The 143,576-nt window shown below is 47.2% G+C and overlaps 2 protein-coding genes across 3 annotated transcripts; both read left to right on the top strand.

The window, feature by feature from the left end:
- Positions 1 to 77,267: 77,267 nt before the first annotated feature.
- On the top strand, positions 77,268 to 100,811 carry IFNAR2 (interferon alpha and beta receptor subunit 2). Of its 2 annotated transcripts, XM_037525019.2 has the most exons (9): positions 77,268 to 77,346; positions 84,523 to 84,614; positions 85,584 to 85,625; positions 86,811 to 86,934; positions 88,710 to 88,882; positions 90,678 to 90,832; positions 92,921 to 93,095; positions 94,866 to 94,999; positions 98,009 to 100,810. In XM_037525019.2, exons 2-9 carry the CDS (start codon positions 84,560 to 84,562, stop codon positions 98,693 to 98,695), a joined length of 1,545 nt encoding a protein of 514 aa, XP_037380916.1. In that variant the 5' UTR covers positions 77,268 to 77,346; positions 84,523 to 84,559; the 3' UTR covers positions 98,696 to 100,810. The 2 variants fall into 2 exon arrangements, with proteins under 2 accessions (XP_037380916.1, XP_037380917.1); XM_037525020.2 differs by lacking the exons at positions 77,268 to 77,346; positions 84,523 to 84,614; positions 86,811 to 86,934 and having other exon boundaries at positions 85,585 to 85,625; positions 98,009 to 100,811.
- A 1,814-nt stretch (positions 100,812 to 102,625) lies between these two features.
- On the top strand, positions 102,626 to 123,051 carry IL10RB (interleukin 10 receptor subunit beta). Its single transcript, XM_037525018.2, has 7 exons — positions 102,626 to 102,697; positions 104,791 to 104,911; positions 109,135 to 109,295; positions 112,073 to 112,239; positions 116,795 to 116,942; positions 118,743 to 118,900; positions 122,410 to 123,051. The coding sequence occupies exons 1-7, from the start codon at positions 102,649 to 102,651 to the stop codon at positions 122,605 to 122,607; spliced, it is 1,002 nt and encodes a 333-aa protein (XP_037380915.1). The 5' UTR covers positions 102,626 to 102,648; the 3' UTR covers positions 122,608 to 123,051.
- Positions 123,052 to 143,576: the final 20,525 nt, after the last annotated feature.

Here is a 143,576-nt window from a genome sequence, read left to right as displayed (position 1 = left end):
AGCAGAGGACTCGAGCTGAGGGCCCACTTGGGACCCTCCAAAACAGGGTGTACTCTGCGGAACCTCATAAAACATCACTGGGTTTTATGTTTTGCTAGCAGTGCTATTTATTTTTTAATCTTATTAATGAATGCATTTGTTTATTTTATTATTTTGATAGTGGTAACACTAGTTTATAACACTGTTAACTGACTTAGAGGTTCAGTGTCACACCTCTATAAATGTCACTACACCACACCCAGCCCCAAAGCCCCGTAACCCTCCACCCTAGTCCAGCGGGCCCCTCCCCGCTTGCTCCCACCTTCAGCTACCGCCTCTGGGAGCCTCAGTTCTGCAGTCAGATTTCAACGGTTTGCTTTGCTTTGGTTTCGCCTGTGCCTCTGCTTTGTTCCTTTATATTCCACATCTGAGTGGACGCCTCCAGTGTTTGTCTTTCTTCTTCTGACTTATTTTGCTTAGCATCATCCCTTCCAGTTCCATCCTCATTGTCAGGATGGGCAAGAATTCATCTTTTTTTGACAGCTCCGTAGTATGAAGGGTATTTATTTTCTAGAAAGTCAGAATCATACTTTGAAATGTTTTCAAAAACCACAGAGAGATCCTGTTGACATCATTTGCCAAAGGATCTTCTTAAAGGATGTCAAGGCAACAGCTTTATGAGCGCTGGGACTTCTAACCAGACTATTTAGTGTCAAACTCAGTGTCATTTAATGTCACATTTGAGTATATAAAGTGGCAAGCATTTTAGAAAAAATAAGTAAACAGGTGGAAATGCGAATGTGAACAAGGGGCAGGAGCGACGGTCACTGTCACGCTGTCCTTGTTAGGACACTGCATTTAGCCCATGGAGACCCTGGTGCTCTCTGCTGCTCTGGACCCTGGGGGCAGGACATTCCAATCAAGGCCTGAAAATCAAAGAGCAATTTTGAGACCTGGAGCCAGTTACTCAAATTTCTGGTGGTTGTTCCTCAGTTGGAAAGACGGGGTGTTTTGAAGATTAAATATGCTGATACGCGAAAAGAGCTTAGGCCAGTGGTGGAGATAAACTGAACCGCCCAATACATGCTGACTACCATCATCTTCATCACCTTCCTCGTGCTCACTCACCCCTGCGGGGAGAATTCTTGGTGAATCTCATTTCTTTCATTACATTTATTTTATTGCCTGAAATGTCTATGGTTTTCGTGCATTATTATAACAATGAGAAAATACAAAACTTTGTTAAAGAGAGAACATAGTCCTGCTGCTGCCCTGGGGGGCAGTGCGGGGGTGGGGGGGGGCGGGGCAGGCACAAAACAGACTGGGAATAAAGGGTGTTAGAAAACCAGGCGCAGAGGGTTATCTGGACTTTCTCCAGAAAGGTCAACAGGGCTGAGCCCAGTCTGATTTGGGTTCCAGTTTACATTTCCCAGCCCAGTCCACAACGAGGTTTCCTTGTGCAGCATGAATGCTCACCTTCTACACTGCTTTGTAGGACTTTCTCCAAGAAAGTGCAAACCAGGGGTGCAAACCAGCCCCTCTACCTCCCCAGCCCTCTCCACAGATGACCTTGGCAACCATATCACAGATCAAACAGAAGCCATCACAGAGCAACACCCCAATACTCCCAACTCCAAACCCCAATACTGTACCTGTCCCACCTTCTCCCAGGTCTTCCTGATCCTATAAGAAAGGTGTTTTCCTCCAAACAAAGTCCAGCGACTTCCCCTTGATGAGCCCCGGTCCTCCTAGCTGTCTTCTTTGTTTTCAACAACTTCTGCTCTCGTGGGTTCTTTGCTATCATTTAAACACATGCTTTTTTCTACCAACTTAAAGAAGTTTCCAGTGCCCTCCCCACCCACTTCCAGCCAACACCCTTCTTGGTCTATCCTCTGACAGTCAGGCTTGTCTGGAGCATCGGGTGTAAGCACTGCTTCCACTTCCCTCCTGCTCACAAGGTCCCCGCTCCACGGAAGTGGCCATCCTGCTTCCAGGCTGCAAAGTCCAAGGGCACTTTAGGCCTCAGCTTATTCTGCAGCCCTTTCTTACCACATGCATTGTCTTGAATTCCTGTGACTCCACACTCTCCTGGAGTTTTCTCCCAATTTTATGGCCACATCTGCTCAGGCTTGTTTTGCAAGTTTATTTTCCATTTGACATTTAAATGTGGAAGTTCCCCTATAGTTTGAGGCAGGGAAGGGGAGGGCCTGGCATCAGTATTTTTTTTTTAACTCCCCAGATGATTCCAATATGCAGCCAATTTGAGAAGATGGGGGCCAATTGACTCTTCTAGAAGGTTCTGTCTTCTCCCCTACCGCAAGCTAGGAGGAAGGAATGTAGCAATGATATGCCCCTGGGGGGGCTCAGCACTTTCTTTTAAGCGAAGACGGTGCTAGATGTTGAAGTTGAAAGAGACAACCAAACAACCTGCAGATGAAGGAGCATCTACAAACACACACACACACACACAAGGCCCCACGACCTGCAAACCCCATGGTCTCTCTCTCTCTCGGATTCTGCAGTTCTTTCCTCTGAGAGCATTTCGCCAGATAACGTTCAGGTGGGACAGACAGGGCCTCAGTCCCCAAGTTAGTGTCCATCTACCAGGACCCCAGGCTGGGACTGGCGCTCAGAAGGAAGGAGGCATGGGCTGTGCTGCCTCCGGAAACCGTAGCCTCGCGTCCCCGCCCCTGAGCCCTGGAGACCACTGGTCCCCACGCCCTGCACCCAGCACCGCCCTGCAGGTTGTCCTGTCTGGGCATCTGCTCCAGGACATCTGGGAAGTGAAGCCTCCCTTTCCCTCTTCCCCCGCCCACCCCTCCCCTTCCCATGCTTCCCCTGTTTGGGGCAGTAAGGTCAGAGGTGTTCAACCATTCAGCATTTCAACTCAACGTGGGAAGTCTCCCAGGAAGTGCCGGATCATAAATTTCACCCAACAACAGGCTCCCATCAAGCTCAGGCGTGTTAAGAAATCTCCCAGCCACTAATCGCCTTTGGGCAGTCTCAGTGGGGGCTTGGGGTGCCAGGGCGCAGGCAGGGCTGGTCTGGGGGTGCACAATTGTTGGGGGGTCTATGCACTTAGTGCCATATCTGTGAGCATGTGGATGCCTGTCCTTCTGCCACTGTTACTGGCCAACTTTCTGACAACCCTTGAAGGAGGAAGTGGTCCTTATGTGGGTAAAATCCACCCCTGGGGAGGCAGGGGGTGAAGGTTCTTACACTGGACAGGTATGGGGGCCCCCTATGGATGGGCTCCAGCCTGAAGGTGAGGCCTCTGTTTGTGAAAGGAAAGGCTGGAATGAGCAGGTATAACCACGGGTTGAGTGCTGGGCTACAGAGGGGCAGCAGACATAGGGCTAAAAACTGGTTCCAGTCCTACCCCTGTTGTGTGACTCTGGGCCAGTCACTTTATGTCTCTGGTCTGCAACCCAGCTGTGGAGTGAGGGGGTTGCAAGGGTCATGGGGATGTAGGAGCGCCATGGGTTTTGCCCACCCTGCTCTGTGCAACACCTGCAAGGTGCTAGAAGCGTCGTCAAGCTCAGCCTTCTTCCTGTGCACCTGCTCGAGGGACCCGCTCCCAGGACTGGCGCTCTGGCAGGGTGGGAAAGCCCAGGGGACTCAGCCCACACCCACCCCAGGAGGGTCCTCGGAGGATCCCTGCCCGCCCTACCCTGTGCTGAACAGAGAGGAAGTAGTGTCGGGATTCATTTTCACCCTGCACATTCGCACCTGCTGGAACTGGCCAGAGAAATACAAAGTGATGCCTGCACCCAACAGAGCTCGAAAAGGAGCAGGTGGTAAGGACAGCAACTGCGCGCTGGACAGTCACATACATGAACTTTCACCTCCCAACAGCATCCCGCGCCGTGTGGCCATTTCACTTAAGGACGAGGATGCTTGTGAGAAATGCATCGTTAGAGTTCGCTGTGGTGCAAACAACAGCGTGTGATCACACAGACCTGGATGGCTCAGCCTCCTCCCCCTGCCCTGGGCTGGAAGGCACAGCCGGCGGGTCCACGTGGTGGTGTGGTGTATGTGGCCCATCGTGGCCTGTCATTAGAAATGCATGATGTAGTCTTTGCAGAAACTGTTGAGACTTGATTATTTATTGTAGATAATAGAGAACTGCCCCTGTAAAAAAGGAAAAACTAAATATGAGTGATGTTAAAATGACATTCACTTGTGTCGTTCGGCTCTTTGCGACGAGCGCTCGTCAGTAACCGTCATGTTTACTCGTGTCCCGAATAGTCCCGCCGTGCAACAGACACGCCTGATTTTAATTTTGTTTGATGACAATAGGTGCTTTGGTTTGTTGGTCTCGCCGCGTAGGCAACTTCCATCACGGAGAACGTGCTCATTAGTTGTGACTCAGTAACTTTAAAGACCTCACCCACACCTGTGAGTACATACAGCCTCATCCAAATCAGCGAATTCGTTCGAGTGTCCTTTGGGGCCAAATGATGTCCACGTAAGGGCCAGTGTTTGCATGAATGAAAAAGAGCTTCAGTCAATCAACATGAAAGAAAAAAGAAATTCAGATTCTTAACCTGCGTCTGCAGAAGGGAGGCTGAAGTGCAGGGAGGGGATCAGCGTGTGTCTAAACCCACCCACATCGCTGTGAAGAGGCAGAGAGGAGACCTGAACCCCGGGGGCCAGCTTCCCCGCTGGCACCCCACAGCGTGAGAGGCAGGGAAAGCAGCCTCCAGCCTCTGCTGAGCCTCCACCTCCTGTCGTAGGGACCAGGACAGACAGTCAGTCGAGACCCTCGGGAGGGGCAGCAGGCAAGGCAAGGGGCCCAGCTGGCGGGTGCAGCCCTGAAGGAGAGGCTGCCCCTCAGGGTATCGCTCTGACTTAAAGCTCCCGGGCTCAGATTTTCCATCAGGTCCCAGAAGAACCATTCTGGGACAGCAAACAGACCTCTGGGGGCATGGAAAAGGCCAACCAAACGAGCTTCACCCCTTGGACCAAAAAGAAAAATCCCCTTGGGGGGCCTGGGTGATGTGGGGGGGACATCAGAAAGATAGGCTAGTCCCGGAGCTGAGTGCACCTCAACGAGGCCAATGCATCTAGTAAAGAGGCGACCCCTGAAAGCGTCAGCTGTTGGGGTGGCGGGTTTTGCGTTTTGATGGCTTGTGCCTGAAACATCCTTCCTCCCAGACAGCAAGCCCTCTGGCTGGTGGCTGATGGGAAGGCCCAGCCGCGTTTCCCCTCCGGTGTGGTCTGCTTCTCTTGCCCATCCTGCTTTGCGTGTGGAGTGATTTTGGTGGTGAATTTCTGCATCCGAAGCATTTGCAGACCTCTAGATGATGACTTTACGTTCATTTTAAATCAGAAGGAAAAAGTCACAGTGGCTTGTAGGGTCCATGCGCCCCACGTCAGGGCACACAGCACGCTCATTGCCACTTTGTTACGTATGGGTTCTTTGGTCTCTGCGCCCAACCTCTGCCGGCCTCTGGTTGCTGTCTGCCTGCATCTGGTCCTGCCGGCTTTCACCCAGCTTTTCCAGCAAAAGTTGCATGTATTTTTTCCAAACAGCAAAAGCCACAAAAGGCACATCTGTGGTCTTCTGGTAACTGAGGTACAGAGGAATATTTCTTTGATAAAATCTCCTCACTGAGGAAGCCTGCAGTCCATATTGAGCATCAACATACCAAATCACATCCCAGCCCCGGGGGCTCAGAAAGGCCCCGTGTCACCCACATCTTGCTTCAGCTCTCCAGGGATCAGGGAGACCATTTCTTTCTCTTGTGTAACTTGAAGCCTCCAACCTGCCCACACCGGGGAACCAGCTAGAGGCTGGCCTGCGGCTGTGTTTCCTCACCCAGAATAGGAGACAATGCATTTCTAACTGTGGCTACAGACAGCGGGGAGAGGAAGCGAGGAAGGCTCCCCGGGAATAAAAACAACCAAATCTCATGCTCTCGATGCCAGCGCCACACTGGTGCAGATCCAAGGCCTCCCCCAAATGGAGGGTGAAGCTTCTGAATTCCCTTTGGCCTCCCCTGAAAGCCCCTGCAGGAGGCTCCACTGGGGTGGGGAGAAGTTTGGGGTGGGGAGGAGAATGCGGGGCGCTAAGCTCCATCCTGGCCTCACATAAAGAAAGCAAAATCAAAACCCAAGCCTGGAAAAAAAAAAACAACTAAATTTAATTGGCTAGGAAACAGGATTCCTGGGGCCTGTGCTTTCTCGGCTTCCTGAGAAGGATTTAGGCAGGGCACTTCCCCGCCCTCGGGATAAAAAAAAAAAGGATTAAATTGGGGTTGGTCTGGCCAGGACAAATTGCATGCAGAGTATACGGTCGCTTTGCATATTGCATGTGCTTTCAAGGAGAGGAAGAGGGGGGGTTGGGGGGGGTGGGATACTGATGAGGGGGGGAAACTAAAAACAACTTGCTGTTTTCATATGGTGGGATAAAACTGTTTTGTCTCCGTGACTGCGGAGAACCTCAATGGCGGACACTGTGTCGTGACAAGGTTTTTTTTTTTTTAAATTAAGCTCAGCTCACAGCCGAGCCGTAGCCCCCAGAGGTGCTGCAGCTTTAATTGTGTTCAGTATGAGCTACCGAACAATATGTCTTGCTCCATGTGAATGCCGTCCAGCGCACGGTCCCCCCTGGCATTGATGCAAAGCCAGGCCCCGCTTTAGTGAACCCGTTCAGGAATGTGGGTTAATTCGGCCGACCCTTTTTACCCCCACAGCTCTGTTTTTGTGAGGTTGGCAGAAACTGACACGTTTTCTTTTGCTTAATTAAGTTGTTCAGTAGAAGGCTGGTCAAACAGTTGCATCTACGTGGGGAGTCTGCAGATACACAGAAAGCCGTGGGCGTTTCCAACATAAAAAGGGGGATTCTGTTATTGTTTGGGTGTAGACGGGTCATTTTTTCAAAGTTACTGCTGCCTGGGTGACCACAACCCTGCCCGCAGCCCTGAAAGGAAATTAAAGCTGCTTAAATACAACTACCTTGGGTTCGAGCGTTTATTTTTAAAAGAGAGAGGGAGCCCAGAGAAACGCAACGGTCTCATTTATGTGGCATTTTATTTCTTTGTGGCCTTTGGGTTCTTTTTCTTTTTTAAGGCCAACAGTAGACTCATTTAAATAAGACAAGTAGGTACATGATGGAGGCTGAAACCTTCCCTCCAATCAGCAGCACAAAACGTCCCCGGTGAACCTGCCTTGGCCTGGTTTTCCGGCAGAGGACGGGGATCCAGTCACCTTTACACCAGGCCTGCGGCGAGAGGACCCACCCCCTCCCGCTCACAGGATCCAGGCGTCATTCCTTGCTGATGTTATGACAACCACAAACAATATCAGTCCCATGGACACTCAGAGGACCGAGGCCCGATCGGAGCCTCCCTCGCCAGGGTGCCAGCCCTCTTGAAGCTGCCTGTATTTCTCACTGAGCTGTCACAGGCGTTTCCCCCTCCATGGATTCTCGGCTCTTTGGCTACACCATGAGTTTTCCTTATATAATTAAAGGGAAATGTGGCTGGACTGGATCTGGGCTTTGGGGTCCTGCTGTTAATAGCAAGCTCAATCTACAGTAAGACCCTGAGTGAGTTCTCATCCATGCCTTTTTGCCTCAGTTTACCCATAACAGCAGGCATCTACCCTGCATTTCTGAGCTTCACTTGCCCTCTTTCTCTCTCTGCAATGAATCAGTATCCAGAAAACCCAGCGACCCCAAGAGCCCTCGGTGTGGTCAGTTGCAGTCCCAGAGTCCTGGCTCTGGCGATCTCTGGGGCTCCTGGGTTATGCCTCAGGGTTTCGGGGCTGCTCCAGGAAGTGTGCACACACCTGGTTCAGCATAGCAGGCCCTTGTGTCTGCTTTTTTTTTTTTTTAACATTTATTTATTTATGCATACAAGAGCTGGGGTACAGGCCAGAGATGTGGGGGGTGAGAGGATCCACCAGAGATGGAGCAGGGAGCAGAACAGGCAGACTGACTGAAATACATTGCTGAGGGAAGCAGCGGGCAAGTTAGGAGAGGTCTGCCGCACCGTGTGAGTTTCTTCCTGGTCAGCCGGGGATCGAACTCCTGCTGCAGAGGCTGTGGATTGCTTCATAGTGCAGTGCTTAACCCATTGCGCCACCAGGGAGGCCCCCTTGTGTCTGCTTTGAAGGCACACTCAGGTTTTCCTTCAGAACAGCAATTTGGGGGAAGCCCAGAGTTATGTTTTTTTCCTTCTAGAGAAGAAGTGTGCCTGGTCAAACATCCAAAGAGACTTCACTGTGCTTTTTCACTTCGTTTCATAGACAAGAAAAAAAGGGCGATTATTTGATTTAAGTTGCGTGAATGATGCAATAATTCTTTAAGTTGAAAACAAACAAAAACCCCGCCCCCAACTTGGAGTACTAATTACTTGGATCAACGGTCGAGACTGACACTAGCTCCTTGTTCCTTTTGAGCAATACCTGCCTACTCCCCAGACAGTGCAGGGCTGGTTCAGATCTATACCCAGGACGCCCTGGGCTATATTTAGGTTGTGTGTATGCAGGTGCCCAGAAACACACAAGGAGACACCCCTAGTGCAAGGTCCTGCCAACCTGTGAGTAGAGAGGGTGAAGGGTTGTACCCATCCTGGCTGGCACATCCAAATCTGCCAAATGCTTTGTTCTGCAAAATGCTTTCAAAGGTTCCAGTGCCCCAGGGTTAAGGCCCACTTAGCCCCCTGGGCTGCAGTGTCCCTGCCTTACTCCCCCCTCAGTGATGGCTCCAGGAAGGCCCCAGAGCCAGGACTTTCTTGCCAGTCTTTGCTTGAGGGGCTGTGCTGGTGAGGTCACCTGCCTTACCTTCAAGAAGGCCAAATGTACAACCACACAGTCGTGCACACAAGTTTCCAGTAACAGCTGACTGGCTGGTCCCAGCAGCTCCTAGCGCGGGGCTGTCAGAGGCCAGCGGAGGCTCGAGCAGATGGGAGCCGAGATGGCCGAGCGGCAAGTGCGGGCAAGGGAGAGTCGAGCCGCCTGGCAGCCTTCCCACCGTCTGGAGGTGGTGTGTGTGGGGCTGGCGACTCGGTTCCCGCTCAAGGTGGCAGGCCCTCTCCCCCTTTCCAATTCCCTGACAGCCTGGGCAGATTTTTCTTTGGCTTTTGAAAATCCAGGACATACTCTGGCTCAAAGTCGCCAAGTTCCAGCTGCTAGAGAGAACTGGCCTGTCCCTCCACTGCCCCGCCGCCCACACGTGTTGCCCTGCCACCAACCTAACGTCTTTACACCCAGGGCAACAGAAGGCCTTCCTCGTGCGGGCAGGCCCACCAGAGTTCCAGGGCCACCGCTCGGGTCCTGGAGACGGAGGGCAGGACTCACAAGGGCTGGCCGGGAGCCATCCCACTATCCCTGGCGCTTGCAGTTCCGCATGGGGCTCTGGGGCTCTTCAGGACAAAGAGGAGGGTTTTTTTTTTTTTTTTATCAGTCCAACGTTCTGCTGACAAATGCATAATAAACTGACAGCCAGCGACCAAGCAGCATTTTAAAGCCCCCAGTTCCGGGAGGCCGAGCCCGAGCGGGGATGGTCACTTTCTGCAGGTGTTCGGGCCAGTGTCCCCGCATTTGCATGCATTTGCATATACTGTCAAACAGTGGGCTGACAGAAAGTCTGAGGAGGTCTGGACACAGCCCAAACCTGTCAGTGGCTTTCTCCTTGCCAGTCAAGGTTGGCTTGGGCTGCAATTAAAGCAGGAAACGGAGACTTCTGACATTGCGGTCCACCCGGCCACAGCTGGGCAAAGCGAAACGGAAGAGTGTTCTTCGTGCAGAAAGACAAGATGCGAGTCGGACAAAAAGAAAGAAGAGAGGGAGGCTAGGGGCGAGCGCTCAGACAGGGCGCCCTCAGTGCTTTCTTCCAAGGGAGACGCGGCCTCTGATCCCCGCCTGGCTGCGCGGGGTGGTTTGTGGTGGTTGTCAGGGGTGACCAGCAGATCCCACACTGTGTGGAAGGACTGTGTGGAAGGACTGCTCCAGGGTCCGGGAGCAGTCTCAGATGGAAGGGAGGAAGATGATGAAGAGACGGCGTTCTGGGCCCCCCACCCCGGGCCCGGCTCCCCTGGGCTGTTTGGGGCTGACAAGTAGACCTCAGAGTCCCAGAGGGGTGAGAAACGGGAGGAAGCCAAGCCCAGGCTTCGCGTTGCCCCCACCTCTCTGCACGGGACTGACACATCCTGGCCTTGGGTGGGAAAGAAACCGAAATCAGCGCCTGTGTGGCCGGCGGGTAACAGCCCCCCCGAGGGCCGGGGAGGAGAAGAGGCAGAGGTTGTTCACGAGATTTGTATTTGGGGAGACCCGCACCTTCTGAGATGTTGGTCCGCAGCTTCTTTAAGCGAGACTCACAATTCATGAAATACTTCACCGCTCAGCAGTGGCGGGCACTAGAGTTTCAGGAGCAGCAGACAATAGATTCTGTTTATCCGCCCACAACACAGACACTGTTTAGCTCTGGACTGCAAGTGGCTGAGCCATCTGGCTCATATCTCCACAGTAAAACATTGTCTGTGACACAAAAAATGACTACATCCCCAGGACAAACTAGTGTGACCTCTAAATAAAGCCTCCCTCTGAAGCCATGATATCACACTGCGCGGGGGACACCAGCACAATTGAATCTGGTCACCAAAAGCCCAAGTGAGATAGGACTATGTAAATGGAATTTTATAGGAGACTTTTTGTCCTCCGTGGCAAACCATCCAGATCCGTCCACAGCACTGAAACATCTTTTTCATTCACCCGGGGGACAACAGTGCAGTTCTATTTGGGGCTTGGCAGCCCTCTTTCTCCCGCGCCCGACCCAGGAAGAACACGTCCCTGGCCATAGGCAGCACCTGCAGCCATGGCCTCCAACAACATTTCACTGATGGGGGCCCACCTGCACCAGCCTTTTTTCTGATATTCTGGAAACAAGTGGCCCTTTCTCCTCCCTGCCAGAGAGAAGGGCCACGATTGCCAGCTTCTTCACAAATAGCCGAACAAGTCACTTGCAGCCTTGCGCCACCTGAATGCCCGCTTCACACACACACACACACACTCACACACCCTCCCCATCACCCCGTCCAAGAAAGGGGCCATTTCAATGGAAGAAGTGTCATTCTCCGGAAAAGACCCAATTCAGGCTCTACAACCGAGGCATTTGTGTGACTGTTTGGTGGGAAAATTTCATTACAGAAATTGAGACATGATGAAGAACAGACCAGAAGGCTGGCTCGCTGAGGCATTCCACCTGGCCCAGCTCCTGTGGGGTTGGCTCGGGTTTATAAAGAAAGCAAGCCCCCCACCCATTCCTATGCCTGCAACATTTTGCCTGACAAAGTCAGAGCTCTACAAGCTTCTACAATGCAAGGAGGCTTTGGGCCATTTTGCAGCCAGACTCACCTGCGGGAGTAGTGATGAAACCATCAGATTTGAGAATAAACAGAAGAGGGCTGAATTCCTCTGTGAACATACCATGCCGTCACCACCCGCAAATCACGTAACTCCTCAACGCTTAGACTCACTTATGAGAAGGGGTAGCGTTGTCTTATCTTATATTGGGAATGTACATGATAAAAGCTCAACATGCACCTGGCGCACATTGAGGGTGATTTTAATAAATGGCAGCTGTAAGCATGATGATAGCCCATAACAGGGACTGCGCTTCTCTGTTGTCTAGTTAATTCCAATAGGCAGGAAGCTTCTGGGGAACACTGGCCCCTGCTAACAGTGACCTGCTACTTAGCACACACTCAAATTTTTGGTCAAAGTTAGGTCGTTTACTTACCAGTAGCTGCTTGTGCTCAGAAAGTTTATCTCAGATACTGAGCAAGAGAGTACTTTCTTCACATCGCTGGCCAAAACTGCATGCATCCAGTTATTCTGACAACAATCCTATTTTCCAAAAACCAAGAAACCACAATAGCCAGTAGGTATAAAGTCAGTACTTGTTTGATATGTTTGATATGTTAAAATGATTTTATTTCCTTTTGCTTTATTTCCAATCAATTCCAAGATTTGAATTGCTGACAATTAAGAACAATCCTAACACTTATAACAGGTGAATTTCTAGAAACCATTTCCATTTGGTTGAAACTGACTGCTGATTTTTCTCAAAGAGTGAAGTAGTTGAGAAGATAAACGTGAACTCAGAGTGCAGGGGACAATTCTTCATCACCACGGAGGAACTGGGGCCCTGAGGCCTCAGTTTAGCAGAACAGAATTCTAGGTTTAACTGCCAGTTCTGTGGGTCCTCCAGACAGCTTCAGCAGAAATTTAATGTGTTCTCAGAATATCAAAACTAGTGGAAATTTTCATATGGAAAATCTTCCAGACTTTGCTTTTGGAAAAATATAAAATATTCAGTACATATGCACAAATACTCACCTCTGTTTAGTTAGTTGTTTATTTGGGCGGGGGTGGGGGGAGTTAGTGCTTAGATGTGAATACAGGTGGCACAAGGATTCCTATGAATCCTAGTGCATTTCCTATGAATCCTAGTGCATTTCAGCAGGAAAACTTGGCATCCCAGGTCCCAAACTAGGGACTCATACAAATGCACTTAAACTACAAAATATGCCTTTGTGAGGGATGTGGGGAATCGGGTCATTTCATGGACTGTTGTGACAATGTGAGTTGAAACCCCCTTTTCTGAAAGTTATCTGGCAGTCTCTACCAACATATAAAATGTTCAGACCCTCTGTCCCAGAATTTCCACCCTGGGACTATAGCCTACAGACCTACTCCCTCCGAAGTGGGAAAACACAGTATGAGGGGTCTGATTAGAATATTATTTGGTGAAGAGTTGGAGATAACCTACGTGTCCAGTGATTGGGGACCAGTTGCATAACTTCTCCCATAGAAAGAAGGAAGTAGAGCCAAGCACTTGGCACAAACCGTATCTGCATCTGCATCTATCAATGCAGAAAAGCAAATTAAAGAATGCATGTGGAACCATCCAGAACACAAGAGGGAAGGCTTTGAATTTTTACAGCCCGCCCTTTGGTATTACTTGAATTTTTAACCAAAAACACACAATCCTTTTGTACTTTAAAAAATAATACAAGTAAAAATACGTTTCCCAGGAATGGCTCGCTGTCGGGCCGCTGGTGCTCCTTGGCAGGGAGGACACGGGTTTTGTAAGGGAGAAGGGAAGGGCCAGTTGGCCAGCCAGACTTCCTGGACACCCACTGTGAGACGCTCAGTGCCAGAGGCTGAGGGAGTGCTGGCCAAAGAGAAAAAATAGCCGCTTTCCCTGAGGGACTTCCTGTGGCCTGATGTCTGTGGCTGAAATCCTAGAAGATGGAGGATGACTTGACTTGCCCCAGTGGTAGGGTTTTAGCGGTTGGTGGCTATTTTGTGTTGATTCTGTGACATTACAGGTCAAGAGCCCAGACTGTGGGGTCAGGATCTGGGGCAGCCCCGCCAGTTACTCACTGAGGGCCTTTGGTGAGCCACCTCAGTTTCCTTCTCTGTAAAATGGGGTAATGAGATTATCAGTCTCACAAGGTGAACATGAACCACTTCACATAGAGCTTGGTGCATCATTGCATCCAAGGTCCATGAACCCAGCTGCTATGATTTCTGTTGCTATTATTATTATCCTTATGATTGCCATGACAATTGCTTTGGCCCTCCATCCTCTGCCCTGCACACAGAGGCGACTGTGTGACGTCATCTATATTGCTGAGGCTGCTCTGCCTCACCACACGTTGGGGTGGGTTTCAAGTATCCCCGCTAACAGGGTTCTATGTGCTTAACCAGCTGCATGCTTTGCCCATGTCCAACCCAGCAGATGGGGGCAGGAGTGTGAGCACCTGGGTCAAAGGCGGGCTCGCCTGTAATTGCTGAGCCACACACAGACGGCTGTTGAACCAAATGTCATTAGAGGTACAGAAAAATACCTGCCCTGCCTCTAGCCAGGCTCCCAGGTGAGCCCATCCCACGGGGTCGGCACAGTTTCTCCAGAAAAGGACCCAAGTGACCCCTCTCGGGAGCCATTTGTGGCAAAGCTGGAGCTGGCCTGAGAGATCAGATGCAGCTGTCTTCTCTGCCAGCGCTCCCAGGTCAGCCCCTTTGCCTGAGGGTGGTGATGGGAAGGAAAGAATCTGGAATGGAAACCCAACTGACTCCCCTGGAGGAGCAGGCTCTCAGAGTCTGCAGGTACTGAGGCAGACGCAGAAGACTGGATGCCCAGGAGGGCCCCTGTTCTCCCCTCCTGGTGCTTCTTTCTCTCTGGGTATCCGCTCCATCCTCTGGGCTTTGTTCCTGTATGATCATCTGACCCTGAAGCCACTCAAGGCAAATGATTCCCCTAACGCTGGCAGGGACAGGCCAGGCAGAACCTGGGTCTGTGGCACTTAGAGCAAAGTCCACTGTCCCGGCTGCCGGAGCTGGTGCCAAATGGCCGCTCACCCCAAAAGATGCTGGTATCGGCCAATGCAAGCAGGCAAGGTGCAGAGATTTTCAGGGGTCCTCACTCACCTTTCCAAGACTAGCACCCAGAGTTCTTTTTTAATTATTATGGATGTAACATCACATCGTGACATTCTATATGTTCGGGGTGTTCATCATTGCAGATCAGCATGTGTATCTACCACATTAATGTCTCCGCCGAAGGTCCATTTCTGTCCTTCACACCATTGTCCCTTTTTTCCTTCTCCCTTCCCTTCTAGTGACCACAAATTGGTCTACTAGTCCAAGAGTTTATTTTTGTTTTATTTAATCTGTTTATTTGCTCGTTTTCTCGCTGCGCCACATGTGGGTGAAGTCATAAGCTGTCTTTCTTTCTCTGGCCTATCTGACTAAGTATAATACCCTCTAGGTCCACCATGTTCTTGCACCATGCAAATGGCAGAAACGCTTCCTTTTTTATAACTGAGTAATATTCCATTGTGTACATGGACCACATCTGTATTCATTCATGAAATGGGCACTTAGGGGATTGTAATTATCAATAGTAGCCCTCAAACAACAGGATAAACCCTTTCCAGACACAGGAGACTCTGACAAGGAGCTTCTGCCTGTGACATGGTCACTGGATACCTCAAGAGATGACAGTTCCAGGCCCGAACCACAACTGGGAAAGCATGAGTGTCTGCAGAAACACGGTATGGCAGGCAGAACTAACTTCCTCGTGGCCTCCTGGGGCAGGCAGTTTTTCCACACATAAAAGAGTAGAGGGCAGGGAGGGGACATCCGGTGCCTAACCCCAGGCAAGACAGGCCCTTGCGATCCCACCAGGCTGAGTGCACGTCAGGGGTGGGGGGAAGTGAGGGCAGGGGGAAGGCCCTCCCACGGACTCCCTCCAAATATGAGAAGAGGGGCCCACAGGAGGCTCTATGTGGGCAGGTGCCATGGAGACCTGTGCCTTGGACTGCAAAGCCACCAACCATCTAGCCCAAGCTCCTGCGACCATCCCAAAGACTAGTCCCAACCAGACCCCTGGGGGCCCTATTCGCTTGGTAAATGAAGAAATGCTGGAACCAGCACAGGAAGCCATTGCTCTGCAGGTGCACTTTGAACATGGAAATCCAATGCCTCGACAGCGCCGCTAGTCACAGAGTAACCACGGGGTTTGCAAAGAATTCTCTCCCAGGCACTGCAGTGTGGCCTGGTTTTGGTCCAAACATGCAGGCAGCCCTGTTGGGAGAAAGCATCATGGGAAGTCTTGGTCTGGGGCTTGGGAGAAGTGTCTCTGTGGGTCTCCCCTTCAATGAATCTGGCGTTTCTTCCAGAAACAGGTAAGTTCAAGTTCCCCAGAACCTGACTTTGCAGGAAGGGGGGTGGGGGTAGGGCAGGAGCCACCCTGGCTTCCCCAGACTGCTGAGCGTCTTCCAGCCATGCTTCCTGCTGAAGTTAGCCTCCTAATCCAACCTCAAGGTCACCCTGCCCTCCCCTCTAAGAGGAAACTGAACAGCCCCCTACTCCCTGCGTTGGCCTGCATGCTCACCCCAGGCCGCAGGGTCCCTGGAAGTCTCCTGGGCGGCCCCACACCCACCCCATCTGGAAATTGCCTCTTCCTTATGGACTCTGCTCTGTATTCACCCACAATGTAAGATTCTGTTTTTTAAGAACTGAATAGAAGCCCCGCATCACCATATCAGAGCGGCTGGGCCATGCCAGCTCAGTAATTGCCCCGTTTCTAGTGCCTTTTTTCCCCTCCACCAAAACCAACTTAAGCTGATTACCGCCATCTCAAACAACCTCGCTGGGCTCTAGATATATCCATTTAATATGGGCAAGACAAGCAGCCAACTGCTGTTTTCAAAGGACGATCTGACAGATTCTATTCACTTTCAAAGTAGCTCTCCACGGCCGGAATAATTATCTTTCATTTCCCTCATTCTGACACCTTTCAATGATTTGTTGACATCTGAAGATTTATGGGCAATCTTAGCCGAGGCAGCTGGGCTCCCTTCCCCCCAAAGACACCAGTGCAGAAAGGATTCCCATACAGCATCTGAAATAACTCTGTTCTTTGCAAATGGATATCCAAATCTGCATGTTAATAGGGGCACTTTTATCTTCAAATATAACCCCCAAAGAGAAAGGGGAGCGGTATTCATTTAATTGGCTGACTGCCAGCCCAAGAGACAACGCACCTTTCCCTCAAAACCGGGGTTCCTGCACTTGACCACAACCCCCTCACCCCCAAATGCAAATAGCCTGAGTTTTCAAACACGGAATGTTTGCTGCCTTCCTCTGTTGAGGGAGAGCAGCAGGAGAAACCCAAGCAAATGGCAAAAGGCCTGGACTGTTTCATCTGCTTCCAGAGGGTTTAAGTGAGCATCCCTAGGATAATGATGGTTCATAATTTGCACTTCCATGGCCCTTTCCTGAGAGTATCCTGGGTGCCCTCCCACCAGCGGGCAGCCACCCGGATGAGCTCCAGCCTTGGATCACAGTGCAAGGAGGTAAGCTGTCGGGGAAGAGGTGTGCGTATAGGTCCTGACACAAATAGGATAGGCAATGCCAAAGTCCTTATTCTCTCTCTCTCTCTCTCTCTCTCTCTCTCTCTCTCTCTCTCTCTTGCCCTCTGCCCCTCCGCCCTCCAATTTGAGAACTTTAGTTCCAAATTTCAGTAGTTCATCCAGCCAAGTGCCTGGTAGCTTTCAGCATAGGGGACTGTCCCAGTGATACAAAAAGACCAGATTCTGCAGCGCTGATTCTCAGAGATAAATAAATGTCAAGGCAATAGAAAAGGGAAAGGAACAACAGGCTGAAGTTTTCAATCAGAGCCAGCCAGTCTGTGGGGGCCTCTGTTCTGTAGGGGAGGGAGCAGTGGCTGGACCGGGAGGGGCAGCCCTGGAGGACTTGGCAGGGAAACTGCCCCAGGGACTGGTTTCTGTTCAGAGACGACTCTGCAGTGAGGCTGCGGAGGTTGGAGTTACTTGTTTGAGTTCTCCTGTGCTAATTAGATCACCACCACCACTCCCCCACCCCCCAAATAGGGAAGCCACTAAAGACCCAGAACCAGAACTTGTCAATCGGTGACTTCTCTTCCCCAGACTTGCAGCCACGTCTCTCAATCAACAGCGCCCCTTACTGGTCAGTTAGTAAATCCAGCCAGCCCTGGGGCTCCCCCCACAACTGCAGGCAACCTGGAAAATGAACACACTGTTTCATCTCTATGTACAGACTTTTGAGCACAGGAGAAATAGCAGCTCTCAAATCCCAGCTCCAGCCTCCTGACTAGCCCTCTGTCTTGAGCTCTGGTCTCCGCAAAGCCAGGTTTATCTGCCGGAGTTTTATCATCAGGGGAGTGACCGCCCCCTGGGGCCCAATAACCACAAACATAGTTGTGTGTGATCACAGCAGATCCCAGAGTCAAGAAGTCTTCTTGGATATCAAGCAGCGCGGCCAGAGAACCCGCGTTCCCAGCCGGCAGGGTGGATTTGAATTCTGAGAGGTTGATGTCAGGAGTCATTAAAAACCAAAGAGGCGCTGGCACCTGGCTCAAGTGTTCTAAGGAAACCCTCCCCGAGAAAGCGCAGAGGCTCATTAGCAAAATGAAGTGGGTCAGCTGATCAGGAGCTAGCCCCAGGCTGGCAGAGGCGGCAGCTGGGCAGGCGTGGGCAAAGCAAGCCGCGTGGGTTATTTTAGGTGAGGGGGTTGGTGCCCAGGGAGAGCGAGAGGTGGAGGGAGTTTATTTTGGTGGAGGAGTTTTATTTTGCTTTCTTACTTGTGAGGATTCATGCCCCCTGGGTAATTTAAAGTTTGTAAAGAACCCTGGAATTCCTTAGAGGGAAAGCACCTTCGCAAATAAAATAAAGAGATCACAGGACTAGCGTTAGGGAAGACGGTGGCTGCCCGCGCCTTTGCACCCAGGTTTTCAGCTACTGGGATAGGTCAGGTTTTAGCACTTTAGGGAATTTCCTTCACCCCCGCCCACCTCCTGTTCATGAGGGGGAGTTCCTGCTAGCATGTTTTGTCCCAGACACTGGGCTATGCTATTCCCTGTGTTCATTCATTTAATTCTCACAATGAACCAAATGTATTGATTCATTCATTCTGAATCTGCAGAGGTTTAATCCAAAGAATTTTATCATGACCACCACTCCGGGAGGATGGGGGTTAGCTCGGGGAACTAACTGCGTGTGTGCAGTTATTAGACTGGTGGGTATTAGACTGGTCCATTCCCTCTAGAAAACAGCATGAAGGCTTACTATGTGATCCAGCAATTCCACGCCTGTGTATCTATCCGAAGAATGCAAAAACACTCATTCAAAGGGCCACATGCCTTCCTATGGTCACTGCCGCACCCTTTACAATAGTCCATTTGTGGAAGCAACCTAAGTGCCCAACAACAGATGAGTGTTTACGAAGATGTGGTGTATAAACAATGGAATACTACTCAGCTATAAAAAATGAAATCTTGCCATTTTTGAAAACATGGATGGAACTGGAGGGAATGACACGAAGCAAATAAGTCAAAAGGAAAAAGACAAATACCAAATGATGATACTCATATGTGGAATATAAATAAATGAAATGAAACAAAGGAACAGGCCAAACTAACCAAAAGGTACCTTAGAAATCTGACTACAGAATTGGGGTTACCAGAGGGGAAGGAGGAGCAGTGGGGAAGGGGTATCCAATGAACTGTTGGGACTCTCAGGGCTTGGATGATGGGCATGGTTTGGTGCCATACATCTGAAGAGAGGGGTGAATCCGTATCCCTAAATCATATACAGTGTTGTAAAGCAGTATGAAAAGCAATACACATCTCTTGAGTTTCCAGCAATCTAGGACATCCCGTCTGTCATGGCCTCCACTCAGCTGAAGATCACAGGCACTCATTCTGAAGGCTGTCCCTTATGCAGGTTTTTCAGATCATCACCCCTTAGTCAATCCAGGTGATGCTCCTGTGGCAGGCACATCCCAGGAGGGATGCTGGCTTGGCTCTTCTCCTTGCATCTGACCAAGTGGCACCCGATTCCAGTCTACCCCAACACTTCTGCTTTTAATGTAAATCAAGTGAAGATGACGTGCCTCCACTATAAAGTCCCTTTTTCCCTTTGTAATTTAACCGGCTACTTGGTGGGACGCTGAGATGGTGCCAACATCCCGTTCCCCAATAAGCTTGCACTCACTGTTCCTGACATCCAGTAATGTTTCTTGGTTAGATTAATAAGTTCCTGCATTCATGCCAGCTGGTGATTTTTGAATTCCATCATTATCTTTATTAGTGGGAATTCTACTTTAAGGAAAGTTTTCACTTTGTCCATTTATTGAGTCATCTTTTCACTGAGATTAGTAGGAACTCCTGGGTTCCTATTTTGTTTAATAAGTTATAATATAATACCATCAGCATTTACTCTTACACCCAAATTGTCCCAGCTTTGGCCAGGAAGAACTTCATGTGGGCTTCTATGTTCCACAAAGTGGAGAAAGGATGGTGCTGGCACGTCGGAAGAGCAGGGAGGCAGTGAGGGGTAGTTAGCCAGCAACTCAGCCAAGTCCTGGGTGGGCTTTTCCCCTGTGACAGGAGAGAGATCATCCCTGCATTGGCTTCTGGGGTCATTTGGGTCAAATTGAACTGGAAGCTCCTCCCTGGCTGTGCAGAGCAGCAAAAAAACTCGTATTTGTCTCCTGGAAGGTTTTGTTAAAGAAGAGTGTTATTTATTTTGCTGACTCTAGAAGTGTTATCCTGAGTTTAGAAGTGTTATCCTCATTTTGTGTGTTCTGTATTCTTTGCCTCCTGGCACAAGCTGTCCAAGCTTCATCTTGTCCTTCCCCTGCCCCAGCTTCGCACACAGCCAAGGGAGTGTGGGTTCCATTCAGTTAAGACTTTGGGAACCAAGATCTGAGTGCGCAGTGCCTTGTCTCTTACTGGACGGCATTTTCCTAGGACCCTCTCCGTGCACAGACCCTGGATGTATTTCCACGTCACTGTCCTCTTTGTCCCTCTTAGCTGAGATGCATATCCACTTTCCTTTGGCAGACTTTAATTTTTCTTACTCCTGCTCCAAGAACTCACAACCATCCCTTCCGATGTGCTGTGGCCTCCTCCTTTCTCTAAAACCTGCTCTCATCCCCCCATCCCATCTACCTTGGGAGCTCCTTCAGCTTCCCTGCTCCTGTCCTATGGACACCCCATGTCATCCTTACCTCTGGGGTGCTTAGTGTCCTCTGTATGATGGGTGTCAGTATTCGGGCATCCACACCTGCCTCACTAGCTCCTGAGGACAAGGTTGCTTGCTAGCCCCCATGGCATGTGTCAAATGTGTCTTTGTCCACACCACAAGACGAGCTGCTACCAAAAAAAAAAAAAAAAAAAAAAAAAAAAAAAAAAAAGCACAAACAGAAAATAAGAAGTGTGGTTGAAGACATGGAGAACCTTTGTGGAAGTGTTGGTAAAATGGTGCAGCCACTATGGAAAACATTTAAAAATAGAATTACCATAGCTATCTATTGCACTTCTAAGTATATATCCAAGAGAAGTGGAAGCAGGGATTCTAAGAGATATGTATATACTTATGGCAAATGGAATATTATTTACCCTTAAAAAAGGAAACACTGACATATGCTACAACATGGAGGAAGCTTGAGGACATTATGCTGAGTGAAGTAAGTTACACACAAAAGGACAAATACTACATGATCCCACTTATGTGAGACAATTAGAGTTGTGGATTCATTGAGACAGAAAGTAGAATGGTGGGTCCCTGGGAGTGGGGGGAGGGGAACATGGGGAGTCATTTAATGGCAACAGGGTTTCAGTTTTGTAAGATGAGGGACTTCTGTGGGTGGTGGTGTGATGTGAATGGACTTAATGCCAAAGAACAGCGCCCTTGAGAGAGGCTTAGTGTAAATGTTCCATTATATGTATTTTACCACCATTTAACAAAACACAAAACTTGTCTCCTTACCATTAAGATGGGGAAGGGGTGGTTGTGAAAGTTAAATGCAATAATAAACACCAAGCACCAATACTACACACCAGGTATGAGGTTCAGCATATAGTAGGTGCTTAAGAAATGACAACTGTCACTATGATTTTACCAAGTGCTCAGGAAATATTGGAAAATGTGATTAATCCATTCTGAGGTATGTTTTTATTCCTCTAACAAAAACTTTCTGGGTTTTCTAGGGTGGGGCATGGAGTGGATGCATGGGTTATGTTGGAAGAGTTTGGCTGAACTTTTGGGTGGGGTTAACGGGGAGCTGCAAACAGATCTTGTGACTGATCATATTGCCAGGGTCCACCCTCCTGCCTGCAAACTCTGTTATTTCTCTGGCAGGAGCATTCTCCCCACCAAACCCCGGAGTAATGCAGGTATGAATCTAGAGGGAGAATCTGTTAGCACCTTAATCCCCATGTAGCAGAGAGTGTGGCTCGATGATCGAGCTGTCACTGGCAGGGAGCAGGATCCTGCAGGGAAGGACACCAGTTAGGTGTGTTGTGATGGGGAAGGAGGAGGAAAAGGGTAGAACAGCGTGTGGTCTGTGGCAAATGCGGCCGTCGGCTCCCACGCTAAGAGCAAAAGCCCAGGTCAGAACTGCGCTCCTCTCTCATCACCTGCTCCAAAGATGCCCGGGGTCAGCGCGTCACAGCCGGCAGCCCACGCAGCCCTGCAGGTGCACCGGCCCACTCTGCAGGGAGGAGTTACCAGCTCTGTGGGACAGTGCCCTGTCCTGACGCGTAAGGCAGCTACGTGGCCTTTGTGACCGTCTGACACTAATTGATCTGGAAGCCCCTCCATGGCTGTGCAGACGAGCAAAATATATTTTCTCCTGAAAGTTTTATTAAAGAAAAGAGCTATTTATTTTGCTGATTTTAGCGTTAACCAGCCGATTATTTATTTTGTGCATTCCTAGCTTTATATCTGTATATTATTCATGGCAAACATATACATTTATATAGCATCATAGTATCTGTGTATCAAAATACTATTATTATCCTTAAAGGTTTCATTGTATTTTGTTCTACCATGGGAAACATCAGCTCCTAGCACCTAAAGGAGAGTGTGAAAGTTCTCTAAAGTTATTACCAGTTATTAGGTAAAGTTTTATTCTGCCCTTCAACCACCAAGAAAATGATTTTAAAAATAGATTGTTTTTACATATAATGTATATGTGGGTCGTACATTAAACAAAATAAAAGTGTTAGGATATTTGCATGGGATGCTCCTGGCACCCATGGAGAGACACTGGCTATGGGAGACACTGGCTCCTGGGCTGGGACTTGGCTCGTTATAACAAGTTCAACTCGGCACATCAGCCCAGTGAGTTGCTTTGCATTTGTCAGGATGTGTGTGTACTTCAATCTTAGTTCTTCACATGAAGGAAAAGAGTAGAAGGTTCAGGTGAGTCTGATGAAAGCGTTTATCTCCTGGCCAGAAGACAGGCGTCAGGTGAGCGGGGAAGCAGGTTAAGACAGGTGCAGGTGGGTAAGGAGCTGAGCCAGGACGCAAGCACCACACACCTTGGCCTCTCAGTTACAGCTCGAGCTGGATTCCCACATGGTGACAGCGGGCAAGGAGATGTGTCAATTCATGAGGACAAAGGACCCATTGAGAATGTCTTACTGGCCAAACAAAAACCCCAGCTGCAAAGGCGTGTCATCTTGAAAGTTAGGAGCGCCGCTTTTTACTTGCTTAGCTGTTTCTCGAAAGGGTTGACATTGAAACTAAGAACGGTTTCTGGCAGCAGGCTGAGAACTACGTGCTGGACACACGTTTAACTGTGAGTCCGAGGGCAGCTCAGGACTTCTGGCCGGGAGACCAGGCCTAAGCAACACAAAAGCCTTCCCTGAGCCTAATTTTTATCTCCATCTGCACCTCATTACTGGGCGGTAGCTGGTTTCTTGCAAACAATCGCTGGTCTCTAGCATAACAAGGAGGCCCGGGTGTCTGTATTGAGCGTATTCCTCAGAGAATGAGAAATCTCCAACCAGGAAGGAGGACATTCTTGTTACACCCCAGAAATAGGCTGACATGTAAATGTGCGTTCCTGCCCACAACGTGCCTAATTGCCCATAAATGTCATTAAGTTGAGAAATGTTTTCCACCAAATTAACTTTGACTCATGATGTCTAATTAGCAGGAGAAGCAGCACATCAGTCACTGTCTGAGAAGACGGTCAGAGGGTGACTCCGGCTACAGCGGGGTTGAACCAGGTATCACCACCCCAACCTCCATGCCGGGGCCCTGCAGTTAAGTGCGATGTCTGTTTCAGCGCTAAGAAGTTTACAACTCCCCACAGATATTGCTGAAAAATTGTGGTCGCTGTGGTCTCCCCAGGAACCCATTGTACCCCTCAATGAGAACTCTGGGTGGAAGGAAAGACGCTTCTGTACAGAACCCCAGCCATCTTTGGCAGATTTGGGGGTCGAATTGTTCAATAAAGAATACAAATACGGGCCTCCCTGGTGGCCTAGGGGTTAGTCTCAGTGCTATCACCACTAAGGCCTGAGTTTAATCCCCAGCCAGGGAGCTGACCCACATATGGCACAGCAGACCTCTCCTGTCTCGCCCGCTGCTCCCTCAGCAGGGTGTTTCAGCAGATCCACCTGTTCTACTCCCCACTCTGTTTCTGGTGAATCCTCTCACCCCTCTCACCCCACACCTGTGGCCTGTACCCCAGTTCTTCTATGCAAAAATAAATAAAAATCTTTTTTAAAAATACACAAAAACATAAACAAGTAGATAAGCAAGCAAATAAATGAATGTTCTAATGAAACAAACAAAAAAAATCCCCAAAACAAACCCTAGAAATCTGACTGTAAAACTGAGTCCCCCAGAGGGGAAGTGGGGCAGAGAGCTAAAGTGGGAGGGGCCCAGGGGTCTGTGATGGAGGATGGCGAGGTTGGGCGGTGGGGGAGCGTGGTCACGCCCATCTGAAGAGGTGGCCTCCGATGCTCCTGAATCACACAGTGCAGTAAACCATCTCATTTTAAAAATTAATTTTAAAAAGAATATTAAGGATCCAACACTCCCCACTCTACCCTCCCCCACAATGTGAAAGGGTTGTGGGTGGGAAGGTAAAAGTTTGAGCCAGTGTTTATCTACCTCAAAGCTGAGGAGAAAATTCACCTTGTCAACCAGGACAAGGAGCAGGTGGAGCTGTCACTGCTGCAAGCACATTCCAGCTTCTAGGCGACCAATGACACAAAGATGACCACAGGGAAACTGAGGCCAGAGAGCTGAACCTGTTACAGGCCTGGACACTCAGCAAGTGCTGGGGATGGGGCTTGAACCGGCTCTTGTGAGTCTAGAGTCAGAACTTCAGCCCCGGCAGCCAGCGGTGCAGTCTGCCGGGGTCACCGTGACGGCACCATAACCGGGCCACAGAAAGGACATCTGTGTGATGTGATGTTCCATCTGTCAATGCTGAGACCGGAGGCAGGAAGTGGAGGTGTTGGCAGGATCGTTTCCTCCCAAGACTGTGAGGGCTAATATGTTCTGGGCCTCCCAGCTTCTGGGGGTTCACTTGGCATCCCTTGGTTTGTGGATGCATCACCCCAATCTCCATCTTCATGGTCACGTGCGTTCTCCTTATACTTGACTCTGTGTCCAAACGTCCCCCTTTTATAAAGACACCAGTCACACTGGATTGGGGGCCACCCCACTCCAGAATGACCTTATCTTAACTAATTGCACCTTCAGCCACCCTATTTCCGAAGATGCTCGCACCCTGAGGTCCTGAGGTGGGGTGGACGTAATGCATAGGGATGGGGTGACGTAACTCAATTCCTGACAGGCTTCCAGTGCACAGCAGGTGTGCTGAACGGGGCTGCATGAACTGAGAAGGGGGGAGATTACATCTTTATTTTTGCCAGCCTCTCGTTGAAATTTCAAATTTGATTACAAATGTAAGTGTGAGCCGCACTGATGTTGTCACCAAACGCTTGGATCCCGTCAAGCCAACTTCCACTTGTTGGGACTATCTCGAAATGCTCTTGATGCATCATGACTTCAAAATGACATCCTTTTTAGACTGCTTCTTGCCTAATGTGTGCTTTTAAAGAAACACCTGATTGCAAGTCGCAGATCTGGTTTTTTTAAATAGCATTGTCATTGTATTTCAATTTCATTGGTTCCCTTTATAATCCTGAGTCTTTTCTTTAATGCCTTTAAAGACACTCTGAGGAGTGGCCCAGACGTGCAGAATGGGGGAGGCGCCTCATCTAACATGAGGGAGAAGGTTGTGACTCTGCAGGCCTCCCCTGCCCCGCCCAGGCTGGGAGGGCCACACTGGATGCCCTCTGGGCATCTCAGAGAAGGGGAAGAGCACGGAGCCCTGACTTGGCCGGGGCTTCTGTGTGCTGAGGCTGGGGGTGTGTGTCTGGGCTCCTCAGGAAGAGGGGGAGACTGTCTCTCTGCCCAGTTAATCTCAGTGCTGCCTGACTCCATCCAAGATGCTCTTTTCCCCATTTATCAATGAAATGCCCTGTCCCCTAAGTTGGCCTAAGTGGGAGCCACAGTTTCTTCGCCGTGACAAGTGTCTGAGGCGCAGCTATCCATGCAGACACCGCAGGCCCTGGGCCTGGCCTCAGTGCTGGGAGCATGCAGACCCCAACAGCAAGCAATGGAGGGAGCCTGCTGAGCTGCAGCACGGGGCTGGGACTCACCCACCTGTGCACACAGGGCAACCTAAGCCATACCCTCCAGCAGGCCCCAGCCTCCCTTCTCCAAGCCCTCTGGGAGGCGGCAGAGGTGTTTGGCATTTGGGTTTGATGATTAGCTCTGTTGTGATAACAGCCCTATATCACTTGGAGGGTATGAGTTCTGTAAACCCCTTACCCAAGATCACAGTCCCCCAAAAAGGGTCTTAGCTGAGGGAGACTGACTGGTGGTCAGACTCGCAGGGGGTGCATGTAGTGTGACCTCTTAAACGAGTTGAAATTCTGTCCATTTGTCATCTTCCTTCTCTCATATTTGGTGAAGAAACGAGTATCAAAAAAGTTCTGCAAAAGTGAAAGGAGCACCTGCTTAGCCCCACGTGAATGTTTAAACTTCCGTGGAAAAGAGTTCTGCTCTTGAGCAGGTCGCCTTTCTAGACCTCCCAGCTCACTCTGGAAGAAGGGAAATCCTTGTCTTATTTCAACATTCGTGATTCTAACTGTATCTCTCCACATGTGGAAAGGGAGCTGGCCCTCCACAGGCCACTCGTCCTGTCCATAGCCTGGGGATGCAACGGACAGAATATATTCGTTCATCAGATTTGAAGTTTGGGACCAGCTGGGATGTGGCATCTCTCATCCTAAGCATCGCATGTCACATTACAAAAATTTGCAGCAGGGCCTCCCGGTGGCACAGCGGTTGAGCGCTGGGTTGCGAAGCTGCCCGCAGCCTCTGCAGCGCTAGTTCGATCCCCGGCCACTGGGCGAGGGTCCCACATGGCACACAGACCTCTCCTGCTGCCCACTGTTCCCCTCAGCAGTGTATTTCGTCAATCTGCCTGTTCTGTTCCCTGCTCTGGCTCTGGGGAATCCTCTCACCTTCCCACACTTCTGACTGTACCCAGTGCTTGTATAAATAAATAAATAAATCTTTAAAAAAAAAATTTGCAGCAGTGCACTCCCTCCCCAGTGCTAACAAGGGTCCCTGTGTCCTGAAGATTCCCCAACAGTCCACGTCTTTCACTGATGGCTTTTTCTGGTCCAGAGGCCGCCTCTGGTGCAAGTGTAGAACACTGGGGTCCTTGGAAGCAGCTTCAACCAGTGAAGAAGGCAGTCCTGGGCTGCATCACTCTGCCCGGGGACTCGTCTGTTCCCTGCCCCCCCACCCCCACCCCAGGTTGCCCGGGCTTCCCACGCGGTCACTAGCATTATAATGTACTTTGCATTCCCAGCTCATCTGCCTACTCCCATATCGGTGGATTCTGAGACCATCTCCAAATAAACTATGGGCCTCGAAGCTTTGTCTCAGAGTCCACTTCTGGGTCAGAATTCTAACAAAGTGCCATGTAGCGCGAAGCAACACCAGGCTGGGCTGAGGCTTGCTTCCTCCATAAAGTGGGTTCCCGCATCGACCCTCCCAGGGACGATGCAAGGGTGGGAGGGGATAAGAGACACTCCAGGCTCTGAGAGAAGCTAAAGTACTCACAGGGGAGGCCACTGGGTGGATTTGGAAGATACCAGAAGTCCCCAAGGGAGAGGGATTTAATGCTCTGCACAGCCTCTGGAGGAGTAAAGACATATTTGACCTAAGGTGGTGTTGGAGTTGGGTGTTGCCCAAAAAAGTAAATAAAGAGAGATAGCATGAGAGGAAGGAAGGAGGAGAAGAGAGGAAGGAAAGAAAAAGAAAATGAAATCTGCACCATCTTTAACAGTCACTGTTTCCTACACTGTGCCTGAAAGATGTCAAATACCTGAGGCCACAATACTCAAGGCGAGTAGCTGCTCAAGGCAGAATTTAAATAGAGTCTTCATTTGTCCACGTCAGAGTTAAACACGTAAAGATGAAACTGACTAGATGACAAAGGCTGGCAAAGTGCCCCGTGCAAAGGGAGAATCCTCTTTTTAAGCATATGTTGTTATAACAGCATTAGAGGAATGACAGAAACGTTCAATTAAATACTATTTGGATCAGAAAACAACCATAGGAGAGAAGCGTGTGGTTGTTCCCGGCGGGGTCTGGGATTCCCCCCAGGCCTCTGAGCTCCGCAGCCCGCACATATGGCTCCTAACAGCATCGGCACACGTCACACACGTGCACAGGGGCGCCCAGTTCAGTTCTGCCCGCTATTCTTAAGGTATTTTTTTAGACCCTTTCAACACAAATTTTGCGCTGCAAGACAAGAATGAATGAAGGAGAGGGGCAAAGGATGGAAATAACCAGTTTCAAACATGGCTCCAACCCACAGGCAGACATGGCTTTAGGATGAGAGGGGGGAGCTCACACAAAGGCCCCTGGCCTGGCCCCCGGGGCATCAGCTGTGGTCTGCACGTGCATATATTACGGTGCCCTCCTCCACGCCGCAGGGAACCGCTAGCGAGACACCCGACTGGTCTTGAGTTCTTGGAAACACTGGGGAGGCCGCCTGGGCAACGCATCTGGCTCCTGCCGATCCAAAACTTTCCGCAGACCGTGACAACAAGGGACTGGAGCCCCCAAGAAGCACAGAACTCTCCCCACGCCACTGCCCTCCTAACCCTCAGTGTGTTCTTAGAAGATTTTTTTTTCCTTTTCAATTTTTAAAAGCTCACCTGAGCCTGACAAGCTGCAGTCTCAACAACACAACTCACCTGCAGCGTTTTGACAGCCTCTGATTTGAGATTCAAATTCCACTCCAATGGCCCCGTGTTACCCTCCTGACCGTCATCACCCTACCCGCTGGCCGGCCCTATGTCGTGCACCGTCCATCCCAGGGGACAGGCTAGTTTTAAACCCACACACGCTACGGTGGGAACTGACTGGGGGCGGGAGGGCTGCCACCCAGATGGGTGAAACATGCAAACCCCCCTAGGTGCCGCGCACCCCGCGGCCCCTGGCTGGTCCCCAGTTAGTCTTTCTGAGCCGAGACCAGGCAAACAGCCCCTGCAGTCCAGCCAGACAGGTACCTGTTGACCAGCCTCTCCCCCTCTCCGGCTCAAATCCTCTGTTGCTGTCACTGACACATGCCTCCCGGCTCATCTGGGTGGCCCAGCCTCATTAGGAAGGGATTTGGTGCCTGTTAGTTAATTGAGGCCCGATCCACCACCTGCCACTCGCGGGCCTCATCTGCACACTAACAGCTCCTAATTGTCATCATACGGCGGGGTCCCCGCAACAACTTGAGAACAGATCCCGAGCAGCACACACGGGCCCCGTTGGTGCAGGGGCACCGGAACGGCCTATCAAGGGGCCAGATGTTTGGACGGGAGAGGCGCCTCCCGATGGCGACGGTGGGCAAGTTTGCTGCTCCTTGGGCTCTCCCAGGCCGCTGAGCCTGCGTTGAGGGTGAATAAAAAGCTGCAACTGGACAGAAACAGACGCCATTGAAAACCAACGGCGCAGACCCCAGATAGCACATCTTTGGGAAGCTCCTGCTTAGCCACGCACAGCTCCTGCCAGCGCGCACGCCTACCGGGAGACCAAGACAGGGCGAGGGGTCAGTCCACCGCCCCAGGCCATGTTTCTAAAGCATCTGGGTAGGAAAAGAGGCCAGGGTGAGTGCCAAGAGCTCATCAGCCCTTTAGGAAAGGAGAAAGAAGCAGAAAAGGAGTCACGGAGGACACAGAAGGAGAAAGTCACACCCAGGGTGACGGCCCAAGGCCAGGGCTTGGAGAAACGGCCTCCAGCTGGAAGTCGGGAGGGATGTGGGTGCGGGCAGAGAATACACGTCCAGTGAGAAATGCAAACAAGTTCTAACACCTGGGATGTGAGGATCATGTGTCAGGAAAGAGAGAAAGTGGGGAAGAAGGGAAAAGAGCACGATTATGCCATGAGAGGGAATCACAGGATTTAAGGTTCAGGAACCCACGTCCTCAAGGCATCAAACTGGGTTTCACAGCGGGGCTTAATCTAAGAAATATGATGAGGCTTTCTGTGTTTGCTTGTTTGTTACTTTAAAACCACCCCCGCACCCTCTCAGTCCCCCACCCCCTGCAAGTGTGCACGCGCACGCGCACACACACACACACACACACACACACATCCCTGGGATTCCTGGGCCCCAGGCACTACAGATGCCCCTTTGCTAAGGTATTTGTGAGGTCTCTCCTCCCAGAACTGGGAAGTTGTTGTTTGCCTAGACATTTCAAGTCGTATCTGCCTGGAACCCTCTCCCTGCTGGAGAAGGGACACCTCAAAGGAACCTAAAATGAACCGTGGGAGGAACATGGCACTAAAGGAAATCCCAAAAGCTAAGCGCAAAGGCTCCAGTGTGGAATGGAAGGTGACGAGACACGTGGCTGTGTCCGCAGACACTCAGCCGTGTGGGGCAATAGCCTGGGTGCCAGAGGGCAGCATGTCCCATCAGGCCCACCTCCAGGCTTCGGACACAAACCCCAGCAACAGAAAGCAAAAGGCTGGCCCGTGAGTAGTGTGCACTTCCACTCACCCAAGTTCTGAAGATAATTCCTTCCTCCTAAGGAGAGAGAGGAGACACAGAGAGAGAGACACGGAGAGGGGGTCAAGGATCCTTAGCTGCCAGAGGCATAACCTTTAGGAAGTGGTGCACCTCACCAACTTGCCCACAAACATCGGGGTGAGGGCTGTTCCATCAATGAAGCACCCCAGAGAGCTGGAAGGTGACATTTCATTTTGCCAGAACACAGCATCTCTCAACTTGAAAGATGTGTGCTTTTTATTAGAAGATTTTGTAAAAGACTTGGGTTTCTCCTAAGTTCCGGTAAAGAACCCTTTTTAAAAATTGAAGTAACGTGGGGCCTCCCTGGTGGCGCAAGGGGTTAAGCACCAGACTGTGAAGCAATCCACAGCCTCTGCAGCACGAGTTCGATCCCTGGTCGGCCAGGGAGAAACCCACATGGCGAGGCATGTCTCCTGTCTCCCCTCTGCTCCCCTCAGCAGTGTACTTCGGTTAGTCTGCCTTCTCTGTTCCCCACTCTGTCTCTGGTGGATCCTCTCACCCCCCCGCATCTCTGGCCTGTACCCCAGCTCTTGTGTGCATAAATAAATAAATCTTTAAAAAAAATAAAAATAAAATTGAAGTAACGTGTCTTTATAACATTGTGTAAGGTTCAGGTGAGCGCCATTGTTGCGAATCAAGACGTGTGTCATCAAGTTCCAGGTTGTCCTTCACGGCCTGGCCGCCTTGGCCCCACTGTCTCATCCCCTTCCCCTTCTTTTCTGGTGGCCACTAATTGGCCTTATAATCCACAGTGTATTTTGTTTTATTTTATCTGTGTGTCTCTTTGGTTTCTCTCTGCCACATGCGTGAAATCTTATCTGGTGTTTGTCTTTCTCCAACTTATTTCGCCGGGAAGATTCTTTAAGTCTTCTCAGAGCCCGTGTTCACACCCCAGGAGCAAAGCAGGCAAACATCCCGGCATCCTTTGCTGCCCCTGCACCTGTACCTCCAGCCCAGAGAACCCCTCTTCTGCTGGCTCCTGGCTTCCGCCCCTCCGCTCCCTCTCTGGATGTCACCCACGGCCTTTCCCTGCCTCTTCCTCCAGCCTGTGAGCCCGAGGGGCCTGGTCCATGCCGCTTCCGAACGCTGGCAGATTTCAGAGGAAAAAAAACCACCCAAGAAAGAAAGAATGGCAGTTTGACACTGCACTGTCACAGTTAAAAAGGCCCCGCGCGTGACCCGGGCCTGGACACCGAGGCCTCGTGCCCAATCACAGCTGAGGCTGCATCTGCCACAGCGCGCAGGCCGCGCTCCATGCTGGGGCACCAGATGCCTCTGTTTATGCTCCCTCCCCGCCTTCTGCCGGAGGCAGCGCCGCAGCCCGCTGGCCATCACTGGACTTCATCTGTCTCGTCTTGTCTTTCAGTGTATGATCCCCTCCGCCTCTCTCTCTCACACACCGCCCCCAACCAATGACCAGAAGGGGTATTTCTGCTATTTAAGTTTGAACATCAAGAACAAAGCAGAATAAGAAATGACCCCAGAGGTCTTTGATTCTGGCCAAGCGCAGGACAGCGCCCAGGGCTCAAGGACCAGTGCCACTCTCTTTGGCCACCCACCTGCTCTGCATTTCACTGTGGCTGCTCAGTGAAGAGCCAACTTGAAAGACCAGTTCTCAGCCTTTGTAGGAGAGTTGACCTCCATGGCTGGAAGGGGGCTCTGGAAGGAGGGACAGATTAGAAGCCAGCCTTCAGCTGCCCTCTCTTCGGTGCCCTCAACGTGGGTCTGGGCTTTGTGGTTTGAGCAAGACCCCCTTGGCACTGCTGCTGTCCTCCTCTTTCCCAGCCCCAGGGCTGTGACCCCCCCAGAAGGTGTCTAGGTGTCCCCTCCCCAGGTGAACACATGGAAGCTATCACAGAGTTAGTTTACAGTGAGTTGAGGACCCAGATTTATCTGTCCCCGGGGACGCAACAACTTTTTATCAGGGCCCAGAGCAAACAGGTGGCTGTGTCATATATGACACCCTGCAGCCCCGGGGAGCCAGGCTGGTACCTGGGAGCCCCCATGCACCAGAGCCCCTGCTGAGGAGATGGAGCCCACCATTTCCTGGCTGCCCACCTGGGAGGCAAAGGTGGGATTTTACTGACAAGCGCACTCTGGTTTCCAAACCCAGTGATCATTTCTCACCTGTCAACGGCGGGTCCGGCTGAGGACACTCATCCTGTCACTGGCCCTGGAACACATCCCCTCGGCCCATCCCCTTGGACAGGACTGGATTTGCTTCCTCTGCTTCAATGCTCCAGAGACCCTCCCCTCACCCCCATGCGGGACACAGTACTTTCCAACACTGAACTTCAGGATGAGATTTTAACCACGGTGGTAGGCCCTCGGGGCCCTGGGTTCCAGCCACATCACAAGTTACACTTATTTTAACCTGAAATATTTTTTAAATAAGTCATCAAGACATTTTGGGCAGGTGTCATTTATATAGTTCTAAAGAGTGCCATGAGGTGTGATGTGACACATACAGGGGCCTCACCACCCAGAAACTCTAACACACATTTTGCCCTTTCGAAAATAGTTTAGCGTCTGAGCACCAGCTCCCTACAAGGGCTTAACTCAGAATCACCCCAAAATATGGCACAAACATTGACAAATTAATCCCCATGACAACACAGGGAAGCCCTGAAAAACTCTGGGCAGCATCCTTCTCCTGGACATCATCACAGCTTTATTTTTAAGAGGTTTGTTCTTCTAGAATCTCTGATCAGGACACAACACTCCAAAAATCAAGCAAAATAAACAGCCCAGATATGTGTCATATGTCAGGATTCACCTCCTCTTTCTCCTTCCTGGTCTGCCTCTCTCTCTCTCTCTCTCTCTCTCCTCTCTCTCTCTCTCTCTCTCCTACTCTTTGCCCCTCTCCACACTATCATCTCTAGCTCTAGCTCCCTTTCTTATCAAAAGCAGAGGTGTCAGCAACATGGATGGAGCTGGAAGGGATCATGCTCTGCGAAATAAGCCAGAAAGAAAAAGAAAAATACCGGATGGTCTCACTCATAGCAGAATCTAGAAAACCTAAATAAGGGACCAGGAAAAAGAATAACTATAAGAAAGAAAAAAATCAAAATCAACAAACAACTATGAACCAGAGACACTCTGGGGGAGGAGGGGCAGGGATAGGAGGGATTGGGGTCGGTCAAAATAAGGGGGTTGCAATTTTATGGGGAATATAAAAATAAAATTTAAATATAAACTTCAAAAAAAATAAAAAACAATAGGTAATTAAAGAAAAAAAAGCAGAGGTATTGACCTTGGGTATTGATTACTGACTCCCAAGCTGTATGTGATTCAGCACCAAGGACACCTCCCGTGCTTTGGGAACTGCTAGGGACCCCCCTATTACAAATGACCAAGAAAACCAGCTCACCAAGAAAAGTATCTCACCCCAAACACAATCCCAGCCCATTCTCACTGCAGTGACTTTCAGGAAAGGAAAAAAGGTATCTTAAATGTGATCCATACTTAAGGAAACATCCAATAAAGTGTTTCCATTTATAATATAACATAAAAAGGACAGATGTCCAGGTGTATGATACTTTACAGAGTGATTAATATCACATGCTCAGCATTTTGTAAATAAGAAAAATTTGCTCCATCAATATCACGGTACCCTCCTAGGGCTTAGGAGATATGGAATGTTTCCTGCTATACATTGTTCAAATATTAGAAAATCGGCTTTATGCTCAAAAAATTCCATTTCACTCCAAGTTTTCCCCTGTTGATAAAATTTTTAATAAGTATGCTCTTAAAGGAACATCTCTTTGGGGATTTATTAAAAATTAACAACTTTCAAAACTTTTTTATCCCTCCCCCACAACCCCCACCTCAGCTTTAATAAGATCAACAGCTTTCATTTATGAATACCTCCTATGGTGTAACACCCTCTTCACACAGTGTCACATTAGTTTTCACATCACCCTATAATGCGAGGAGTTGTTCTTATTTTTACAATGAACAAAGGCAAAGATTGCTATATGGTTTGCACCGTTAATAAGTGGTAAAATAAGGATTCTCACCTGTTCTGCCTTCTTCCAAAGCCCCCTCCACTGTTCCATGGCCTCCCCAAAGTCATTAACTGCACATGGATCCATGCCTAAAAGGTTCAGTGATCTATGAGGGAGAAAGAGAAATACTATTGTTCAAGTGTCTACTATTTGTGTCCTTTTAAGTTTAGAAGAGAATCAGTCTTTTTAGTTTTAGTGCTTTAATGAGTCTCTTGGCTATTAAAGTTAAGGTCAAGGGCAGAACTGGGAATGGGGAGAGTGAAACACAGAGAGCCAAATGTTTCTACATAATAATATATTTTTAAATATCTTTTTAAATATTTAAAATTTTTAAGTAAACTAATGGGGTTTACTGACACAAATAATGTGAAAATAGCAGAGATGAACAAAAACCTCCCTCCAAAGAGAATCCAGGAGTGATGAGCAGCAAAGGATGCCCCATCGTGTGTATGGTGGACTATGCTTTCCCAAATGGCAATGCCAACATTTCATTCCCATGTGCTCTTCCGGTATCTTATCACTTTTCATCAAGAGGTGGAGTTTCACTCTCCTTGAACTCAGGCAGGACTTTGCGACAGTCTCAATAAATAGAATGAGACAGAAGAGACGCTGCCTGATTTCTGAGGCTAGGCAACCAAAGGTGATACAGCTTCTGCTGGTTCATTCTCTCAGGATGTTTGCCTTTGCATCTCGGCTGCCATATTGTAAGGAAGCCCAAGTCACATGGAGACTTCTCTTGGAGGTGTCCCAGCTGACAGCCTCAGCTAAGAGCTCAGTCAACTGTCAGCACCAACTGCAAACATGTGAGTGAAGGAGCTTGCAGATAGCACCAAGCCACAGCATTCACGACATCTTAATAGACCTTGAGTGGGTGAAGGTGAAGGGCTCCAACAGTGATGGACCCAGTTGTAAACCTTTCATATGTCTGAACTCTCATGGTACTCTGGTACTCCCAAACCCTCGCTGAAGATCTGTTATACAGTAAATTTCATTAGCATTATGCTGGAGGTGCCCTGAAAAATGAAGGAAAGAGTCTGTGTCCATGCTTGAGGCTGTAAGGGGGGCTGGCGGGGAGAGAAGGCACAGCAACAGTGAAGCAACAAGAAAGCCCTCAGACATGATACAGGAAAAAGCCAGGGGCCAGAGTGGGGGAAGAGGTGACAGGCATTAACCAGTAAGCCCAACTCCCACTCCATAACACACACACACACACACACACACACACACACACACACACACACACACACACACACACACCAGGAATCCTCAGAAACAATGAGAAAGGGACTGAATTTCTATTGAAAGCAAGTTTTTTTTAAAATTACTGATTTAGGATGCAATCTTCTGAGGGTTCTAGTGAAAAGATAACTATATTATTTGAGAGGGGGTACAAAAAAATAACCACTCAATATTCCAAATCTCTCAGAGCAAGAATGGCTCTGGTATGGAGAAATTAATACAGGGAGACAGAATTAGAAGGGGAAAAAAAGAACTTACAAATTAAAATGAGTTTGGGTTCCCAGTAAAAGTCCTGGTAGAAGATGATCAAAGTTTCTTTCTGTCACATGAGACTCTGGATTCAGGCATCCCAGTACTGGCGTGGCTGTCCCTTGTCCTGTGACTGCAGGAAATGGGAAGATGGGATGAGGCACCAGTTACCTCTAAAAGAAAGGATCTTAGAAGCTGTCATGTTGCTCTTCATCTCAAATCTTGACCAATGGGACAGAAATTAGCCACATGACCACATCTATCAGGAAGAAAGGATGGAAAAATGTTGTCTTAATTCCAACAGGCAGGTACCTGTGAGTCAGCAGATCTCTGAGGGGAGCAATGGTTTGGGACTCTGAATTAACAACCATGGTAAAGGCAGCTAGGAAGGTGTCTGATAAGCCTGGAAGCAGGACCATTAAAATGTCTATACAGAGCACAGCTCAGTTGTCTCCATCTCACAGGGTCTCACTCACCACAGCCAAGCAAGTTGCTGAGTCTCTTCTGTTGTCCCCCACTCTTGGAAAGTGGGAGAAGTTATTTGACAGGTGCCCGAACACTGCAGCCAATCTGTCCAGATTGACTGTTCTCAGCCTTGCATGATAAAACCCAAAGCATCTCCATAGTCCTTAAACAACAGAGAAAAAACCCTAACATATTTTCAAATGAAAATTAATCAGGTTTACTTAAATGGAAACACACACACATGCTAAAAGAGGGCTAGTGAGGAACAATCTCTGAGTCAGTGAGGCGACACCCTCAGCCAGGTCAGACCCCACCCCTAACTTCCTGAATGGGGCCTTCTGGGAACAAGGGGTGGAGCAGAGCCACCATGTGCACTTTAAAAGACCAAACACAGGTCTTAATGGACTGGCTTCTATTGCACCCTGGTCTCCACTGCACCATGCCATCTGCAGGTAGGACAGACGGCCTCTGGTCACATGCCAGCCGAGATAAAATTATTCTCCTCTTCCTTTTCTCATTCCATATGTAAATAAATCATTTAAAATCTTTTTTTTCTTTCCCCTCTCTCTCTCTCTGCCTTGGATCCTGTTCTGCATTCCAAGCACACAGGTAAGGACTCACCAGGTCATCCCAATTCCCCTAGGGTTTGCCCCATAATGATACTTTATTGAAGTGTATATATCCTATAATAGCTCCTTTAGAAATAGGGGAATTGTCACCAAATCAAATAAGAGTTTCATCTCCAGGGCAAAGTGAAGTCTACTCTGGTCACTCACCAACAGGCCATAAGCCAGACCAAATTAAACCTTTGTGAGTCTTGATTCCTGTAGCATTGCATATGGAATGAAGCCGTGAAGTAAATGGAAGGAAACCAGAAGACTCTCTTAGAAGAGTCACGTTGCTAAGGCCAGCATTCTGCAAGAATGCGAAAATCATAAACAGCCAAAGCCACCACTCAGCAGACTGGAGCTGCTTCCACGGCCCTGCTCACTGAGGGTCAACACTTCCAGAAGGCCGGGACTCCAGTGATGGTGCTCTTGGTGGCGGTGGTGGCTGGTGTGATTTCCCTGTTGTTTCAGATGCCCTGTGTCTGCAAAACATTTCTACCCCATCCATGTTTTGCAGCTAATGTATTTTTAGCAAAATCACAACATTTCTTATTTGCTTCCATTTCTCTCAAGGTCACTGAGATGCACCTAAAAATTAGGTGCAGCTCACCAAGATGATGAAAACCACTATTCTGATGACCTGGCTGCATAATTCCTAGATTTTGACTTAAAGTTAACAATAAATTGACAAATGTAAGAAGGCTAAAATGTAAAGTGATACCAGATACCAGATCAGTCATAAAAACAAGATTATGAAATGCTGGCTTCAAGGCATCCCAGTGTTGAATCCAATGAATAATAATCCTAAGGAACTTGTTGATACCATGTCATATTTAGAAACACCTAGAAAAGTCTCAAGGTGTTTAGTGCCTTCAGAGTAAAATCTGCCATGGTTTTGGAAACCAAGCATTTTTTTATGGGCCCTCAGTTCTCGGGGGCACTTTAACCAACCAGGGGGAGGTTCGAGGACAATTTGCAAGACACACCCCACAAATAGGTTAATTGTAATAGCCTGGAAACAGGGAGGCTGTATTTTTAATTTCTTTCGTTTATATATTTCATCTGATTTATCAGACTAAAAAAGTAAGGTAAAAATACCTTTGAACAATTAAAACAGTTCGCGTTTTGCCCACTTAAGCTTCCCTCCCATGGGTTCAAGATTGAAATAAGATTCTATTTGCAGCATCACCTGCATCGCCCAATAGGACACATTTGTAGTCCCTCCAGCTCATTCCGACAGAATTGGAAGGCACTGCTGTGAATTTTGCAGAAGTCACCGCTCTGTGACAAAGTTCACGGCCCCCTGGACCACCTGCCTTCCCCTCCCACCAGAAGCCATCATTCCTGATTAGAGCAAACACTGTCAATTCGGCTGCGGCCCTGGCCCTTGCGGTCCCCTCTGAAAACATTGCCAAAACAGACTTCTGAGTGGGTCACATTAGGTCACGCTGTCCACGGGTGGACAAAATGGAGTAAGAATTGTCTGGGCCACTTGAGACCTGGTGGGACGGGGTGGACAGGCCCGTTCACACGCGTGCAGTTGGCTTCACGTTCTTGCACACACTCCTCGGCATATGGAAACTTCCCCGAGACTTCTCCTGCCTCCCCTGCAGCCTGTTGCCCTCACCCCATCACTCCTGTCAGCCCAGATGGGAAGGCTGCTCTCTTGCAGCTTCACGCCTCAGATAGAACAAAGGAATTTTCAAAATGGGTCTTTCCTTTGTTAAAACCCGAAAGAACATTTCAAGAAAGAGTAGGTAGGTGTTGGGGGGCAGGGGGCAGCGGAGAAGTGGCTTTTCCAGAAATTGTCACTTGTACCAAATGCCTGTCGGCCTCCAACAAGAGTGAATAAATTTTGAAGAACCCAACCACTTCACCCCTTGGCTTTATTGAAAGTGTGGGTGCTGAGTGAGGTTCCCAGTGCCCCTGTGGGTCCCTCCTTCAGGGGCAGATTTTGAGGGAGTGCCTTAGATCACAGAGAACCTGAACATTCTGCAGAGATTCAGACTTGCTTCCATGGGTGCTGGGAGCTTCTGCAAGTCCCATAGCTGGGAGCAAGCCTCTTTCAATTTTGCACGAGTTTTGGGGTGCCCTCAACTCCCAGACATTGCAAAATGACTCCTGAAAACTGCAAGCAGTTTCCACCCACCTCTGGGAATCACCTAATAGAGCCTTTGGTATGGAAAGCATAAACCTTGTGTGTGTATGTGTTTATGGTAAACACAGGAGATTAAATTTCACATCCTAATCATTTTTCAGTGTGCAGTTGAATCGTGTTAAATAAACTCCCATGGAAACCAGAACTCCTTAATTCTAGTCTGTCCCAGTTCTGAGCTTGGGTCTCCTTCCTCATCAACAGACTGGAAATCAATATTCACGACTCTTTCAAGTGTCTCCTTCCCTGTCCCCCAAGACACTGGTACAGGTTCAAGGCCCAGAAGCAAGTCCAGCTTCTTCGCTGTCTTCTCTCCTCCTGTGTCTCCTCCTGGTCTTCTTCCTCCCTTTCTGTTTCTCCTCCCTGCTCAGCGCCTCCCTTCCTTGGGTTCAGAACCATGAATACATTGCTTTTGCTTTAAGCCACTCAGTTTGTGGCTCTTGTTACGACAGCTCTGGGAAACACCCAAATGTGGTGCCAGGAAGTAGGGTGAACGAGACCTCTGTGGAAGTGTGCGGAAGGCACCCCAGAACTGTCCCCAGACATGGACAGAATATTTATCAGCCCTTGCCTCCATTGGGCCAAGTCTATTGGAGGGAACTTTAGCTCCTTTGAATGTCCCAGTTGACCCCCAGGCCAGAATGGCTAAGCAAGGCCCCCACCACAGCTGCGGTCAGGCTACACCGGGGATTGGTGGTCACAGCAACACCCAGAACAGAAAGATGAGGCCAGAGATTGGGGGCCAAAAAGGCAGGGAAAGCTGGTTGGTAGAGGTGCCCTTCCAATTCCTGACTGGGGGATCCTGCCAACTTGGCAGGGGACCCACTGTGTAGAGGACCCAGGCAAAGCGGGGATTGGATAAGAAAGGGAGTCTCTCAGGAGAAATGCTAATCGGAAAGGATGGTGGGAAGCTCGGTGATCATCGAGCACCCCGCAGAGGAGGCAGGAGTGGGGCCTCAGGAGATGAATGAGAACCCAGGGAGGGTGTGCACGGAGCCAGGAGCGTGTGACCCAAAGTCAGGGCCCCGGAACCTGAGGTTTAGGGGATGGAGGAGCTAATGAAGGAGGAGGAGGAGAAAAACCAAAAAGGAAAAGGAAACAAGCCCCCAGTCATGGAAGCCGACTGACTTGGAAACGTGACCTGCAGGGTCTCCTGGACAAGACTAAATAGATCATTTGACACCCCGCTCTCTTAACAAAAAAAAACAAAAAACAGAACAAAACATAACAAAACAAAAAAACAGCAATCCAACAACGGCCCCTGTTCTCTGTAGGAAGTTTCTGATTTCCATTCCTGGCATCACCTCTCCTGTCATCACGTCCTGTCAACCCTTCCGGACGGTGTCATCCATCCCTGCTCCCTCTTCTCTGTTATCACCACCACCATCTGGTCCAGAACCTCCTTACCTGTCAGGACTAGCCCCTAAAACTGTTTCCCGGGTCAGCCTCCCCTACAGCGATCCATCCAGGTCGATTTTCCTAAAGACACCTTCTGAGCAAGCTGCTCCCTGTTCTTTCACACCCTGAGGGGTGTCCCCGTCTCTGCTCTCATATACAAGGTTGCATCAAAATCGCTCTGCCATCCCCACTTGCACTTGAGGAAGAGTTACTCTTGGGAATATACTCAGAGTGAAATTTCTAGACAAAAACCTGAGTTCCTGCTTTTTCTAATTCTCCATTATGGTTCTTTTGTTCACCCATAAACCCCACACTCCTGACGAGTACCATTGCTGATTTCTAGGGCAACCCAGTGCCTTTGCACCTGTGGTTTCCAGCACACGGAGCACCCTCTGCCTTCATTCCCAATAGTCCAAACCCTGCCATCCTGACTCCAACATTGGTAACACCCCCTCTTCCAGGAAGGCCTCCCTGATTTCTCTCCACCAGAATTAATCTCTCCTTCCTCTGGGCTCTACAGGCACTTGATTTGTTCCCTCATCCTTCTACTTTGCTAGTGGTACTGGGCTCTCTCTGCATGGTGTTTCTCCCCTCCTGGAGGCAAGGAAGATTCTTTATCAAGATTCCCCTATGGGTCCTCTTGGAAGGCGTGTACACTGTACCTATTCCAAGAATCATGTGCTCACACTTTGACATCTGGACTAAGAAAGACTCTACATTGACAGCATGTCATGGTTTAACTGGCAGATTTTCTCAATAACAGCCTGTCAGTGTCGTCTACCATTCCACTCAACACAGAAGGATGTTTAAGTCACTTTGTGGGAGAAGGTGCCACACTCCCAGACTCCAAACGACACTGGCAGGCTGTCATAATAAACACAATTTCTATTTGTTTATGAGTCACTGGTCATTCATGTTTTTCAAGTAATTTATTCATTCTGTTTATTTGTCAAATATAGTGACATATTCATTCTTTATATTCTCTAATCTTTTTAAAGTGTAAGATACCTGGTATATCAACTTTTTGTTCCTGATACTAGTAATTTGGGCTTTTTTCCTTTTAGTCCTAACCAGTCTTTCTACAGATTTATCATATCTATTTTTGTCTTCAAATAATGACATTTAAATTCATCTATTTTATCTATTTTAAATTTGTTTTATTTTATTGCTTTCTGTTTCAGTTTTTGCAACATTTATTATTTTCTTTTCTGCTTTGTTAGATTTTATTAGCTTTCTTTTCTCATGGCTACTTCTGCTAAAAATACCTTTTCTCTTGTTTAAGTCACTTTCAATGGGAAAGAGACTCTAGACCTACTGTCTGAGCACATTTCACTGCAACTCTGGGCTTCCCCACCAACACGCCACCCTCACCTGTCCAGGTGGCTGCTGACACCCTCGCACCCGGGAAGCCACTCTTTAATTTTTTTTTTAAGATTTATTTATTTTTATACAAGAGCCGGGGTACAGGCCAGATACACAGGAGGGTGAGAGGACTCACCAGAGACAGAACGGGGAGCAGAACAGGCAGACTGATGAAATACACTGCTGAGGGGAGCAGTGGGTGAGACAGGAGAGGTCTGCTGAGCCATGTGGGACCCTCACCGGCCCTCTGGGATCGAACCAGCACTGCAGAGGCTGCAGACAGCTTCATAGCATGGCGCTCAACTGCCTGCTCCACCAGGGGAAGCCCAGAAGCCACTCTTTAAAGACACTTTCTGCACGAGTAACACCCCCATTACCCCCTGCACCTGGCAGGACCTGGCGTTGACTTTTCCTCATTGTCCCTTCTCCCTCACTCCTGGAGCCCCACCCCCCTACCCCCACACAAAATACCTGCACCCAAGCCTTGTCTCAGGCTCTCCTGTGGGGGAACCCAGCTAGGACGCCAGGATCACCATCAAAGGCAGTGCCTACTCCTAACAAAGGACAAGGGGTCCAGACAGCCCAGGGAACATCTGGAGGTCATGGGCAGGAGCCACCTCTACTGTCCCCACACTCCTTGTCCAGCAGGCAGGACAGAGCAGGCTTCACCAAGGCTCGTGACAACTAGTTTATGGCCATGACGAGGCCCCTGGGAGGGCGCCTGTCCAGGGGCGGCAGGGCTGGGGGAGGGGACTCTGCCCGCCTGGCGCCAGGGAGCCTTACCGCGCACTGGAACCAGATGGGGCTTCCTGGGCACCAGTGCCAATTAACCAGCTCGCAGCCCAGGCCTGGGCCCGAGCATATTGCCCGTGGTCCCCCGGGGGCTGAGGACACACAGTTGCACAGGAACAGGCAGAAACTCACCAAACCAGGAGCCACCTGAGACTCCAGGGGAGAGAAGGACTCAGGAAAGGGGTGTTGGCAGGAGCAGGTCACCTCTGCCTCCCCGGCCCAGAGGCCATGGGGCAGGAGGCAGCAGCTGTGTTCAAGGTCATTCTTTGCTGCCATCTTACTGCTCCAGAAATACAAACCAAGGCCACCAAAGGCGAGCACCTTTTTCTCTACCTCCATCCAGAGCCAGGCAGTAGAGGAGAGGGCTGCAGACCCCTTTTTCCTCAGGGGTCACAAATTTATATGCACCCACCTCTCAAAAGAATGCAGGAACACCCTGTTCTAATGTCAGAAGTACAGAGCCTCGTCCTGTCACATGTGCTCCTCTGTGTGGAGCTGTTAATACCTAAGTCTGCTCCCCGTCACCATGGCCGGTGAAGTCTGCAGGCCTGCTCCGGAGGGCAAAGGGTATCCCTGCGGAGACGAGAGGCGCACAGCACCACCTAAATGGTCTCATCACCTGAACCAAGTTTCTAGGGTTAACTCCCACTTCTCGGGACCGTGGGGCAGAGGGTAGATAAGTGACCCCACAAAGCAGCAAACGGGACCCGCCACGGCGTGCTCACGCCCCGTCACAAAGTCGCCTTCATTGTCCACGATGTGAGTCCTTTGCTGAGCATCTGGGTGCTTGTTCAAGGCTTCCCTGTGGAGCTACATGGCTTCCCTGCAAGTCTGGAACCTTCTCTCCAGACTCTGGCATCAGCCCTTGCAGGCCGGCGCCATGCCCTCCTTCCTGCTTCTCCAGCACCACCCGCATGTAATTAGGTACCTAATAAAGGGTTTGCGTTGCTGACAGTGATGATGACGTGAGAACTACGATGATGATCCCAGTTGGGAGCAACTGAGTGAAATTATACAGAGGACGGTTAAGGGAAACATCAGAATCTCCCGATGCTGACGTTTACGGAACTGCTGAGTCTCCCTAGGGTGTTCTGGAAAACCACCTTCCTGGAGAGGGCCCGTCTCAACATATCTATCAAGGCACTGATAGCCAGGACTTCTAGGCAAGGGAACAGCTTCCAAAGGCCCTGGGGCTGGTGGATGGGACAATGGTGCGCACTTTTTAAATCTGCTTCTAAGAGCGGTTCATCAGACAAGAGGGACGGGAGCAGCTGCCCGCCCCTTCTTCCTGCTCCTCTCAGGGAGAGGGTCTATTTCTCCTCCCCTTGACTTTCTATGTTTATAGTTGCACTGACCAATAGCCTGTGGCAGCAGTGACCTTGTCCCTGTTCCACATCTGGGCTGTGAAAGGTCTCATGGTGTCTGCTTTTGTGCTTGGCGCGGCCTTCCCAGAATCCTAGAGGAGGCCACGCAGAGTGAGGACTTGGGGGTGAGAAGCATCTTGGCCGCTATGGCCACAGTTGAGGGAGGCACAGCGAGCACGGGGAGCGCAGGCAAGACAGGCTCTGGAATCAGGCAGACTGAGAGCTATGCAAATAAGTCACAGAGACCAGTCCACCGAGCTTAAATCTAACAGGAATTTAGTTTAAAATATGAGTTAGCTCAGAGAAGCTCCGGGAACAGTAGGGGTCAAATATGCTGGCTGTGCTGGTTTTCAAACCTGTCTGGAAATTGTGCACACTCCTTGCAGCAAAGGTGGGGCCTAATCCCCTCCCCTTGCCCGTGGGCTGGACCCAGTGACTGCAGGACTTCTGACACAGCTTCTAGCTGGATCTCTCTCCTGTCCCTCCTTCCTTCCCACCCCTTTCAACCCCCCACGCTGGAAACCTGCCACCATCTTGAAAGAAAGCCAAGCAGCCACAGGAGAAGCCCGCGTGCAGGTGTTCTGGCCACAGCCAGGAGTGGCACTAACCTCCAACCTTGTGGGTGAGCAAGGAAATGACCACCCATGGCCGCCATGTCCGGGTTCTGGGCCAACCACACCAAGTTCCCGAGTCAGTGGCAGCACCAAATCCCCGGGAGCACAAATCTGATGGGCCCACCGGGTCGGGGTCCTCCCGGGGCTGCAGAGAGCCCGCCTGCTGAGCCAGCTCCCCAGCCTGGCCCGTGGCCATAAAAGATGAGGCCGATCCCTCAAGTGTGTCCATGTGGAGGGTGAGATACCACCAGGAGGAGGTGGGAAGAGGCTGCAGGGGGGAGGGGGGACAATTAATGGATAAAGGGACCAAAGTGCAAACCGTTTATGAGAAGGGAACAATACGGCCAGTGTGAGAGAAAGCGGATCAGCCCAATAGAACTGAATCCAAGGGTTGAAAGGAGGCAAATCATGAAAAACAGCGGCGGCCGGGTTGGGATTTTATCTTCTACCAACATTCGGGCCAGAGGCTTGGGGCCAGGGTGGCTGCGATTGGAGGTTAGGTCAGGAGAACTCGTCTAGAAGCCCCTGCAGATGCCAGCTAGGCCAGCAAACACCCGGAGCAATGGAGTTAGCATTTATCGAGCTTCTACTGTGGTCCAGACACTCAGCTAGGTGGTCATGAAGCCAGGGCTAAGCGGTTGGATTGGCCTCGGGATGTTTATTGATGTCCACTGGCTTTAGAAAGTGTTTTATGTGGGCCTCCCTGGTGGCGCAGGGGTTAAGACGCAACCTATGAAGAAATCCGCAGCCTCTGCAGCACCAGTTGGATCCCCGGCCCACCAGGGAGAAACCCACATGGCGGGACAGACCTCTCCTGTCTCGCCCGCTGCTCCCCTTAGCAGTGTACTTTGGTCCATCTGCCTGTTCTGCTCCTCACTCTGTCTCTGGTGAATCCTCTCACCCTCCCCCGCATCTCTGACCTGTACCCCAATTCTTATATAAAAATAAATCTTAAAAAAAATTTTTTTTAAAGAGGAGTTTTATGCTATCGAATTGCCAGCTACATAAATGTCCGGTATTTATTTTTATAGCTCCAACATGCTCTGCGGCATATCATTCATTCTCTCAAATTCTCTCTATCTGATTGAAAATGGCTGTATTTCACTCTTTCCTATGGCCGTGTAATACTCCATGGTATGGAGATACCACATTTTGATGCAACCACCCATTGAAGGATGTTTTGGCTGCTTCCATGTCCTTGCTATTGTGATGTCATTTGATTTAATCAGCTAAGGAAACTGAGAATCACTGCATCCTTGTCTGTTCCTCAGGCGCTTCATCCAGGCTTCTCCATGGCAGAGGCCAGGAAGTCTCGAGGCATCTGGAAGAACTGGCACAGGATGGGAACAGGTGGTAGAACAAGGTGGGGTCAGCTGGCACTTGGCTCCATGGTGAAGACTGGGGCATCCACCGGATCCAACAGGGCTGACTCGGCCCAGGGAGGTGGGCCTCCTAGCCTCGAAGTCAGGGGCATGCCCTCCAGACCTTCACCTGCCTCTGAGCTGGGCTTACGTGTGCTGCTGACTATCCTCGGAGAACTGAGGTGAGACCTCCTGATGCATGCATTCGAAACAGACTATAGTAAGTTTCCTACCCGGAGTACATGAAGCTAGAGGGTTTGGAAGAGAAATAAACCAAAAGAGAGTTGTAGGCAAGGCTTTGGCGAAGGGGGTCTAGAGGGATGGGTCTCAAAGAGGGAAGAGGGTCTCACGGGATGGCGACGTGCTGGCAGGTGTGGCTGTGCGTGGGGAGAGCATGAGTGACAGCCAAAGCTGAAGTGGAGAAGACCAGAGCTGCTCGAAGATGGCCAGAGGTGTTCCAGGGTGGCACTGGGGGCTGGTTGGGCTGAGATTCCAGAGGATTCAGAGCCCCCGCCTCCTGCTCCACCGCATCCGGTCTGCCCCTCCCCATGAGCAGGTGCAGCTGGGACTGATCCGTGGCGCCGCTCTCAAGATGGAAGGGATGCCAGTAGCTTTCAGATTTTTTTCCTTTTTTAAGAACGTAAAGGGCAGAAGTTGACTGTTCAATTTTAAATTCTAAAAGAGAGAACACATCCCACCTTTAGAACAAGGCTCCCCGACATTCAGCCCTGGGAGGACAGGTGTGTTTCCAGGAATATCATGAGCCCAGAAGGGGGTCAAGTTCTACTTGGCTCTTCCAAGGCAATTGGCTTCTCAAAGAAACATGTTGGGGACAGAAGGGAGGGGCCAGATCTGTCACTTTCGCACATATTCCCCAGAAAAGCACTCCACGCTGTCTATGTAGAAAGCAGTCGGGGTTCTCCCTGCCTTGCCCAGGAGCTGATGTTTTGCAGGTAGTAGGAGAGATAGGACGCCCTTTTCATCAGTGTGTTTAATACAAAACACCAGCAGTGAAAGTTAAAATAATTACTTGTGAATGACTGTGTATGTTTCTGTCATCTAATTAGGTAATCTGCCCAGGTGTTTAGCACCAAGGCTTCTATGCTTTAATTGGAAAAAGCCGAGGACAGAAACTAATTAGCAGCATTAATCCAAACCAGAAGTCTAATGATATTAACCACAAGTCAACCATTGCCATCAGGAACGTTTATTCTAAAACATTTTCAAGGTGGAGGAGGAGGAGGAGAAAACAAAGTATTTCTGCACTTTAGAATACTGACGCCTGCCTCCCAGTTCCTGGGACTTTGATGCACGCTCTCCAAGAAGACAAAAGAAAGGCGTGTGATTATTGAAAAAACAGTCCAGACTTATAAGTGAATGAATACCTCATCCAGACCCCTTTGTGAGGCAAAAGAGAATGAAATCCAACTTAAATTCAACCCCCAGGACTCCATTCTGCTGATGGATTCTTCTTCCACTCTCTCCTGGATTTCCCTCCAAATTATAGACAATAATCCACATGGACCTGGAACTTTCAAAGAACAGCTCAGTTTTTCCTTCCGTGAGACTCTCCTAAGGGTTCCCGTTTGTTCATTCCAATTTTTATTTTAAACTGAGAGAAAATCACCAAATTCTTCTTGAAAACCCCCCAATTCCAAGGTAGCTAACATGCTGTTGGGTTTACAGTAAGCATCACGGAGCTATTTTTATTATGGACCTTTTCTCCTTGAATCTTTGTCTCTTTTCCAGAATTTTTCATTTCTTGTGGCATTTTTTCAGGAAACCCAGTGATTTGAAAACAGATTGAAACGGTGTTCACAGTTTTTGTTTTATTTTGTTATAGAGTGACATTATAATCATTTTTATTAAGACTTTTTAAAAATCAAGGCGATGTTGGTTTACAACACTGTATTTGTTTTAGGGGTTATAGGTTCACACCTCCACAAATGGACATTATAATAATTTTTTATTCCTTCTACTGGTATTTTTTTAAGATTTATTTATGCAAACAAGAACTGGGGTACAGGCCAGAGGTACAGGCGGTGAGAGAATTCACCAGAGACAGAGTGGGGAGCAGAACAGACAGATCTACTGAATTACACCGCTGAGGGGAGCAGCGGGGAGACAGGAGAGGTCTGCCGCGCCATGTGGGTCAGCTCCTTGGCTGGGGATCGAACTCATGCTGCAGTGGCTGCCAATAACTTCATAATGCTGAGACTTTAACCCCTTGTGCTACCAGGGAGGCCCTCCACTGGCATTTAAGTGACCCATTAGATAAGAAACAAGATGGGATGAAAAGCCAAATGTGGGCTGGGGCTGAAGCCAAGTCCTACTCCCAGGACTGGGAGAGTCAGACACATACATCCACCCTGACCTGTGGTGACAACGTGCATGTTCGTGTCCCCTCTCCCTTGATGACATGAGTTTTGCTAGTGTCTCTAGCCCGATGCCTGGTGGTGAGTGTTAGCTAACTTGACCTTGGGCCCCACCAGACAAGGAACTTGAACTGTCATTCTCAGAACTGTCATTCTGATTTTCTGTTCCTCATTCCCCACCTTCGTTGCTACCACCACTGTCCTCCTCTGAGTCCCCAGAATAAACCACTATTTTTTTAGAAAAAAAAAATCGAATTTTTCAAAGAATATTATGTCGGGATTGGCATGATTCAGTCTCTGCCCTTAGAAAATTCTTTAAAAAAAAAAAAAGCTTTTCACCACCTTTCCCTCTAGAATGTAAACTGATTCTGCTTCGTGAAAACATCCCTGCGTCCCAAGCACGGGCCCTCTAGAGGTTGTGGCTTAGAAACCCAGGTGTAAATAAAGCCTGTGTATAAGGTAATGCTCCCCACAGCTGCCTTGGGAGGTTCTCCTGGTTTGTTTATTTTTTTAAACTTTTTTTTTCATTCTCTCTTTGTTTGACACATGCTAGGTTTTTCCAAGCTGGCTATCACGCCCGGCTCATTTGAAGGGTTAAAATAATGGGGCCATTATTGCACTGTTCCCGGGGACCAGGCAGAGACCCATAGCAGACTTGCTGCAGCTGTTAGACAGTCCAATTGCCATCCACAAGGGAATTTGTTTATTTCTATATCACAATCTCCCACCTTGATAAAAAAGAAAAAAAACACCCATTTCATTTGGACTGTGTACTAAGAATAATTGCCACCACTATTGATTGGCCCTTGGGGACCTGACTGAATTTAAAAATTGCAGACTGAAATCCCAGCTGAGGTAGCCTCCCTGAGATGGCTGCTTATTTGTGACATGTTCCTATGTATAAACTTATCTACGAAAACTGTGAAATTAATAGCCTCACGCTGAGCACAATATGGTGACACACCCAGCTGAAACATACAGCTATTTTTGATCTTGTTTTCACGCCGGCTTCTGTCCATGCGCAAGGGCAGAGCTCTCTGATGGTGAAGCATGTGTGCATTTGTTTCCTGGAGTCATCGTTTTTTATTTATTTTCAGGGAAGGGGTGGATATGGGAGGTTTTCATTTTCTTTGAGCGTGCATTTCACTTTAGCTGGTTTTTCATCCAGAAAGCTCTGGTCAGGGCCTCTGGTTCAGATGTAAATTATTGCCATTTCGTTAGCTTCTCCATCACGCGTGCCTCTAACCCAGGAGTCTTGCAACTAGACATTTCCTGGCAAGGACTCGCGTCTGCTAAAAGCAGAAAGGAAGCGTGCTGCAGTCTTCAGGCTGATCTACCCAAGGATGTTGCGAGGTGCAAATATCAAGGATGAACATTTCCAAGGTCTCTGAAATTAATCACAGCTGAAGAAAAAAGTCCTTCTTGTCGTTCATCCTGAAATCAGGCTTTCAGCCAACACAGAAAGATATCTATGAATCTGATGATGGAGATCTCAGGGCGTCACAGGCCAGTTACTGTGACTTTTATTTAAAACAGTGGAGAACTGTGGTGTCTCGCCTCCCATTTATCTAGAATTTCTTTTTTTCAGAGGTTACAGAGTAGTTGCAAAAGTCCATCTTCCTTCCTCTTCCCTCCAGTCTCCTCCCTTGCTCACATTATACGCACAAGTGAAATGAACATTTTAAACGAACCTGGGTAATACCATTTTTTTTAAATAAATACATATTTTTAAAAGGGACTGGATAAATGTACCCTAAAACTCACAGAGGTCCTCTCTGCCTCGTACAATTACCTGTAATTTTTATTTTCTTCTTTTTGCTTATCTCTCCATCCTAAACTTCCTACAATGTATAGGTATCACTACTGTAACAAGAAAACAATTATATTTTAAAAATACAACTCACAGGTAAAAAGTCCATTACGTTTTGTAAAGAATAAAACAACACAACATAACTGCTTCAATTAGCCGAGCTACAGTACACGTGCACCCAATTTCACTTCTAGGCTACTTACTGTGAAAGCCCCATTTGTAAACAAAACTATTTAATATTACCATCATAGTCGCACTAAGATTTTAGGTTTAAAGAATTCACCTCTACATTAATTTTTTTTTCAAATTCAGCCTGAAAAATCCTGGTGAATAATTAAAACGCAGCTGTTCTTCTGACCTACCTGAGGTTGACTGACTGGTTTCATTTGCCCTTTTTTGCTAAGTTTTCTTGTTTTTCACTACTATTGACCATTTTACTTCATTATCATCCTGAAGTTTCTAACCATGGACCCCAGTTACCAGTCTAAGTCACAACAAATGAGCAGGAAAACCTGCAGAGTGTGAAAAATACAAAAGCAACACACACCACAATTTTGCTCACTTTCCCAAATTTTGAAAACAGTTTTTTAAAATTGCAAACCCCCTATTTTGACAAACACACTTCTAATGCATGAGAACAGCAGAAAACAAGTGACCAAATATATTTTTATTTAACTTTTCCACTTTTTGCTGAAAATAGAGCATAAGAAACAAAGTGTATTTCTAGTTACTTGGGAAAAAATTCTTAGCTCTAGGGATAACTTAAAATCAATGTCTTTTAAAATAATTTAAATATGGTCCTTACCAGCAGGGGAGGGAGGTGGAGGGAGGGTAAGGGGTTCAATTTGATAGCGTGAGGGGCAGAACTTTGCTGGTGGGTGTGATGTGATATAAGCATATACTGACTAATGAAGCTGTACCCCAAAACTTCATCTAGCATTGTAAACCAATGGTAAATCAGTAGAAGTGTGTAACAATTAACTGATGAAAATTTTTGAAGCTGAGTTCACAGCATCGATATTACCTGTATTAAATATTTCTGCAGAAGTTATACCATTGTTAGTCCACTCAGCCCCACCCCAGGAAACTGTCCTGTTTTCAGCTGAGGCTCTAGGACTCATTGCAATAGGCCAGCGGGTCACCAGCACTACCCCAGGAGGTTCCACTTCATGAGGCAGAGAGGACACTTCCTAAAGTCAGCTGTAACCTCATTGGAGGGTCCGGTTATTACAAAATTTAATTAAGCTTTGTCCTGTTGGGTGTTATTTTAACTTACAATGGCAGCTGCTGGGAAGCATGTGGGAGAATTTTGCAAAGTGGGGCATCTTTGCTAGGTCAGGAGATCTATGCACAGTCATCGTTTCCCTAATAAAACAAAAGTTTCAGGTTCTAGAGCTTGGGCTCTGCAAGAGATGATCACAGAAAAAAGCGACATAAGGCTGTATTTCAGTAGCCACGCTTTGTGGCTCAGAACAGGTTATCTATTTTGAGCAATAAGAACAGCTCAAAAGAAACGGAGAGGAGTATGGGGCCAGAGGGCCGCTTGTAAACCCAGAAGGTTATGGCCCGACTGAGCACAGAGACACAGATGGCGCCCCTCGACTGTTCCTGCAAGCCGTGGGAGGGGCCACCCACCCTACATCAAAACACAGAGCTTGGAAAACTGCAAAGGTTGCCTTGTGTGGAGGGAAGCTGCAAAATACACCCCAAGCTTCTCCCAAACATACTAGACCGACAAAGGATCGATGAACAATTTTCCCCAACAGGTTTCATGATATTTTTATATGCCTTGTGAGACCAGAGGCATCCTCTGATGTATTTAGTTTTCAGAGTATTTAGTTCGGGAAATTCTTATCTGACTACAGAAGGCTGTCCAGGGGACCCACATTCAGGTGTCCACTGTGGGGATTACAAAACAAGGTCTCGGACAGCCGGTGCCCCTGTTCAGGAAGCAAGATGAAGGCTGGAGGGGGGAGGAAAACGGGAGTCCTGCTGAAAAGGTTTATTCCTGTGCCATTGGTCACACAGAAAGTCAGCAAATAAATGATAAATTCAAATTTCAGATAAATGATGACTTTTTTGGTAAATATGTCACATGGGACTTATAGCCTATATGGGTGTCATATAAAATTAAACTATACAGGTACTAAATACTAGTGCATGTCCTAAATTGTGAAACATTTATTGTTGTGGTGTTCCATGTTACTATAACACACCAAAAGCTTATTTATTATTGATCTAAAATTCAAATTCCAAATTACAGGCCATCCTGAATTTTTATTTGCTAAATCTGACAAGCCTGATACCCAGTGACCATGTAGTGATTTTAGAGGGCCAGCTCCCCAATCCCTGCCCCTGTGTGGCCCTTTTTTCATGTGCCCCCCATCTCTGGCCCTGATGGGGGAGTGCTTTGACCAGCCACACCCCACTGCACCCTCTATCACACTCCTGTCCCCCTTATCATGCCTTAGTTCCTCCCTGGTTTATTTTCCATGTATGACATACTATATATTTTAACTAAGTAAAGTTTATTTTATTTCTGCCCCCAGAAGTTCCATAAGGCCAAGGATTTTCTTCTTTAGTCTCAGCCCTTTATTCTCCACCCTGCCACATAATGGGCCTCCATAAACATTTCTGAAATTGCATAAATGAGAGTGACCATGTGGAGAAGGGGAAGACATTAATATGGACGTGGACACTGAGGGAAGGTCAATGTCATTTCAGCAGTTCTGATAGATCCCTCTGCACCAGCCAGTACTTTTTCTGGTCTGACAGGTGCACCACTCACCTGGGGGAGTTCCCTTGTCAGGTGCTGATTCCACAGGTCTGGATTCCGCCTTCCTCCCCAGATGATGCTAGATTAAAGAAAAACTAAAGAGCAGGTCGCAATCTGAAGGTTCTGCAATTCTGTTATATTGTAGAAATGTGTGAGGAGGAGAAATGTAAGTTACTTGAGAAGCAAGATTTTTCAGGAAACAGAAATCTAGTCTTCCAAATTCAGCAGACGCAAATTTCAGAAACCACCCATTCTTTTTAGTCTTGTAGCTCTGAAGGAAAAAAGCAAATAACATGCAAGTTATTCATACAAGGAAAATACACAAGAATAACAAAGCTCACCTCTCCACGGTGACAGAGGGAGCGGTGCTGCCCTCACCGAGATGCTGCCTCCTGTCCAACCAGCATCTCAAGGAAGGCTTCAACTGGGATCAAAAGCAGAGCTCCACACTCCGTCTTTTTTATCGACCTTGACAGGCTCTGAACCCTTGGGGGTGGACCACTGACCACACCTTGATATCCCCCACACCAGGAGAAAGTAGGGAATGCTTTCTACTGCCCTGTACCCCCAGAAAGTAAATAAAAGTTTACTTTTAAAAATTGGAGCCTCCCTGGTGATCCAAGGGGTTAAGCATCAGCACTATGAAGCATGAAGCTATCCACAGCTATTGCAGCATGAGTTTGATCCCCGGCCAGGGAGGTGACCCACATGGCGCAACAGACCTCTTCCGCCTCGCCTGCTGCTCCCCTCAGCAGTGGATTTCAGTAGATCTGCCTGTTTTGTTCCCCACTCTGTCTCTGGTGAATCCTCTCACCCCCTGTACTTCTGTCCTGTACCCCAGCTCTTGTGTGCATAAAAAAAAAAGCTTTAAAAAATAAAAATATATTATTTTCAGAGAAGCCTTTTAAAAGATTCTGTACATGCCTGTGGGGAGGTACCTGCCACATCCATGCCCTCTGGATGCTCCAATTTCTGACTTATGAAAGGGGTTAAAAACTGTTACTTTGGAATTACTTTAACTAGCAGGCCGCTGCGACCCACAAGCACCTTTTGAAACACATATCTCACTTGGGATCATTTAAACATAAGTCATGCTTAGCTACATGTCAAAAAAAAAAAAGTCAGTAGAGAATAAAATTTCATTGGTACCAATTTTTCTGCTTCTTTTAGATGTGTGGTAAAAAAGGAATAAAGTTCTCCATTAAATCAAACCTATAAAAACGTTTTTATAATAAAAACCAAAACAGCTTGGATCTGTGATGAGGAGTAATAGACATTTGAATTGCAATGATAATTTAATTCTTCGGAAATATCACATTTAGGTTATCAAGTCAAGCATAATAAATTGTTTGATACCATGGAATGCTGGGAAACGCTTACTGTAGGGAAATTTGCAAAAGTCTATCATCTGGGAGAACCATGCTTCTGTGTTGATTTTGGGTGACAGTTTTGTTTCTCTGGGTCTCCCTGGAGGTGAGAGAGTCCGCTATCCTGCAGTCCCCGAGATGCTCTTCCTTGAGAAACAGCGCCACCTTCAGGTGACAATGACCATAACAACTATCAGGGAGTTGCTTGCCCAGCACTCAAGAGGTAGGTATTTGCCAGAACCACGAAAACCCTTCCCTGGGGTGTCCTTTGGGACATGGTCACACATTTGTGAGTTTTCCAGCTGGGTAAGATCAGTGTGTATGGACATGGAGCCAAGCTGAACTAACTGGCCCACAGGGGATAGATGCACCACCTCAGTCTAATTATCGCAGCCCCCAGCTAACCAGGCTCACCCGCAGGACAGTTTCAGGGGAAAGGAAAGGATGTAAGGAACAAACTGCATTAGAGAAATCCATAAAACAGTGGAAACAGACACACCTGTTCTTAGACAATTCCATTCAAGACAGCTTCCACCTGTTCCTATTTCAGCACGCTATCTACTTGGAGATAGCTCTTGTACACTTTTATTAAGAAAAATCATAGGCCTCCCCAATGGCACAGGCGGTTGAGCGCGGCACTGTGAAGCTGTCCACAGCGTCTGCACCCTGGGTTCGATTCCCGCCAGGGGAGATAGCCACATGGTGCGCAGACCTCTCCTATCTCGCCTGCTGCTCCCCTCAGCAGTATATTTTGGTCGGTCTGCCTGTTGTGTTCCCAGCTGTACCCCAGTTCTTGTATGCATGAATAAATACATCTTTTTTAAAAAATAGAAAAGAAAAATCACATAGCAAACTTGTAAGTAAATATCATTTTTTTCGGTCTAGCAAATATTTATCAAGCAACCACTTAATGTCGGCACAGTGCTGAGGACTCACAAAATGATTTTTATTGAATTTTCACAACAGTCTCTGCAAGACACAAAATAATATCCCCATGTTTCAACATGGAAATTAGAATCAGAGAGGCCCAGAACTGAAAGCTCTGGTCTCCAAGCTTGCATATGTGAGCACAGTCACATGATCCTCCTGAGGAAGAAACTCAAGCAGAAACATGACAGCACTGCCCACTTTTCAAGAACTTGTCTCTCCATGCAGGCTTCCTCTGCCAACTGCAGTCAGCAGTTTGAAAGCAAAGGCAGCTCCAAAAATCTGTTTCTTTGAAGTGTAATGTATGCCCAGAAAACAGCCTTATCTTTTACAACCATCTTCAGCTGTGGTTCCCTGAGTCACTCATGGGTGCAGTCAGCACATCAGCTACTCAGATAATGAGAAAAAAAAATGCCAGCCAACATCAAATAAAACAACATTACTAAAGGACCTGACATAATGCTGAACTCATTTCCCTTAAATTCATAGTTTCCAAGAACTTATCTATGTTAATAGGTGAGATTTAGTGCCTAAGGTGTGATATGGTGATGTGTTACTAAGTATTGCCATTTCTAAGTCATGGCTCTTCTGACAAGTAGAGTACAGAAAATCTAAGATTGTCCCTTTGATAATATGCTATCATCTCCCTAAATTGCATACTTTTTTTTTTAATTCTTGCTTGGGAAAAGCGTGAGCAACTCCTAGTCCCTGGGGTGCGTCCTACCTGGAAATGTTTCCACACATCACTGAGGAAAGAGGTGGAAGCCATGGCTTGGTGCTGGGTTGTTCTGGGCTTCATAGCTCATTCTTCCCTATCTTCACATATGCTAGACCAGGTGGTGCAGTCTTTGTACCTCCCCTCCACGTCACAAAATACGAGGCACAGAACTATCAAGTCACTAAATATTTCCTGATGCATTAGTAAAGCAGCAAAGTCTACACATGGGAAACAGAAACTATACAGGCAAGGGCAACTGGACATATTTGAGATGACAGCTGAGTTATTTAGGAAGGAACCGAGAGAGGAGGAGAAGGGAAGAATGCATAGGAATAGGAAGACACCCAGATGGGACAAGACCCCTTAGGGATAGTAAAATTAAGATATGACTTCCAAACCACAAGGCAGATATCAAAACATGAAGAATAAAAAAAAAATAACATATTGTGTAAGCAAGAATTTCTCAATTTTAAGTCTTCTTATACTCAGAGGAAATGCTATTACTCAAGTCTGAGTCATCACCAAGCTGCATCTAATTAGAAGTTGAGAAAGAAGTTCTTGATAGGAAGATGTCAAATAACAAGATAAAGACAAACTAACAAAAAAAGTGGCAATGAGCACTTATGCCTCAATAATCACCTTAAATGTAAATGGCCTAAATTCACCTATTTAAAGGAACAGAGTGGCTGACTAGATTTCTAAACAAAGTTCAACATTTTGTTATTTAAGGAAACCCATCTTATAGCAAACACAGGCACGAATTTAGAGTTAAAGACTGGAAGGCAATCCTATAGGCAGATCACAATCCAAAAAATCAGTGTATCAGATAAAAGAGACTTTCAATTTTAAAAGGCATCATAAATAGCACTCATAAATATTTATACACTAAATTGTGGAACATCAAGATATATAAAACAGTTACTAACAGAATTAAAGAGAGATATTGACAATGGTGCAATAATTCTAGGGTACTTTAATATGCCACTAACAATTACGGACAGATCAATAAGACAAAGACTAATTGAGGAACAATAGCCTTACATGAGGAACTAGACCAAATAAGTTTACCAGATATCTGTAGAATACTCTACCCCCAAACTACTACATACACATTTTTTAAGGGCACATGGAACATTTTTCAGAATAGACCATAAGTTGGAACACAAGTCAATTGATGAGAAAGCTCTAAAGATTGAAATCATACCAAGTACACTTTTTTACCATAAAGCTGGAACTTACCTATAAACAAAAACAACAACAGGGGAAATCATTATATGAGGATTTATCCCAGGAATGCAGGATTGTTTAATATACATAAATCAATCAATACAATACATTGTGTCAACAAAAGTAAAGGTAAAATTCATATGATAATATCAATAGATGCAGAGAAAGTATTTGATAAAATTGGACACTCATGATAAAACCTCTATATAGGGTAGGAATAGCAGGAACCTACCTCAATACAATACTGGCCATACATAACAAACCAATAGTCAATATAATACTTAATGGTGAAAAACTGAAAGCTGTCCTTTTAAGATAAGAAAAAAACAAAGATGCCCACTGTCATCACTTATGTTTAATTTTGTATTAGAGCTTTTAGCTAGACCAGACAACTGGGAAAGAAGAGAGCACAAGTTGGAAAAGAGGTAAAATTATCACTATTTGCAGACTATATATATATATATATATATGTAAAATAATGTATTTATTTATGTCATACAATATATTTATATGTATATATAACTCTAAAGACACACCAAAAAGCTATTAAAAGCAATAAATGAATACAGCAATGTGACAGGATACAAAATCAACATATAAAAATCTATTCCATTTTTATATACAAACAACATACTAAAAGAGAAAAAATTAAGAAAATAATTTCATTCATAATCACTCAAAAAGAATCAAATCTGAATTAACCTAACCGAGAAAGTGAAGGACCGATGCAAGATTTACATCTTCAGAACTACAGGACTTAGTTCTTCATGTCAGGAGGTGGGAAGACCTTCCATGCTCAAGGAATGGATGGAGAGAATTAATATAATCAGAATGACTGTTTTACCTAAAGCAATATACAGATTACTTGCAACCTGCATCAAAATAACAACAATATTCTTTTTTTTTTTTTTTGTGGGACCCTCCCCAGCAGCCGGGGAACGAACCGGCCCAGCGCTCAACCACTGCACCACCAGGGGGGCCCCCAACAATATTCTTCAAAAAATTTGAACCCCAAATGTTGAAATTTGTATGGAACCATAAAATTCCTTGAGTAACAAAAGCAAGCTTGAGAAAAAAAGGCAAGAAGCAGAGGCACCATGTTATCTGACCTTATACCATACTCTAGAGCAATTGTCATTCAAACAAAAATGGTATTAGCATGAAAATATATACAAGAATCAATGGCTTAGAACCAAAAGCCCCAAAATAAGTCCACATACATATTGGAACTTAACTGATGATAAAGCAGCTGGGGACTGATGACCACACAGTGGGGAAGGAGGGTCTCTTTAACAAATGGTATTAGGAATACTGGACAGCTCTATGTAAAAGATTGGAATGGGATCATTTCCTAGCTCCATGCACCAAAATAAATTCCAATGGATTAAAGATTTAGAGATAAGACCTGCAATAATAAAACATATAGAAGAATATATTGGCAATATGGTACATGACATCGATGATAAAGATGTTTTTGGAGATTCAACCCCTATGGCAAGGGAAATAAAAGCAAAAACAAATCATGTGAGTGCTTCAAGTTAAATGCTTTTACACAGCAAAAAAAAAAATTATATTTTCTACTTATGTAGATTAAAAGGATATCATACTGAAAGGGAGACAATCTAAACACTTCATACAACCGACAGGGAGTTAATATTTTATATATATATATATATATATATATAATTTTTTAAAACTTATTCAAGACTGAAAAACAAACAACCCAATTAATAAACTATCAGCAGTTCTGAGCAGATAATTCACTGAAAAGAATACCTGGAAGGCCAGTAGGTAAATGAAAAAACGCCGCCTGTGTCCCTATAAGGACAGCATGCAACAGACCCAACGGCAGCACCAGTGGCTGAGCTAATCCTTACTGGAACCTGGTAAGCCCCTTCTCCAGCCCCAAGAGTGGTAGATCAGCAAGCTGGTGTCACTTGTCAATGCAGGAAGCATCTGCTGCGTGCACCCCATGCACCCCACATACCAGGAAGAGAGCAAGGAGAAGGGCATCATGAATCTGACTTTCAAGATTGTGCGTAGAAGCACAAATGGCGCAGCACAGTGAATTCCTCCTTAGAAAATACGACCTGCACGTGGACTCCCCCTCGGAGCCTTGACCTGAGTACAGACGTGCAGTTTCATAAAGCAGGACTAGGAAAACGATTGTTACATAGTAATCACCTGACCCTCCACTGGACACCCAGCACCACTGCCCCTTCCTAATCCTCCCCCCACCCCTCACAGTCCAGCCTCCACACAGCCAATGCTCCCCACAGCAACGTCTATGCCAACTGATAATTATTTTTAATATCAATCCCACAACCCCAACCAGAGTTGAAGGGTTTGATGAAGAATGTCATAGGTTGCATATTGTTATGCTGTAAAGATTCTCTATTCCCTGCTCTGCATAGATTCTACAAAGGACTCTGTTCAGAAGCATCTAAGTACTCTGTTCTAAATTCTGTACCATCCAACCATGACAGTCATTGTTTTCAGGGCTCATTGGCTTTAACTGAAAGGCCCGGCAGAGGGAGCCATCCCCTAGCATAAAAGCTGCTACAGAAACTAACAAGATGGCCACCTCCTTCCTTTGCCAGCGCTGCCCTAACAAAGCCCCATGGATGGGGTGCCTTAAACAATAGGAGAGTGCTGTCTCACGGTCCCGGCGGCCTGCAGTCTGAAATGAAGGTGTGGCAGGCTTGATTCCCCCTGGGGCCCTCTGCTTAGCTGGTGGATGGCTGTTCCCCCCATGTGTGTCTGTGTCCTAATCTCTTTCCAAGGGACAGCAGTCCTCTTGGACAAGGGCCCATCCCACATAAACTCATTTTACCTTAAGTGCCACGTTAAAGGCCCTTATCTCCACATACAGCCACGTCATGAGGTTCTGGGGGTTAGGACTTCAACACACGAATTTGGAGGAGGCAGGCAACTCAGCTCCTAGGAGCCATTTTGTTTTCAATTTCGTTAATCTTTTCAAAGATATATCTTCTTAAATGCTTTCCCACCATTTTCTACAAATTAGATCACCTACATAATTTTTACTTCTGTGATGATAAACTGGCGGTCCAAGGGCGCTGTCCCACCCCACATTGGCGTGCATCAGTGGGGTAGCCAGACAGGTAGAAAGCCCAGACCCAGGCACCGACAGTAAGTCAGTCATGCAAGGTCACGTGCCTGAGAACACAGAAGGCAGCTGGTGAGGCCAGGACAGATGGCGTGGCTGGCAGCTGTGTGCAGAGGCCGAGTTACAGGCGATAAAGTCAAGATGGCAAGAGCCATCCCAGACATCCTCAAGGACTCTCTCCTCTCCAGGTTACCCGCCTCCGTCTCTCGCTTCATCCGTTCTAGGCCACTACTGATCGGGTGGCCAGGAGCTGTGCGGGGAGAATCTCTGGGCCAGTCTGCAGTTAGACAACTGCCACAACTGCCATGTGACTAATGGAGCATCCTCCGGCCCCCAGGCCAAAGGAGCCTTGTCCCACAGGCCACTGCGCGAGCCCCAAGCAGGGGCAAAGGCAGTTACCGGGTATCTCAAGGGGTCTGGCTAACTGGCCCCTAGACCCAAAACAGACTTAAAACATGGTGGAGCTTGTTTAAAGATTGTCCTAAGACTGATTGCGTGCATCTAAACAGTAGCCAGTTGCCTTGCTCGGCAATCAGTTTATTGCAAATAAGCATCATTAAAGAGTTACTGTATATAATACTTCTTTATGTATTCATGTATCCGAGATTTTATCCAAAATACGCCCATGCTACCCCTAATATCACAGACGTGACCGAGAAAGATCACGTCTTCGCATAAAGTAAGATTCTTTGCCTGAAGTAATCTTGCTTTGCCATGGGACTACCGAGCATGTCAGGACATTTGAGATACCATTTAACTTTTGAGAGATGGACAGCCAGAGTCTGGGCCCAGAGGCAGGCAAGGCTTCCCCCACCCTGCAGGGCAGTTATAATCAGATAAGAACCGTGTTAATACATTCAGACATTCATTCCAGAACCCAGAAGTCAGCCAGAACTTTCGAAGCCTGGGGGTAGCTGGCTCGGGCGCTTCAATATCACCATCCAAGCTGTCCATTCACTGGGCTGGCTCTCGGAATCACCGTCTCTTTACCCCAGGTGGCCTAGGACATGGCAAGCGCCCACATCAACACTGACATGGAGGAAATGTGCAGCACACAGTAGGTGCTGCTATGTGGTAGGCATGAATGAGCTATAAACACAGTGTAGGGACAAGTAAGTCCCTGTGGGGTCATAGCTATGGTGGTGAAAGTGCAGGATGCAGTGGGCACTACCAGATGATGGTCACCAGCCCATACTTGGGGAAAAGGAGGCTTCCTGGAGCAGGAGACAGCTTAGTTGGATCCAGGATGCAGACGCAAACCCTCATGGGTTCAGGCCAACAAAGCGCTCAAGGGCGGGACACTACTTTAACCTCACAGGGCAGAGATGAGGAGGGGCCCAGATAAGACCCTGGCAAGCGCAGTGGCCTGTGGGCCTTGCTGATAAGGAATCTTATGTGACACAGTAGTTTGCCAAGATGGAGCTGGCTGCTGTGTGGGAAGTGAGCCAGAGCGTGTGGTTCTGGTGTGCTGGTGATTGACTGTTACCCACAGGCAGTAAAACTGCTACAACACAACTGGAAACAGCCCAGGATTTGAGGAGAAAGAAGCTTTAGCCACCTTTAAGAAATGTATAGTAACGCAATAGATCTTGGAATGCCAAAATCCATATAGGGCCTTGCTAGGGGCGGCAGGTCCTGAAGTTCAAACTTTCTTAGCCTCAGAGAAAGCCACTTCTGATCACATACACCACACACACACACACACACACACAACACACACACACACACCGTTCACACACACACAGCACACACCATTTCACCATACTACACTCACAAACACACCATTCGCGCACACACACACATATACACCGCACACACCTTACACCATTTACCACACAAGCACACACACCACACCACCATTCACCACACATTCAACATACACAGCACCCACACTTGAAACAGTCAGCACTTATCCTTTCTACATACCACATGCTCTGCTACTTTCTGTGCTACACTTTAAGTTTTATTATATTCCACTTTCTTTTGTTCCCTAATGCTGAGATTCACAAAATTGATTTTATCACCCACTAGGTCTTGAGCTGCAGTTTTGGAAAACACTGATTTTGTGGGGCAAAGGAGACCCTCAGGCCACAATGGAATGGAGCTTCCCTCTGAGGGCAGGATGGAGCACAGCCATGGCCCATGGACACCTCGCCACTGCGGCTGCCTAGCCAAGATGGGGAGAGGAAGGGCTGGGAGGGCTGCGAGCAATGCACTGGGGAAGGGCCCCTTCACAGCATTTGCAAAGCTGATTTGACCCTAAGACTCAATCTCACCAGTTTTTGATTATAATCACCCCTTCCCTTAACTGTGGTCTGTGGGTTTCCTTTGCCTTCCTCCAAATAATGTTTTGTATGCTGCAGCTTGGACCTCCTAGTGACAGGAAATCATTTTAATGAATTGTTCAGATAGCATTAAAGAAACTGAAAGAATGGGGTTGGGATGGGGTGAGATGGGATGATAGAATAGAATAGAAAAGAATGGAATGGAATAGAATAGAATAGAATAGAATAGAATAGAATAGAATAGAATAGAATAGAATAGAATAGAATAGAATAGAATAGAATAGAATATAGATAGAATAGATAAGAATAGAATAGAATAGAAGCAGAGCACGTGCACATAGTAAGGATACTTGTCATTTGGAGTGTGTGCTGTGTGTGACATGTGTGTGCTATGTGTGACATGTGTGGTGAGTGTGTGTGTATGCATAGACTAGATTCTAACTATTTTTCCATGATCAACCCAGCTCTTAAATAGACACAGCTGTCAACACTGGGCAGAGAGGACAAATCATGTCCAGTGAGTCAGACCCAGACCCAGAAGTGTTACAGAGCAACCCCGATATAAAACGGGTTGCCTGGCTGTGGGTCCTCACCCGTGCACTTAAAAAGGACTTATTAATACTCCACTACAGACACACACAAAAGGTTAATAAAAGGTTTATTTATAAGGGAAAGGGAAATGAGGAAATATACAACTCAGGGAGAAAATAGGGAAATAAAGTCTTTACTGCGTCCTCCCCAATCCGCCGACCTGGAAACCCAAAGACACTCCCAGAGCTGCCCGAGCTGCAAGCTGGCGGCGAGCCAAAAAGGGAATTCCCCCAAAGCCCACGTGTCTGGTTTTATACCAAACCTGGCTGCTTAACCCACCCTCAGGTTCCAGCCACCTTCCCTTGGGTGGTGACTGGATTTGGAGTTCCCAGTGTCTTGATGGCTTTGGCCTGGGGGTGGAGTCCACAAAGCCTGCATGGAATCAGCTTTAGGATATCCTTTTTCCCCTAACAGAAGTACAGAATGGAGCAACTCAAAAAAACACAGAATGGAAAAAAAAAAAAAATTCCAAAGCCCAGAGCCAGTGCCTGAGTCTGCCAGATGTTGACTCAATGAAACTGAGTATTTGGTTTTTTTTTTTTTTTTCATTGTTTCATATATGACTTTATTTCTCTTGACACCAAATGCATTTTTCATGCCATGAAAAAGACTTGAATTACATTATTTTCAGTAACAATGTAATGCTTTTCCATTATGTAACATACCATAGTTTATCCACCTAAATCTATGGTGGATTTTAAAATTATTTTTGTATTAATTTTTTTATTTTTTTACATCATTGTTCATTTCTGAACAATATTTGCTTCCCCCCACCCCCTCAGGTGTAGCCCCCATAAAGTTTCCTTCCCCAAGGCACCCGTGCACCATCACCTCAGTCCCCTGTGCGCCTCCCTCCCTCCTCTCTGATCCCTCCCCACCTCCTCCCCTGCAGGATGTTTCTGGTTTACAATTATCCGGGAAACTGAGTATTTGTTCTCACAACCAATTTTTTCCTGGTGAAACTTCGATGCCCCCCTTCATCCTCCTGTGTCAAAGGGTGCAAGCAGGCCTACCACGGGGGACTCATAGCCTCATAGTCACTTCAGAAGCCTCAGATCAAGAATGATCTTCATTTTCCTCGTAGCTGCCAAGGCCAGCCACCCCAAAACTGGGTTCTCCCTCTGGAATTTCCTTCAACGGCATCCTTAGACAGCATGTCAGAATTTTCTGAGAAATCACAGCATTTTTAGAATTTTTCTATTAGTTAAGATTGTTTCTTTAAAATAAGAAAAAAAAACACATATTCTCACCTACAAGCTATGACAAGAGTCTTACTGCAACAGGGTGGTCCCCAGGAAAGGGGGAGGTTCCCTGCCCCACCCAAGGGAGGGTGGAGCTGAGCAGCAAGAGAAGAAGCTGCAAGAGGAGACGGAGGAAGGAAGAGAAGCAGGATGGAGCCTAGAGACACGTGAAGAAACTGTGCTTGTCTTTTGGTCGTGGACTGGGTGACACAGATGTGGGTGAGACCCGTGGGGAGGTGACAATGGCAGCTTTTATCTTGATGTTGATTTTGCTCTTTTCCTTCCGGGCTTGTCCGGTTGTTTGTGACCCTTTGCTGTGGGTCCCCACTGGAAGATGCTTTAGACTTGTGGCAGGCTTTGGGGCCTTGTTCTGGACCAATCCCATTTGGATGGACTTTTACCCACGAGGGGACGGGTAACTTTGGGTGCTTCATTTAGAAACTAGACTCTTTGCCTTTCCTGTATTGTTTCCTAGTTTTATTAAAGTTCCTTTTCATTAAAGTCTCATATGTTTTGTGTTGATGCGGCGGATGGCAGAACCCATTTAGAATAGGCAGGTTTGCGGGGTTTGGGCTGACCCTTTTCCCTGTCCTATAACAGATTTGGCGACCACGAAGATTTAGGACAGAGCCATCCGTGGTTAGTCAGCCCCATGGGGAAATTGGGCTTCCCTATGGCACTGGCTACCATAAGCGCAAATGTGATTTTTGGTTTCTCCAGTGTGTTTGTTTCATATGCCGATTTGCTGTTGAAAAACTGGCTTGGGCTTTGTGAAGATCTGTGTGTCTGTATGTAATTTGTTTGTAGTGACTTGCTAAGACATTTGATTTTGTGGAAATTGTTCTGTGCCAGTTTTACTCAAAAGATTATGCAGTACATTGGACCATGTGGCCAGATCAAAGATGGCGTCTGAGGCCACTTGGCTGGCTCTTGTAAAATTCAGAGTTTCTTGTTGCTAGGACTTTGGAACTTTTTTTTTTCTTTCTTTTTGTAATCTCTACTGTCTCATTAGCATTTCTAAAGGCAATAATGGTTCTTCAGTGGTATGTTGCTTTGTCTTTGGCTACTTCCTGCCTCTCTGCCTGATGGATTTTGCAAGCCAACTGTGGAGCAGTGGTGTTTTAATTAGCAAATGTATGCCTGGGTGTTAAGGAAAGAGTAGCCTTAAGCAGTAACTGGTAATCGCTGGTATCCTTGATGGATTCTTGGAGATAACTTGAATTTTTGCAAAGTCTGGATCAGAAAAATTAACAAGATTTTGTCTGAGTCTGAAAGGATTTGCTGCTGTGAATTTTGTCTACACAATTTGTTTTGGGCATGTTTGCCATTTTGAATACTGGATTTGTTCAATTGCTGGTGTAAGAAAGATTCTAAGTTTCTGCTTCCTACTGAGGAAGGTCTGTTGTGGAAAGCACTCTTTAGGGTGCATCATGTAACTGTACCAGGTTTTCATACCTGTGTTGTTGTTGTCCCTCCCTAGTGTGGGGGAGGTGTAATCTGTGCTTAGATGTTTAATCTGCTCTTTCAGCTTCTGTCCCAGAGTGGCTAACAGAAGTAAGGAGATGACTCCTTTTAATTGAAAGTTAATTACTGATAATTTGATTTGCTTTTTCAGGTTCTATTCCAGGAAACCCAAGGAGTGCCTGCTTGGTGGCTAACAAGAAATGACTCCTTTTGCTTAAAAGTTAACTGTTATTTTTATTCTTTCAGTTGCTGTACAGAATACCCCAGGATTGACTTCTAACAAAAAGTCTTCAACACTGAAAACCCTAAGGTGATAAACAAGGTCATGTAACTCTTGTGATTAATAAAATTTTCCTTCCTATTTCCAAAGTCTTAGGTTTGTAGGATTGTTATAGTGCAGGATGACAACGGAAATTTTTTCTGCCAGCAACACTCCACATTTTTTTTGGACTTTGACATTTTTTTTCTGAGCCTATGGAGTAAAACTGCAGTTACATAACATATTCTACGTGGCATAACTAAAAAAAAAAAAAAAATGTCTTGTCTATACGTTGTATGTCTGTATGTCCTTGTGTCTAACTGTCTTGACCTCCAGTGATCGACGAATTGATATACATGGTGCCCATAGACGTTGGAAAGGAAAAAAAAGAGTCTCCAGTTATGAGAAAAACAAAAAGTTATGGTTTGATTGTCAACGTTGTGCTACTGAACTAAGCCGGTGCCTTCTTAGAGATTGAATATTGTTGTTTCTGCTAATTTTCTGATATTTATGGCAAAGCTTCCCAGAAATCTAAATTCAAGTACAAATTTGGTAGCCTGTCATTTGACTGATGCAAGGAAATTTTGTGGAACCTCAGTAGAGCTCCTGAGACACTCCACGAAGTTTCTCCTTTCCTCCTGGGAAAGCATTACATAATTTGTTCTATTTGGCTTTTACCTAATGAAGTAAAACTGGAAGGGAAGCATTGTCACTTGGGAAAATGGTAAAACTTTGGTGTATACAGAATGTTAACAGTGGTTTTCTAAAATGTGTATTTAAAAAAAAACGACCTCTTAGTATCTGGTATTTAAATTGTCACTGGTGATTGTCACCTTGTAATATTGTATAATTCAATTGTTTCACATCTACAGAAATTGTTTCTGGAAATATAGGGAGAAAAGGTCTCAACAGATTCCTATTGATGGAACTGTTGAGAGTAAAAAACTTTCTACAAAGGACTCAATAGACCTGGAAATACACCTGACATTTACTAAGGTTTCTTTGACATAATACTGGAACTTTTTTTTTATGCATTCTGTCCTGAATCCACGAAATTTTTGTTTTGTTTTGTTTTGTTTTGACTAACCAGGATCTGCAGAAAGGTTGTAATTTTTTTCCAGCAAAGCTAACTTGTCACATTTTCTCTCCCCTTGATACCAACACAGCATACAAATAGTGGTAGTAATTTTTGCTACTTATTTCAGAGTCTGTTTTTGCATAACTTCCATAGGGATTTTGTCTGTTTTAAACGAAAATTGGACGTGAGTTTGATTGTGTGGCTTTGTGTGGAGTTCTTCCAGAAAGTTGAAAAAGAGCTGAACCAAGAAGAGGAGAACCTGTTTGCCTTGTTTGTAGGGTTCCAGAGACCTCCAAAGAAGGTGAGGAAGCTTGCCTCCATTGGCAGGACTGGACAACCCGGCCAACGAAAATGCCCTGGTACCCTCGAGAAGAGGAAAGCCCAGGTGGAGTCTGATGAGACCAACTTTATACCTGAAGCCTGCATCGACCAGATGCCAACGGTTCGCTCTGATCCTGTATGGAATATTTCAACAAAGCCAGCTAAAATTGCTGTTAGTTATTTCTACTCTGTGATTTTATGCAAAAATAGAAAAATGGTTTAAAAGTAGATCTAGTTTGCAAACTTTTGCTTGCTGTTAAAAGTTTGGGATCAAGGTTGAGAAAATTTGTGTTTTACATCAGTTGAACCATTTTAACATTTTTTCCCTGTGATTTTGATATATTTGCTATCTTGTTTTAGCCAATTCTCAATTTTTTTTTCTTTTGGCTTGGATAATGGACTATTTTTAAGTAATGAAACTGTCATACTGGACATTCATGGACAATGCTGCTGACTAATTGTTGCTTCTCTTACACACATTGTAACCCTGAAAAAAAAGACTGTCTCCTAAGACTACACCCTGAGATTGTGCCACCATAGATATGGTGGAATAAAAATTAAAAGGGGGGATTGCAACAGGGTGGTCCCCAGGAAAGGGGGAGGTTCCCTGCCCCACCCAAGGGAGGGTGGAGCTGAGCAGCAAGAGAAGAAGCTGCAAGAGGAGACGGAGGAAGGAAGGAAGCAGGATGGAGCCTAGAGACACGTGAAGAAACTGTGCTTGTCTTTTGGTCGTGGACTGGGTGACACAGATGTGGGTGAGACCCGTGGGGAGGTGACAATGGCAGCTTTTATCTTGATGTTGATTTTGCTCTTTTCCTTCCGGGCTTGTCCGGTTGTTTGTGACCCTTTGCTGTGGGTCCCCACTGGAAGATGCTTTAGACTTGTGGCAGGCTTTGGGGCCTTGTTCTGGGCCAATCCCATTTGGATGGACTTTTACCCACGAGGGGATGGGTAACTTTGGGTGCTTCATTTAGAAACTAGACTCTTTGCCTTTCCTGTATTGTTTCGTAGTTTTATTAAAGTTCCTTTCCATTAAAGTCTCCTATGTTTTGTGTTGATGCGGCGGATGGCAGAACCCATTTAGAATAGGCAGGTTTGCGGGGTTTGGGCTGACCCTTTTCCCTGTCCTATAACATTACTTTGATGACTTTTCTAATTTGTCTGAAAACACAATGTATAACATTTATATGAAACTATAGTTTTCACACAAATTATAAAAAAATCATAAGGGTCAATTCTACTTACATATGTATTTATTTAAATGCCATTGTGAAAAATATTTGATTTTTTTTTAATGGTACTGTCCTCCAATATCCAGGATGGCAACCACCATCTCTGCAACACAGGTCTACGCCCAGACCACCCCCCCTGGCTTTCTTCATCCACACGTCTCAACCACCTCACCCAGCTCTTACTCTAATTGCTAAGCTCCTCACCCACCTCACCCTCCTCACACTTCTTTGAGACTATTAACAAGAAGTCAACCAAGTTCATTGTAAAGATCTAATTGGTTTTATTAAACAACTCATGAATCAGGCAGCATCCCATCTAAGAAGCAGAAGAGAGCTCCAAAAAGCTATGCAAAATGAAAGGATTTATAAGCAAGAATTGGAAAGGGAAGGGAAGAGGGAAGTATTTCAGGCTAGGTCACCTATTTATGGGGTTGGAGAAGGTCTTGTGCAGATTGTCTCATCTTCTTTGGGAGAGTGGGAGAGTGTGTTGACCAGAAAATTCCATAATAGCCTGTTAAAACCACATTCCTAGTGGAGGCTTGACACTGCCGTTAGGTTAGATATTAAGTATTGCACAAGAGCCTTCATTTTGAGACAGACATTTTCTTTTCTTTATATACATATATACTGCTCCTGATAAATATATGATTAAAAAATAAACCACTGAATCATGACTTTTAAAGAAATTTTTATTATATTAATCAAACCTCTACTCTGCAATTAATTCCAATTTTATAGGCAAATTTAAAGATCAAGAACCCTCCCTAGCAAATGCCTTTGTCTCTTACCCACCCATCCTTGCCCTCCCAGCAGCTAATGTTAATGTTTCTCCAGTATCCAGCATCAGTCCAAGCGCCACCTCTTTCAGGAAGCCTTCCCTGCCCTCCTGGCATAAGCCTCCCGTGCATTCTCATAGCACCCAGACTGTCTCCTTTCTGGAATTGACTATAATTGTCATGAATTACATGATCCAATTCTAGTTTTGATGAAGGTGCTAACTCAGTATGAGGGTTCATTCCCCCCCCCCCAAGAGAAACTTGGGAGGAACTACAGGGCAAAACTGGGAGGAGGGGTAGAGTAGAGGTTGTGAACTTTGGGGGGTTTGGCCAGAAACACAGCTTAGTGGCCTGGCCATGAAAGGGGTCAAAAAGCAAAGGAGCTGTGGGTCTGCTCTTGCTTCTCTCCACCAGTGCCAGGGCCAACTGTGCTGCCCTACACAGAGGCCAACCCAGAGCTGTAGTCCAGATGTCCCAGGAGCAAAATCCGGGCCGGCTGGAAGCTCTGTGCTCGTGAGAAGCCAAGAAAAGCAGGTGGGGAAGTGCAGCCTCGGTGGAAAAACCTGCAAAAAAAAAAGAAGTCAGGATGACCTTTTGTTCTTAGAAACCTCTGTATGAAAATATTCAGGAAGGTCAGATTCCACTCTACCCACTGAGACCTGGGTGCCTTCTACCGCTGCTTTCTGTGTCCTCAGTGCCCCACCCTGTTGGCTCCTTTGCATCAGGCGGAGAGAAGGAGCAAGATCAAAATAAGACCCCTCCCCTCCCCCGCCCCCCTGCCCTGCAACACTAACCCTGTCCTGCACCTTCCCAACAAAACTTGTTCCAAACTAGTCCCCTCCTCTGTCTCAGTCCTCTCAGTCCTCTCAGTCCTCTCAGTCCACGGCCACCCTGCTCTCGCCCTCCCTGCCACACAAATCCTGCGCTTCACCAAGTCACCACAACTGCTCAGCAGCGACTCTGACATCTCACACCCTGTGACCTGCCAACCGCTTCTTCCGTGTGTCCTTTTCCCTTACCCACAGTGGTTTTTCTAGCATCTCCCTGACGACTTCTTTCCTGTTCCATGGGCAGGGCATGTTCCTCTCTTCCGTTCATGTTGAAGGTGCTCTGCCCTCACCCTCACCTCCCCACACACCCTCCTCCCCAGCGCCCTGCCCTTGAGTCCCAGGAGTGATTCGTGTGCACTCAGAGCCAGCAGCCCCTGGTACACTGCGGGCCTCCAATACCTTCCCTGCAGCCCAAATCATCCTCATTCCTGGTGCCAAGAACCGAGTACTCCTAGAAATGTGTTCATCGACCCCCAGAATTCTCTGTGCCCCAAACTGAGTTCATCATTTCCTCCACACCCAACATCTGCTCCTTCAGTGTTCTCCAAAGAAACAGAGCCAATGCGATATGGGGCAGGGGTTGTCATTTTAAGGAACTAGTTGACAAGAGTGTGTGCAAGCTGAAGATCTGGGGGAGAGCTGGGGAAGACAGACATCCTTCCTCCAACAACAGAGACTTTTCTCTGGAGGCCCTCAGATCGCTAGAGGAAACCCACCCTCATTGCGGAAGCCAATCTACTTTACTCCAGGTTTATTGTTTTTAATGTTAATCAAAAATTTTTTAAAAATCTCCACAGTAATAGTTAGACTGGGAACCAACCAAAACCTGGGTTCCATGGCCTCGCCACGTTGACATGTGAGGTTACCAATTAGATGTCATCTTGACTCCTTATGTAACCCTAACTCTACACAACCATGATTTAGTCATCTTCCTAAATATTTTTTAGCCTTCCCCCACCATGAACAGCTCTGTCCAGAGCCCCACCACCTCTGAGCTGCAAGAGCCTCAACTCTCCATCGTCAGGTCTCGCCTCTTTCAAATCCTCCCTAGACACAGCAAGGACAGAGCACTGGCTCGTTGGCACATGCTGAGGTCCTTAAAAATACCCATCCCTTAAAAAACAAGATACCACTACACACCTGCCAGAACAGCTAAAGTCCCAACACTGACACCACCAAACTCCTTCGCTATCACGTAGGCTTGCAAAGGAGAGAACACCACTGACTCAGAGGCCAGGAGGGGTGTGATAAGTCTGTGAGCCTCCAAAAGGAGAACATTCTGAACGAAACAAGGAACAATCTTCTCTCAATTTACCCAGCAGTCACATTTGTGGAAAATTCAACTATACTAAAACCATACGGTCTCAGTCTGTTCCTGCTGATATAACAAAATGCCACAGACTAAGGGGCTTAAAGAGCAGAAACTTGGTTCTCACAGTTCTGGAGCCTGGAAATCCATGATCAAGGTGCAGAACAGCCTGGTTCCCCTGAGGGTCTCTTCCTCCTCTGTCAAGGGCACTGATCCATCATGAGGGCTCCACAGCACTGTCTTGGGGTTTCTTACAGCTTTTCCCTCTGGGAAACATTGACTGACTTCTCCCTGAGTGAGATTTGGGAACCTTTGAGGATTGTTATACCCAAAGACACAACTACTTCCCAACAATCCGTCAGGACCTAAGAATCAAGTCCAGGTCCTTGAACAGCCCTTATCAGCTTCTTGGGCTACTTTCTTAGAAAAGCAGGGTCTTCTGGGATTCCATCAGCTCCCCCTGCACTTAGCAGATGTCCATGGGCCACTGGGACATCTGGGACATTTTCTCAAGGTACCTGGAGAAAACAGTGAGGCTTGGGGCTGTGGATTGTAATAATCTGTATTTCTGTAATAATTCACTAGATGAGATTCATGAATGTATTTCCAAAATTAATTCATACCTACAGTACAAAGTCTCGAGAGACTTGAGGAATATTGGTCCATCAGTGTGTTCTAGATGAAAAGGCATAAATGTCTTCAATTCTGGGCCTCCCTGGTGGTGCAAGGGGTTAAGCACCACACTGTGAAGCAATCCACAGCCTCTGCAGCATGAGTTCGATCCCCAGCTGGCCAGGGAGCAACACACATGGCGCAGCAGACCTCTCCTGTCTCGCCCGCTGCTCGCTCAGCAGTGTGTTTCAGTAGATCTGCCTGTTCTGTTCCCCACTCTGTCTCTGGTGAATCCTCTCACCCCCCACGTCTCTGGCCTGTACCCCAGTTCTTGTATGCATAAATAAATAAATAAATCTTTAAAAAATACATTAAAAATTTTAAAAAAGAAGAGCTTTCTCTTTAAAAAAATAAATGTCTTCACTTCCTTTTTTCTTTTCCTTCAAGCTCTGGTTGCACCCATTTCTCAAGTAAACTTGGGAGTTGATCTGGGTTCCATATGATCAGGGTTCCATCTGACACCATCCCCTGTGAGAGTATGGGTACAGCTAAGCCCTAGAGGATGAAGCTTTTAAAAACTGGCAAATGATAAAGGAAATGGGTAACTCTGCAAATCAGAGGTGGGGAAGAGGAACATGTGCTTAGTTGCTGAGCTGAGGTTGGTGTGATGGAGGAAACTGCCTCTTTGTCTACCACATAGGAAGATGTCAAGGCTGTTACACTTGTGCTTTTAGCAGAGACATCTTGCAAGTGAGCTGTAGAAGCTGGCCCTCCACTTCATTTCCTCCACCTGTCTGCACTAAGGAGGGCAGCTGCAGAAAAAAAGAGGTTGTATGGTCAAACTCTGCTTTGGGGTTTCTCAATCTGAAACTCAGAAGAGGAAATGGGTCCTAGCATCCACATAAGCACGTTAAGTCAGGGTTGTGGCTCATGTCAGTACAGTAATTTCCTCAATCAGCCAAGCTGAAAAGTCTATGTACAATATTGTCCCAACATATCATACTGGAAAAATCAGAAGTACCAAGACAGTAAAAGATCAGTGGTTGGCAGGGGCTGGGGAAGGGGGGTGGGTGAAGCACAGGGCATTTTTGAGGCAGTGAAACTATTCTGTGTGATACTGTAATGGTGGATAAATGTCAGTCATTTGTCAAAACTCATAGAATGTACAACAGAGTGCACATTAATATCAACTTTGGACTTCAGTTAAGACTAATGTGTCAGTATTGATTTACCCTTTGTAACAAATATACCGTATCTAATACAAGATATTATTAGTAGCAAGAGGTGACACGGGAACTCTGTATAATCCCTTCCATTTTTCTGTATACCTAAAACTGCTCTAAAAACTAAAGCTTATTAATTAAAATATATAAAAATTGGAGGAAGAGGGGGTGGGGAGTAAAGGGGCAAGGGGGCTCAATGGACCATGGGGAAGGATTATTGGGGCTTTTGGTTTTGTGGTAGGTATGGCATGGTAACATACATCTGAAAAGCGGTGAACCTACGTCTTTAAATCATAAACAGTGTTGTAAACCAGTGTCATGGCTGCAAAAATAATACAATTTTTAAACAAGAGGACAAGCTGTGAAAAAAGTTTTTGAAAGAAATTAAAACAGAAAACTTAAGGCCCTCATCTTGCTCCCCATGGCCCCCACCCCATTTCACTGCTCATGTTCGCAACAAAAATTCCAGAATTGCTTTTTCTCCTTTCCAATCCTCTGCTTTTACTCTGGACTCCATCTCTCTGTATCAGTTGCCTATTGCAGCTATAAGAAATTATCACAATCCTTATGGCTTAAACCAACACACATTTATTGTCTTTCTGTACGGCAGGGTCAGAAATCCTAAAATTAAGAAGCTAATGGGCTGTGTTTCCCTGATGATTATTGGGGAAATTCCATTTCCTTGCCTTTTAATATGACTGATTCTTAAAGGTTAAATGAGTTTTGCAAAACTGGAATAAATCTCACTTGTTTATGGGTTTTTATACACAGTTGGTTTTTTTTTTTTTTTTTAAGATTTATTTATTTATTTATTTATTTATACAAGCACTGGGTACAGTCAGAAGCACGGGAGGGTGAGAGAATTCACCAGAGCCAGAGCGGGGAGCAGAGCAGGCAGACTGACGAAATACACTGCTGAGGGGAGCAGCAGGTGAGGCAGGAGAGGTCTGCGCTCCATGTGGACCCCCAGGGATGGAACCGGCACTGTAGAGGCTGCGGGCAGCTTTGCAGCCCAGCGCTCAACCACTGCGCCACCAGGGGAGGCCCATGCATGGTTGGTTTTATTTGCTAATGTTTTATTGAGGATTTGTGCTTCTGTGGTCATGAGAGATATTGGTCTGTATTTTTCCTTCCTTGTATTGTCTTTGTCTGGTTTTTGGTATTAGGATAATGCTGGCTCCAGAGAATGAGTTAGGAAATATTCCATCTACTTCAATTATCTGGGACACATTGTAGAGAATTGTTATCTCTTCCTTAAATATTTTGGAAAATAACAAGTGAAACCATCTGGACCTTTTGCTTTCTTTTTGGAAGGTTGCCAATTCTTGATTCAATGTTTTTAACTGAAATAGGATGATTCCAAATATCTATCTTTTCTTGCATAAGTTTTGGTAGATTGTGTCTTTCAAGAAATTGGTCCATTTCATCTACTATCTTGGTTAGTAGAGGTTTATCAATTTTATTTGTATTGTCAAAGAATAAACTTTTGATTTGTTGATATCCTGCTCTCAATTTTATTGACTTCTATTCTAATTTTTATTAGTTCTTTTATTCTGTCTGATTTATATATATATATAATGTTCTTTATCCTTTAGTTTCCTACAGTAGCTAAGCTGTGTGTTGTTCAATCTCCAAATATTTTTGGAATTTTCTGTCTATCTATTGTTGACTTCTAGTTCAATTCCACTGTGATCTGATAACATACTTTGTGCTACTCCATTCTTTCCAACTTGGCATGTGGTCTATTTTGGTGAGCGTTGCATGTGAACCTGAGAAGAATGTGTTCTCTGCTGCTGTTCAATGAAGTATTCTAAATGTCAGCTCTATCTTTACTGACCTTCTGCCTTCTGGATCTGTAAATTACTGATAAAAGGGCTTTGAAGTCTCCAAGTTTAATCGTGGATTTCTCTATTTCTCTATAGGGTTCATCAATATTTGACTCACATATTTTGACACTTTGTTGCTAAGAACATAGACATTATGCTTCTTTATACCTGATTGTTTTCTTAGTTCTGAAGTCTACTTGTCTAGAATTAATATAGCTATTCCATATCTTCTGATTAATGCTAGCGTGTCATATATTTCTTTGTTCCTTCACTGTTAAACTATATGTGCTGTATATTTAAAGTGAGTGTCTTGTAGGCAACATATAGTTGGGTCTTGTTTTTTAGACACTCGGTCTCTCTTTTAATTGGCATATATAGAGGATTGATACTTAGTTATTATTGCTAGAGCTGGATTAATATCTACCATATTCATAACTGTTTCCTTCATTGCACTTATTTCTTTTTTATTTCCTACTCTTTTTCTGCCTTCTCTGTATATGATTCCATTTTCTCTCCTCAGTATATCAATTGTACTTCTCTTTAGCATGCCTTTAGTGGTTGCTCTAGAGTTCTCAAGAAAATCTGGGAAATAAAAAATCATAGTTAAACTGTTTGATAGATTTTTATTTTTAATATATGTTTCTATAAATGGGTGCATACAGTTTTGTATTTGCTTTCCCCTACTTTCAGAGACTATTTCTGCCACTTCTCTGGAAACTGCTGCTGGAAATATTTTCAATGTTGAATATGTCTTATGAAGTCCACACCGAGGGATGAATTCCCATGGCTTTCATAGTTCTGGTAGGAATTCTGCATCTTTTGAAGCCTGACGGTAATAAGTGAGGCTGATTCTTAGGATTCCCTCGTGCCCGCTGTGCAGAGGGCCATCAGCCTGTGTTAGTTGACTTGATGGATGAAAATATTCCTTTTTCCGTCTACAAAAAGTGTAAACATACTCTTCCTCTCTTTCCTCAGAAGTCAGAAACCCGAAGGTGAGATTGAACGCTCAGTTGCAATAACCTAGATGGCTAGTTTATTTTCTGCTTTTCAAAAGAATTTCAGCATTCCCTTTGTAGTAACTGTAATGTTTCAACTATGCCTATATTTCACTGAAAGTCATGTTATAGTCTATTTTGGAAATTGACAGGATGTAAATAATAGGAAACAAAGCAAGGAGGGACTGTCTTTCCTCTGCACCTGTCCTGAACACATTCATCAGCGGGGAACTGGAGCAAGACGGGCAAACAGGAACGACCCACGGAGCCGGGAGCGGGAACTGATCCTGACAACACTGACCAAGGCCTGCTTGAACCCGAGCCCTAGACAACCTTTACGCCTCAGTGGTAGCAGAATTATGATCAGAGCGGCCCGGAGAGAATCCAGGCATCATTTATTCATTCATTCAACAGATTTTTATTGAGCGTCTTCTAGCGCCAGCCTCTGTCCCAGCCCCAGATTCTGCAGTAAACAGAGCAGTTGACCGACTCCCTCGTCCCTTCTCCTCTGAAACCAGGGAACCCGCTACTGGATCCACATCAGTGAATGACAAGCCGGGTGTCTCCGCCCAGTCCCCGCCCCGGGTCCCCCGAAACCCGCCCCAGGCCGGGCGGCGCTGGCGGAGCCTCAGGAGGCCGCGCTCGGGCTGGGCCTGCGCCCTCAGCTCTGCGCCCCGCGGGGGAACCCTGCGTCCGGCCGGGGCGCCCCCCGGGATCTGCGGCCCCCGCTGTCGCCCGCGTGGACCCCGCGCCGGCCTCCGCGAGAGCCGGCCGAGGGGGTGACCGGCCGCCCCCCGAGGGGCCGCCCCCGCCAGCACCCTGGCCGCGGACGCCGAGCCCCGGCCCCAGGTGGGGGACCCCGGGCGGGCACCCCGGAGGGAAGCGGCGCGGCGACACTGCCAAGGTAACGCGGGGCGCCCGGGCGCGAGGGGCGGGGGCCGCTGGTACCGCCGGGCCGACGCCGCCCCCCGCAGCCGCTCCCCGGAACCCCCCAGCCCCGCGCCCCCCCGGGACACCCCGCCCCCCACCTCTCCCCGCGGGGCTCGGGCTCGCGCCGCTGCCCCCCGCTCCCGGAGCCGCGCGCCTCCAGCCCCCCGCGACCGCGCGGCGTCGAGAGGCGCTGGCCGGGGCCCTGTCGGGGGGTGCTGCGCTCAGCGCCCCGCCGGAGCCCCCAGTCTCGGCTCCTGGCCCTGCGCACCCCCCACCCGCGCCGTCCGGTCGGGTTTCTCGACGCCTCGCAGAAGCGGAGCGCCCTGGGGCTGGGGGTCGGGGCTCCAGCTGAACCCCGGGACTGACCAGCCCCCCCTCCCGCGCGAGAGTGGGTCGGGGCCGGGGTGTCCTGCGTCCTCCAGACGCGCCTGGGACGAGCGGGGCGAGCGAGGGCACCCCGAGTCCGACGCGGGGGGTGGGCTCCGGGAGGGTCAGCAGGAGAGACTGGGGTCCCCTCCACGCGCCGCTGCGGCCCCAGCAAAACAACTGCTGAAGTCAGTGAGGACTCCCCGCCCTCAGCAGGCCGATTTATGGAGAAATTCCTTTTGTTCTTTTCTTATTTGTTTGATTTCCTTGTTTGGGGCTGTGACTCGTGCTTTCATGTGAGCCGGCTGAGGTGGCAGGTGCAGGCTCCGGGGCTGGGAGCCCTCCAGGCTCGCCCCTCCACCCCTGCCACCCTCACCCCCACCTACTTACTGTTCAGGGGTCAGGGCCAAAGGGGCAGGTTCAGAGGCCAAACCAAAATCAATTCTGGAAATTTGATTTTGGGGACAAGGCCAAGGTGGAGGATTATTGGGGCTTTGGTGGTGGGCCAGGTGTGTAGGAGTGTGAGCCTGGACCGGTAAGGTAGATGAAGTCACCCAACATTTCCTCAGTAAGAGATTTTTAAAAGGAAGGCAAGCGCGTGCACTTCCCTAGCTAACGGGCCTGCTTCAGATTTGACCTGCTCTCTCAGGAAGCAACTTCAACTTTTCTGTAGTGGGCAGGCTGATTTTTCCATTTTAAATCATGCATAACTCTTATTCTTACCTATATTTGCTCTAAAGTTTCTCATGTATTTAAAAGTTAAAGAAAATCAGACTGAGATTTGGTTCCTGTCATCTGACAGATGATTTGTCTAAAAAATAGAAAATAAGAAAAAGAACCCCAGCCCAGAAATACTGCCTGAAAGTGAAACTACAGTGTGAATTATATCCCTCCCATCAGCACAACAGTCATATTTGACTCATTTTCTTTTTTTTTTAAGATTTATTTTTCTTTAAGCATGCAAGAACTGGGGTGCAGGCCAGAGGCACGGGAGGGTGAGAGGACTCACCAGAGACAGTGGGGAGCAGAACAGACGGATTGACTGATATACACTGCTGAGGGGAGCAGCAGGGAGACAGGGGAGGTCTGCTGCGCCATGTGGGTGGCTCCCTGCCAGGGATCTAACTCGTGCTGCAATGGCTGAGGATAGCTTCAGAGTGCTGAGACTTAACCCCTTGCGCCACCAGAGATGCCCCATATTTCACACTCATTTTCCTGTTACATTTATAAAGCTTCAATCTACTGAAGAGTCAATGACATAGATATTCTGATTGTTGATTTGATCCTTGGAAAATAGAAAAATATCAGATGGTTTTACTTATAGGAGGACTATAGGGAAACAAATAAAACGTTGGGAAAAAAATAATTAACACCACAAACACAACAAAACAAAACAAAAACAAACAGACAGTTATAAACCAGAGATATGCTGCAGGGGAGGGGGACTAAGAGGGGTCAGCGGGAGGGAGAGAGGAGCGCAGGGGACTGCAGTGATGGTGCACGGGTGCCTTGGAGGAGGAATTTCTATGGTGAAGGAATTACTACACTTGGGGGGGGGATGCAAACATTGTTTAAAAATGAACAGTGATGTAAAATATAAATAAATTTAAAAAATTAAAAAAACTAAAATATCAGCCCATATCATACCTCTGTGCAAGGCATTCTGATTTCAGTGATGTTCAAAAATAAGAATGAAAATTGCATTTTACTTTGTGTGATTTACTGTGGTTACAGAATGATAATTTAACATCGGAACTAGGCGAGATTGAAGTCCCCGAAGACTTTTCATTCCTTCAGTGAATGAGGCCAGGAGCTTTCAGTTCAGGGAAAAATAAATGAAAAGTAGCTCACAGGGAGAACAGCAAGGCCCAGAGCAAAATAAAGGCAGGGGTGGCATAACTACCCCTGAAGGCACTGAAATAGAACATTTTTTCTTTTCTTTGACAATCGGTCTCTCAACTTGTCATGTTTTTTCTTGCTTTTTAATGTCATTCTGCATCAAAAAATAGTGTTTTAGGTGATTAGCATGAATGTTACCATTGGCCCACATTTCTGGAGAGTGCCAGGAAGGACCCAGAAGGCCAGACTCAAGCTGGACTTAAGAAGGTTGCAAGGAGGAAGAGGGTCCCCCACAATCCATAGCTAGCCCAAGGAGTGCTCCCTCATGCAAGGGGATATTTTCAAGACCAGAACAGCTCCCCACATTTTCAGGGGCCCCCTACCCTGGGAACTTGGAGCATGCATGCACTTGGTCCTGAAGGATACCAGAATCCTGCTCCTGCTGGGTGGGCTCTGGGGGATCCAACTCTTAGTCACCCCTTTTCAAGGGCCTGCCACTCCAATCCACAACATGCTGGCAACATCCAAGGTCTCTAAACCTCTGCTCCCGGATGTGCTAGGTACCTAGGTCAAGGCTGAACTAGATGTTACCTTCACCTGCCCCCTTGGTGCGGCCCGGCACTGCCAGGGGCTGGCAGGGACAGTTTATACCCTGCCCAGCTTCAACCCTCCCTGCACGGACACAAGAGGGGCATCAGTGCCCCAAGGGACTCTCTGCCCTGTGAGACGTGACCCGCTGCTGCCCCACAAAAGGGCATCAACAATCATGGTGGGGAAGAGAGCAAGGCCAGGGAGGGCTGGACCCCAGGCCACAGGAGAGGGGAGCAAGACCAAGGGCGCCCAGAGACACAGCGCCCAGAGGGTGTCCGGTTGTCCCATCAGGTTTCAATAATTAAACACAAATTCAAGGGCAAATGAGTAAGGATTTCAGGATGGCCCCAGGAGAGCAATAAACTGAGTAAGCCTGGGGCTCTGCTAGGCACAGTGGGGGTGGGGGACAGACTGGAATTGACCCTGACACAGAGAGGAGAGGCACCAGGAGACAGGAGACTGGCCCATTTGTAATCAGGGAAAATTTTAAGGAGCTAGTTGAACGATTCTAGGCAGGATGCCAAGAGGGAAAATTAGGTCTTCCCAGCAACCAGCAATCTATTTATCGGACATCTGGTTAGAAGTAGAATAAGGGTCAAAGGAACAAAGAAGGAAAGGAGTCATCCCCTGGCCTAGGCCAGGGCAGGAAGACAGAACTTTAATTGTGTGAGTGTGTGTGATTGTGTGTGTGCTTCTCACTGCTAAATGTGAAATGTACCAAAATGCATTTAGAAGATGTACTGCCCTCTGGGTGGCGGGATGGGGAAGGGGGCAGTGGTAGGTGAACACAGGAACCAGAGACCGCAGGGTGGAAGTGTAAGGGAGCACCCCACACACCCCGTGTGGCTCTCTCCAGCCTGTGTGTCCAGCATCCAGAAAATACCCACAGATACGCAAACCTCTAACAAGAGTAACAGTGGGAGAGGACATCCACCTCACTAAGATATCTCATAGATGTTTCTAGATGGGTGTGGTGTCATGGGCTAAGTTGTGGCGAGACACCCAGATAGCCCATGAGTGGTAGAGTCTGCAGCTGGGATGGCAATTGTGACTTGGGTGCTCTCAGATTTTTCTAGAATACCTACATGGGACCAGCTACTGTGACAGCCAGGAGGAATTTTTTTTAGATTTTATTTTTGTTTATTTGTGCATAAAGAGCTGGGCCAGAGGTGTGGGGGGTGAGAGGATTCACCAGAGACAGAGTGGGGAGCAGAGCAGGCAGATCTACTGAAATACACTGCTGAGGGGAACAGCCGGGACATAGGAGAGGTCTGCTGCACCATGTGGGTAGCTCCCTGGCCAGGGATCGAACTCATGGTGCCAAGACTTAACCCTTCTGCCACCAGGGAGGCCCTGGGAACATTTTACATGAAGTTTTTTATTGTGAACTCCAGTGTGCTACTTCATGGTCAGTTTATATCTTGAGTCAGGGCTTGATGTTTTCTGGATTTGAGGGACAGAAAAACACCCAGAATTTTCTAGGACCCACTTGCTTGGATGGGGACAAAAGCTCTGAAAGTGAGAAGGAACAAAACCAATTTTGGGCTCCTTAAAATTCTTAAAGAATTCCTTTCTTCCAATGGGTAAAAGTTTCTTAATGAGTCCAAATGCAGATGCTAAAAGAAAAAGATGCCCTTAAGTCTGATATTATAAAACTCAGAAACATCCGTGTGGTTAAACACAAAAACTGTATTAAGAAAATCAAGGGGACAAAAGGAAGGCGAAACCCAAGATGGGGTTCACTACACAAAGGGCCAGCTGCCCTCAGACTTAAAAGGCTCCCGCAAGCCCCTAAGACAAAGAGCCAACACTCAGTGAAAAATGGGCAGAGGTAGCAGTGAGCAAGAAGGGAGATGCCACTTACTGAGATGCCAGCCTGTTCTGTCTCAGAATAAGAGAAATGCCAATGAACAGTAGCACGAAGACAGCAGTTTGATGAATTGATGGGTTTCTTTTGTTGAGTTAACACTAGTTTATATGTCTTTAATTTTTTAATAGTTTTAAGAGCTGGTCTCTGTGAAGAGGTGATGGGGTGAACCCCACCTTCAACCAGACAGCCCAGGTGTGATTTCCATCAAAATAACACATAGCTCCTAGGTCTTCTGTCTGCCCACACCCTCCCCCGCCCCCCAGACCTAGCCTCCACCATCCCTGTGAGGTCCTGCCTTGTATGGGTTGGTTGGGTTCAGCTAACATGGTTCCCCTAGTAAAAGCAGGGAGAAGAGATGGGGAGGCCTATTTGTCTCTCAGCCCCGTTCCTGCACAGTCACCTCGGGCTGGCTCCTCATTCAGGATTCTCCCCAGAGTCCAGTGTGGCACCTTCCTCTTGCATCTCAAGCCCCAGGTGGTGCAACCCCCATGTTGCAACTAGCTACACCGCTCTCCCCTGTAGCTTGCCTCCATTCTGCTCTAACCTTTGTGAATAGTAGTCCTCAAAATATCCTAACTTGAATATGCTATCTCCTACCAGGACCCTGACTGGTCTGCCCTTTTGCCCCCAGTCCTACTCCTGAAAATCATCCTTATGTTTACACTTGCACAGGTGCAGAATGATGTGTATCCAAGATAATTCATTGCAGAAAAGGTTGGAAGCCACTCAGATGTCCATGTAGGGAGTGATTATATAAATGATGATATTGTCTATGGAGTAGACCATGCAACTGCTTAAAAAAAAAAAAAAAAACAGGGCCTCCCTGGCGGCGCAAGGAATTAAGATGCAACCTATGAAGCTATCTGCAACCACTGCAGTATGAGTTCGATCCCCAGCCAGCTAGGGAGCTACCCACATGGCGCAGCAAACCTCTCCTGGCTTGCCTGCTGCTCCCCTCAGCAGTGTATTTCAGTCAGTCTGCCTGTTCTGTTCCCCACTCTGTCTCTGGTGAATCCTCTCACCCCCACACTTCTGGCCTGTACCCCAGCTCTTATATGCATAAATAAATAAATCTTTAAAAAAAAAACAGCAGGAAATTCTCTTCGATGCTGCTGTCGAGGGGTCTATCAAATATATTTTTAAATGAGAAGCAAGGTCAGGACGGGGAAAAGGGGGGAAATAAAAATACGTATTTGTTTTTTGCTTATGTGTATATAGTAAATTCTCACTAAACGTTAGTAAGTTCTTGGAAACTCAGAATTTGTTGTTGTTTTACTGAAGTAATGTTAACAGTATATGTGTTTCAGGAGTTCACACCTCTTCAAATGTTTGTAACCACAGCACATCCACCACCAAAGCCTCAGTAATCCCCCAGCTTAGTCCCAGGGCGCCCAGCCCCCTTGTTCCCCTCCACCTCTCACAGCCTCATTCTATAGTCAGATTATCAGGTATGTTTTGGTTTGGTTTTGTCTGTCCCTTTCTATTCTACATATGAGTAAAATCATCTAACTTTTTTCGCTTAATATCATCCCCTCAGTTCTATCCATGTTATAGCAAATGGCAAGAGTTCATCTTTTTTATAGCTGAGTAATATTCCATCCTGTGGATATAGCACATCTTTTTTATCCACTCATCTGTTGTTGGACACTTAGTTGTTTCCAGAACTTGCCTGTTGGAAATAGTGCTTCAAGAATATAGGAGTGCAGATATCCCTTCTAATTAGTGTTCTTGTATTCTTGGGTTAGATACTAGGAGTGGAATTGCTTGATCTCTGTTTAATATTTTGAGAAACCACAATACTGTTTTCCTTAGCAGTGGAGCGAGTCTGCCTCCCACCAGCAGTGCACAAAGCTTGTTGTTTCTGGGCTTTCTGATCAGATGTGATGCAACATCTCATTGTGGTTTTGATTTGCATGGAAACAGCAACATCAAGCATGATGATGTAGAAAGAAACCAGGTCCTCCAATAACAGCATTTTGTTCAACACCCACCGGAATTGTTTATTTCTTATAAACATCAGAATGAGACCTTGATGAACAAAGCTGTGTTATTCAAAGACCTTCTGTATTTGAAGGACTCGCAAGGGAGGATGAAAGTTATTTTCTGAAGGAGCAAAGATGCTTCACAGCTTGTCATGTTCAAAATTTCAGAGTCAAATGACTCTCTTACCTATTCACAAGTTACATTTTAAAATGTTACCTGATTATAAAATTTAAAAAAAATAATAAAATAAAATAGGGCAAGATATATTTGGAAAAAAATTTTAAATAAAAAATAAAATAAAATAAAATAAAATGTTACCTGACACAGTAGGGAATTGCTCTCAGAGTTGAGATAAGGCTGCCCCGGGACAAGGCTGCTCCCAGGAGGTTGACACAGCCTGGAACTAGGAATCCCCACTGGCCTGGCCTTGGTCTTGCTCTCTGCTTACTTTTCAGTTATCTTCTTCAAATTTTTGATCACCTAATACTGATTTCCTTTCAGATGTGGAAGTAAATAAAGGACTTACAAAATAACAAAGATGCTTTGGAACCAGAATGCCCCAGCAACTACAGTGCAAACTTTGTCTGGCCTGGGTAAGTGTTACTTTTTATCATAGTTCTTGCAGGGCCAAGCCCTGGAAACCCCCATCACGCAGATGCTGCTCAGGAGCCCCCAGTGGGTGTCCCTGACCAGAGTGCCCAGAATCAGACCCCCAATGTCAGGAGCCCAAGGGAAGGGAAATGGGAAGCCTGTGCTGATGCTTTAAGGCTACATAGTGATGGCAAACATCCTTGCATGTGATTTTGAAGAGTAAATCCTCGTAATAGCGCCACAGTGGAGTTTATCCCTCTATCCCTACATTTGACAAGTAGCCAACCCCCTTATCTCCTATCACATCGCCAGACTAGAAAGGCTCCCTGAGCTTTGATTTCTCCACTTTATTTAGGACTGCAGTATTTCTATAGTCCGTTTCTTTCATGCCTGTTCTCAGCTTTTCTTCCACGTCTACTTCAGTTGTGTCATCTGTTTCGTAGTTTATCAGCAGGGGGCCCATGCATGGACCTCTTCTCCCCTTTAGAGGACAGAGTATGTACTGGAGTGTACAACAAACAAATGCTAAAAATGCCAGTACCCCTCTAAGTCATCGTGACACCCAGAAACAAACAAATGAGCATCCCAGTTCCCATCACCAACACAGCTCTCCCACCACGCATGGCAAATGCCTTTATCTGGAAAGTTTATTAATTAGCAACATCTTTGTCCCTTTCCTGAGAATTATTCCAGATCTCTGCTTCTCGAAACACTCCCTCCACCAGCCAATCTTGTTGTAAGTCCCAGCTCCCCAGGGGACCTGATTTTGGGCCCACTCGGAATGAAATCCTTAACCCATGTGCCACGGATACCAATGTCAACTCAATGAGGACCATTTAGCTGAGCATTTTTTTAGCACAAGACAATCTCGATCCAATTCTGTGTGTGTACACCAATGTCAAGACCAAGAAATTATAGATGGAACCCAAAGGAAGGGTGATGCTGGTCTAACTTGATTTTCTTCTTCCTAGTGTCCATCAGCCTCCTGTTGGGTGTTTCATGTGTCTTGCCTGGTAAGAGATTTTCTTGGCTGGACTAAATTTTGTAGAAGGGTCAGTCAGAGAGGGGGACCACCATCCAGAAGACTAAAATGGGGGAGATTTGATTTTTTATCCCAGATCTGTTGCCCATTTTGTTTGAATCCACCATCAAATACTTTCTCTATAAAAGGAGTAAAATTAGTCAATTCTGGTTTTCACATTTGTCTCACAAAGCTTTCTAAGAAACTAAAACTAGACATAATATTTAAGTCCTTTAAAAAAAAATTCAGCCCTTAATAATCTCACTAATGACGAATGAGGAGACAGACAATAGCAAACAAAAATGATCCAGAAATAATTTCTCCTTAATTTGCATTCTCTCACCTGGTATCTGGTATCAGATAAGGGGAAATAATTTTTATAACTAAATCTCCTGCTGATCTATGTCCACAAAAGTTCTCTAAGCATTAAATATGTGCCCAGGCTTGTGACAAGCATCTGGGGATAAAGAGCTGGCAACCTAGAAGCCAACCCAGGTCTTAACATTTAAATGTTCTTAAACACTTGAACCTTATAAGGCATGATTGACAAGTATGACTTTAGAGCCTCGGGTCTAAGCAGTATAGAGTTCACTGTCCCCTCCCTCTTTTTTCCCCCACCCCTAAACCCCAGTTTCACAATATTGCAAAACTCAGTTTCTCAATTTCATGGTCTGTAAAATGGATCTATTAATAGCACCTACTTCAGCATTGTTGAGGGGTTTATGCCTAGAAAGGGCCAGTTTGTACATCCATTATTCCCCACCTGCCCTCTAAGTGCAGCTAGAATTCAGAGGAGGCAAAACTTGCAGTAGGCTGAGCTGCTCAGGGAGAAAGGAGGTAGAGTTAGGAGTTGGGAACAATCTAGATGGACCTAGACTTTGTTGATCCAATAGTCCCCAGAGTCCATGAGAGTTGGGTGAGGCCAAATACTCTTTACATGGTGTTGGGTCCCTGTTTCCTGTTTGCCTGCTCTGGCAATTTGATGCTCATTAATTGAATGAGCTCATTTCTCATGACAGAAATATTTCCTCCCTGTTTTCTAAAACCCCAGGGCTCCTGGAACCTCTGCGGGGGACGTAGACTCCAGATCCTAAGGGACAGATTAAATAGTGACCAAGATACAACCCTGGATTCCAAATTACGGTGTTTCTTTTTTTTCCTGCCCATCCTCCTTTAGGTGCTTCAGATAAAGCTTGCACTTTTAATATGACATTACGGAAGCTCCGACCAATCCTGTCATGGGAATTTAAAAGCCATTCAGCTGTACCAACTCACTATACATTGCAGTATACAATCATGAGGTTGATTTATTTTTCATTTATCTCTTGCTAAACATTTGTTCCATGGGGAGGAGGTGGTTTTGTTTGTGATAGAGCTTGTGTGTGTGCGTGCCCATTGTGCATTTATTCTGAACTTTAAAAGTCGAAAGACAAAACACCCTTCCATTTTAATTAAATTGAAAATCTTAACAACGCAGAGCTTTTTTTTTTTTTTAAGATTTGTTTATTTATTTATACAAGAACCGGGGCACAGGCCAGAGGCACAGGAGGGTGAGAGGATTCACCAGAGACAGAGTGGGGAACAGAACAGGCAGACTGACAAAATACACTGCTGAGGGGAGCAGTGGGCGAGACTGGAGAGGTCTGCCGTGCCATGTGGGACCCTCGCCGGCCGGCCGGCCGGCCGTGATCAAACCAGCGCTGCAGAGGCTGCAGACAGCTTCATAGCGCTGCGCTCAGCTGCCTGCGCCACCAGGGGAGGCGCCCAACCCAGAGCTATTTTGATGAAGTTTGTATTTATAACCAAATCCCATTTCTACAGGTCAAAGCCTCAGAAGTAAAATAATTATGATGTATGGTGTTTGCAATAATTTGTTTAGTTTGTGAGTCCGGATGTTTAGAAGAACTGTTCTCCCAGGACAGGAGTCCAAGATCTGGCGGCCAGTGTTCCTTCACTCAGGAAGGCATGTGGCACTTCAGAAAGCTGTGTGGCCCACGTCCAAAGTCTGGCTTGGCACAGACCAGTGGTGGCCCTCAGCCTCCCTGAGCGAGTCCTCCTGTGTACGGGTTGCTACAGGAATGAGTGACAGATGACTGGAGCCCAGTCTGGCTCTCTTCTTCCCAAGGCTTATGCTCAACCTTTCAAGTCATGACTGTTGACCCAGGAGCCCTCGAGTGTCCGTTGGTTGGCTGTTGGACTGAGATCTGTGACTGCTGCTGACTGACACAGTAATGGGCATCTTTGGTGCCTGCTAAAGTCTTGAGTTTTTTTGTTTTTTTTTTAAGACTTTTTTTTTTAACATTTATTTTTATTTATTTGTACAAGCACTGGGTACAGTCAGAAGCGCGGGAGGGTGAGAGAATTCACCAGAGCCAGAGCGGGGAGCAGAGCAGGCAGAAGGACCGAAGTACACTGCTGAGGGGAGCAGCGGGCGGCAGGAGAGGTCTGCGCGCCATGCGGGACCCTCCTCCAGTGGCCGGGGAGCAGCCGGGGATCGAACCGGCGCCGCAGAGGCCGCGCGCAGCTTCGCAACCCAGCGCTCAACCGCTGCGCCACCGGGGAAGCCCAAGTCTTGAGTTTCTTTCAGTAGTAGATGGTCACCTGCATCACCCACCTATCTTTGTGAAGGCCCAGGGCAGCTATCTGTGTTGTCCCTTGGGAGCCGACTTAGGACTGGGCCACCTGGGCCTGAGTTTGAGAAAAAGTAGGGGACCAGGGGGGAGGCCTAAGGGAGGACATTCCTGATTATCCCATGGACATCTGGGGGCTCTACCAGGAAAGCCCAAGACTTGTTCATTCATTCATCCAGCAAATACTGAGCACCAACTACAGCCAGGGGTTCACCCATAAACCAAACTGCCCGCACCCTGGAGCAGACCTTCTGACAGGTGGAGGCGATGTGGAGAAACACATCGCAGTACCACATGGCAGGTGGTGGTAAATGGTGTGAAGAGCGATACAGACATGGGAAAGGGATGGGCGAGAGGGGTGGGCAGGGCAGGGTGAGGGTTCCACCAGTGTGTTCTCGTCATGTAAGCTCTAACACTTTCCTTTACCGTTTCTTTTCCTCTCAAAGTAAAGACAAAGCGATGATGAGTGTTAAGAACTGTGAGAACATCCCGAGATCATATTGCGACGTCTCAGAAGTGTGGACGGATATGAGTGAGACCTACGTCCCCAAAGTCGTTGGCGTCCATGGGAACACAACGCTGGGCCCCTGTTTGGGCCAGGTCCACCTGGTAACCAAAAGTGAGTCACTGTCTGTTCATCGTCCTCATTGTCAGAGCCATGGCTGTTAGCTCTTCCACGAAATAGGAAGGCCAGCCCGGGTGCTTTAGACTCGAAACCAGCTTCGCCACCTGGTGCTGCCACTCCCTAGCTCTGTAACAGGGGAGAAGTTGCTTTGCGGCTTCTCATCCAGTTTTCTTATCCAAAAAGTAGACTGATCATGTGATGTTTGCAGATGATTCCCCCATCCTTGAATGGGTCAGGTGTTCCTGGCAGTGAGAGCTGCTACCTCAGTTTGTTTCACTGCCCGCAAGAAGTGGGGCTTGGGGTTCGGGTGGCCCGTAACTGAGCTGCTATGACTGGGCCAGTGTTTTCCTTAATGCTGTGGCTCCTCCCCAAGGTAGCCCAATAGCTCTGCACATGTCAGCTTCCAGCTCCAGGGCCCAGACTGGGGAAGATTGGACCCCCAGGAAGGACCTGCCCTTTCCTTCTGTCCCCATGACACCACCCCAGAGGCACTTGTGTTAATAATGCAAGGGACATGGCCAGTGGCGCCGCCAGATTCCTTACTTCTTCTGTGCCCTCACTTACAACCTCCTTCCAAGAGGAAGATGTGGTTTCAGGCTCCCCCTTAAATACTTCCACATACATGCTTAGCAAAGTGACAGTGACAGCTGACTTGCACTGGAGCTGCCACTCAGATACCTGAGACTGGCTTTGTGCATTTTTATATCATTGTCCAAATAGACGTGTCACTGTGTGTTCATGCAGAAGAGACCTTAGAGCTCATCCAGACTGTAAGGATAACTACTATTTAAGTAGTAATGACAGGGCACTTTTCAAGACTCAAAATGGTAAATATTTAAAATGTGTAAATACCTACTTTTAGAGGAAATGCAGGGAGTGGACTTTGACCCAGACTTTCTGAAGGTATTTGCATGTATGAAAAATCTTAATTTTCCAGAATTCTTCTGTAGTCATTTATCCTAAAAAATCATAATGGGCAAATGTAAAAGTTTACCTCCAAGAGTACTCACTGGTACATAGACTCTATTCAGAAAAGTTGAGTGTTCAAAACAGTAAGTCAGTGAAATCACAGGATAGCCACTTAGTGGAACAGAATTAGCTGTGAGAAAATGTGACAAAGATTGGCCGACTTTCTGGAAAGGGCCAGAAAAGAACCACTTTAGACATTGTGGGCTTCATATGGTCTTTTTTATATTTGTAGACAATTTCAAAAATAAAAACTATTCAAAACTTGTAGGTTGGACAAGAATCCAACCCACAGGCATAGTTAGCCAGCCCTTGGCATAGCTAAATATACATTAATATGCTTATGAAATAAGTTAAGTGAAAATATATACCTCGCAAAATAGTGGGGGTAAGAATGATTTCATTCTAGTTTAGAAATACATATATTTGTGTATACACCAGTTCAGTTCGTATGTGTGTGTATAGTTACACACATCCAGTGTGTAGACAGAAGAGAATTAACCACTTTCAGGGACTGTTGCCTCTCTGTATTTTCTGATATTTCTGCAGTGGTCATGTACGAAAAATGTGATTTTTACTTTTGTGTTCAGAATACAGCCTGAAAATTGGGAAAGGAATGACTTCCATCCAGAATCTGCCCTTCATTTCTTGTGATAATATTAAGCAAATCACTTCCCTTTTGTTGTTTTCAGTTTTTCACCCATCAGAAAATATTTTAGAACAGAGGGCTGTCAAGAAGTTAGCTTTTTCATGCCAATGGGAGCCTCCTATAGACCATCAGGGACTGACCCCCGGTCTGCTTCTGACTTTGTTTTCTGAACAGTGTCTTTGGAGCCACCAGAGTTTGAGATTATTGGTTTCACTGACCACATCAGTGTCCTCGTGAACATTCCACCCATGGCTTCCAAAATCATCGCAGAATTACGGTACAACGCACCACTTGTCTTGGAAGAACAGTCAGAGGGGATTGTTAAGAAGGTAGGTGGTCAGAACAGGTCTGGATTGGCAGTGAAGACATTTGACTCTCTTGTTTTTTAAAAACAACTGTAGTGACTTGAACAATGAAAACTAAAAGGTCTTGGCCAATGTGGTGTGACTGTAAGAAAGAAATCTCCATAGTTCATCCATGGCGGAAATGCATTGTGGTGTTCTTTCAAAGAATGAGCCACATCTAAGGAGACAAGGAAGAGAGAGGCATGTACAGGGAGAACAGGCGCGTGTCAGCATGCCAGGATGAGACTTTCTTCAAAAGGAGTGGTTTGGCCACACATAGAAGCTTTCACACACTTTAGGGAAATTCTGTCCCCTCCTGGCCTCCCTGAGGGGCCTGAGGGTCAGGACCTCATGTGAGCCAAGTATCGCAGGATCTGGGTTGTCAATCACTTGTTCTCTTGATCCCCCAGAATGCTGGAATGAGTGAAATGGATGCAAAGTGTTCCTCACTAGTGCACCCTCCTGTAACAATAGCTGACGTTGGCATAGCCGTTTGCCAGTTGTAAAACCCTTGCAACTGCCACCAGCCCACAAGATGTCAGGAGGGCAGCGGCATTCCAGGCAGAGGGCACAGGAAGTCAGAGGTGCTGAGGCTGGAGGGAGACCACTGGGTTAGAGAAACAACAGGCAGCCGGAGTGAAGTGATCAAGACAAGAGATGAGAAGGAGGGACAGAGGACACAGGCACAGAAAGGTATAGGAGGGAGCTTCCATTTGCTGCATGAAACAGGAAGCAAGCTCAGGCTCACTCGGGATCACACTGTGGCAACGTGAGATGTTCTAACTCTCAGTCATCATGATGCCGTTCCAACCACAAGGCAAGCACCCTTCCACATGCCACTGCCTCTGCTTTGGTCACCTTGGTCTTTTTTGACTGTTTGCCATGCTGAGCTCTGAGTTGTTGGCTTGTTTTTCTTTTCTTTTCTTTTTTTCAATAATTTCTCCTTCCAAATAGAAAATTGCAGAAAAACATTATAGAAGGTTGCATTTGAACCACTAGAAATCCTGATTTATAAAATTGCTAGTAAGAATGTATTTTGAGGGCCTCCCTGGTGGCAGGGGTTAAAGATACAATGCTATCAAGTTATCGCAGCACGAGTTCGATCCCTGGCCAGGCAGTTGACCCGCATGACGCAGCAGACCTCTCCCCTCTCGCCAACTCCCCTCAGCAGTGAATTTCAGTAGATCTTCCTGTTCTGCTCCCCACTCTGTCCCTGGTGAATCCTCTCACCCTCCCACCACACACACCTTTGGCCTATACCCCAGTTCTTGTATGCATAAATATAAATAAATCTTTAAGAAAATAAAAAAGGGAATGTATTTTGAAAGCCATACAACATAATGCCAAAGTGGTTTTTCATGGAAGAACCTTCATATCACTTTCATTCCCAAATGGATCAGAACTCACTGGGAAAGCAGAGGCAAGGTGTTTTAAGAGGAAGAAGGGGAACTAGACATCAGCCTCAGTTCTGCCAGACAAGGACTCAACACCAGCATCACATCTTAATACCAGTTCTCCGACATCAACCAGGTGCCCAGTGATTCGACTCACCTCTGACACAGCAGCTTGGGGGAAGCCACTCAGCCTCTCTGAGCTGCTGGTGCCCATCTCGGGGGTGGGGAGTCTGCCTGCTCTGCAGACTTTTGTTATAATCAACTGAGTCATTTGACTATTTGATCTGAAATGTAAGGTAGATATGTATCATTAGTGACACATTTGTTTTCTTAATTCCTTATCTTATCACAAGATAAGATAATCCTGCAAAAGATGACTCCGTGAACAGCTTTATTTCTCATTGGGAATTTTTCTCATTTGTAAAATGAAGTTGCTAGACTAGATTTCATACTTTAAAATATTGGGGGGACAATATTGGATTGTGTCAGCTGACTTAGTACTTTTTTTGGTAAGCCTATGCTATTTATTTGCTTTCCTTCTTTTTTTTTCAAGGAGCATGAAGCCAGCCTATGATGTTTAGGATTCGAAGATAAGTCTCCAAAGAGATTCTTTGGGCCTGCCTCCCAGTAAAATTCTCTCTCAGAGTCAAATTGATCTGTTTTTTGCTTTTTTTTACAGCACACATTGCAAATAAATGGAAACCACACTGGAAATTTCACTCATGTCATTGACCAGTTAATTCCAAACACAAACTACTGTATCTCTGTTTTTTTTGAGCAAAATGATATGAATCTAACGCCAACCATAAGATCGCCCTTCAAATGTGTCTTCCTTCTACCTAAAGACCCATCAGGTAAGACAGTTTTTTAGAATGCATGGTTTGCTTTTACTCTGGGGGGGTTGGGGGGGAACCTATTTAAAGACAAGAATCTGAATGGCACAGAGCCCTAAAGTATTCCTTCCCCCAAAGGTGCCTTGCAGAGGTGATTTCTGTTGGCCTGTCTCTACTCTGGGGTGCAGTCACTTTCTCATTACCACACTACAGGTGCCTTCAGATACCTACCTTCATGAGGTCTGAAATCCCCCTAAAGCCCTACCCAAGGAGTCAGCATGAAACGCAATCCCACATGCTGCAGGAGGCAGGCTTGCCAGGAGCTCTTGCCCCCCAGGGTGTTGGGGTGAAACCTTGCCCCTACCTTGGTGTTGTGACCTGGCCCCAAGCAGGGGGAGTGACAGCTCATGCATAAAGGGATACTCTCCAGGGTAGACAGGATGGTTGCTGATGAGGCTGCAAGCCCTGGTGCTGCTCCGGCAGCGGAGCAGTAAACAGTGCAGTCCGGGAGCCATCCGGGAGCCATCCGGGATGGTGAGATTGGCTAATCAGGTTTAGGAGCATTCACTGCTGATTATTTTCTCAGGAACTAACTAGGTCTCCACCTGTTTTGCCAAAAGAGAAAATGTTATGATAAAAAGAAATTCTTATTTTGTGGCACTTCCAGTGCAGTCGAGAGGGGATAAAAAGATTTTTAAAAAGTAAGAGTATAATACGTTAAGTGATGGTAAGTGCCATGGAGAAAATGGCAGGAGTGGGGTGAAGGTGCTGTCAGGTGGAGGGTGGGGGGTTGCTATCTTCGGTCAGGGTGGTGTCTGGGTTAATAGTCCCTCAAAGCAGAGTCTAACATGGAAATTCTGGATCTGGGGATTGCTGGAGGGGCAGGCGAGGCTGGGGACACTTGGGTCTGTATCCTATGACATCATCTTGGTTCACAGTTTATTTTTCAGTGGAGGAAACTCTGTATGTGTAAAAAAAAAAATTGTATTGATCTGTTCTGTAACTGCCATTGATTATTCAGTAGCAGTATCCTCAGCGCTGTGCTGTCCAGTCGCACAAGGGCCCTTGTTGGGTTTCTTGCCTTAACCTTGGGTTCACATTTTTAATCTTCCAGAAGACTTTTAAAATATGTGACCCATCCTTATTCCTTTTGTTGCCCAAAGGCTCTGATTACAAGATTAATATTAATAAAGATCTTCCTGAAAATTTTAGAAAGTCTTAGTGAGGCAAGTAGGAATTTCTTCTCCATTCACTGGACTGAAGGAAAAAAGTCAATCAGAAGGTCATCATTTTCCAATAGGGGCTTTGGGTAAAGACTAAGGAGGTCTGCAACATAGGACAAAGGGAGCTCTACGGGGCTTTCATTTTGGGTGCTGGAGTGACCTGGGTCCAACCTCAGAGTGACCCCATCACTTTCCCAGCAAAGCCCCCCGCCCCCTCCGCATCTGCCTGCCTGGTGCTTAACTGACTACATTTGAGATGTGGCTCATGTAGCTAAGAAGCTAGTGATTGTTTTCAATTTTGATCATTTCTATTTAAATAGTCATGTGTGGCTAATAGCTACCACATTGGACAGTGGAGTGATGGAACATGATTGTAAACTGAAAGAAATTTTACTTTTCAAAAATATGTGTACGTGGATATGCTACATTCTCTTATATTAAAAAGTTTCTCCAACTTTTGCTTCCTTGCCTAGCCCCATCCACCACCAGACCAATGTGCATTTATTCACATTTGCCATCGTTTATTACATTTATTTTGAAATGACACCATTTAATTTTTCATCAACAGAGTCATCGGAATCTGGAAAAATAGGAGGAATAATACTTTTTATGTTTTTAATATCAGTTATTGGCCTATGCACCATAATAATACTGAAACGGACTGGTTATATTTGCTTACAATATGATTTCCCCGAAGTTTTGGTATGTCTTTTTAAAATTTTCTCTTTTAAGTTAAGAATTTTCATGATATACTTAAATATTTCACAGAAGATCCCTTGATCTAAAAACACCAAAATGTTTTATCACTCTGGGTATTCTTCCATCTCTATAAATACATATTTTCCATTTCATGTATTCTTTTTATTCTTTGTCCATATATTTTTCATAATTCCATAGTATTCCGTTGGAGTAAACGCATCATTTTCCCCTTTATCTGGGCATTTGGATTGAGTTCTTTTTCTTTTCTTTTCCTTCTTCCTTTGGCCATTATGAATAACACAGTGGACTTTTTATGCAAGTTATCTTTTTATTTTGAATCACTTCAGGGAGACATATATACAAAATGGACTTATCTTGCAAAGCGGCGAAGAACTAACTTCTAATGCCATTGCAATGTATGTGTGCACATCTCTCCAAAGCTCTGCTGACACTAATCAGTCGTTTTTACTATGTTAATTCATTTATCACATATATAACAAACAGTCCCCTGTAGCTGTTCTCTTTTGTGTTACTTGTATGATTGGTGAAACCAGCCACTTTGCTTCTCTTCATTTGTTCTCTGTGGTTCTTGAAAACACTGCTCAGAGCTTTTAGCTCCTCTGCCAAGTCTGCATCTGGATCATACATATTCCTGAAACATCCTCATGTCTTTTGCCTCAATGGCTTTTTCCCATCATTTATCATTTTCCCTGCCCCCATTGCTTCTTTCTGCTTTCATTTTGAAATTATTCATTCAGAAATATCTTATTTTTCTGATTGAACTTATTCTAGGTTTTTTAACAGTCATAAATTTAAATATCCCTCCACAGATGATGAAATCATACTCTTCTTTTTCTTGTGTTTTCAGATTGAGTTGGAGGAATTGTTTGAAGGGGGGGTGTGCTTTGGAGATTTTAATTACAGTTGGTTTTTAAACCTAGCTGTTATTTGGGTATGTCTGATGAGATGCAGATGACTCTGTCGTGTTCCCTCCTCATTCTGATCCCTGTCTTATAAGATTGGATGATTTATTTTGAATCTAACAGTGTAAAATATCTTCTACAGTCTTTTATGGTAGTGTTCACATATGACTTTAATCTCAACTTTTATTCACCACTTCCTCTCTGCTGTGCATTGCTTGGCCATGATGTCTTAGGTAAATCATAGTCCACTTCATATTTCTCATGCAGTGTCAAGATATAAAGATCCTTGGCCATACACCCATCCCTCCTAGATAAATCTGCTTGAATGGCCTAAACTCATTAACAACCCTCCTCCCAGGTCTCCCTAAATTAAACCCAAATGATAAACCAATGATAGATATGCCTGTTATTGTGCTAACCCTAAGTAGTCACAGGTGTTGCCTTGTGTTTGCCCAGTATTTCTCCATTAAAAATTTCTGTTCTGTTTTTAATATGAGGAATAGTAAAACAAAGCACTCTTAAGTTAGTGTGTTTGTGTATGTGTATTAATCATGAAGAGACACTAAAATTTTTAATGACTTCCTTTGCATTTAGCAAATATTTATTAAGTGAACAAAGCAAACAAAAACTCTGCCCTCATGGAGCTTAAAGTCCAAGAATTGCGAGCAGAAACAATGATAATTTATAGATGATATGACTGGCTAAGTAAAAACTTCACATGAATCTAGAGTTAAATTATCAGGACTAATAAGTTTAACGAAGTTGTTTGATAAGAAAAACATAAGCATTTTTATATTGATTAAAAAACAACCAACTAGAAAATGAACATGAAGCTGCTCTTCAACATTCAGGAAATTAAGTACACAAATCATGGTGCAATGCTCTGTCAGTTTGCACAAACTCAACATACCCAACTAATGCCCAAATCAAGAAAGAGAACCACCTTCCCCAGGAGTCTCTTCTGACACCATCTAGTCACTACCCCCACCTAGGGTGGCCACTATTTTGATTATGGACAGAAAAGATTAATTTTACTGATTTTGAACTTGGAATCATACAGTTAAATGGAATCATGTATTTTTTAAGTGCCATTACAATTGTAATAATAATATTTTGAAACATTTAAGGAAGACAGCTACCAGAAAATGTTACAAGCCCCTTGTAGAGAAAATTTCAAATTTTATTGAAGAGCATTAAAGAAAATTTATTCAAGTGAGCCCTGAAACAGACAACACAAAGGGGAGTAGATATTGCAGGGGGTGTGGATTGACTAGTCAATAAATGGTATCTATGTGGAAATTAAATAGGATCCCTACCTCACGCCATACACAAATATCAGTTCTAGGTTTATTAAAGACCATAATGTGAAAGGCAAAATTGACAAGATTTTAGAAGACCATATAGGAGATTCTGTATGACTTAGGGGTAAGGAAGATTCTGACACAAAAAATTAAAAGGCATAGGAAGAAATTGATACATTTTCTTATGTTAAAATGAAGTTCTTTTCCTTAAATGTCACCATAAAGCAAGTAAAAAGATAAACCACAGACTGAGGGATGGAATATATGTAACATAAAAAATCAACAAATAATTACCATCCAGATTGTAAACACACTCCTATGAATCAATAAGAACAAAGATGAACAACTCAATAGAAATAGATCCCAAGGCTATATCTGGGCAGAGTAGGTTTGTTTAATTATGCACAGGTATAGACTAGAAAGGTGAGCAATGCTGATGTTGCTTACCAATGTGTGAATGGGCAGGCCAGCACCCTGCCTAATTTGAGATCCTGCCTCCACTGCTTACTCTTCATGAACTTTGAGCAAATTTCTTCACCTCCCTGTCTCAACTTCCCTTCTATAAAGTGGAGATAAAATAGTAAGCTGACTTCATGGAATGGTTGTGAAGGTAAAATAGTAATCACAGTGTCACTATTAGCCTAACTGTTGTCACCACCCTCACCACTGTGCGGTTAATCTCATGAAGTTTTATGATGTAAAAAAATAAACAACAACAAAAAAAAAAAACAGGCAAACCTCTCCAAATTGATGTAAACTCTCCACCCGTTTTTTTTTTTCTTTTAAAGAGTTTTTATAACTTGTCATCCTGCACATTTCTGAACCTGCCACCATCAGAAGCAATAGACAAAGTGGAGGTCATTATTGTCAAAAGAAAGAAGAAAGTGTGGGACTATAACTATGATGACAGTGACAGTGATACTGAAGAAGCCCCCCGGGCCAGTGAGGGTGGTTACACCATGCATGGGCTCACAGGCCGGCTTCTCTGTCTGGCATCCACCTCCTCAGAGACCTTAAAGGACCACACAGACCCAGATGCTGAGGAATCTGAGGAACCTGACATGTCCGGGCCTGAGGATGACACTGAGCCACTAATGGCCCTGGGGCCCAGCCCCCGGCGGTCAGAATACCCAGGCAGGACCCCCGAGGGCTCTGGGAATCTGCTACAGGAGCCCTTACTCCAGGAGACCAGCAGCTCCCCCGAGGGTTCTGGGAACAGAATTGTCTTCAATGTGAATTTAAATTCTGTATGTATGAGGGTCCTGGACGACTCAGAAGTCCCTCAGATGTTAACTCTGCCAGAAGACACAGTCGACCTAGAAGATCCTGAGGAAATAGAATCCAGCCCACTGTGGGCCAGTGGAGAAGAGACAGGGGCCTCTGAGGAGAGCCTCTGTCCTGCAGATGTTCCTTCCGATACTAGTGACGCTTGCGGATCAGATGTTGACTTCGGGAATGGTTATCTAGCCAGATGAGTCCAGAACACATCTGATGCGCTTGGACTAACAGATTCTTCAAGGGGTCTCTCCGCCTGCAGTGATTGGCTTCTCCTGGAAATGTCATCTATGCCAAGAGGAGGTGGGGAACAGTATGGTAGTGTCATTCAGTGCCTGTTTACATGTTCAGGGCGATACCTTTGGAGGAAGAAGCCCTTCCTTTCCCTCTACTCTCCTGCATTATAATGCTCCTGCTCCCGGAGCAGGGCGCAAGTTCGCCTGAGGTTCTGAGGGGTGGTCCAAGACCCGGCCAGATTTCTGGGAAATAATTCAATGGGGTCATGGTGGGAGCATGGGGAGGGAATGAGGACACCGGCAGGGTCCATAGCAGCATTTTCCAGTGGTTCGGGAAAAGAAAAGGACAGCAGGCTGATGAGGAGGGAGGCAGCTTGGGCACCTCCAAAGTGGCTTTCTCTGGCCTCCACATTGAGAACTCCACTAGCCCCTCCTCCAGCTCGCCTCAGGTCCAGGGAAGATAGCAGACCCGCACATGGAAATCATGCTAGTGTCAGCCAGGCAACTAAGACACAGAGGAGTCATTTGTGTGAAGGAATAGCATAAAATCTCAGTGCCATATTTTAAGATTTTAAAACAAAGTTAGGGAACAGATGCAAAAGTGCTTCTAGGTCTTGAGGAGAAACAGGCATAAAAACCCTAGAGATCCAATTTAACGATTTAGAAAGCACAATGTATACTGATTCTAAACGCCCTATATGTGACCACTATTCCTGTGAAGGGGGGGGGGTGCGTGCTTTGAAGCTGTGGAAAGTTCTCAAATGTCATGTAGCAAACAGTACAGAATAGGGACTCAGGCATGACTGCCATTTCTCTGGGTGGTCCTGGTACTTTGCACAACCACTCAGCCTCAGTTTCTCCATTTGCAAAATAAGGGGATTGGGCTGTGTAATCTCCAGGATCCCATGAGGACAGGAGAAGTATTAGATAATAGGTATGAAGACTCCAGTGGAGGTGCTAGCAGGGACAGGGCTCCAGGCAGAAGGGCCCGCCTACAGATCCCACCCCACCCCAGCAGGGTTGGCGGCACCTTTCTTCAAGGCAAACTCAAAACAAGAAAAACAAAAAGTGCATGAGCCCTACTTTCAAAGATTTTAAATAGAAATTTTGTATCGTTGCTCTAAAGAACTCAGAGAGGCCTATGAAGAGGGAGCTGTTACTTAATAATTGAATGAAACACCTTAAGAAAAGGACCTCATATACCTAGTCCATTACTCAGACCTCCGTCTGCCTTGATGGTATTTTGAAAGCTTTCCAGAGTCAATCTTGGGAACAACGTTTTTATGGCTGCTTGGGGGTGGGGTGTTCCGGGAAGGGGGGGTGCCTATGAGCGTGTGTTTTAATTTTTGTATAATGGTTGGCGATTGGGAAAGGATAAAAGATACTTTTTACACAAACATGGTAATGTCTTCAGAGCCAGTGTCTGCAGCAGGGGCACGCGCGCTGCCCTCCCCGGCTGCCCGCAAAGAGGGGTCAAGAGCTCCTTCGCAGGCCTGGGGTGCTAACGTCAGAATGTAGGCACATCCCGTTTCGCAACAACAAAACTCCCCTAGACTGAAAATGAGGATTAAGCAGAATTAAACTAACCATTCTGTAATCTCTCTTCCCTCACCCCCATGATTAACCTTTAACTGGTCCCACCTGCATTCCTGGGACCTTGAAAAATGGATTGTTACACCCCTAATAAAATTCTCCGTGTCCTTCTGGGGTTGATGGCGGCATCGGAAACAGACATCAGTGATTGCTGAGAAATCTCCCTGCGGGGGCAGTCGAACACCTGGACTCATGTCACCTGGACGCAGGCCCCTGTTGGGCCTGCAGACTTGAAGCCCTGCGCTCCCCTCACATTCCTTCCCCCTTATAAAAGGCAGCCCTCCCACCATGGGGGGCCCCAGCACTGGGGGGCCGGTGTCTGGGCCCTGCCCGGCCTGGTCTCTTAAGGGCCATCTGGAACACTCCACGTAAGTGTTATGGGGCAGCCCCGATATTGAACGGGTTCCTGGCTGTGGGTCTGTTAGGGGGAAATGATGTCCTGAGTTAATCCCATGCAGGCTTCGTGGACCCCACCCCCACTCCAGACTAAAGCCATCAAGACATTGGGAAAGACAAATCCCGTCACCACCAAAGGGAAGGTGGCTGGGACCTGAGGGTGGAGTTGGGCAGCCAGGTTGGGTATAAAAACCAAACACGTGGGCCTTGGGGTGGTTCACTGTCGCTCGCCTCCTGGCTTCACGGCTCCTGGCTCTCGGCCAGCTCTCAGGGTGCCATTTTGGGATTCCAGATGGGGGGATCGGGTAGGACTCATTTAAAACTTTGTCTCCCACTTTTCTCCCTGAGCTGTACATTTCCTCATTTCCCCTTCCCTTGTCAATAAACCTTTTATTAACCTTTCGCGTGTGCCTGCAGTGGAGCATTGATAAGTCCCTTTAAGCGCGCGGGTGAGGACCCACAGTCAGGCACCCCGTTTTGTATCGGGGTTGCTCTACAACAGTTCCTCACCTCCGCGCTTAAAAGGGACTTATTAACACTCCACTACAGACACACACAAAAGGTTCATAAAAGGTTTATTTACAAGGGAAAAGGAAATAAGGAAAATGTACAACTCAGGGAGAAAATAGGGAAATAAAGTCTTTACTGCGTCCTCCCCGATCCGCCGACCTGGAAACCCGAAGGCACTCTCAGAGCTGGCCGGGCTGCGAGCTGGCGGGGAGCCAAAATGGGGGACCCCTCCAAAGCCCACGTGTCTGGCTTTATACCAACCTGGCTGCTGAACCCCACCCTCAGGTCCCAGCCCCCTTCCCTTGGGTGGTGATGGGATCTGTAGTTCCCGGTGTCTTTGGCTTTGGCCTGGGGTGGGGGTGGAGTCCACGAAGCCTGCATGGAAATAGCTCTAGGACAGCCTTTTCCCCTAACAGAAGGACAATGCTCATGACTCAGTCTGGCCTTCTGGGCAGAGTGAAAGACCTACCGGGTCACACTTATGTCACCCAGTACTTCCCCGGCTGTTTCCAGCCCCCCTTTTCCTGTTCAAAAAGAGGAAATTACACCTTGCGAGAGAAGCAGGGCACGGCCATAGATGACTTTGTCCTGTGCATGGCTGGGTCTAAGGGGGAGAGGAGAAGGGGCACGAAGACCCTCTCACACTGCGTTTGCTCGTGGGCGCCATCAAGCCAGCTCGCCCGCGGGGAGGGGCTGGTGGCGGCCGGAGGGGTGCGGGGGGGAGGGGGCAGGGGCTGCCGAGCGGGGTAAGACACGCCGCGCGCACCGTCCAGGCGGACGTGTGTCCGCGCATTTGCTTTACCCTCCGGGCTCCGAGTCGCAGTCTTGCAGCCTGTTTACCGCCGGGGCTTTCCACCCGGGCGAGGTCCGCTTCCCCAGCGGGGGACCGCGGAGCCTGGGCAGGAGGCGGGGCGGGGGCGGGGCGCAGAGTGAGGGGCGGGGCTAGAGGCCGGAGCGGCGCCTGGGCAGGGGCGGGGCGCAGTGTGAGGGGCGGGGCTAGAGGCCGGAGCTGCGCCTGGGCAGGGGCGGGGCGCAGTGTGAGGGGCGGGGCTAGAGGCCGGAGCTGCGCCTGGGCAGGGGCGGGGCGCAGTGTGGGGGCGGGGCCAGAGTCTGGGGCGGGGCCCTGGCAGGGGCGGGGCGCAGAGTGAGGGGCGGGGCCAGAGGCCGGAGCTGCGCCTGGCAGGGGCGGGGCGCAGTGTGAGGGGCGGGGCCAGAGGCCGGAGCTGCGCCTGGGCAGGGGCTGGGCAGCGGCCGTGGGCGGGGCAGCGGCCGTGGGCGGGGCAGCGGCCGTGGGCGGGGCAGCGGCGTGCCGCTCCCGGAAGCGGCGGGCAGTGGCCGGACGGCCGTCGCGGGCCCGGACGTGAGCCCGGCGGCTGCCCGCGGCGCCCCCACCGCCCTCCCCCTCTCCCGGCGCGGCCATGGCGTGGAGCCTCCGGACCTGGCTGGGCGGCTGCCTCCTGGTGTCAGGTGAGGGGCCTCGGGTGGGGCCGCGGGCTACTGCGCTTGGACCCGGACGTGCAGCCGCGCTGCATCCCGCCCCGAGGGTCGCTGGGGACCCGGGCGGCTGGCGGGGGCCCTGGCTGCGGCCCCTGGTCGGATCCCACGGACCCCGGTTGGATCGCTCTGAAAGTGACAAGTGCGCGGGTCAGGCAGAAGCAGACGCTTTAACTGGCTGTCGTCGGCCCCATGAATGAGTAGGAAGCCCCACCCACTAAGGGACGACCGGCCTTCTGGATCACAAACCCCGCCGGGGGGGTCACCCCTTTATATTCACCCCTCTTCTCCCCGCCCTCGCGGGTTCTGAAAATTCCTGAAAGGTCCAGAGCATCCTGTCGTTGCTGTCATCAGACCCCCCTGGAGACCCGAGTCCGATGGAGGCCTCCCACCTGCCCCCTCAGGCCTCCCCCGACCTCAGGGCACCCCCCTGCTCTCCTTACACTCGGACCTCTCGGGAGACGCCTCCGCATGAGGACGGACCCTCACTTTCCCGCAGCCTCCTGTGGGGCACCCCAAGACCTGAATGCTGCCCCTCAACTCCACAACTCTGTAGCTTCTGAGTTTGTTTTTTTCTTCTGGCTTGACTTTTTTTTTTTTCATTTTTTTTAACTTTTTACATCACTGCTCATTTTTAAACAATATTTGCTTCCCCCCACCCCCTCAGGTGTAGTCCCCAAAGAGTTTCCTTCACCCATGCACCCGTGCACTATCACCTCAGCCTCTGTGCTCCTCCCTCGCTCCCTCTGATCCCTCTCCCTCCTCCTCCCCTGCAGGATATCTCTGGTTTATAATTGTTTATAATTGTTCGTTGTTTGCTTTGTTGCATTTGGCTTGAGTTCTAAATGCAGTGAAAACTAATCGAAATTGCCTTTCCAGGTTCAAAGTTAACACCATGACTTCCGCCTCCCTTTCCCCCTGTAGGCATGGACTCATCCCTGGTCTTTCATTCCACTCTCTGGCTTTGCTCCTCCCTCTGCAGCTGTGTGCACCTGGGATCTTCCACCACTACCAGATCTTTCTACAGCCAAATGCTCCCCCAGGCGGCTGGTCTGCTTCCCTACGCTCTCCCACTGGGGTAGCTCAGCAAACCCTGGTATTAAATACCAGCTGTGGCCCACACTCCCCAGTTTATGTCTCTGTTCACACTCCATGGGTAATGGGCAAGTGCTGGTTTATTATATACTCTTCTGGATACTTCTGTGTATGTTTGCCATTTTCTATTTAAAGGCTTAAAAATTTTATGTTATCTCCGGGGTAATTCTGTTTCCTAGGCTCCGGGCTCAATCCAGCTGTCTCTAACTTTCCTGCTTGCATCTCCTTCAGTATTTCATATCTAATGCAGCTAAAATGAGGCCTTTGATTTCTTTGTTTCCCAGCCCCAATAAGGACATCAGTTCTTAAGCCAGGCTGGCTATTAACTTCTGCTTCTCCATACCAAATATATCAGGAAGTCTAGCATTTATACCTCTGGAAATTGATCTAAAATCCATTACCCAGCCCCTCGCACCTTTCTACCACCACCCAAACCCAGGTCACTCTTCTCGATCCCCACCCCCCCTCTCAGTCTCTACCCACGCCCCAGCAATTTCTTCTTGTGGTTCTTCAGATAATATCCCGGTCCCTCAACACATGTTTCTAAGGTGTGTGTCTCCCTCCCCCATGTGCCCATTTGACAAAGGAGACCCCTTGCTTGATACAGCCATTTCCTTGGGCAACTTTTTTTTTTAATAATAGGTAGTTCTGTTTTTTTTTTTAAAGATTGATTGATTTATACAAGAACTGGGGTACAGGTTAGAGGTGCGGGAGGGTGAGAGAATTCACCAGAAAGAGCAGGGAGCAGAACAGGCAGATGGACTGAAGATATTGCTGAGGAGAGCAGCGGGCGAGACAGGAGAGGTCTGCTGCACCATGTGGGTTTCTCCCTGGCAGGCCAGGAATCGAACCCGTGCTGCAGAGGCTGCGGACAGCTTCCCGGTGACATGCTCAACCCGCTCCCCACCGGGGAGGCCCTGAGCAACCTTTTCAAAAAATAAATTGCAAACCTTTTTCCTTTATTTTTACAGCACTGGGAATGGTGCCACCTCCCAAAAACATCAGAGTGAATTCAGTTAATTTCAAGAACATTCTGCAGTGGGAATCACCTTCACCCAACGGGAATCTGACTTTCACGGTTCAGTTCCAAAGGTGGGTTTGGGCTCCGTGGGCAGGATGGCAACACAGGATAGGGGCCCTGGGTGAGTCACCAGACAGTCCAGTGACAGTCAGCATGACCACAGACGCCAAAGGGATTCTCCCTCTGGGCCTTTTTCTTTCTATCTGAGAGAGCTCTGTTCTCTGAAAGCAGACAAGATTCTTACTTTTTCTTGTAGTGTTTCATGTAATGATCATGGGGCTGCTGGTAGACACAGACATTTTATCATGAGGAGATGGATGTCAGGGGCCACGGTGGCAACTTACTGCCATGTGACTGGATGGGCTTTGTCATAATTGATGTTTTTTAAGAGAAAAATGCTACTGATACCATCTCTACTTATTAGGATGGCATTGCTAGAGTCCACTATTTACCGGTAGAGGCTATTGAAGAAAACTGAAGTATGCAAAGCAGACCTTGCTATCTTACCCCTGCCCCCTCAATAGAACAGCATCCCTCCCCGACCCCCTCACTCCCCCTACCCTCATGCTGTGTGCAGATGATTTGCATGCTGGATTCTCAGTTACCCTGTAGCTCCATTCTAAACAGCTACTGGCTGTTCAAATCTCTCTTCTTTGAAAAGAGTGGAGGCTTGTGAAGGAAGAGTGTCACCCAACATCATCATCTCAGTGCTGTGCCCCATTCCCTGTACTTGCCTTGCCTGTCACTTTTACCTGCTCCAGCCCTCCCTTGGCAGCCTGGCACTGTACACCCCAGCCAGACTGCACATGACAAGCCTTTATGCCAGGTGCACCCAGCAACTGGAAGCCAAAGGCTGATGAACCAACACACCTGCATCCAGTGTGACTCAGAAACAAGCAAAGGAAGCTCTTCAGGGTGCTGGAAGGAGATTGGGCCCGATCCCATGGGTCCACATGACTCATCCAGCCTTCATTTTACAGACATATCGAGGACTGCCAAAAGAGAGAAGTAGAAAGATCAAATAAGATAGTCTTTGTGTTTTTTTTAATTTTGGAGTTCCAAACGATTGTAAGCCAACAGAATATTTCAAAATTTCAAGAACAGTACAAAGAACTTCCCAGTAGCCTATGTGAAAATTTGATATCACTGGAATCATTTTAAAAGGAACCCAATAAAGCCACTGTAGAAAAAAATGTTGCTGTCCTTTTGAAACTGGGCCCAACCACTCACCTGGCCAAATGACCAACATTCCAAGAAGCCAACAAGAATGAGAATGTCCTGTTTGAAAGAACTGAGGAAAGTGGATCGTCCCTCCTTTTACTTTGGGTCACCTCCACCTGACCATTTCACCTTGTGATTCTTGCCTGACCACTTTCCTATAAAAAAATCCCTGACTTCTGTTACCCCTTGGGACACTGTTTCTCCCTGAATCTGTGCTCCCTGAATTATAACTCTTTGATACAAAATAATGTTCTTTTTCTTTTTTAATGGCCTCCTGAACTTTTAAGTTAACACCTGTATCCAGATTCACCGATTTCTAACAGCCACCTTTTGTCCCTCCTCCCATGCATTGTGACTTTTGCCCTTTATAGTTCATTGTGTAGTTCATAAGAGCAAGAATAACCTTTTACAACACTGTAGTTAGTACATTTAATCAAGATTGGAAAAGTTAACATTGACATAATAATTTAGTCTAATCTATAGTCCATATTCTAGTTTGTCTATTTTCCCAGCGACTTAGGATGGGTCATTCTGTGACTTGTTTTTTCCTGTGGTATATTTTTTTTTTTTTTTAAGATTTATTTATTTATTTTTTATTTATTTATGCAAGCACTGGGTACAGTCAGAAGCACGGGAGGGTGAGAGAATTCACCAGAGCCAGAGCGGGGAGCAGAGCAGGCAGAAGGAGCGAAGTACACTGCTGAGGGGAGCAGCGGGCGGCAGGAGAGGTCTGCGCGCCATTCCTGTGGTATATTTTCCAGCACTGATGGAAATTTATAATTTCATCTCTGTGCTTTCTCCACTCAGCCTTCAGAGTTCTAGAGATTTCACTGTGATATTTAATAACTTTCCTTGCTATCCTTGCTATCTGTCTCTCTCCCTGTAACTTACTTCTTACTCCGTTCATCACCTCTTGCCCATTGTGTAGAGGTATTGTTTGGGGGCATTATTATTTTAGATGAGAGTTCCCAGTGACTTCCCTGGGTTAACTTCAAGAAGTTTCCGTGATAGACAACAAATTTATTAGATAGTCAAGGTAAGGACTTGAACCAGGGAAGCAGTTTGACAGATTTGAGTCTGTGGGAACTATATTCCAGCCATCACAAATTTGACTTGAGTTTGTATAGGTAGGAACAGTGAGTCACTAACATCAAAAATATCATCATTCTGAGCAATGTGGCTTCTGATCTTAAGTTATTTGACTTAGATACAAGTTGAACTTTCTTTGCACAGAGGAAAACAAATGCTGGGGCTTAATTTCGTCCTTTCTGGAGACATCAAGGAGACATAGGGTTGGGTTTGAATATTCCTTATCCTGCTACTTGGTCATTTGTAGGGGTTGAAAAATGTAATTTACCCGCAGGCAGCAGATGTTATACAGCTGCTCCTCAGACTGCAAGTCTCTGCAGGTGGCTTTGCTCTCTTGTCTGCTGGAGCAGGGAGGGCTTTCCCAGAACATTTCTTGAGTTCATAATGTGTCACAAAGCTTGAGGCTGGGGTCCAGGTCCCCTTAGCATGAAAGAGCAGGTGGAACATGGCATGTGCTGGGGAAATTCCCAGGACATGTCCTGGCTGTGTCTCTGGGACAGACATTTGATCCTGAAAAATCGGATTACCCTTCTGTGTCTGTGCAAGGAGTGTTTAGAATTCAGCCTGTGCAGTTATGTAGCACTGGGCAGGGGCAGCCAGGGGAGAGGCACTTTTGGGAATGGATTGGTGATTTTAATATGGAAACATCTAGAACAAGTAGATGTAAACTACATTGTAATGGGGAGAATAGTATTGCAAATCCAATCATCATGACCTAGTGAGAGAGAAGGAATTTCAAAGCAACTTTTTAAATACTCTGTGTTCCAGCCAATGGATGCCTGAGTTTAAATGAAGCAAATGGGTCACATGAGAAAACCCACATTCATTAACACGACCCCTGCATTTTCCAAATGTTGGCATGCCAGGTGGCCAGGAAGGTTGGATTGAGCAATGAAACACTGTGGTACATTAAGTGAAAAAGCAGATTGTAAAAGAGAATGATCCCAGTTATCCTGACCACCTTTTGTCCAGAGATTTTTCTGGGCATCCTAAGGATGCAGTGAGGCATGGTGTGTAAAGTTGCAGACTCTGAGGTCAGCCAGACTCAGTAATGTTGGACAAGGCCTTGGGCTTCCTACCCTCTGCCTCAGAAAATAGGAGAATTTTGGTTTTGTCCTCCTAGGGTTGCGAAAATTCAAAATATAGCTTAGCACCCTTCCTGGCGCTAAGTGTTGGCTGTTTTTATATTTATCACCATCACCTTCATTGTCACCGGTGAGTGCAGCTAAATTGGCTTTTGTGCAAAGACTGGGCCCTATATGGGAAGTGAGGACAGAATCCTCACTTTTAGCAGGAGTTGATCCTGTTCTTCCTTAGGCTAATAACCCCTCCCGAGGCCGACATGAACTCCCGTACACCAGTAGGTACTCCCAAATGTCAAATGTTTTCCTCTTCTGGTTCCTGCCACCCCCGCCCCCTTCAGTGGTTGGTAACAGGACACAAGGTCAACGAATTGTTTTTATCATTTTTCTAGCTGCAACCAAAGTCATTGTTTGGATGTGACTTGAAGTTGTCATATACTTATTTTGGTTCATCTGTGTATATAAGTATTTCACAAACCATGTCCCACTGCTTTCAGAAGTACACAATCGGAAAAGGAAGGTTTCCTGGTCAAATGTGTTCAATACTCAGCACCTTTTTCGGGGGTGGGGAGGAGCATGTGCTTATTAGGATGTGTACGCCTCTGAGTTCTGTTGTGAAGACAGACACTTGTTTATATTTCACTTTTTTTCCCCAAATTGTTTGATCTTGGGACAGGTTGTTTTTGAAACCTTTTATGATAGTTGAAGAATCAGTTGGGCCCCTTGGAGCAGTTTGGAAAATGCTAACATAAATCATGCATACCTCTCATGAAAATCAGTGATGAAGGACTTGCCTTACCTTTCTCTCATTCTCCTTGGGTAGCAGGGGACAATTAAGGCACCCAACAGCCTCAGAGAGACTGGAGTTGGAACTCATGAATTTTATCTTTCCAATTTTGTAGTTTTTCCACGTCGTTCAAAGACATATGCAAGAGTACTAACATCACGGCGTGCGATTTCTCAAGTCTTTCCAAGTATGGCGACCACACCTTGAGAGTGAGGGCTGAATTCGCAGATGATCATTCAGACTGGGTGAACATCACCTTTCATCCCATAGAGGAAAGTAAGCTTCTTCGTTTCCACTTCCTTGTTACGCTGTCATCTTGCCTCGGTGCTTTCCCCGTGGGTTGGTCTGTCAGCAATAATTTTGCAATCGCACACAAGTGGATGGTCTCACACAAGACACTTAAGGAATGTAGTAGGGAATAAACTAGAAAATATAGTAAAGAGGGCTGTGACTTTAAAGAAGTTAGGGGAGAGGCAGGAAAGGATAGGCATGAAGATAATTAAATACACACTTAATGTTCATGCTTTGTTGAGGGCATTGCTGTTAATGAGAGAAACTGGGAGGGTTAATGTATACATTTTCTGGGAGGAAGTCAGTTTGAAATTGTGATTCAAAGAAATCTGACTCAGTAGGCAGAAATGTCAGGGTTTGTCTAGGCAAGCATGGAGACAGAGAGACCAGATGCAGACAGCCAACTTGCCCAGAACAAACAACTGAGAAATGGAGATAGCTCATGGCAGATGCGTTGCGTCAGACTGGGTGGTAAGCATCCAAAAGAACGTTCCCAGGTTAGATCTGGATGGTCATGGGGACTCACCAGAGGTCATGAGACAGACATAACTGAGACACCAGGAACTGAAAGTGAATTAAGCAGCCACATAGCCATTGAGAGGGTCAAGAGGATAAAGGGTTACAAAGCTTCACTAAGGAAGCTCAAGTGTGCCTCCAAGGAATAGCTGGAGCATTAGGATTGTCTTTGTACCCTCCCCTGCTCGAGACCCCCATAGCTCCCACAGTTTCACCCTTCCAGGTCAGGAATGCAGCTAGAAATGCAGCCCTGGGCCTCCCTGCTGGCGCAGGGGTTAAAAACGCAATGCTATCAAGCTATCCACAGTCACTGCAGCATGAGTTTGATCCCCAGCCAGGGAGTTAACCCACATGGCAAAGGAGACCTCTCCTGTCTCCCCTGCTGCTGCCCTCAGCAATGTATTTCAGTCAGTACACCTGTTCTGCTCCCCACTCTGTGTGGTGAATCCTCTCACCTCCCACACCTCTGGCCTGTACACCAGTTCTTGTATGCATAAATAAATAAATCTTTTTTTAAAAAAAAAAATGCAGCCCTTCTGCCCCTTCCCAATTCTGTCTCTTAGGATTCAAGCAAAAATAATTTTTTAAACTCTTATTTCTAGAGTCAGAAATTATTGTTATATTTTCTAAAAGTATCTTTATAACAACTGGGGGAAAAAGTGTGCATTAAAAAATACAACTTAACGATAGTTAAGGCTCCAAGCATAGCACAGGTGTCTGCTTCTGTGGTTGCTCCCTGGCCTACCTCTTTCCAAATCCTATTTTCTAACTCTTTCCAAATCCTAGTTTCCGGCCCATCTTTGGAAGTTTCCTTTAGAAAGAGATCCAAAAGGGTTAAGCAGGGCCTCCCTGGTGGCGCAGTGGGTTGAGCCCAGCGCTGCAAGGCTTTCCGCAGCCTCTGCAGTGCCGGTTCGATCCCCACCAGCCACAGAGCAATCCACATGGCACAGCAAACTTCTCCTGTCTTGCCCACTGCTCCCCTCAGCAGTGTATTTTGTCCATCTGCCTGTTCTGTTCCCCACTCTGCCTCTGGTGAATCCTCTCACCCTCCTACACATTTGGCCTATACCCCAGTTCTTGCATAAATAAATAAATCTTTAAAAAAAAAAAACTAGTAAAAAAAAAGGGGTTAAGCAGTTTGTCTAAGATCAAACAGTAAGGGTTCAGAACCAGGGTCCTGGTTCCCTGCTCTTAGCTGCAATTCCCTACAGTGGCTATTTACTAGCTGACAAATGCCACAGATTTGTTTTCCCACAACTAGTCTACAAGTTGGATATTTGCCTTTTGAAGTTTGTCTCTTTTAGTGATAAAGTGTTTCAAGATGTCATGTGGAACTTATTTAAAGTTGCTTTGGAAAAATAGCTAATAAGCTTCCTTATCCAGTCTTCAACCACCAGCAGATTAGAAATGGGGTAGAATGCCAGAAGCGTTCTAGCAACCCCCAAAAAGAAACAGCACCCAGTGTGGTTGCTCCAAGACAGTTACTATTCTTTCTACAGCCATTATTGGGCACCTGCTCTGTGCCAAGCACATCTTAGTGCTGGCTGTATACTAGAATCCCTCCCCTATGGAGCATGCATCCTAATGGGGAAGGTCACAGATAAACAAATACATTGCTTATGATATGACAGATAATGACTGTGGTTCTTAAGGAAATAAAGCAAGGTAGCAGGGCAGGAAGTGATGGGAACTCATTTACATAGGGTGGAAAGATGCAACGCTCTGAAGAGGTGGCATTTGAACCAACACCTACATGAAGTGAAGGGGCGAGTGACATGAATTTCCAGTCAAAGAACATTCAAGGGGGAACAGTTTCCCACCTTGTTGGAAAATATGTATGGTTAATTATATATTTTAAACACTAAGAAAAAAGAATCTGCTTTATTGCTTCTAATCCAAAAAGGAAATAAATAAATTCACCCAACAGAAAGAAAGGAGACAAGCCCCTCTCCCCAAAATTACACAAATAATGTAGTTGGAATGATCCCATATATATCAGAAAACACAATAAATATAAATGGACTAAACCTAATTAATAAAGACAAAGGTTATCAGGTTTTAAGAAATAAAACCCCCAGCTATCCTTCCTGCCCATAATCAGTGTGATAGCAATGGTTGTCATAGCAATGGTGTATCCAAGAGCAGAGTACTCAAATAGACCAATTGCTTGTGCAGTTAGGTAAATAAATATCAGCATACTTAAAATATGTTTTTTTGATTGTCATTTGCTTTGTTCTCATGCTTAGCCATTGTTGGACCTCCTGGAATGCACGTAGATGCACTTGCTAATTCTTTGCATGTGCGCCTCTTTTCCCCCAAAATTGATAATGAACCTGAAGCATGGACCATGAGGGATATTTATAATTTATGGATTTACAATGTGCAATATTGGAAAAACGGCTCTGATGAAAAGGTAAGCTTGGCAAATCATATGCATTTTAGACATAGACTCCCTGATCTTTGCTAGTGTTGGCCTGAAGCCATGACCACAGAAAGGTGGCCAGGAGGCCACCAGTCCGGGTCTGCCAAGGTGGCAGCACCTTCCAGTGTAGAGGATTCAAGGCCTGGTCCTTTGAGCACCTCCAGCTTCCCAGTCTGTGTGGAGTCTGGTACCTCTAGTTTACGCTTCCCAGGCCCCATGGGAACTGTATGGTGCAGACTGCTGGGCTGGGATTCCCGTCAGAGCCCTGCCCTCCCTGAGGGGAAGTCACAGGAGAAGCAGAACTGACTCAGCAGCAGGCCAGGGAACTAGGACTCCACTGAGTCAGGTGATCAGCTCATGGTTCCTGCATCGACCGCCATGTCCACACACCACAGAATAGACACGTCCACAGTCAATAGCTCCCCTTGGACGCTGGATGAAGTGTCACAATTTACCTGTCTGGTCCCACTTTCCCCATTCCCCACCTCCTCTTCAAGGTCAGTTCCTTTAAAAACATGAGCCGGGTGTGGGAAGGCTGGGTTGGAAGGATGCCCCAGCCACTGTGGGACTATGTCACGTTCTTGACCACAGCTTCTCATGTCTGCCAAGCAGGCATACTAACCTACTTCATTCATAGATTGCGGGTAATAGCCTATATAGTAACAGCAGTAGGAATTTAAAGACATAATGTTAAGACAATGAACTTGTCCTGAACAGTATATGTGATTTACACATGAGGTGCCCTCCCCCTTCTGTAGACATGTTAAAGCTCTTTTCATTCACTCTTGGTCAAGTTTATTCTTATACTTAGTGCATGTAATATGAGCACCACTGGTGCCCTAAACTGACTTACATTTATGGTGTGTAGCTTACTTATGTTATCCCCTCTGTGCTAAATGTGGGTTTCATTCCTTCATTCTCAAGACTTTAGAAAGAAGGGGTCACTCATGTATGTTGTCTTAGAGATGATGAATTAAATTTTTATATATATATATATATATATATATATACACACACACGCACACACATACATTTTGCATAACCCCCCAAAATTGCAAATTGATTTCCCCCAAAAAAATGTTCCATTAAATGAGGGAGGAGATCTGCTGACTTGACATCTGTAAGCACAATTTTGCTTACAGTAAGAGCCCAGGAAATGTAAACATAAAACACAATACAAATAGTGAGTTTCATGGTCATGTATCAGAGGGTCAGGATTGAACCCCTGGCAGTATCAGCAGTGTGCTGGAACTGAGTCGATCAATGCCTGAGTGCCTCCTGCACCAAACATTGAATGTGAAAATCAGCTTATCTTTAGCTTCTTATCTAGAAGATGCCCATGGCACAAGCATCTGGTTGTACTTTTGTCCTCTCTCTTCAGCCTTTGGAGCCTTAGATGACTCGTACTAAGAGCCAGAAAGGCTGCCTGCAACCTGGTTCCTTCCTTCCTCATGCCTGCATGGTCCCCTTTGCCAGTTTATGATCTACTCAATGAATGTTTGTGTCCCCAAAATTCATATGTGGAAACCTAACTCCCAGTGTGATGGTATAAGGAGGTGGTGGGGGGCAACAGGAGTTGATGAGGTCATGAGGGTGGAGCCCTCATGAGTGGGATTAGCACCCTCAGAAATGAGACCCCAGACAGGTCTCTCACCAGACACCAGATCTACCAAATTAGCTCGGCCCTTGGGCTTACCCAGCCTCCAGAACTGTGACACGCACCATCTGTGGTATTCTGTTCCAGCAGCCCTGATGGATGAAGACAGAGGCTCCTTTTTAAAATGCAAACATTTCTGAAAGGCTGCCTTATCGGGTCCCTAAACTAACAGCATAAAAGTCGTTTGAAAATCCTGTTTCTTCCTGGTAGGAGACAGTGAAGCTAAAACTAGAGGTTGCCCAGAAGTGAATGAAGTCTAGAAAATATCCATTGGAGGGCATCTGTGCTGGCCCTTCTTGTCTGGCTGCCCTCCTCGCTGCCTCCCACCCATGGATCAGCCTCTGGATTCAGTCTTTGAAAAAATAGCATTTTCTCTAGTCTTCCAAGAATAACAAGGCTTGAGAGGCATTGGGGTTTTAGAAATGAAAGCCAGGACTTTGGGAGGGATTTTTTTTCTGTTAGAACTTAGACCAAACTCTTCATGTTTTCATTTAGTATAATCCAGCTTACCTTCAATGAGCTTAGCATCTCATACAAAGAGAAATGTGGCCAAGCTATCAACAACCCTAAGCCCAAAAGAAAATAAACAGTTACTGAAGTAAGAAAAGGTTTGCTCGCTTTCTGTTGACATTCCAGCTCATGTGACAGGCCCTTCGATAAGGAAATTATAACCATGATAGCAACACAGGCAGTGTTTGCTCTTTTAATTCCTTTTATTTTGCCAGAAACTCTTTTGGTTTCTCAAATTCAGAATATATTATGACAGCTTATATTCAAATTAATTAAAATGAGTGGGGCGGGGTGGGGGGGCCCAGAGGCAGGCTGTGGTGCCCCCTCGAGGCCGGGGCTGTCGGAGGAGGTCAGCCAGCTACGGGAGTGGAGAAGTCATTCAGAGGAGAGCCCTGGCAGCCCGGGCAGCACACACTTAAAAAGAAAATCACACTGCACTCGCTGTTGATGGGCACTGCGTCCCCTGCCAGTGCTGCGGTAACAGCGTCCCCCCACGGGCAGCTTCAGCAGAAATGGACTCTCAAGGTTCTGGAGGGGGAGGTCCAAGAGGTCCACAGGCCTCTCCCCTTGCTTCTGGGCTTTGCCGGCCATCTTTGGTTCCTTAGCTTGGAGAAGCATCACCCCCATGTCTTCCCTCATCCTCCCTGCTTGCCTGTGTCCAAAATTCCCCTTGTAAGGACACAAGTTACGCTGGATTAGAGCTCTCCCCAACCACCTCATTTTAATTTGATTACCCCCGTAAAGACCCTGTGTTCAACTAAGGCCACTTTCTAAGGCACTGAGGTAAGGCATCAACATAGGAACTGGGGACCACTGGGGGGCACCATATCTTCGGTCTACCTTGTTGAAAGAGGAAGTGGGGTGGGTTTGATGTCATCTAAAGAGAATTCAGGATTTTTAATATGTGCCATTCTCACTGGTGTAAGATGGTATCTCATGGTAGTTTTGATTTGCATTTCCCTGATTACAAGTGATGTTGAACATTTTTTCATATGTCTGTTGGCCATTTGCATTTCCTCTTCAGAGAAGTTTCTTTTTAGCTCTTCTGCCCATTTTTTGACTGGATTATTTTCTTTGTTGTTGTTGAGTCTCATCAGCTCTTTGCAGATTTTTGTGATCAGTCCTTTATCATTAGTGTTGTGTGCAAAAATGTTCTCCCAGTTGGTGGGGTTTCCCTTTGTTTTTGTTATTGTCTCTTTTGCTGTGCAGAAGCTCTTTAATTTGATGTAGTCCCAGCTGTTGATCTTTGCCTTCACTATCACTGCTTTGGGTGATGTGTCTGTAAAGATGTCTTTGATGTGCAAATCACGTAGTGTTTCGCCTATATTTCCTTCTATGTATTTTATGGTTTCAGGTCTTACGTCTAGTTCTTTAATCCATTTTGAGTTGATTTTTGTGTATGGTGTGAGGTAGTGGTCAAGCTTCATTCTTTTGCATGTAGCGACCCAGTTTTCCCAGCACCATTTATTGAACAAACTTTCTTTGCTCCAATGCATAGTCTTAAAAACCTAGCAACAACAAATGTTGGTGAGGATGTGGAGAAAAAGGAACTCTTCTGCACTGTTGGTGGGAGTGCAAACTGGTCCAACCACTATGGAGAGCTGTGTGGAGATTTCTGGACCTACTAAACATAGAGCTTCCATAGGATCCAGCAATTCCACTCCTAGGTATTTACCCAAAGGACACAGAAATATCAATTCCAAAGAGCACCTGCACCCCTATGTTTATAGCAGCACTGTTTACAATAGCTAAGCTTTGGAAACAACCCAAATGCCCAAAAATAGATGACTGGATCAAGAAGATGTGGTCCATATACACCATAGAATATTACTCAGCATTCAGAAAAGATAAACACATGCAATTTGCAGCAACATGGATGGAGCTGGAAGGGATCATGCTCAGTGAAATAAGCCAAAAAGAAAAAGAAAAATACCGGATGGTCTCACTCATAGCAGGAATCTAGAAAACTTAAATAAGGGACCAGGAAAATGAATAACTATAAGAAAGTGAAAATCAGAATCAACAAAAAACTATGAAACAGAGACACTTTTGGGGGGGTGGGGGGCGGGAGGGGAGGGATTGGGATCAGAATGGGGGGGTTGCAATTGTATGGGGAATATAAAAATAAAATTTATTATTTAAAAAATAAATAAATAAATAAAGAGAATTCAGGAAATGAGGTGGTTGGTCAGGACTGCCATCCTTGCCGGTCCCTTAAAATAGTCTCAGGGTCCCCCAAAATGAGCTGGGAGAAGCAGCTGCTTCGTTCAGTTTCCTATTTTGAGCCTAAATTAAAGATTATAACTGTGGGAGGTGGTCTAAGTTTGGTCTAAGTTCCTTCACTGCTGAGCATTGTCTTGTTTTTGTCTTCTTTCCCAGGTTTCCGTTAACTGTCACTATGACTCCGAGATCCTCAAAGGTCTGGAGCCGTGGACAGCCTACTGTGTGCGGGCTCAAGTGCTTATTCCTGATTGGAACAAAACTGGGGAATGGAGCGAGCCTGTGTGTAAGGAGACAGCGGAAGACAGTGAGTCCTCTGGCGCCTGCCTCCTCCCAGCACTTGACATCCTTCTAGACTCCTGCTAAGCGGCAGGATTGGGCAGCTGTTTAGACATCCACACCCAGTTTAGTCTTCAGGCCCCCATCAGCCCGGCTGCTGCCTGCTGGGCCGGAAGGCACTCCCTTCCCAGGCAGCTGGCTCCCCCTTAGACCAGAGGCATTCATGGAAGTGTCCAATGTCCCAGAAGCCTTGGCCCACCCTCTGTGCTCACTCTGTCCTCTTGGGCACCCGGAAGCAAGTCTCATCCGTCCTCCCAACACCACCTAGCAGAGGTCAAGCCTGTCACATGCCCTGGAAACCTTTCTGTCCCTGGTTCCATGTTTCCAGTCCCTTCAGGTACAAGATGAGAAGGAAAAGTTTGGAATGCTCTCACTTTCCTCAGTATTAACTAGAATAAATGTCAACAATAGTTAGACAGAGGGTTTATTATTAGCTCATCAAAGTGAGGATTCGAACCCAGGAAGCATTTAGACGGATTGGCTTCTGTGAGGGCTGCTCCCACCATCACAAGTCCGAGTTTGGCTTATATAGGTAGAGCAGTGCGTCAGTGACAGCGAGAATGTAATTATTGTTGGCGGGTGAGAGGGTGGCTTCCTAAACAACTAAACAACTTTTGCCTCAAGAGATTCCGACACTGCCTGTGAATCTCTTCCCTGAGTTCTGAAGACCGCACTGTGGAGGGCTGGGTGTCCAGGGTTAATCTCCTTGAACCAGCTCCTGAGTCACTAGTGGGGCTTGAAAGGCTGTTTTAGCCACAGGCAGAGAACTTTTGCATTTCTGCTTCAGAACAGGGCAGAGGCTGTGCTGCCTTTAAATCCGTGCAGACAACTTTGCTCCCTGCCTGCCAGACCAGGGACATGTTACAAGACGTTCACCTCAGCAGGCACTACTTACTTTAGGGTACCTTGTGAAATATGGTGCTGGCACTTCAATGGCCCTTCTCATAAGATGTAAACCACATGGACTTTTTTCTTTAAAAGTAAAAGAAAGAAAAAAACGGAACACAGCGAGGAGGAAAGGCCAGGAGGGCCGTTGCCCTAGGGCCTGGGATTCCTGAACACACAGCTGCATTGCACTGCTTACGAGCCATGCCCATGGCCTCCATGTCTGCGCACAAACAGCAGGCCTTTTTATTTAAAGACGTCGAGAAGCTCAGCCAGCTCAGGCCAAGGAAGGATGCCTACCTTATCTGCCTTCCCCGGTCACCCCCGTGTCCCGTCCTTCCCCTGTGACATCACATGGGACATGGGATCAGCTCTGAGCTGCCCTGTGTCTCAGCCACATCTGCAAAACAGGGGCCTAGACTCTGCACTGCACAGTTACTAAAGTCACGGATCTGAGAGCGGGGGGTTGGGGTGCAGTCATCCCTGCTGAGAGCTTTTGCAGTTCTCAGTACAGAGAGCAGTTGTGGGTTTCTTCGAGGATCTGGGTCCCAAGCAAGCCCCACTTACTGCTTCAAAGCAGAAGAGGTTTATCCAGATCAGGAAGGCCCTGTTACCCTCAGGTAGACCAGGCAGAGCAGAGCTCCTGCTTGCTGTTCCTGTTGTGCGCATCAGCAAGCGTGACAGAACCCAGACTTGGAAGAAGGTGGGAAAGTGGTTAAGCCTGCTGGAAACCTCTGGATCCTTACACAGCTCCCTCCATGGGTCCTCCAAGGAGGTGGCCCTGTTTGGGGGGATTGCATTGGGTTGTGAGGGTGAAAATAGTGCTTGGGTTGCCTGGGCCAATCCAGATGTGACAGGAATGAAACCCCCGCCTTCCCCGCAGAGACACTCGCCTCCTGGATCATCGGCCTTGTGGTCCTCGCGGTCTCGGTGTGTGTGGCCTTCCTGCTGTTCGGCTGCTTCGCCCTGCTGTGGTGCATTTACAAGAAGACCAAGTACACCTTCTCCCCCAGGAACACTCTTCCTCAGCACCTGAAAGAGGTAGGTAATAGGACGGAGCCAAGATGGCTGTGAAATCCCAAGTGATCAGCATTTCCTTCTAAGTCGGCGCCTAAGTAACAGCGCAGCAGGTTTGTTCCAGAAGCCCTTTCCCCAGCCTCCTGGTCTAAAACCTGAAGTCTGCAGAGAACAAAAGAGATAGTCTGGGACAGGAAGAGAAAAGGCTGCGCTCAGAGCGGACAAGATGAGAAAGGAAGGCTGGTCACAGCGGGGAGCAGCAGGTAGAGGGAAGAGGCTGGGATACAGGCGCGCTCAGTCTGAGGTTATCTGCAGTCAGGACTTTGTGTCCTACACTTTAGGAAAACTATTTTCAAAAGGTTTAGAAAGAAGAAAGTACCTGGATGGAGACTGAAAGACTCGGAGGCCTTAAGAAATGAAATTCTGGGTCTGTACTAACACTTAAAGGAGAAACATGCCCGGCCCTAAAAGAAACTGTCTTTGGTCTCACTTGCCAGGAAATGATGCTGAGATGGAGATTCACCTTCAAAAGGCTTTCTGGGGAGACCCCTGGGGAGCAACCTCTGAGGGAGGAAGAGCAGCAGGGAGGGGGAGAGAGGCTGAGCCGTAAGGCACTCACATCCGTGACCTCAGCCATTCCCGCAGGGCTCTGAAAAGAGGACCAAGCTGAGGCATTTTGAACCCCAGATTAACCATGGGCTGGGCAGGGCTCTCCCACAAGGGGGTGCAGCAGCTCCCTCAGCTGAGGGCCTCCCTGGGAGAAGGACATTTTACCACCAGAAGACAACTCTGGAGTCTTCGTGGATGGAGACAATCTGCGTGGATGCAAATTCTGGAGTAAATGGGACAGAGAGAGGAGCACAGTTAGTGAGAATGGGAGATGGTGCAGCCACTTTGAAGGCTGCCCTTGAGGTTGTGGTGTGAGACATGCAGTGGCCAGAGGGGTGGTGTGGAGGCCGCTGCACCTGCACCCTCTGATCCCATCCGAGAGGGTCTGACAGGTCTCAGGATGTTCACTCCTGGGTGACCATCACTTGATGTCTTGCCCAGTCAGCCCCCCACCGGGCTGCAGGAGCTGTTTTTCCATTAGGGGCTAATTCCCTGCAGCAGGTGGCAGGGTCTGGCCCCAGAACAACAGTCACTCGCGAGGGCGAGTCCCATCTTGGCCTTGTCACAAGCTCCATCCCGTCTTTTCCCACTGCAGACCTACCAAGACACACAGCCCTCCTGTTCTTGGGGTCAGTGAGCATGCTGTCATGGGGAGACAGTGCCAGCCCTCACACACCAGCATCAGCCAGCAGGCGGTGTGTCCGGGCCATGCTCACCCGACCTTCTCTGTCACCCTGTAAACACAGTGGCATCATGTTCCAGGTGTGGGACGTGCTCCTTGATGGGAGGGGTGAGAATCCATCATTAGGCCTTTACTTAGGAGAGGATGTCCCGGCATGCCCTGCTGCATGGGGCCCCTGAACATCTCTGCGCATCCTTTTGGCAGAGGCAGCTCCCTCCGCAGGTCCAGGACAGGGAATTGGCTGTGAGCCATCTCAGAGCCGGTGTTCCTGGAAGCTGGGCAGCCCCCACAACCCCACCTCCACCCCCACCCCCATGAAGGGCTACATGGATAGGAGGTGGGACATGTGGGCATCAGCAAGGCTTTCAGAGAGACTAGAAGCTTCTAACCATGCAGTGAAACAGCTGCCCAGAAGGAACCAAGAATCTTCCAGAAGTTATATTTCAGCAGGAGGAACAAAAGATGGTTCTTGGCTCTGGGCAAAGGTGTTTTGTAAATGGAGAAACAAGAGGAAACAAAGCTATTTACCAGCTAATTTTGCTTCTGACTTTGCCATCAGAGACCAGCCAGGAAAAGACAGATGGGCCAATGTGCTTCCTTCCAGGCCAAATCAGAGCACAGTAGAGGGGCCTGTGGGGATGAGCCCAGTGCTCCAGAGCCTTGGCAGACGTCTCTGTAGAGCTGGTCCTACCATCACTGAGAAATGAGACCAGGGGAAGGCTCAGGAAGCACCAGGAAACTGAGCAGATCAGGTCCTCACATCACAGTGACCCAGTTTGACACACCAGAGAATCTATTAACATGGCCCAGGGATACTTTTGACTGTATGGAGATTTGGGGGTGGCGACTTTTAGTTGAAAAAGCAATAGGGAGGTTTACCCAGCACTGATTGATTGAGCCAGACACCAGTTTCTGTGTGTCCAGCTAGGAGACCAGCCTACGGTTTGCGTTCTTCAGATTTAGCACCACTTCTTTTATTATCTCTCTGTTCCCCAGGAACAGAGGAGAGCTTCTAGTGTCTTCTTACAAATCCTCTGAATTGGAGAATTGGGAGACATCCCTCCTTCCCAAGCTCCTCCTCTGCCCAGCATATATCTGGACACAATCCTCTTGCCCTTCCCTTTCATCAATCAGCAGCTCAAGATGGAGGGCGCCCCTGACACCCATCATTATCAAAGGGCTGTGTGGAGATCACATTAAGAGGAGAGCAGACTGGGGCCTCCCTGGTGGCGCAGCGGTTGAGCGCTGGGTTGCGAAGCTGCCCGCAGCCTCTGCAGCGCTGGTTCGTTCCCCGGCTGCTCCCCGGCCACCGGAGGAGGGTCCCGCATGGTGCGCAGACCTCTCCTGCCGCCCGCTGCTCCCCTCAGCAGTGTCCTTCGGTCCTTCTGCCTGCTCTGCTCCCCGCTCTGGCTCTGGTGAATTCTCTCACCCTCCCACGCTTCTGACTGTACCCAGTGCATGTATAAACAAAACAAACAAACAAACAAATAAATAAATAAATAAATAGAACATGCCTCTTTAAAAAAAAAAGAGGAGAGCAGACTGAACCATTAGAGATGGAACTTAGGAGTAAAACTAGGGGAGAGCAGTTAAAAATGCAAAACTTTAAAGAGTGCTTATCTCTTTTAACCTGAAGATTAAGAGGATTGGCAGGCCTAGGAGGATAAAAAATGGAGACTATCAAACCAGCAGATATTTCTGGAAACATTTACACCTTCACTGTTCCAAGAGTTGGGTACTTCATTATTTTTCATGGTTGAATAGTATTCCACTGTATGTATCCAGTCAGGCCTCACTTTACAACAGGGATGGGTTCTGAGACATGCATCATTAGACAGTTTCATTGTGCACACAACACTGAGTGTAATTCCACAAATCTGCATGGTGCAGCACACCGAGACCTTATGGTGCAGCCTATGGCGACCACCATCGTTAAAAAACACCCGACAATACACCACACTTGTTTGTCCACTCAAGCGCCAGTGTGCCCTTGGGGTGTTTCCCCATTGGCTGCTGGGAAACACTGACTCCAGTGCAGCCGGCTCTTCTGAGGATACACCCAGAAATAAAACTGCTGGATCATATGTTGTTTTTCATTTTTTGAGGAACTATCATCCTGTTCTTGTTGCATTTTTCAAAACAAGTGTTTTCCAGCTAGGAGCTCTATATAAAATCTTTATAAACCCAGAAAAAGAAATAGGGAAAATTGATAATTAACTACCTTTTTTTGTTTCTCCTGCAGTTTCTCAGCCACCCTCAGAACAGCCCCCTTCTGTTTTTCACCTTCCCGCTCTCTGACGAAAATGAAGATTTTGACAAACTGAGTGTGATTGCAGAGGTCTCTGAAAGCAGCAAGCAGAACCCTGGCTCCTCTGAGCTGGTGTCAGGAGGAGACACACCCCAGCACCCAGAGCAACCCCCAACTCACGTCGACCTCTGAGGGCAACCAGACCCACAGACGTACTGAGACCACCTGAGCAGGCCCTGTATCTGGGACTCTTAAAACGCCAGGACAACATCAAAACAGCCAAAGAGGTAGATTTTAAAGGCTCACTTGGCAAAAACACTCCAGCTTGGGAAGTTGCTGCTTTATACAGGCCTCAATGGTTTAAAAAACTGTTGACAACTGACTGAACTCAGCCTCTTAGATGCACTCATATAAGGAGCAAGTTTTAACTGGGAGAAATGGAAATATTTAAGACAGGAGGACCGACACTGGAGGCTGTAACATCCTGCCGACTGCCGAGGTCTGCAAAACAGCCTCAGCTCAGTGGGGCCGATGGCTGTTCGGAGCCCACCTTTCTGGATTCTCAGGGACGCTGCAGCTGGGTTCATTTTTCTACTGTATCTTTTATATAGCACTGGTGCTCCATTAAAATTTATTCTCTATTTAATCTGTGCGTTGGTGAGACACATTTGTCGTCAGATATTGAATGAGGCCTCTCTCTGCTGCTTTTGATGTCCATTCACGGGAGTTCCTCAGACCCCACCCACTGTCCTCCTGAGATGGTGCTGGTTGCATGGGCCTCCCGTGTCTGGCAGGCCCAGCTGGCCCCGTGCAGAGGGCAAGGAAAGACCCAAAAGAGAGGCAGACCCCCCAGATCGGTGGGTGGCATCTCTAACCAGCAGGGGGCTTCCATCACACACGAGGCTCGAGCCCAGGCCACCCGCACACCCACCCCAGGACCTTAGGAGGCTATATCACAGGACCTGCGACAGTCACTCACGTGTGGGTGTTTTTCTGCCCACGGATGAGCATTCCTGATCCAGCCAGCCTCTATCGTGAGTCGTCGAACCTGAGGGTGTGTAGCCTGTGGATATTAATTATGCTTGGATTTTTGGCTGTTCTGTGGGGGGCGGCCCTCGGCCCCTGTTGGTCAAGGTCAGCAGTATGGAGGCCTTAGTTTTCAGTCACGTGTGCTATCCTGGTGTCTCCCCCACATTGCTATCGGAAGGTGTGTCCTTGGGGTATCTTCTAGTGCTGGGGTGGGGGGATGCTGGGGACAAGCAGAACACGCATTCTGAGCCCGGGCACAGGGTGAGGAGTGCAATGGTCTGAACCCAGCTCCTTGGCCACAGCCTCTCCCTGACAGTCTCTGTCTAGGAAGCTTCGAAGAATAGAAGGGCTCCTTGCTGTGAATTAACCTATGACCCGTGTTTCCTCCTCTTGTACTTGAGGAGAAAAGACCGAGGGACCAGTGAGACCCCCACTAAAGATGCCCATGTCAGTATAGTAGCATAGTAGCGACTCAATAAACGTAGCTCTTCTCAGCAGTGACGTGATCTCCCGACTTTCACGCTGCAAACTTAGGTCCATAAAAAACGCCCCTTCCTCTTGGCAGATCACCCAAGAAAGCAGATTCATTGATGTTCCCCCAAGATGAAAAAGCAGCTTTTTGAAAGAATTTGATGTTTTTTAAATGATACAATATGGGGAAAAGATGACTGGCCTTCCTTGCTTTCATCTTCTAGGTCGGTATCTTTTAATTACTTCCACTGACATTCTGGGGAGGTGCTCACCCTGTTTCCAGTTCTCAGTTCTCCCCTTCCCCCCAAAGCTGGACTCTGGCCTGGGCTCCTGTCATGAGAAATCTGATTCTCTTCCCCAGTGAAGCTCTCCTCCCTGCAGGAGGCATGTCCAGTGCTGCAGGAGGTGGCTACATGAGGTTTTGGAGAAAGGAAAAGGAGCTCCCCCATTCACCACTCCACCCCTGCCATGGACGGGGGCATCCTTCCTGCGCCTTCGCCTGAAACCCCTTCTATGTCAGGAATCTCCACCCAGCAACTATGAACCCCTCCCCCATTCTAGGGAGTCAAAATGCCCCAACCCAGCTTTGACTTAGAAGCAGGGTGACAGCAGGACATGTGTCCGGCCACCAGGGAGCCGTGGCACCAGCAGCCGTGACATCCACACCAGACTGGGTCTGATTTGACATCGTTCTTGTCTGTCCCTCCTCATGGTTCCCCCCACTCTTCCTGAGATTCTGAGAGCTCCCCACTTTGATGTTGAGAAGCTCCTTTTCTGCTTATGTCAGCCAGAGTCCATGTCTAACGTTTGCAGCTGCATCACTGAGTGTATGGAGATGGTGTAGGTCGCCGAAAACTCTAGGGCTCAGCCTATTTCCTAACAGCGCCAGCACCTCCCACCTCAGGGGCTGGGGCAGGGAATGGTAGAAACCCGGGCTTGACTACCTGGAGGCTGGGGGGACTAAAGGTCTCAAAGCCAAGAAAGACAGACATGGGGGAGTGGCAAAAGAAGGATGAAAAAGACATAGACCCCCCCTGGGTCAAAAGCTGCTCCCCTTCCTGCTGGGGAAGAGGCCCAAATTGTATGATGTTGGGGTGGAACCAGAGGCCACAGAGCAACCCCGGACTCTACTACTGGAGAAGCACAAAGTCTATTGTCTGCTTGCCCCACTCTACACCCCACCCACCACCGATGGGTGTTGACTTAGTTTTGAAATCAAGCCCTCTCTACCGTCCCCCTCGTCACTTCCCATTTTCTCTCCTCTCATGGTGCAATCTGCGCCTGTCTGTGGGATGATAATAGCAAGAAGACACCTCTATCACGTGCCCTGTAAGAGTTCAGCAATACGGGGCCTCCCTGGTGGCCCAAGGGATCAAGACACAGCACAATGAAGCTGTCCACAGCCACTGCAGCACGAGTTCGATCCCCAGCCAGGGAGCTGCCCACATGGTGCTGCAGACCTTTCCTGTCTCCCTGCTGCTCCCCTCAGCAGTGTATTTCAGTTGATCCACCTGTTCTGCTCCCCACTCTGTCTCTTGTGAATCTTCTCACCCCCTGCACCTCTGGCCTGCACCCCAGTTCTTATATGCATAAATAAATAAAAATAAATATTACCAAAAAAAGAGTTCAGCAATATTAATGACAGGAAATACATCCTTAGACTTCCATTTCCTGCTTTCCAGCTTTATTAAAGTAACCATCCCTGGAAGGGCAGATCTGAAGTGGTTATCAAGGCTCAGGGCAAAGAAACATGAGGGTATAGGGAAGATGAGAGGTTAAGATATGAGATAGATGGAGGACAGAGTGGGATGACCCGGTACACACCTAATCAGCCTCAGGAGGAGACATGAGAAAGGATGATGCAAAAGCAATATTTGAGACATTTGCAATGTCTCATCAGAGGGACATTGCAGGGCATCAGACATACATAAGGTAGATCACCCTCAAAGGAAGAACAAGTAGATTTATGGATGATTTCTCAGCAGTAGTAGAAGTCCAAAAAGTGACAGCATGCCTTCCCAGGGCATCCAAACTCTTTGTCAAACTAGAACCCATATCCTGTAAGGAAAAAAAAAAGTTTCTGAACACTGTAGAACACAAAAAAATAATCCTTCTGGAACAGAGAGGAAACACTCAAAAGTTGAGCACGTGACATCAAAAGAACTTTATTAGCTAAAGATCTAAAGGCTGTTTTGCAAACAGAAGGAAACCACTTCCAGATGGAAACTGTGATATAAAAGAAATACAGAAAGAAGCTAGTACATGTGGTAAATCTACGCAAATACTGTACAAAACAATAACGACGTTTAGTTGTTTAAGGAAACAATTAAATTACAGGATTGGGGAATAATCTAAGATAAAATATCTTCAAGTTCCTGTTGTGTTTCAGAGACGAATAAAGGCAGGGATTAATTTGAGACATGGATAAGTTACGTGTGTTAAAATTTCTCCAGGTATTTCACTAGAACAGTGTTTGTCATTGGGGCATGGGGTGAATTTTATGCCCCGGGAGATATATGGCAAAGTCTGGAAACATTTTGAGGCATCCGAGCTGGAAGAGTATTGCTGGCATCTAGTGGGTAGAAAACAGGGGTACTGAGGAGCATTACAGGGCACAAGAGAGGCCCACACACAGCCAAGATGCGGCCCTTGATGTCGATAGTGCAGAGACTTGAGGATTCTGTACTAAAGGAAAGAATAGAATAAGAAATTACTCAAGAGAGTACTCCAGCAAGAAATAAGAAAAGATGCCTATAAAAAAAAAGCAGGGATGGAGGAGCATAAAGTCATGAAATAAATCCAAAAGCAAGTTAACTAGAGGATCCAGTAAAAGACAGGGTTGGCAGCCTGTATTTTTTAAATAACGGTGAAGTTTTGGCTGTTTTTCAAAAATCCACAAAGAGCAAAAGAACATAGAAAAATTTGAAGTGAAAATAGGGCAAAGAATAGATCAGGCAAATTCTTACCAAGAAAGTAGATTTATCTGTGTGATACAGAAAAGACTTTTAAGTTGCAAACTGAGCTTAAAAGGATTGGTATTTTGTCATAAAAATTTTAGTTCCGCAGGAAGATAAGACAGTTCCTTATACATGCGCTTGACGAAACAGGTCAAGATTGGCAGAGCCACACGAAGAGAGACAAACTGACCATCACAGGAATGTAACCATGGCATGGTGCCCGCAGGAACCAGAGGGTGCAGGGACAGCCTGACATGTCATCATCACTTGCAAGGTGCTCTGTGAGTGTGGGGCCATGGGGTGGTGGCGGGTGCGGGGGGGGGGGGGGAACAGAGAAGGGAAAATGCCACTTCAGCTATGACTCACCATGGATTGTGACACATCTAAATGTCAGATGTGAGCGAGTGGGGGATGGTAATGTGGCAAGAGTGATTCTAGATAGGATGTCTGAGCATTCAGCTTGTTTATAGGATTTCAAGTTTTCTTTTTTTTTTTTTTGTAAGATTTATTTATTTATTTATACAAGCACTGGGTAGAGTCAGAAGCGCGGGAGGGTGAAAGAATTCGCCAGAGTGGGGAGCAGAGCAGGCAGAAGGACCAAAGTACACTGCTGAGGGGAGCAGCGGGCGGCAGGAGGGGTCTGCGCGCCATGTGGGACCCTCCTCTGGTGGCCGGGGAGCAGCCGGGGATCGAACTGGCGCTGCAGAGGCTGCGGGCAGCTTCGCAACCCAGCGCTCAACCGCTGCACCACCGGGGAAGCCCGGATTTCAAGTTTTCAGAACAGCTGGGGAAAACTCAACTGAACATTCAAATGTGTGTATGTTGTCATCATCCCACATAGATTCCATTCCTGTGTTCAAAACACAGCACTTGGAGCTGGTAGTGGGTCTTGGCCTCAGAAAACAATCTGGGCATTTCACACTGAGTTTGCTGCTGAACCTTATCAACCGTTTCCTCCCCAGTATCTTTCTGGCCGATACAGCCTGACAGGGAGGGCGGCATGGTGAGGGCCAGCGTGCTGGGGGCCATCCTCCTGAGGCCGGCCAGGCCCGCACAGAGGGGAAGGACTCTGCTTGGCCAGGGATGCAGAGGCCCCACATTTACTGGCCAGTGGGGTGGGCTGAAACTCTATACCCCTCCCCTGCAGCCTCCAGGGAGCTCTCTCCCAGTTGGGGGTGGGGGACAACCAGCCAGCGATTCCTGTTGACCAGCATTCTTGCTTCATGGCTGGGAGGACACTCAAGAGACATTTTCTCCCCAGAATGGTTCAAATCTGTCCACATCACGGGACTCCTGGTGGCCTGATAATTAAAACAACTGGTCTCTTCCTCTTACATATATTTGAATCTTCTTTGATTTTCTTTTTAAATATCCTTTTTTAAATAAAATTTCCTTTTCAATCATATTGACAAAATTATCCTGTAATGAAGAGGTCTGGGCTTTAGGATAAATCCTTCCCATTTACTGTTTGTGATTGAGCCTTCAGCAGGAACCTGTCCCCAGATAACCAGCCCTGGCAGACCCCGGGATGTGACAGGGGCTGTGGCCCTGTCCGCTGCTCTTTGTCTGGGTGGCTCTGCCGTCTTGTGCAGTCCCTGGAGCCTGGCTGGTATCGAGGACCAGCTGCCGAAGGTACAAAGGAGGCAAGATTCACACCCGTGAGCAAACGCCCAAGAATCCTGGAACCAGAAGGGAATTTGGCGGTTCTGCTTGTAGCCACCACGGCCTTTGTAGCAGAAACACGGAGCCTCATTATTTGAAAGGCCACCAGAGGGAAGCCAGACTGGGCCAACTTCTGTTCCCCTCCATCTTCCCCCTGGCTTCCTCTTTCCAGCAGCCCCACCTTGCAGGGAGAGGAGCTGATTATGTACCCCCACCTTGCACACCCCCAAAACCCCACAACCCCAGTCTGGATTAACGTCCAAAACCCCCTCCCTTCCTCCTCTCACAACTGTGATTCTCAAGCTATCACAGCCACCTGGAGAGCTTTAGAAATTAATTTGGGTTCTCTGGATGGCACTCAGACCTCACTGTTGATGTGGGATTTTTCTCATTTTTTTATTGTATGATTTTTTTGACTTAATGTTAGTTTATAACATTATGTATATTTTAGGGGTATAGGTTCAGGTTCATACCTTTTCAAATGTATGTTACCACACCACACCCACCACCAGAGCACCCCTAATCCTCCACCATAATCCACTGGTGCCTTCTCTGTCACCCTCCCCTTTCTGAGAGCTCAATTCTAGTCAGATTTATAGGGTTTGTTTTGGTGTAGCTTTGTTCCTTTGGGGTTTTTCCCCTCTCTATACTCCACATATGAATGAAATTGTCCAATGTCTTCATACCCCATCTTCTTAATCCACTCATCAGTTTGAGCACTTAGCTTGTTTCCATCTCTTGGCTGTTGTAAATAATGCTGCAGTGAACACAGTGGAAAGCTCCCCCAGGTTTTTCTGGTACCCAACCGAGATGAAGAACCTTGGCTCCAGCAGAGGAGGTAGGAGAGGTTCTAAACGCTTGTTGACCTGCGTTCCCATGTCTCATTGCTCTCTAGCCTCCAAAGGGCTCACTCTTGCTTTCAAGATCAACTGACTGGGTCCACCCATCAGCCTGTGCTTCTGCAGGAAGGTCAGAAGTTACCAGGATTGTGATCATCCTAGGAAGTATTTTCATGGCCAACAGGAAGCTGCTTCCTGTTCTCTGTGCCAGCATCTTACATGGGCCTAGCCCTAAGAAATATCACATTGTAAGACAGGAATGGACACGGTGCAGGTTTTCTAGGATCCCATGCAGACCAGGGTCCTCAGTGGTTTTTGCAGGTCTTTTATTGGGGTTCAGCGGGTACGTGGCAGGCAGGGGGGCTGGGAGGCTGGCAGGCCTCCCAGCCCCCAGCAAATCTTCACTCTATCTGGGCTCTCTGGCCTTCTCTGCTTCTTTCTATGGCTCTGCTTCTCTCTCGGCTTCTCTTTTGGCTTCTGCTGGCGTCCCCGTGACGCCGCCCTTAAAAGCACAGTCTTAGCCCAGGTGCATCCCATCTACCTATGCCCACACCCTACCCCAGGTGCCCGCCATCAGGCATGCATTCAGGACCGCAAGGATCCATCATCTATCCTGATGGCAGGAGGGCAGAAAAGCCTGACATTTTTCCTTACCCTACACACATTTACAGGTAAGAAAATGCTAAAGGCTTTTTGAATACATGACAATACACATGCCGATTAAATAGAGATAATGCCAGTTAAGCTAAGAAAGTTAAAAACCATGTAAGAAAACAAAACCGGTGAGAATATTTCAGGAGAAAGAGTTACATTCTATACGCTTATCCTGACCACTTTGAAAGTGAGTCATTTTTCAAATTCAGCTGCAGGTCAAAGATCACTGAGAATTTTACCATATTTAAATTTGAGTCCTCATTTTTAACAATTTTTCCTTGATGTTAAAATGTAGGACTTCTGGGCCTCCCCGGTGGCACAGCGGGTTGAGTGCAGCGCTGTGAGGCTGTCCGCAGCCTCCGCATCACTGTTTTGACACGGTTCGATTCCCGGCCGACCAGGGACAGTCCCACATGGCGCGGCAGACCTCTCTTGTCCTGCCCACTGCGCCCCTCAACAGTGTATTTCGGTCCTTCTGCCTGTTCTGCTCCCTGCTCTGTCTCTGGTGGATTCTCTCACCCTCCTGCGCCTCTGGCCTGAACCCCAGTGCTTGTATAAATAAATAAATCTTAAATAAATAAAATGTAGGCCTTCTTTTCATTTGCAGTCAAAAAATCAGTTAAAAATTATACCCTCCATGGCAAACTTTGCTTCCTGTTTAGAGCCATCTCTGGGCACCAGTAATGGTTTTGTTTTTTTAAATCAAATGAGCTTTTGCAACTTAGCACCTTTGGCTTCTTAAATAAACCAGTGCTGAGAAGTTCTAGATTCAGTGTCTGGTGGGATGACCTCTACTCCATTCGAGACTATGATCATCTTTAGAGCAGATGTGAGCCCAAGGGTTGCTGTGCCTCCAAATAGGTTTTTTCCTCAGAGTCTGGCTCCATGGGCTCCTGTCAGGATGGAGACCTGAGGCCACAGCATCAGCAAAGCCAGTAGAAATGCTTCATTCTCACCAAGAGGTGAAGAAGGAAGAAATGGATGCTGACAAGGGTGAACCAAATACAGCAGAAGAAAACTTAAGTTTTAAAAAATAAGTTTCCTTTGTGTTTTCTAGCTTTCCAGAAGATTCTATGTAGAAACCCCGACTAGAAAATAAGGTTTCAAAAAATGTCAACACTGTGTTTGCCAAATAAAACAAGGGAACACTCAGACTCAGGTGGCTCCTATTTAATTATTTTAATTGAGATAAGATTGGCTTTATCACGTGATAGGGACTTCAGCTGTACAGCATTATAATTTGATACCTAAATATATTACATCAGGATCGCTACAAAAATCTAGCTTCCATCCTCTACTCTTGAACTTTTGACCTGCCGTGCCACCCACCTTTCTCCTCCCCTTTTAAGAACCACCACCTTGTTCTTAGAGTCTGAGAGTATTATTTTTTTCTCTTTGTTTGTTGCCTATCTTAATCTTCCACATATGAGTGAAATCAAACAGTGTTTGTCTTTCTGATTTATTTCACTTAGCATCATCCTCTCAAGGTGGACACCTACCTGTTTAAAACCAGAGGAAGCTGTTGTGGCTGATCACAGAGCTGGTGAGCCCAAGAGCTGTGCAGACAAGCAATCTGGTGACAATACCGCGAAATACACAGGAAATTCTCGGTGAACCCTCCAGAAAGCTACCACCTCTTCTCTGTGGGCTCTCCACTCCTGCTTGCACTGCAATTTCAGTACTTCAAAAACAGCAAGCGGCTTTCCTGAGTGCAGTGGGGCAACCAGGTACAGGGCAAGCAGGGTGAAGGCAGAGGCATACACCACACTCTGGGCTCACAAGCACCTTTTGCATCAACACAATGTCTCACGTGAAGCCATAGAGGCTAGTGGCAGAAAAAGCCTGACCAATTCCATTTACCCTACACTGAGCTATAATTCACACCCCATGCAATGCACCCGTTGAAAGCATACAATCTAAATGTCTTTATTACATCCACAGTTGTGCAACCATCGTCACTGTCACTACCATCGTAGAACGTTTCCTCGCCCAAAAAAGAGACCTCGCCACACCTGACCCCCCTCCCAGCCATGGCCAAACATTGCTCTGTTCTCTGTGTCCACAGATTTGCCTCTTCTGCTCATTTCATGTAAGGGCGATGACCAGCATGTGGCCCTTCAGTTCTGGGCCTTGCACGTGACATGATGTTTTCTGAGTTCATCCATGTGTTTTTATTGACATTTTGTTTTTATTGACATATGCTAATTTGTGTTTCTCCATTCAACCATCGTGAACATTTGGGCTGTTTCCAGTTTCTGACTGCTGTGAACATGCTGCTGATTCACATGTGCATACAGGTTTTTGTGTGAACACATTTTTCAGGTCTCTTGGGTATATAACTTGGGTATATAACTAGCTGGGCGGTAGGTAATTTTATTTTCAACCGTTTGATGAACTGTTTTTTGTTTTTTTTTTTAAGATTTATACAAGAGCTGGGGTACAGGCCAGAGGCACGGGGTGGTGGGGAGAGGATTCACCAGAGACAGAGTGGGGAACAGAACAGGCAGACAGACTGAAAATACTGCTGAGGGGAGCAGCAGGCGAGACAGGAGAGGTCTGCCATGCCATGTGGGTATCTCCCTGGCTGGCCAGGGATCGAACCGGCACTGCAGAGGCAGCAGACAGCTTCACAGCGCTGCGTTCAACCCGCTGCGCCACCAGGGAGGCCCAGATGAACTGTTTTCTAAATCAGTGCAGCCCTTTGACCTGCTTCTGGGCGTCTCCCCCTGTTAGTTACCAGTGCAGTAAAACCATATTCGCGCCTGGCCTTTGGCTCCCACTGCTGAAATAACAAGTCTCAGAAGATTTCTGCAGATTTAAAATTCTCTTTTCTTTGTGGCCCCTTTTTCCCAGTCTCTTTTGACCTTAACACTCAAAGTGAGATGAGAAACATTTCTTGGCAAAGTTTTACATGCTTTTACTCTCCCCTCCCCAAGCCCATTCCTTGTTACCTCTGCCTTAATTAGCCTCTTTCCTCTTGTCCTTTCTGCTGCCAGCCCTTTGGCTCATCCCGAGTTGCCAAGATTTCCCTTTCCAAAGGCCAAGTATTCATCCACCTCATCCAGTAATAGATAAAATGTTGGGGTGTGAAGGGTGGAGGCAAGCGGATTTGCCTATACCCTGGCTGGGGGAAGGGAAGAGGAAACTCCCAAGAATCAAATCCAGTGGATTCAGATGATGGATACTCTCGGTTCTCAAAAAAGGCAGAGGATAAACAGTACAGAGAGGAATGGGTGGTTAGCTGGCTCATTATCAGTGCTGGGAAAACCTCCCTGTTGCTTTTTCAACTTCCAGTCTCCATCCCCAGCAAATCTCCCTGCACAAAAATCATCCAACAACAGATTCTCTGTGTGATGTGGGCACCAACCTGCCCAGCTACCTGGAGTCTCAATTGCCCTCACTGCCCTGGCCCTTCCCAGCACCCCTGCCCTTACTTCTCGACTATCACAGGGCTGACTCCACAGTCAAGTCTGCAAAGTTTTCTTTAGAGACATAAGCTCATCCCCAGGGGCCCCTTTCCTGTGTGGGGTCTCTGGCTTTGATTTGCCCAGAAACACGAATATGACCCTTTCCTGTCCGAACTGTCTTTGATAGCAAAGCCAGGAACAAAAAAATAGAAGGTGATTAGTTTTCCTCCTGTTGTTTTTCCATTTACAAAACACCTTTTGTCCAGAGCCAAGGACCAACCCTCTGTTCTTCCTGTTGCAAATGTGACTTCTCAGAAATCACCTCTAGAAGATTCTCAGTTCCTTCTGGGGCTGCCTTTCACCGGCACTCTGTTGTAAAGCTCTAGCCAAACTGAGACAATTGCATTTGGCTGTGTGCCCACTTCGAATTTTCAGAAAACATGAAGAGATAAACATCACTGTACAGGGTCACACCCCACTGTGCTCACCATGAGCTGCTGAAGTACTCAGACCTCCTCTCCTGGCCTGGCTGGCAGCTTTCATTTGTTCTAAGACATTTGGAAATGAGTTTCCTGCAGTCTACTATTTCAGCACCTTCAGTTTTCCCAGGACCGGGCCATCGTGAAACCCACATTTCTTCGTGCATTGATTAAATCATGAAATTGATCTGACAGTAGAAGGAGGTGTGGGAGATAGCCTGAAGAAATGGCCCCCCTGAAAGAATCCTTGTCCTGATCCCCAGGACCAGTGAATGTAGCCTATTTGGAAAAGGGGTCTCTGCAGATGGGATTAAGTTCCCACTGACTTACCCCAACCCAGTGTAAAACTTACCCCCAATGCCTGCTGTGAAGTGCAGGACCAGAGGGAGCTCTTCGATTGTCTTTCTCTGAGGTGTGTGTTAAACAAGAATCAGTTGTTTTATTGTCAAAATACCTCACATTTATCTTTATGCTTTTGATCCATTTTGAAAGAAGGAAACCTGGAAATCATGGGTGATTCAGAGTACGGTGTGGTTTGTATAGCAAAAGCAATTCCAGAGCCAAAAGAAAGGCCTGAGTCCCTCAACATTAACCTTGGGCAACTGGATCAAATTATTCCTTCCCCAATGAGATGAGCCCAAGCCTCGCCAGGATGCCCCAAACAGATTTTTCTAAGACTTATCACCTTGGCATGTGGAGCTAAGCCCTGTGGACTTCAAGAGAAATTGTTACCTTTACCTTAACTATCTGGAAGAATGAAGATTACCCAGCTTTCAGGTCACTCCAGGAGCCTTTCATTAGGGAAGTCTCTATGTGAGACATTCACATTCTCACAACTGAATGTGAGACATTCAGTTGCAGAGCATCTAGTTTTGTCATATGGCTCACCTCCTCTTCATCAAGAGGGCCCCTCTCCTCTCTCCTTGACACCCCCGTCCCTTGGTCTGTCCCTCCATGTCTCATTCACTAGCTCAAGAATGAAAGCCCTCCGTCTGTCCCATTTACTCTAGAACTGACAGCCATGCAAGCGCTCCATGCTTATGAATTGAATGCGTTCTTTTTCTCCTACTAAACTGTCTGATGTTAATTTGTTTGCTTGACCAGCCTGAGAAGAACTGGATGCTCACCGTGGAGAGTGAGACTCAGTGTTACGAGAAAGGGGGAAGTCATCAAAAGCCACCTTGCTTTGGATTGGGGGCGCCAGGACTTGGCAGTCAAGAGGAATTTAAGAGGGCCTCCCCGGTGGCGCAGCGGTTGAGCGCTGGGTTGCGAAGCTGCCCGCGGCCTCTGTAGCACCGGTTCGATCCCTGGCTGCTTCCCAGCCCCCGGAGGAGGGTCCCACATGGCGCGCAGACCTCTCCAGCCACCCGCTGCTCCCCTCAGCAGTGTACTTCGGTCCTTCTGCCTGCTCTGCTCCCCGCTCTGGCTCTGGTGAATTCTCTCACCCTCCCGCGCTTCTGACTGTACCCAGTGCTTGTATAAACAAAACAAAACAAACAAACGAACAAATAAATAAATAAAACATGCCTCTATTAAAAAAAAACTTAAGGGCCTCCCCGGTGGCGCAGTGGTTGAGCGCTGGGTTGCAAAGCTGCCCGCGGCCTCTGCGCCGCCGGTTCGATCCCCAGCTGCTCCCCGGCCACCAGAGGAGGATCCCACATGGTGGGCAGACCTCTCCTGCCCCCCGCTGCTCCCCTCAGCAGTGTACTTCAGTCCTTCTGCCTGCTCTGCTCCCCACTCTGGCTCTGGTGAATTCTCTCACCCTCCCGCGCTTCTGACTGTGCCCAATGCATGTATAAACAAAACAAACAAACAAATAAAATAAATAAATAAAACATGCCTCTATAAAAAAAAAATTATAAAAAAAAAAAAATCAGATGTAAAAAAAAATTTAAAAAAAAAGAGGAATTTAAGAGAAATCAGTCTGAGGAGACAGCTAGTCGACAGCTGTGCCTGGTGTCCCACGGCCCTGTGGAAATGAAATCACTGACACAGAGAATGTGAGGCTCCAGCCTAGCAACTTGACATGCAATTTGCAAATGACCTGCCACCCACAGGGCCCTTGAGGACCTCTCTGTGAGGAGGATGTGCCTGCTCAGCAGTGCTGTTGGCTGCTTTGCATGCATTCTTGGGGTGAGCAAACTTCTGACCTCTAATCCTGTTAGAACTGGAGATGGTATTAGTGGTATTTCTCTGTTAAAAAAAAAAAAAACCTAAGTTGTAGCAAATGCGTGATGTTCCCCATAGTATTGAACTTCAGCTATCTCTGATTCTATCTACAGGTACAGGATCAAAGTTTTGTCTCCTCCAGCCGCTCCATGATAGATTGTCTAAGCGACACAACAAGGAAAAGTTCACCACCAGAATTTCCAGGACAGAAGGAAAAGGGCCAGGGGAGGCTCAGGGGGCTGTCTTGGTCACATGGGTGACAGTGACCGAAGTCTCCCATGGACGAGCCCAGGGCAGCTGCCTTCTGGAGCCTTCCTACCAAGAGCACCCCAGACCCATCTTTGGTATTGATCCCCTTTGGGGAAAGCAGGCAGCTCTCCCTGTAGAATGTTCTTGAAGTTGAATGAATCCTGAAACAGGAAGAGGTGACCCCCACAGAGGACACTCTGTACTCTGTTCTCTCCATGACCCTGCGGGGCACAGCAGGGGCTGAGGTTGACTCAGCAGGCAGGAAGGGAGGAGGTGCAATCCAGACGAGCAGCCTACACCCAGAGTGAGGCCCCAAGCGAGAGCAGCTCCACCTCAGGTGGCGCATGAGGGGAGTGGACAGGGCAGGAGGGCATGGGGAAGGCAGCGGGCGATTCTTTTGGGTGGTGGTGGTGGAGGCGGGGCTGCGGGACAGCAGAGGGATTCCAGGAAGTGGGAACAACAGCCTGGAAGGGAGAATCTAGGAGCTGGCCCAGGCTTCTGACCTTGAATGACTAGACAGAAGGTCCTGCCAATTTTCGGAAATGCAGCAGACCAGGGAGGGAAGAGGCAGAGTCAGGGTGAGCAGAGCATCCTTCTGGCCATGATGAGACAAAATGTAAGACCCACGGGACTTGGGAAAGATTTATGCTAACGACATAAGCTGGCATGGAAGAGCATCTTTTGTTTTTGTATGTGTTTTATTTTTTGTAACTGGTAACCAGTGTAGAGCTTGGGCTAAAGTGGCTGATAGTTCTGTACAAGGTGATGTTTAATAACTACATGAAAATAAGTCTTAGCACAGTGCTGTGGGTGGAACTTGTCCCTATAGTATAAGCCAGGGGCTGGAGAGTTGGGTAGATAGTTCTCAAAAATGCAGATTCTTAACAGTTACATGAAAGCAGTTTTCAACAGTGTTATTTCATGAAATGCAACTTGCAACGCTGCTCCCAAGTCTCTGAGTGGAGATTCCTACTAGTTACACAGAAATGCGGTTTTTTTTTTGTTGTTGTTGTTTTTGTTGTTTTAAAGATTTATTTATTTATGCATACAAGAGCTGGGGTACAGGCCAGAGATGTGGGGGGGTGAGAGGAGTCATCAGAGACAGAGTGGGGAACAGAACAGACAGACTGACTGAAACACACTGCTGAAGGGAGCAGCAGACAAGACAGGAGAGGTCTGCACCATGTGTGTTGCTCCCTGGCCGGCCGGGGATCGAACTCGAGCTGCAGAGGCTGCAGATTTCCCCATAGTGCGGTGCTTAACCCCTTGCGCCACCAGGGAGGCCCTACACAGAAATGGTTTTTAACACTGTGTTCTTTCACTGCCAGGAACTTGTAAAAATAGTGTAAATCACACACGGATGTATTAGCTGGAGTTCTTTGTAGTTTTTTTAAATTGTTGAGCTTATAAGAACCAGGAAAAAGGATGTGTGGGAGGAGAAGGGGAAGCCTCAAAAAGGGCCTTCAGAGATATGGCCAGATAGGAAAGAGGAAAAGCAAGAATGGGGGGGGCTGCAGAAGTGAGGAAGAAGACTTTCCGCCAGGAGAGGGGGGTCAGCCGTGCTGTAGCCGACGCAGTTTGTTGCAATGGATGTGGTGACACAGAGGCCACCGGGGACGGTGGTGGACACTGGTATGCTGCCCAGATCCCCTGTGGGGTGAAGGTTCTTGGGTTCTAGCTACCAGGACTGGTGGCTACTGACAGCCCAGGGGGCTGCGTTGTGCAAGGCGACACCTCCCCGAGCAGCCCACACCCAGTGCCCGCTCACTGCAGGGACACAGAAGCTGCCCCCTTTGCCTCCACTCCCCATGACTCTGAAGCCTCATCCTGTAACAGGGTGGTCCCCAGGGTTTGGGCTGCCCCTCTCCCTGCCCTGGAACAATCCCACTTCCAGGACGCCCTATGGTGACCGTCTGAGCACTAGCATCTCCCTCTGCCCAGTGCTACTATCCTCTCTGACCAGCCTTGCTCCCAAGGACACCCCAAATACATTCCCTACATGGGCTCCTCGTTTGAGAACCTGCTTCTGGCCTAACACGGAGACCTGAGCAAGGCTGTTTCCATGGAGAGATGAGAGTAAAATCCAGACTCCAGGGAGGTTGGGAGTGAGTAGGAGGGTGTGGCGAAGTCGAGAGCACAGTGTGGATAACTCTTTTGGGGAGTATGACTTGGAGCCTCAAAGAAACGTGGCAATAAAAAGACGAGGGAACGAATGTTAACGGTGGGGTGTTTCGGGGAGTACGTGACACCGTGCTGTGGACTGTGGGTGGCCTCAGGAGACAGGACACCGAGGAGTGTAACTGGCTCCCCTTCCTGGGCCCTCTGGGTGGAGGGCTCTTAGGAGACCGTGTCTTGAACCTTTGGAATCTGACGCTGTCTCCAGGTAGATGGTGTCAGAAATTAGTTAAATTCTCAGACCTCCTGGCACCTGAGAATTGCTGGTTTGTCTATGAGGAAGTTACACCTTGGTTGAAACTGAGGTGCAGAAACACCAACTATTCACTAAGTCACCTGGGTCTTACCTGCCTTCCGCACAAAACAATCCATGCACTCAAGTGTCACATTTTGGAGTAACAGTATCTGTTCCCCTCCGCAACATGGAGACTAAAAGAAGTTGGCCCTGCCTGGGAGCGATGTTTCATCTAAAACAGCCTCTAACCTTTTTGCGTCTCACGCCTCAACACTGGCTTGAGTGCCTCTGTGTTTCCATTACGTAAAATTGTGACAGATTTGTGCTTAAGGCCTAGGCGAGACAAGATTGCCTCTCACCATCGCTTGGGGCGCTCACTGAGTTATTCGTGAAACTGGTGGGCACTGTCACCACTGCAGCTGCTTTTCACCCCAGTCCAGCTGTGGAAAGTCAGGAATTTAGCTTTAAGCCACCAGGGGCCCTTGTTCCACGAAACCATAAAAAGGAACCCACAGAGTTTTTAGATAAGTAGAGAGAAGCAAACTTTATTCAAGAAATTAAAAACAGGGCCTCCCCTGGTGGTGCAGTTGTTGAGTGCTGGGCTGTGAAGCTGCCCACAGCCTCTGCAGCGCCAGTTCGATCCCCGGCCGCCCCGGTGAGGGTCCCACATGGCGCGCAGACCTCTCCTGCCGCCCGCTGCTCCCCTCAGCAGTGTACTTCGGTCCTTCTGCCTGCTCTGCTCCCCACTCTGGCTCTGGTGAATTCTCTCACCCTCCCATGCTTCTGACTGTACCCAGTGCTTGTATAAATAAATAAATAAATCTTTTTTAAAAAAGAAAAGAAAAGAAAAAGAAATTAAAAACAGTGCATTTGAAGGAAGACTGCAAGAACTCCCAGGTGTGCAGTACCTAGGAGGAGCGAGGAAGCCACGTGGGCCCCTGTCTAGGGGTTACTTAAACTTTTTTTTCCTCTCTTTTTTTTTTTAAAGATTTATTTATTTATTTATACATGCACTGGGTACAGTCAGAAGCGCGGGAGGGTGAGAGAATCCACCAGAGCCAGAGCGGGGAGCAGAGCAGGCAGAAGGACCGAAGTACCCTGCTGAGGGGAGCAGCGGGCGGCAGGAGAGGTCTGTGCACCATGTGGGACCCTCGCTGGTGGCCGGGGATCGAACCGGCGCTGCAGAGGCTGCGGGAAGCTTCACAGCCCAGCGCTCAACCAGGGGAGGTCCCTAAACTTTTTTTTCTCTATTCTAAAATCTCATCAACCTGCTTCGTGACTGGCTCTCTCTCCCGGCGCCATACTCCTCCGGGCAGATGAATGCATCTTCCCAGCGCTTATCTCAGAGTTTTTCCTTTCCCACCCCTGTAGAAGACCTTCCTCTTCCAAGTTTTCCTGTCCTTGTTTATTTAGTCCCCCTGGACTTTCTGACCTCATCTCTGGAGTGTGTTTGGTCAGCACCTCTGAGAATTTACTGTCCTTAGTGCAGAAGCCTCTTTAGCTCTCTGGAAGTCCCTGCCTGTACTGCTGCTAAGGAACCCTAAATTGCCCTAAGACTTAGGGCCTTTGCTTCCTCCTCGCCTCCAGCACCCTCTTCTCCCTTACTCCCACCTTCCTGCCCGTCCTCTCCTGCCTGCCGATTTCCCCTCTGGGTCTCCTCACACGGTTGGGTTTTGCTGGGCCTCTGGCTGTTCACAATGGCCATTCCAGCCATGGTGCCTCAGCTGAGGTCTTCCTCTCCTCCGCCACCCCATGCTGCAACCACTTTCATGGAACTTTCTGAGAACAGGGCAAACCACAAACTCCTCAGGGGACCGTGTTCTTTCCTCTGGAAACCAAATGCAAAGGCTTCATAGTCAAGGGAGAGATGGGAGATTTTCCTTCAAAGCACATCACTTTGTGTGCTGCAAGTGTCCCAAAAGATAGGAAACTTTGTGATTTTGAGGGGGGGTGGTTTCTTTCTCTTTTTAAATGTTTTTTCAAATGATTTTTATTGCACTAATATTGGTGTACACCACTGTTTCCATAACAGAGGCACAGGGTCCCCCTGCAGGCACTGTTGCCATAGTGGGTCCACCATCACAGAACCCACAGTCCACGCTGCAGACCTGCGTGCCCTCCTGCCCCCCAAGTGCCCCATTCCACAGTCAGGTTTCAAGGATTAATTTTTGGTTTGGCTTTATCTGTTCCTTTGTTTTGTTTTTCTATAATCCACATACAAGTGACACCATCCAGTATTTGTCTTTCCTTCTGGCTCATTTTGCTTAATATTATCCCTTCTAGCTCCATCCATGTTTCTGTGAATGGCAAGAGTTTATTGTTTTTAATAGCTGAGTAGTACATGTGTGTGTGTGTGTATATATATATAAAATATAATATATATATCACTTCTCCTTAATGCAGTCTGTGGGCATGTGGGCTGTTTCCTTATCTGGTTAGTGTAAACAGTGCTGCAGTGAACATGGGCATGCAAGGGAAGCTGTGTCACTTGGGACAGAAACAGCACTGTATTTGCAATAAAGTTGGATATGTTAAGTGTTACATTGGAAAAGAATGACATGGATAATTGTGTTTTATTTTTATTTTTTAAAGATTTATTTATTTATCTATATATACAAGCACTGGGTACAGTCAGAAGCATGGGAGGGTGAGAGAATTCACCAGAGCCAGAGCGGGGAGCAGAGCAGGCAGACTGATGAAGTACACTGCTGAGGGGAGCAGCGGGCGGCAGGAGAGGTCTGCACGCCGTACAGGACCCTCCTCCGGTGGCCGGGGAGCAGCCGGGGTTCGAACTGGCGCTGCAGAGGCTGCGGGCAGCTTCACAACCCAGCGCTCAACCGCTGCGCCACCGGGGAGGCCCAGATAATTGTGTTTTAAATGAAATGAAATAGGTTAATATTTTACTGAGGTAAAAGAACTGCTAAGTGCAACCTGTTACTTGAGGATAACTATTTAAGCAGAAAATGTGAGGACCCTTTATCACTAACAAGAAACAGTGACCATTTGCTGGATACAATAAAATCGCAGGGAAACTGCACAGTGTTAGAACATTCCATGGAAGGAACAGGCTATAACAGATAGAAACGTCTAAGCCTTGGTGAGAAGAACATCAAAATTCCTTAAAGCAGTGCTTCCCAAAGTGTGTTTCCTGGCCAACAACATCTTCTGGAAACTGGCTAGAAATACAAACTCTGGTTGGAGACCTACTGGGTCAGGACCTCTAGGAGGGAGGCCTGGGTTTTAATTTGTGTTTTAGCTCATTCTCAGGTGATTTCAATCCACACTAAAGTTTGAGAACCATTGTCCTAAAGGCTATATCAGCTGTTTATTGAGTATAAAATTTGCATATTTCTGGGATATTGCCACTTCCTATTTTGCAGGAGTAAATAAGCACCACTCTATTGTGGTGGAGATAAAGGGATATGAAACCCCAACATCAGCAGTAGAGATCGTTTATGGCAGCTGGAGCCTCCATCCCAACTGGCCTTGCAGGCTTGTGCTCACTGTGGTCCAACTGTAGAGAGACAAATCTGCCCTCTCCCCAGGTGTCTGCCGCCCTCCTCCTTCACTCCAGGGAGCACAGGAGAGGAAATGCGGCCCTCCCCACAAGACCATCTTGATAAACTTTTGGAGAGAGAGGATTTGGGCTCTGGGTGCAAGGAGGTGAGGGGCTGTGTGACCTTCTGGTCCATGGTACTCTGTCTGAATTGGCTTCTTCCCGTAGAGAGAGATCCTGAGATGACAGTCGAGAGCAGGTGGTCCTCCTGGGAGAGGCAGAAGCAGTGCCAGCGTAGAGAGGAGATGATACAGGCAGGAAGACTTCCAATAAGGCCACTATCAGACTGGATGAGTCTATCTTAATCCCAGGGCAAGGTTCTAGGAAATGACATACATGCATTCCTCAGAAATACTCTGGATGAGGAGTAAGGGTCGGGAGTATTGGCACCTCATCATTCTCAAGAACCTCTGGCCTGCATCCAACAGGTGCCGGTGCTTGCTCAGAAGATGGGCGTGTGTGCATGAGGAGGAACGAGATCCTTGGCCCGACAGCTGGGTCGCCGAGAGCATCCATGTGCGCAAGACCTGACGGTAATGTCTGGCTGGGCCCTGGGGTTGGGAAATGAGAACCCATCCCTGGCTTAGGATGCAGTAGAATTTTGGTTTATTCCTGAAGCAGCAAATAAATGTTGCAAATGATCAAAATGAGATCAAGAGCTGGTGGGTACTCACGGCCCTCTGCTGCCTCCTCTGTGCCTGGCACATTCTGCGGTCTCAGCAGATGCCTGAGAGGAAGGGCATACTGTTGAGTCTACAAATGACCTTTAATTACCTCCAACTCAGAAACAACTCACACTACTGAATGGGACATCAGTTATGATGCTGAAGAATCACCCTAGGAGCTTTTTGAAAAGAAAACAAAAAAACCTTTGACTTTTTAAATATAAAGGAATACCTGAAGATGACCAGACAATGAGAAAAACAAGCAGCATAAAAGAGAGAGACAAAGATATGCAAATAGAATAAATGGACTCTTTAAGAAATCAAATGTTGGAACCAAAGAGAAAGTCACACAAAGCCAAATCCTAAAGATTTAAGATGTTAGTGCTTCCATAAAACAGGAGCAAGGTGCTATTTCAAAAGTACAAGTCCTCCCTGGTGGTACAAGGGGTTAAGTCTCAGCATTATGAAGCAATCCACAGCCACTGCAGCCGGAGAGTTAGATCCCCACCAGGGAGCTGACCCAAATGGCACAGCAGACCTCTCCTGTCTCCCCGCTGCTCCCCTCAGCAGTGTATTTCAGCGGATCTCCCTGTTCTGCTCCGCACTCTGTCTCT

Source organism: Talpa occidentalis, unplaced genomic scaffold, assembly GCF_014898055.3.
Source record: "Talpa occidentalis isolate TD23 unplaced genomic scaffold, MPIMG_talOcc4v2.1 talOcc4.4, whole genome shotgun sequence".
NCBI lineage: Eukaryota > Metazoa > Chordata > Mammalia > Eulipotyphla > Talpidae > Talpa > Talpa occidentalis.
Note: the sequence above shows the minus strand (reverse complement) of the source record. Positions and strands in the feature narration are given on the sequence as shown.

Bases quoted from the DNA above. Each gene is read 5' to 3' on its own strand.
- IL10RB (XM_037525018.2), top strand. From the start codon at position 102,649: ATGGCGTGGAGCCTCCGGACCTGGCTGGGCGGCTGCCTCCTGGTGTCA. The intron at 102,698-104,790 runs GTGAGGGGCCTC...TTATTTTTACAG, and splicing joins CGGCTGCCTCCTGGTGTCAG to CACTGGGAATGGTGCCACCT. The intron at 104,912-109,134 runs GTGGGTTTGGGC...CCAATTTTGTAG, and splicing joins TTCACGGTTCAGTTCCAAAG to TTTTTCCACGTCGTTCAAAG.
- IFNAR2 (XM_037525019.2), top strand. From the start codon at position 84,560: ATGCTTTGGAACCAGAATGCCCCAGCAACTACAGTGCAAACTTTGTCT. The intron at 90,833-92,920 runs GTAGGTGGTCAG...TTTTTTTTACAG, and splicing joins CAGAGGGGATTGTTAAGAAG to CACACATTGCAAATAAATGG. The intron at 95,000-98,008 runs GTATGTCTTTTT...TTTCTTTTAAAG, and splicing joins ATGATTTCCCCGAAGTTTTG to AGTTTTTATAACTTGTCATC.